We start from the raw sequence: 125,965 nt of genomic DNA on the forward strand, positions 1-125,965 counted from the left end.
TGAGGCCTGACAATTGACCAAAGCTGCACAGAATAATCAGCATCAAGAGAAAAACTTTTTTTTTCCCGTCTCTTCAAGTTAAAACACAATCGAAGAATTTTGGCTATGCTGTTTTAAAGACAATATATAGTTTGCAGAAAAAACAACAGGCTTTTCTGGTCAGTGATATTAAATCGCTCAGTGTGAACTCTGCATGGCTAAATTATTTGTTGGGTCAGAACAATTAAAAAATGCACAAACTGTAGATCCCCCCCCCACCTCCCACTAAACCAAAAACCTAATTGATGGTTTTCCTTACTTTATAGTACTGTTATTGATTTGAACTGTGGGTGTCAGTGGTGCATAAAATTAACACTGTGTTACAGGCCATGGATTTCTGTCAGTTGCTGACAAGATAACCCATTATTGGACGGCTTCTCCTAATTTGTTTTTGTTTATTCAGAAGTGTAATGTAACACTCCTTGAGCCCAATAATAACTCTATTACCTGCAAATCCCAGCTAGAACATTGACGGAGGCTAATCTCAGCTGGTCCTAATTACATCAGCCTCTCAGCCTTTAATTAAGCAATCTTTTTCTCCATTTTAGCCGCCTAATGCAGCACACTCTGGCATCATTAGTATAATTGCCTGCATTGCCGAATGGGGCTTTGACCCTCGTCTTGCAAAGTTGTCAACTTTTTAAGGTTTTCAGGAAGTTGTGCTTTTTTTTGTTGGTGTGCTGACAGTGGAAATTATGATCATAGAAAGAATCGCACATCCTTTATTTGCTTATAAAGGCTGGCATGCAACCCCCCCGGCTCTCTCGCTGTCTCCTGCCATCCCCTTTGCTGGGCCTGTAAAGGATGGTTGTCAGTCTCTAGGTGCCTCTTAAACCTCCACCCAGGAAGTCCAGATGATTAAAATAGAGCTCACGTACAGAGAACAGCAAAGACGTTTTAATTACCCTGAAGCAGCACATACAGTACTGCACAAAATACGTTACGGACGGAGTGATAATAAAGTTGTGTCTCGGAAAAGAAATATATAAAGGGAAATTACACTGCTTTACCAGCTAATCAGTATCACAAGGGGGGCGTGCCCTCCAGAGCCTCATGCACAAATAAAATACCATTGTTCTGCAATATTAAAGAGGCCTTGTGTATTGCGGTTTGTTTAATTAAGCTAATTCAGACATCAGCAGACATGCTTGATAGACCCTTCATAATAACACTGCAGGGAGCTGCACATCTGGCCTGCATCTTGTAAGTCTTATACAAAGTCTAGTAGTTCTCTCTGCACTTTGTCTTATATATTCTGCCACAAAGGCATTCTGGATTGAACTCATACTGCACTGGATCGTTGAGTTTCTCCTCTTATAGACACCATTAAAACCACACTGAGGTCCCGTCTCTCCAGACTTCCCTGTGACTAACCTTGTGGAGGAAGAAAATTCAGAAAATGTTGTTTTAGACTGTGGGTCTGAATATACAAAAGCCTGCATTTCTGATTGGACGTGATCAGCAGGATTTATTTCCGTCAGGGTTCAGAGGGTGTAGGCTACTGTAACAGGACTTTGGTGTGTTTAACGCAACGTGGTGCCGTTTGGTGGCTTATTCGCCCTGCCGACGCAGGGTGAAGGGCATTCTCAGAGAATGACTGTCCTCTGAGTTCAGTGCTACGCCAGAACCCATTTCCTCCTGCAGACCTCAATCAGCACATTGCAATTTGTCCAGATATTAAGTCCTGCCTTTATCGGGAGTCTTCGGTCAGTAAAGGTTGCTGTGGTTGAATGACACAAACAAAACCTCACACTTATTATTGGAACAGAAGACCAGTTCCCGGAGCTCCAGACTGAGCCTGGCACCCTGTGAAAAGCCCTGATCTGATAAACATACTGTACATAACTTCTAAAAGCCTGTGTCAGCTTTACTTATATATATTTAATATTGGGACTGAAGCACAGTGACATCACACACCACAAATAAGCACATTATTAATATGTTAACAAATCACTCTTTTAGCAGACCATTTAATCCAATTATCATTCTTGAAGTGCAGTCTTGTATCTAGAGTTCAGTTGTTTTGTTTGTTAGATACACATTTAAATAGCAAATACATGACATCATCAATGTTATAATATACACTCACCTAAAGGATTATTAGGAACACCATACTAATACTGTGTTTGACCCCCTTTCGCCTTCAGAACTGCCTTAATTCTACGTGGCATTGATTCAACAAGGTGCTGAAAGCATTCTTTAGAAATGTTGGCCCATATTGATAGGATAGCATCTTGCAGTTGATGGAGATTTGTGGGATGCACATCCAGGGCACGAAGCTCCCGTTCCACCACATCCCAAAGATGCTCTATTGGGTTGAGATCTGGTGACTGTGGGGGCCAGTTTAGTACAGTGAACTCATTGTCATGTTCAAGAAAACAATTTGAAATGATTCGACCTTTGTGACATGGTGCATTATCCTGCTGGAAGTCGCCATCAGAGGATGGGTACATGGTGGTCATAAAGGGATGGACATGGTCAGAAACAATGCTCAGGTAGGCCGTGGCATTTAAACGATGCCCAATTGGCACTAAGGGGCCTAAAGTGTGCCAAGAAAACATCCCCCACACCATTACACCACCACCACCAGCCTGCACAGTGGTAACAAGGCATGATGGATCCATGTTCTCATTCTGTTTACGCCAAATTCTGACTCTACCATCTGAATGTCTCAACAGAAATCGAGACTCATCAGACCAGGCAACATTTTTCCAGTCTTCAACTGTCCAATTTTGGTGAGCTTGTGCAAATTATAGCCTCTTTTTCCTATTTGTAGTGGAGATGAGTGGTACCCGGTGCTGTTGTAGCCCATCCGCCTCAAGGTTGTACGTGTTGTGGCTTCACAAATGCTTTGCTGCATACCTCGGTTGTAACGAGTGGTTATTTCAGTCAAAGTTGCTCTTCTATCAGCTTGAATCAGTCGGCCCATTCTCCTCTGACCTCTAGCATCAACAAGGCATTTTCGCCCACAGGACTGCCGCATACTGGATGTTTTTCCCTTTTCACACCATTCTTTGTAAACCCTAGAAATGGTTGTGCGTGAAAATCCCCGTAACTGAGCAGATTGTGAAATACTCAGACCGGCCCGTCTGGCACCAACAACCATGCCACGCTCAAAATTGCTTAAATCACCTTTCTTTCCCATTCAGACATTCAGTTTGGAGTTCAGGAGATCGTCTTGACCAGGACCACACCCCTAAATGCATTGAAGCAACTGCCATGTGATTGGTTGGTTAGATAATTGCATTAATGAGAAATTGAACAGGTGTTCCTAATAATCCTTTAGGTGAGTGTAATAATAATACAAATATATACATTTGTCTGATCTGTCATAGGAACCCCAATGTTTAAATAAAGAAACAGAAGTCTGTTTGAATCAGTTTAAAGCAGCATTTTATTTCTAAATGTGCTACAAGTCAAATGGCAAAAACAAAAAATCTCTTTCACCTGTTTTTTGTATGTTTTTAAACCCCTGAGCACCACAATCCAGCTATGATATAATGCACTGGATTAATCCAAAATGAACAAGAAAGGGAAAAATATATATATATATTTAAAGCTTCATACACAGCGATTAAAGTCTTTATACAATCTACAACCTACCAGCATAGCATTGCAAAAATGGCTAAACAACGTAAACAACATACTGTATAGACATAAGTAAATCTTTATTTTTTTTTAACAATGTGCTATTGTTTATTTTTCATCTTTGTTTTGGTTTTCCTTTTTTTTTTTTTTTTTTTTTTTTACAAAGTTAAATGAAATGCATTGCCTTTGATCTCTTTGGTAAAATATTGTATGTTCTAGTTTCACAGTCAGCAACAACTTTCCAGTTAATGGCAATCTGTTCCCTTCCCCTCACCCCCTGAAATCCAGTATCGTGACGGGGAATTGACAGTCCATACAGGCATGGACTGTGCCAGTGTGGAGATCTCAATAAATATATTTGTGACATCACCATCAAAAGCATTAATAACGTAAGCATGAAACTGGGCGTCTTACTAATCAATGTATCCGTACATTTGGCCTGTCCTGAAGTATCAGCTTTCAATCTCACATTTCCTCAGGAATGGTCCCAGCTTCCTACATTTGAATTAAGCTACCTGGGTGAGGGATCATAAGGGTTGTGTGATGTAAACAGATTTTGTAACTTCTCCGTTAAACAGCAAAAACGTATTATACAAATTATTCACAACTTTGAACTTGAAATAGCTTGAAAATGTATTCCTTTCCTCTAGTCACCACTAGAAGCTGCAGGATAGCGGATGGGGTTAGTTTTCTGTACGCCTAATACTTCGCTTTTTTAACCCCTTCCTCTAAACCGCAGAGCCTTGATGAGGGTGCAGCTCATTTTTACGATCTGATCCTTGGAAACAAACCGATTTCAAATGAAAGAAGATGAAAACAAACAACCTATGACATATAACTAATACCAGTCTATCCAGTTCCTTCAAGTGGCTGATACTGTTGTTTGTGATTACAACACAGACATTTCAAACCTTAATGTGATCTTTGTCATACATACGTTATTGATATTGTAAGATATTGTATTACCCTATTTTACTCTGGGTCATATGATTCCCAGTCAACTTGATACAGGATCCTGTGTACATAAGTATTCTTCTGGCATTTTCCAGCTCAATTAAAGTTTGAAAGAGTCCACTTTCTTTTCTTCTTTGTTTCTGTTGTGTTGTCTTTGTTTAAATATATCATGTGTTCAAGCAAATATAATATCTGAACTATAGGGTATATTTTAAATGGGCATTTATGCTTGTGGTCATGTTTATTGGCACAGTCTATAAAAAATGAGGTAGATGTGCTAGCATAGAATATTCCCTTCTTTGGTATAACAATACAATATAAGAAAACAAAAAAATCCAGTGATCTGTAGAAACAAAAAACATTGTTTTTCAAGTGGCTTTACAATAATAAGAAGAGCAATGAAATCTATGAGGTATACTTTGTATTTATAATCTATTTTATGTATATACAGGTAGATTCGTGAGGTATCTGACTGCATCTGCAAAGATGTAAAAGAGAAAGAAAACAAAAACAGGTCTTAATATAAAGCGGTGTGGCTTTCTCAGTTCCTTAACAGCCTCAGAAAAAAAGCATAAAAAGAACATCAAAATAAAATATAAAATAATAATAAAAAGTAAAACCATAGGCTTAACAGACATAATTAAAAACTAATTACAAATAGAACTTCAAACCTCCACCTATTTTCCCTCACAAAACGAACAAACAAAACACAACGTCTAGGCATGGAAACAAGTGCATGAGTTAAGATGATGATGACTTGATTCTATTAACAATAAAGCCACTAAACTTGGTTTGATTCCCGTAAATGTGGGTCTTTAAATCCTGCGTGGTCAGTTGTATTTCTCCAGTTGAATCTCCTGGTAACGCACCCTGTGCGTGTGGACCTCAGCGCACAGTGCTCTACTGCCACCGGTGCTCTGAGTCTCTCCAGGCTCCTTAAAGTACAAAAACTGGTCGAATCAATCACTTCTCAGTGGCCAGGTCAACCTCACCCACACTCTGTGTAAATCTGAAGTGGGTTTATTTCTTACACGTGGCTTACATTTATATTAGACTGTAATCTATATTTACAAACATTGGAACGGATTTGGTTTCTCATACATTTTAAGAGGGACACTTGATTGCATTGGTTCGCAGCAGGGAACTGTACATCTTTGCTAAAGCGAACTGTGCTCCCATGAAGTCTGAGCTTATCCGTGTGACATACATTGCTCCGGCACCAGGAGTGTGTGTAAGACGCATCCAAGGGTGACCCCCTTCTGCTGGTGCAAATGCAAGATCATCTCTGGCCAGTGGAAAGCTCACAGACAGAACTTGATGTGTTTAAGACTAGTCCCACTGCCGCTACTGTCAAAGTTTTTACTTGGTCTGATATGTCAACAGCAAGCATGGTTTGTTAGGGGATGCTTGCCATAGCCAGTGTTTGATATTTAAGATTGATTCCTTTTGAAGAAGAAAAAACACACACACAGACACACACACACACACTCACTCACGCACATATCCAACAACCACAACATCTACACCATTTGGTTTCCTATGATGGTGTTCAATGGGGTCTGCTCAGTCAGAAAATTATATACAGCATGCCTGTTATCCTCGTCTGTGTTACTGGCACTCTGGAATCGGCTTTATTAACATTTACTAGCAAAAAATGCTACATGTTGTATTATCTTAGTGTCTTGTGTGTATTTTATAAAAAGATCTGCTTGATACTGAGCAATTTGTTATGAGTTGCAATTCATGATTTGTATTTCTTTGGTATAAGCTGAGAAGCACCAACCTGCCCCCTGTCTACATCAGCACAATGTAATTAGAAATCAACAAGTCGCCGTATTGTGTATCATCCGACAAAAATGTTCTCCGATGCTGACAATGTGAATCCAGCCTTTGAAATATGCTGTCAGACACAACAGGCCTGAACAACCCCCCCCCTCCTTTCTCCAGAAGGCCATGGAGTCAAGCAAGCTCTCCATACCTGTCCATCTCCTTTCACACAATTCCCTTCTGGTCTTCTCCTTCAACACAGATGTGTTTGTTTGGGTTGCTCCATCCAGAACTGGTCAATGTCATAAAAACTGGAGAATGCTGTTCACAAAACATATATTTCTATGTAATTTTACATGTGATTCCCCCCACCCCCCTCCCCACAATGCCATTGTTCACAGAGTATTGAAGAGCAATTATGAAATCATTTCTTTCTTTTTGCTGAAGCAGGGTCCTTGCGTGTAACCATTTTTTGTATTCCATTTCTTATTGGAAACTCTTAAAAAAGAAAAAAAAAGCCACCTTCAGAAACACAGAAGTCTTTTTTCTTTTTGTTTGTTTGTTTGTTATTTTTTTGTTCTGCTTGACTTAGTAACGATTTGAGGAACTGTTCTCCAGGTGAGGATAATGCTCACGGTGAGGAACTGCTGGAGGACGTCTGTCCGTGGGCCGAAGAAGAGGACGGCTGGGTGTGCCCCGCCAGCCCCGGACTACATTTTCCCTGAGAGCTGTTGATGCTGCTGCCGTTGCTTCCTGGCATCACTGGAATGACTGGTTTCCGGGCAAACAGGACTCCTGGGTTGAAACACAAGAAAGCCAATTTAAATAAAGCTTCTGAAGAATGCAAGAAAGAGATGAATATCTTTACACCAAGAACCTTACAAAGAGCTCTTCTTGTGATTTGTAACGTTATTTTTTCTAATACTTGAGGGATATTTCGTTGAAGAATGACTTGTCTGTTCACAAATCTACATAAAACCCTGATGAAGGAGTTAATACGATGAAAGCCACAGGCAGTACACGATAGCTGAATACATGGTCAAATCACCAGATAACTATTATATTCACATCAGTCTCTTGATTCTGGCCTACTTAGATAAGGCTGAGGGACTGAGCAGATGAGTTTAATTACAAGAAAATCAAACAACACTCCCAATAGGTAAACAGAGGTGCTGCTGCTTGAAAAGGTGGCAGCTATCTGACAGGAAGTCTAATTGATTTCTTGACCTGTGGTGGGTTATGAACCAAGAGGCCAATCCAATTAGAGCTCACCATGACAACTGTCCGAGACGTATTTCTTTTAATATTGTGACTTTTCCCTCATCAAAAGGCAAAGACGCTCCTTGTAACTCGTGGGCAGTTTCCAGCAGCAAAAACAATAATGTAGAGAATGTAAGAATCCATTTATGAAGGTCTTAAAAAAGTATAAATTATTTTTCTGATTTAATTCGAATCCTTAGCTTAAATACTAGAATCCATAGCCAAGTCCAAAATTTGACAATTGCAAATTACAATGACAGGTCTTGATTTACAACTGATTGGCAGAGGATTCTTCATGTACGCCATACAAACCAGCTTTTATGATTGTGTTTCATATTTGTACCAGTGGAATTCAAAATTATTAAATATGAAAGACATTGCTTGTGTACCAGGACTGCTACAGCTGAATCATACATGGGACTATTTTTACGTGCTTAAATTGGATTCATGGACCACAGTGTTTATTTACAGACAACACCATTAATTAAATGAACCACAGCAATCCCAAACTGGCACAGTGAAATGGGGCTATTGGAATGGTGCCTTGTGTGGGCTCAACGATTCAGCAGAACTGGGAGAGTATTTTGTGGATATAAATACACACACAAATATAGATAGATATTGAGGGAAATGTCAGAGGCATTTGCTGTTGCAGCTATTCTTGAAATGACGAAAAAAAAACAAAAAAAAACATGAAGCGTCATGCTGTCTGTGAGATTTTGATCTCATTCATTTGTGAAATGTCTTTGACTCAGTGTCTGGCAGGATCAAACATCTGCAGGCAAGCATGACGCTCAATTTTGTGTGATTTTCTAGTATCCGCTAGGGTCTACCTGCAAAAACGACAAGGCATACATAGAGAAAAAAGCTCTCTGCAACAGCAATGACATCCGATGAGCCCTCCATGCATGTTTAGAAAGCAAACTATAAAAAAAAGATTTAAAGTAAAGATGAAGATAAATAAATGTCTCAAAAATAATAAGAACCACTAAATGAACTTGTGAGACCTTCCTGTTCCTGGAAGAATGGTTCCAGGGAGCGTGCAGGATCTGCCGAGCCTCATGCAAGCTCCCTGCACTGAGGGCTTCAAATAGGGCTATGCGGTGACATGAACTGCTTATCTAAATGTAATTACAGTCCAGGGCCCAGGCGCACAGGCACTGTCTCCAGCTAAAACAAGTGGTCTTTTTCTTGGCACGTAAGACAATAAGCCTCAATCGACCCAAAATCAACAGGCCCAATTTTGAGATATTTAACTTTTTTAACACTATTGGACTGCCACTTCATTACGATGGATTTTATAGTGAAGACATCAAATTGCGTTGAGGACTAAGCGCAGGGGTGCTGCTATAACTTATTGAATTTCCTGCCTGCAATTACATCAGCAAACGGCCCTCTATTTACCTGTGTAGACAACTCCATTTATTTCTATTGACATGTTGATGCTGCTAATGCCGTTGGTAGACAGGTTCAATGCAGTCTCTTGTCTATCATCTGTCAGAAAAAAAGCCAGAGAGAGAGAGAGAAAAACTCAATATGAGCAGTTTTTTTTTTTTAAAAGGAACACAAGAAGCATTAAGAGATCACTGCAGAATCAGGGTAATAACTCACGACTGATCAAGGATTTCAGAAGAGAAATAACTGTTTCAAAGACAAAAAAATCTATCTATATATACCTCTTATCTCATTTATCTTTATAGTAATAAAAATGTTCTATCTTCCTGTCTGTCTATCTATCTGTCTATCTATGTAATCAGTATAACACATTGGCATATATTTGCATTTTGAGAATTTCTATTATTCAGTTTCTGTTCTGTACTATTTATCTTGTTTTATTATTTTTCTTTTCCTCGACGAGTTTCAAAGTATATTCATGATGCCAAAATTAGCCTCAGCTGCCTGGAACAGTAATCATATTTAGTAAACATACATCAATGCCCAGGAAGGTACAGTACAATCAAAATCTAAAAAATTACAACTCATTTTCTCATCAAATAAAAAGCATGAAGCCAACAATTATGAGTAATCTGAAAGGAGCAGCCGTGCAGAAAAAATGATATCACACATGGACAGATCAGCCCTTCGTTCTTCATCAATAAACTATTATTAAGTAATGTATGAGTTATTGCTTGTCTTAAACCAGGGAGGCTGAGAACATTAACATCATTTTAGACAGCAGTATATTAGCTCATGTACCAGGGTATACTGCTGTCTGTGGGTATTTCAATTAGGATTTCTTACAAACCATTCTGTAAAGCAGTGTATATCCACAATGTTTAAAAACATGCTACTGTGGCTTTTTTAATAGGAACCCAACCTTGAGCATCAGTTCATAACAAATGTAGTTTAATGTGTTCATATCATCGCCTACCTACTGAACTAATACATTATATATATATATATATATATACACACAGGCAGTCAGAATTGTGGTGTCACCTTGACATCGAAGAAATGTACTAATAGGAAACGAAAACTACATTTACCATTGGCTTTTACACAATGACAGACAGAGGAAAACAACAATGAAAAAAGACAAAACTTCAGTCCTTCGCATAAAACACACAAGTGATAATATGAAGGCTTGAGATTAATACATAAATATGCTGGCCCTGGTCCGAGCACACAGTCCCCCCTGCTCTTACCTCTGTTGTTGATTTTGATATTCATGGGCAGCTGTGTGGCCATGGCAAACAGGTTTTGTTGTAGTGCGTGCTGCATGATCCGCTGCTGCTCCTCGGCCATCAGCATCATCTTCTTCTCGGGAGGCTCCCCTGACTCCAGCTTCTCCCGCAGCTGCTCCAGGGCTGCTGCTTGAGCCGCCGCCGCCTGCGCCGCTGCCGCCTGGGCTGCTGCCACATGGTGCCCTGCCAGCGAGACGGGAATGGCGATGCGGCTGGGCATGGAGCCTTGGGGCATCATCTCTTCTGTGTCAAGAGAGACACAGGATTTTAGTTTAACCGGCAGCTCCACGGCCGAGCTCGGGGAGGCAGTGGCAGCTTTTGTGGCCTCCCCGCTCTTCTGATAGCACAAGTAGCCATGACTTAGGAGGGTCGTGATGCACTCAAAACACTTCTCATTTTGTGTTTACTAAGTCAACGTTGCTTGTAGCATCAGGGAAAGGGAATCTGCAAAGTATAAAACTGCCCCTTAACCATAGGCAGAGTAAGCAGGTAAAAACATGCTTAAACTAAGAGGGGTCTTGAAAAATCTCTTACTTCTTGATAATTCAAATTTTAGCAACCAGGCTGGATTTGAATGCCTAAACTCTGTGTAAAGCTTGCTGGTATTGTGTCCCCCCCCCCGCTACACATATACATTAATGGAATGCAAAGTCATACTTGCATACATCGTTTGATATCATACAATTTAGAAAACCTCAAATACACAGATAAAAAAAGCTGTGGTATGTTTGTGGTTGCGCTGCACCTTAAACCGCCACATCATCCTATCGTGATAGGTCTGAAAAGATGGTGTACTTCGAATGAGGTCAAAATGATGATCTATAATCTGGGACAACACCAAGCATATTAAAAACACCAGCAGCCTTAATCAAACTGCAATTATCAAAGCAGTCGCAGAGTCCACCAAAAACAGTTATTGTGTAACAACAATAACAGCAATCCGTTTTAACACGACTATGCTGTGTGAAAACCATATACTCTTTAAACAAAGGCTGCTCTGAGAGGCCCGAGCTGATCGTATAAAAGCACAGTGCATGAACCTGCTTCAGACTCACACATGTATTTTACCATCAAAGTGCCATCATCCCATAAGCATGCACTGAAGAGCCACTACTGCCACGATGATGCCGGCATGTAAACAGCAGACCTACTCGTTATATCCGAGGGATTGGCAGTTCTCGGTTGTGATGTCACTCTGTCACACGTGCTTATTTAGAGACATGATCCCCAGGCTGACTCAATCCCAAACAACAGCGACAATGCTCACACAATAACGCACAGTCACTCGGTGGGCCCAGCCACAGCTGGAAAGTGGTAGAGGCCTCATTGAAACCAATGCCTGACAGGTGACAGGTCTCATCCTAAACTCTGGAACATGCTTTCATCAGATGAGCAAATCCCAAGCCCCTAAGGGCATCCACACACATACATGTATATGTGTAACTGAAATACTGTAGTATATTACTGCAGTATCTTTGGAGTCAATATAATTGCATTTAGGACTTTAGCAGACCCTTGAATTCATAGGATACGGGGGAACAACTGCTGTTGCAGAGTTGCTCACAACAGGAATTTGTGAGTTACAGATAAAGTGACACTTGCTCAGGCTTAAAAGCATGTCAGTCAGTGGCCAAGTTGGGCCCTGAACTTGGGATTTGGGTGAGAGAGAATGCTTTTGCCATTAAGATCGTTATTTGAGATTATTATTTTAAGACTGCTTTGCTCTCTCAACGTGACTGTGACAAAGGAATGTATTCGCTGTTCATGATCTGCTTCTCCAGAAAGATCACACATCCGAAGTGAGGTCCCTGCTCCTCGCGTTGTGTTATTGTCAAGTATTACCCGGAAACAGCCAGTGTGTGTTTGAGGAAGTCCTGCAAGATGTTTCCTTTCAGCAATGACGACCACTACACAATTCACACTCCCCCTGACATCTGTTAGTTCATTCTCAATCTCACTTAGAAGGTGTGGATTAAATACAGGGGACATTGAAATGTCTTTGAGCCTCTAAACCACAGACTGACCCCTCTTCCTTTTCACAGATATGCATTATTTAAATGTAGTATTTAAATACATAATCTGGACATTTAACTATTTATATCGACCATCACATGTTATGTAATGATTAGCTTTAGTAATTAAAAATATTGATTGATATATTATATTATATAAGACCTTGATATGAAGATTTGAAATCAACATCTGGCTTTGTCAGTTGGGTTTGGGAGGAGACCCTAGCTCACATGAAATCTGCTGGCTAGATGGCTGTTGAAACACTTTTGTCATAAGAAAGCAAGCCTTGTTCGAAAGGTGTTTGTACTGACTGCCAATGTTTCGAGCTGTAGCGTCTCAGGGCTGTTGAGCAGGAGACTGTTTGCATACCTTTCTTGATGGGAGTGCCTTGGTTGATGTGGCCATTCGGAGTAGACATGGCGATAGTAGGCATCTGGATCTTTGGCGAGGAGAGGAGTGTGGGCGTCCCCACGGGAGAGTAACTGAACAAGGCCGAGCCATAGCTCTGCCGGCGCCCTTCTCTCCGGTTACTGTCGATAGCTGCCTGAAGCTCGCCTGGGGAGCTGAGGCCCCGCTTTTCACATTCGTAGGGATAGAGGTACTTCATATACCTGCAAAGCAAAAGGAACACAATGATATATGTGCACATACAGTTGTTGTGGAATGCATTTACACCGTTCATATGAAACAACAGTGACTCATTTAGCATCATGCATATTGTTCAATATCGGTTTATCAATACAAAAACAATACTGGTTTATCACTGATATCTTTACAGAGTTTGCTGAACACCAATTCTGCCTAGAGTGAACTGTACAATTTCCAGCAGACTGAACTGAGTTAAGACTGAGCTGGTGTGTAAACATTGCCCTCCCGCCATTGATTTCCACTACAACTATGTGTGCTTTCTCTCTTTTGCAATGTTCTGCTTAATGGATCTCCAGGATTAATTTAATTTGGTTATGAATAATTTGGAGGAGCGTAACATGTTTGTCTCATGGTTGACTGGAACAGAAGAAGAAATTACTGTCTTTGGAGATGTTGTAATAGCTTTAAATAACAGACTTCAGAGCCAATTGTGCAAACGAAGTTCTTCTTTTTCACTGCGGTCAGAGTTTAGCGTGCCAATCTCTCGCCCTCTCTATGAAATCACGCAGCCAAAGAGCAGCACGTGTCATAGACACCACTGTATGACTAGGGTGAAAGAACACTTTTCCAATCAGAGACAAACACACCATTTCTTTCTGTGTGTGTGTGACTACACATCAAGGGACTGGGAAACTTCCGTCACAGAACAGTATTTTCCCCCTATTCCAGGAGAAAGAAGCGAAATATTCCTTTATGAATTCTCCATTGTGAATGTTAGCATTACAAACACTATAACTATAACAGCAGGCTACAGGAAGTTTTTTAAGGAAAATCTCAATATTTAGTAAGAATGACAGCTAATGCAAAACCCAGTATGTTAATTTATCTCCTAGTCTCCCTTGGAATGGCCTAACATATACAATGCTTATAATACATGCTTAAGCTGCAAGTTTATATGTTAAAAAGTACACCCCTTAAATAAACCTTGAATTTTCTATACAACCATGCTCTTTGGAAAAGAAAGGGGGGAAAAATAAATTTTCCTGCCCATAAAATCTTCCTTTCTGTACCTCCTGAGAAAGAGACCAAACTACTGAGATGTAAACTGTGAATTTTTGTGAAAGTTTTACTGGGGTGTTAAACCCTGGTGCTTAACCTTTGTTCTGTGTTTTTTCTGTACGTACTGTGTTCTGAGGGTGAAAGCTGCACTGGTGATAGAGGTAGGGAGGTTGAGGCCCTTGGTGATCTCACGCCATATCTTCTTATTGATGACCTCCACTAAGCCGCCTTTTTCGGTGACAAGCTTGTAGAGAGTGTAGAGATCTAACACCTGCTTGGCCATGATAGGAATCCGATTCACTGGAGTCCCTGCAGAAACAAACAAAATATCCACAATCAATTCCATTAACTTCAGCACATCGACAGGCCTCTCAGCTGGTTATAAGGCCAATTAATCTGGACTAAGTAAAATGTCTAACAGCTCTGCTCTTTCGTTAACAGAAAATGTCATTTTTAAACCCATCTAATTTCTCTATTAACCATTTTCTGACAGGCACAGAGTGGGGACGTGTTTTCTGTTGGTTGCATTGCTTTGCATCGGCAGAGTTCGCCTTGGGGAACAAAAAATTCCCAGTCCAATTTTGGACAGGTCTTCACCTACAGCTGCAGTAGAATTTGGAGATGCTCATTTTCTTGTAGGACTCTTCCCTACATTTCAGAACTTGGTCATTTTGTCTTCATAATAATTGAGCATGGATTTGATTGACCTCAACCAAAGAAGTAGAGCAGTGTGTCAACTTCTTTTCATAAAATAAATAACTCCTGAGCACTGAAAATCAAAATTGAACACATACAATGGGCTAAAAGAGGGCAGCTGCTTTCACTGTTTTAGATGAGATTTGAGATTTGTTGACAATAAGAAAAGAGTGGAAATTCACAGTGGCTGAGAAAAACAAAATGTGACGAACTAAAAACTACTTTGCATGCCATCATTTCCCTGGTCCAGCAAGAAAAAAAGGCAATATCGATAAAATAAGAAAGAACAAATTGTTATTTTTTAAATGTTAATCAAAAAACAACTACAAAAACAAAAAGTCTCAGTGTGGTTCTCCGTGTTGTTCCCTCCGGTAGGTATGTTCCCGATATCCTGACAGGACCAGTGACCAGTACCTTCAGGGGGGCAGTGATGAACTCAAAACATGTCCCCTTTCATTCATACCAAGCTGCCTTTGCTCGTGGCATCAGACAAAGGGAATTTATATTTAACAATATTTATTTAACATTGAATTACACTTAACCATAGGCAGATTAATTTCCTTTAAGTTAACAAACCCCAAAATGTGCATCGCTGTAATACGACACAATCAACTGTCCCCTAGCTGAGTCTTTCAAATTTGGACAGCTTATGTAGCTCACAATGAACACAACCTGCCCTCCAGATACGTCCTATTGGAAATCATTGCTGAAGCCAGTAACAAATGAAGGTGTAAGAATGTAATATTACTGGGAGAAAATGAAGCACAATCTCATGGCATGCCTGTTCACAAAGCAGTCTAAGCAGTAGCACAGTAATGCTATCAGCATCTGAGGGCAGTCGGTGCAGAGAGTGTCTTTTTATACCTGCGGGTTATACAGTGTCTGCAGGAGTTTAGTCCTCTATCCTCCTTGTGGTTATTCTCTCAGGCATTACGTGTGTCGTCTCTTTTATTATTCGTCAAGAACTCTGCTTTTAATGGCCATTCCCCACAGTAGACCACAGATAAATACAAAATCTATAGGTTTCAGTAAGGAGCAATTCAAACATTTCACAAAAGTGTCAGCTTCCCATTCCTGACACTGTAATGTCCTCTGGCAAAACTGGCTTTGCTGCTTGAGAATATTTCACACTTGTATCTATGAATCATTAACATTAATGTTTTATGTTAAGGAAATTAATTTTATGTTAAGGAAAAACACTAACTAGGTCACATTCAACAGGTTCCTCATATCTAAGAGAAACTGAACTCCACAATTAATCCACAAATACTGAAAAATATAAAAAACAATGTATTTCACTAATATATCCTTGTACAATATATTCTACCATAGCTATTCAGATAATTTAATATTATGCAGTTCAGGCACTGCATGTCAGTATATTACACTGGATGAATTTTTTTTCTGTGCATTGAAGGGACACCTACTCTTTAAACTCTTCATTTCAGCTGGGGGTCACATGGGGTGTGTCAGATAATCTGATTCAATGCAACAATCAAAAGAATCAACATGAAATTAATGTTTTGATAAATACATCATACATTTGTAATTTATGTATTATTTTAAATTAATGTAGTGTAAATAGTATATAAAAAACATGGTAAAATGCAAATAATACATATTTTAAATGTGATTTTCCTTCATATCTTTCAAACCAACAAAGACAATGACATTGATTATGTGTACAATTTCTACCCTCTATAATACATAACCTATTTGTAAAGAGGTTGATGGTTATCTTTTCTGAGAACATTTTATATTTTTTAGCAATGGGTCTGAGAAGTTAAGAAACAAATACCTAATTCACAGTTTAACTTTAATCAAGTTTAACTTTAAAACATATGAAAACTGTTTATTTTATAGTACGTCTTAAAGAACATGCATTTTTAGCATTAAATTGGAAACACAAATCATACATTTAAAATGTAATGTTCTTCTACAGTTGGTTCATGTTTTCCTGCAATACCCATGGCAATATTGTTGCGATTTGTAATATCAGGATATGCAAACAAAAAATATTTTAAAAAAGTAACTACAAAGTTACTTTTGAATTACTTTCTTGATTAATTTTCTCTGTTTTTAAAGATCAGTGCCAGTAATTTGAAAAATAAATAATAGAAAATAAATTGTTTTATATATTTGACCAGCTATAAAGCCATCAATAACCACATTCTAAAATAACCCAGAAATAATTTCTTTTCACGATTTAAGGAAAGCTATTAAGTCGTATAATGTGCGAGGGTCGACTTCTTTTGTGTGGTTACTAGAATGGCTGACCCTGAGATAATTAACCTGCATTTTGCTGATAGAGTTCTATTGTGACCATCGGATTTACCATAATAGCAATCAATAGCCCAGGAAATATACTGCAAACAACAGACATGCATACTATACAGTGAAAAGGTGGGAACAGAGGTATAGTCTGGATTGTAAAAACACAGCAATTAAGCCTTGTAATTACCAGTTCATTTTGCTGCTTTGGCATGTGAACAGAAAGATACTATTAAAAAAAAAAGATTTATACACACTGTCCTTGAGGACAATGCTCGCATTATTTCACATGTATAGGCAGTTAAACCAATTCAGTGCTTTTTCTGTCTATATATATCATGATGCATTGTTGCCAAAGTAGCCTCAGAGTAGCCTCAGAGTGAAATACTGAAAAGACCTAAAATGTTAATTATTTAGTTGAAAAACTGTTGAAAGAATGATCAACGTGATTCCTTAATTAACCTTAACACACAGGACAGAGCATGAGACCATTTACTTTCTGAAGATAAAATAACTTCTTTTTTTTTTTTTAATAGTTACTAGGAGAAATCCAAGTGATAGTTGAGATCAGTATTGCTTCCCATTCAGCTGGATTACATTCTTGGACTGATTAGCTACAAGAAATCACAAGGTCAAAGTATTCCAACTGGCCGCCTCGCACTGGGAGCCTGTGCCGTGTTTGTGGGCTCTGGCTCCAAACAGGCATATAGCAGCATGTCACAAACACATGTTTCCCATGGTTCTTTGATGTTAATTTATCTGTTTAAGATCTAGTTAAGCCTGCCCTACACTCAGCTGTCCTTTTCCCTTCGAGTATAACCTGAATCCTAGCTGTAGAAGTCAAAATGTGTCTCAAGATGACCCTGTTTCAGTCTATATGTCACAAAGGCTTGCTTGCACTGCTCCATGCACCAAAACAAAGGTGTGATCTCTGATAAACCCTATTTCAAAATCAAGAAGCAGTGCTCCCAGACAGAGTGGTCGAGGCTCTCTGACTGAAGTCTCTTCTGGCCCAAATGGTGATATTAAAATAACAGCCAATAACCACTTCAACACTTTCTTTTTCTTTTTAACTAAGGGGTAAATTAAAGACATTTAAAAAGTGTTATAGTATTATTATTGTATTATAATTTATTTATTTAGCAGGCACCCTTACCCAGGGTGAAAGTATTATATATAGGGATGCCCCTAAAATACTCCACCAACTTTGCAACCTTTATGATACAATGAGATATAAAAACAGCAGTGCTGACTTGTTCCAGAAGATCAAGTCCCACGACACAACAACTTATATAAGACCTTAGAGTTGTAAACTGAAGAAACATGACCTGTGCTGACATAAGGGTTGAGATTGCCTATTCGATCCCAGGACGGGCTCAGTTTAGATCCCTTAATCACTTTCGTTACTTGTGTTGCATCTCCCTCCTTCACAAGATAGAGTCAACATTATGTTTGTGAATGCACTGCTCTGGCAGGCACCAGTGAGCAGGGACAGATCCCATTAAACCAGGGAAACCAGAGATAAATGTTCTGGCTGGGGCCATATTTTATTCTGTCACACTAAGACAAATGAAGGGGAATAAAGAGAAATCCATCCAAGTGTCAAGCAAATCTTATTTATACAACACAGAGCTATACTTTAAGTATAACACATTAACATCTGCCCTGATGTATATGAATATACATTTTATAATTGTGTTCGACAACAGAGGATATAAAATCGATTTCACCAAAAACAACATAACAGAATTATATTTAAAAAAATAGTTTTCAGCTATTTTCAAAGTTATGTAGCCTCATTCAGACGTATTTCTGCTTATGTCTAGGTCATAATAAGCACTAATCAATAAAGTTGAGTGCCTAAAGATTCAGTATTTTCTAAGTAAAAAAACAACAACTAAAAAACAGAGCACATTTGAAGTGAATTTAGTTGCTTGGGTTCAGTGCGATCATTCCAGTAAATTTTTGTAATGCAAAAGCAGGAATGTCAAACAATGAAGCCAAACAATGAAATATTGGCAAAAGCATGCAAAGTGCTGGTCAAAGGCTGTTTTAAATTGGGCTAACTCCTTCAGAATCAGTAATCCGGCAAATAAAACACTCTCCTTTGTAGGAAAACTAAATGCAATTCACCAATTCTGCCTGCACTGCCTCCATCACTGGCTCCGTCACATACAGCACCTGGTTTTAGTTGCCATTATAGAAGCATATAATTGCAGAGAAGCCTAATATATCTTTGTGCATCATGCTGTAATAACAACATATGTTGACCTGTTCTTCTGGAAAGTTCTTTCTGATACTTCAGCTAAAAATTAGATTTACATCATTTTTCATCCTTAAAGGGCACTCCTGTTTTTGTTATAGCAGGCTAACAGCATTCCAATTGTTTAACAATTTAAGATAAATGAGTTCTAAGCTGACTTTAAATATATAAGCAAGACGGATAGAGCACCAACAGAACAAAGACACCACAAACAGTGATACCAGGAGAACATTTATCCTAAGTGGGCTGAAGCCTAGAGTATGTACCAAGATTTAGGGCAGAAACGCAACAATTGCTCAATGCCTGGAATGGGCTGCACTAAGACACATTTACAGATATGACATTGTCCTGCAATTCGCAAACGTAAAGGAATCAGCCTTCTGGAGCTTCTATTTGATTCTTCTCCAGTGCAGAATTTGGGGTAAATGTATTTTAAAATATGGTTTTCCTTAAATGATACAAAAGTTAACACAAGGGGTAAGAATGAAATACCCAAGTGAGACTTCAGAAAAAACAATGAGAACAATAAACAGAAAAAATAGCAAAACAACAAATCACAGACACTTTTCTTGATTATACATCTGTCTTTAAGCGACAAATGTCTGCAACATACAGAACCATTATGAAATACCGAAATAAAATATTATGTATAACTGCCTTAAAGTAATATGTAACAAATTGGTAGCACGACAAAACAGATACATCACTTCTATTGAGTCTTTCAAAATCTCATCATCATGGTTTATCAAGAAAGAAAATCACGAGTACTAGGATGCCGGAGATTTAGGAGCGTCTCCAGTTATTCATTGGTAGATATAACACAGATACAGTGGGTGAAATCTTTTTTCAGATTTGTGTGCCAGTTCTGAGGGTCTTTATGCTTAGCAGCGGCTGCCCACTCTTTCAGTCAGCCCTCTCCCAAAGTCCTTGTTACATTAATAGAAATATTTAGTTACCAAAAATTTGTGAAACTTTTCTGGAACTGTCAGTTCTTAATTGGGGACTCGTCTCCCGTTCTTTATAGCAGACCACACGCTGGCCACACAGCCACTGGTAAATGTGAATCCGGGTGGGTCCAAGCAGACTTAGGCTCCGGTCTCTTGTTGTTGTTGGTGGATCAGCATTGTTTTCAGACTAAACCTCAGGATGCTCATTGTGGTCCCCGATGTGGAACACCCAGATCTGGATTGGGGCTGAAATTCTGGCAATTCAGGTAAGCTCTTAAAACCACTGAACCAGCATCACACTTTGGAGCCAGTGTGAGTGGCAAACAGAGACACTCTCCAAGTTGCCTCTCACTGAATCCATTTCAGCTACCTTGCCTTGCCAGTGAAAACATAACAGTGAAAGTGATACCTCAACTCCACTATAGTGCTCTACTGGTGCCATGCAGGGAGTTACTCACAATAAACTCACAATAAACCTGAGATTATTCACTGGTCTTCAATAGTGGGTGTGGAGTGAATGTGGTTAATCCAATTGAAATCTACTGAAAAAAACTGCATAATTACGAACATGGGAAATTGGGAAAATTGTCTTAAACTTTGTCTCTCAGCCAACATTTTGTACAATTCATTTAATTTCATTAATTTATTTTTACCTGAGCCATCAATATTTGATGGGAGGTTCTATGACAATAATATGTTGGGTTGTCACAGTGTAAATATATATACAGGAAACACACAATGTAAATATATGTACAGGAAACACACAATGTAAATATATGTACAGGAAACACACAATGTAAATATATGTACAAGAAACACACTGTGGAATTTGTCAAGAGGTGTAAACTGTTCTGCAGTTTGTCAATTTAGTGTAGCAATTTGGAAAGCAAACAGTTTAATTAGACTCTTTCTAACTTATTGCAACTTCAGTTAAGATAAAGAAGTGTGGAAAAAAAACAGCAGAAACAGGTTCGATAATGATTCTCATCGCAATGAAAAACCTTTGAGGATAATCTTTAAAACTGTTATTTATCAGACCCCACAAAGGCGAACCAAACAGGTGCCGAGCACATAAATAAAAGACAGACCCTGCAAGCTTTTGTCTGACTGAACCCAAACCTGGCTGAGTCTCTTAAAAAGAGATTTATGTGTTTTCAATACCCAGTGTGATGTATTTGTCTCTAAGATTCCCTGAAAGAGATATACAGAATAAAAGAGGGTACAACTTTTTGTCAGCAGAAACATTCTGATAGGCCATGGATCATTATGACAATGAGTGATTGCAGATAACCAAAAAGCATAACACTCCAGTAGTGGTCTATATCACATATCTACTGTCTTGGAACTCGCCTAATTGAGGGGTATGGGAAATGAACTCAATGTAAAACATTGTCTTAATCTTTTGGATTCACTACTGATGCATTCACTTTATGCCATATCGTTCTTCCTACATTTAACTGACAAAATAATAAAGTATACATCTTCATTTATGTTTTAATTTAAGGAGTCCAGAGAAAATGCACAATGTAGACAAAGTTTAAGGAACCTGTACTAAACCCTTCAACAGTTCAAAATGGACCGTGAACACAAAACATAGCTCTCAAGATAGAGTTTAAAAAACTGAGGTAAGTACTAAAGCACAGGCACACATTTTGCAGATACAAACACAAGAAGAGTAGTAATAACTTGCCACAACATCTCTCAAACCCTGAAATACTACAACTACTACTGCTAACGCATAAAAGATTGACCTCAAACACGTGAATTGTCATGTTTTCCTTTCAAGACATTTTCCTTCCACCACAGTAGAGCATGACTTTCCATTGCAGCCACCATTTGTTATTCAGGCAGAGCTGCCACTACACTTCGCAGCTGCCCAGCAGACCCGCTGCAGGAGAGTCAGAGAGACGTGCCCCACAGGAGCGATGATGGACAGGGATCCTGCCGACACATCTCTACTCCAGTTCCCTTTCCTTTGCTCCAAGATGGCCGACTTATAGACCGTGATGCCTTTGAAAATGTACAGATATATCCAGTGACCGGAGAGTTCAGATGGCGGTCCCCTTCTCCTGGTATTTGTCAACAAGGAAACAATGATACACGATGCCATGCTGCCACAGTGTCCTAGTTCATGTCAGAGTTAGATTGCTGAATCATGTTGCCTGGCATAACACAACCGCTGGGTGACGTCTATTATTTCAAGCTCAGTTGAACAAGAGCACGTATCAACAGGCAGGACAGACTGAGGATTCTCCACCCAGCTGTACCCCACATTCCTGGCCACACTTCACGAAGGCCCTCAGCCCATCATCCTCTGCAGTGGATGGTCTAAAGATGAACCAGCTGTCATTCATAACCCGGAAATGTCTGCAGGGTAAGCAGTGTTCCATTAGGAAGTCTCAGGTTATTACATGCCAGATTAAACAGTATTCATTTCAAAGTACCAGTGGGTTTAAGGCCAAAGGTTGAAGTATAAGAGTACAGCTTATATAACACAGAGAGGTAGCCGAGATCTGTGTTATCTAGTTTGGTGTAGGTTGCAATATAACTACAACTATTTCTTCTCATGAGCACTTCATGCCCGTCCTTCTCCAGGGGGACATTGAGTTGCTTTAATATAGTAATCACATTCATGTTAACTGATAAGGCAGCGACTCCTCACTAGAAAATAAAGGTTTGAGCTTCTACACTCTGTCATTCCCTGTGAGTGGTATTACATTACTTGAAAGCACAATTTTTGTTACAGTTTTAGGACTCAAACTGCAACTGTAACACATCTTGGGAGAGCACATTAATCTGAACATAGAAAGTAAACTTGGCTACAAATATTTAGGACACAGGGAAGTTGGCTAAGCCATGACCCTCAGTGTGAAGCCCAGAGGGCTGAAAGTCGAAAGGAGGTGTAGAGAGTAATTCTGCGGTGCACGCTGAACACATCAGCATCAGCGGTCGATGTTTTTCGGTAAATTTAGTGGGGTGCCGATTAACGGTTTCAGACAGTCTCAGCCTTTAGAGCCAATCTCAAACAGCCTTTGTGTGTGCCAGTACCCCAGGTAATTATAAAGACACAGAAGTTGACTTATTCATGAGGAAAGTGCTGATGCAGACTGAGGCTGTAATCAATTGATACTAACAGCCCCGAGGAAACAATTAATCAAACGGGATATTTAAGGGTACACAATGAGCACTAGCAGTTTTATTGTCCTATTTGAAATATAAGATCAGAAAACTAAGGATGGCTATTATTCTTTTAACAAATCTCATAGACCAACCCTGCCCTAGATTTGATTCAGTTAACTGGCTATCTAATCCATCATTTCTTTACAGGAAGGAGGCAGGATTTTAACTGATTTATGTTTCTCTTACATCTCAGTTACGTTGCGGGTCTCATTGTCACTAAAAAGTTAGGCTAGAAATAGAGCACATACAGGGAACAGCTCAAATGGTGTGAGTCAAAATCATAAGTGTATGAACACTGATGTGGTCTCCATGTTATCTCTATATGCTCTTTATTAGCCAGCAGGGCTGAGAAAATACAGACATCACAAGCAACCCAAACGAATGTCCCCTTGCAATGCACAAACCCGTTTGCTGAAAAGGACAATGAATCATGAATTTGAATACCATGCTATATTTGTCTTGGCACATTCTTTCCTTGTTGAATATCTTCCTTCTTCCTTTGGTTAAATAAATCAAAAATATTCAGTAGTCTCAATCAATGCAAATTAAAATTGATGACATTCCATCTCAAGACCACGTGACATATATTAGAATTCTTACGCTCCAATCTTGATGAAAATATACTTTAACAAGGACATTTGCGAGAAATCACAACCCCTCTATTAACCTTGCATAACATGACATTTCAGTATAAACTAGCAGGCGCAAGGATTTGGGTATTAATACAAGGCATAATAAAACATTGGAATATTTTTCCATTTCAAAATACATACTCGGCTAGCTACGGCAGTGGCTATGATGCAACCCGAAGAGTCACCGGGGTTTCTAATGTTCTGTATTCAGCTTCAAAATAATCTGAATTCTTCACTCCCACACATGAGAGACAGAGCCCAACACTTAGTGCAGGCTTATAGTTATAATGTCCGACAGAAAACCTGTTTTTTTTTTTTCATAGTTTATATTCATAATTGTTTTCATTTTGACTATTCTAGGGCAGGAAAAGACACATGTAATTGCTGTTCTCAACGCTTCAAAAGGGGCTCAGAGAGAACCTACAACGACCGCTGGTAAAGGATTGAAAATCAGACTCACAGGCTTAAAAATGGCCTTAAATTACAAAAGTTACACGTAATACATTATTTTTCAATCGTTTAATGGTTTATTTTTTGTATTTCCTCTGGGTGGTCATGAGACCTTTCTGCTGAATCCTGAATACTTTTATCTTGCTCAGAGGAGCTCAGACAACTACTTTTTTTTATTATTTATTTTTTACAAACTATTTTCTAGACGTGACCTGACCATTTCAGGATATTTTCGTGATCTGTAGGCACCAGATCAAAAATGGGACTTGTGTTTTGGAGACATGGGTTGTTTTCCCCATTTCATTCATGTGCAGCAAGGAAGAGGTTAAACTGGTATATGCAGGACCTCCTATTTTAGCCACCCACCAATAAAACCAATGTAAATACATGGGGCCTTTCTAGTTTGAGCTGTTGAAGCTTGTGAAACCGACAGGCTCTTTTATTTGAAAAGAGATACTACCGCCTCAATACTCAAAGGTCCCTGTGACAAATGATTGCCATTTGGCAGCTTATGATTAATGATCTAGGGGGGCAAAGGACACAGTAAAGGTCACTGACCTCTTGACAAGGGCTTGCCTGCTGGGACTCCAGCCTTGGAAGGCACAAATTCACTTTCAAGCTGCCCTCAGCTGGAAACCTCTACAAGGAATTGATTTTGATATATGCTTGACACAAGATAAATTTTGAGATATTTTAATAAACCCAACTTTCATATTCATGGGAAACGCACATGTAAAGCAATCCGGCCTCAAGGGGAAATTACAGCAAAACTGCACGCAGTGATTTTAACTTAAACCAACTAAGGGTGGTCAGACTGTTATTGGACTGTCAGACTTGGTTGAATGTTTTACCTCTACCTAGAGCGCAGATATTAAAAGTCAATCCATTAGTCCAGAAATGTTTTTTTATCTGTCTGTCTGCACCGCTGATGGAAAGTAGATGGGATCTCATCCAGCTGCAAACCCCATTCAGTCACTTTCTTTCACATTATTCAGACTGTACATATAATCCTAATGGAACTCGAGTCAAATATCCGTGCTTGTCTGTAAAAGCATCGCCCCTGTTGAAGAACAGTCTTCAATACATGTATCCAAATTTTCATTTTCTCTTTAGAAAAACAAACTGTAAGGGGCATTTATTTTCACATAACACATTAATAAAATATTTAGAAATCTATGTTATTCTTCTACTTAGCTGGCTATTTCAATAATTGTAAATAACTGATCTAAAGGTCACTCTATATACCATATGTGGTACAGGTAACATTTTCTGTGACCTACAGGAAAACCACATGAGACTTTTTCCTGAGTGAGTGGATGTTTTAATTAAAACACTCACTCTGAATGGATTCCCCGCAGTGATATTGGTTAATACAGTGCTTCTTGGTGCAGATATTGTTCAAGAATAGAAAACTGTTAGGCAGAGCAGAGCACTGTGAAAGGGCATTTGTTTACTAATTCAGTTTTTTCAGCCACTTAGAGAAGCAAAATTAATATGATTTAAGTTCACAGTTTTAGTGTTTAAAATAAGTCCAAATATGACTGGCTATCCAGATAATAGATATATATGTCTAGTCCAAAAATACACTACAAATGTAGTGCAGAACTTGTTTGCTTTGCATTATGTATGTGGCTGTACTTAACATAATACAAATATATTAAAGATAAAGCTGTTGCAGATGTAATTGAAGCCAGTGTGTTCACTATGACATATATACACACACACACACACACACACACACACACACATATATATATATATAGGCCTATATATAGTTGGGGGTTTCTGCAGATTGCTTTTGTTTTTCAGAAATGTTATTTACAAGAGACATTACATACATACATTACATACTTTGAATCTGATATTTTCTGCACAAAGCTAAAATACAGTTTCAAGCTCTGACTGCCAAAGTCCTCTTTTCACGATCTCTGTTTTACTTCACTTTGAAGAACCCATAATTGGCCTTCTGCACAGCTTGTTCTGTGCTGGCCAATCCACAAGGGACTGAGGCTTACAATTGACACCATCTGAAACTCACACTACAATGGTCTGTCACTTCCAATTGGCTTCTCAGATTTTTTTATCTGATTAATGTTCAGTGGACACCGGGCCAATCTTGCTGTTACAGGGAATCGTATCTGTGGTTATCAAAGGGATGTGTTTTAATTTTTAACTATTTAATTATTTTTTTAGGACAGGAAGTACTTTCTGTTCTAGATCTTTTTACCTGTGAAAGAAATCTCCCAAATGACATTCTTTATTTGAACCTCCAATGTCTTTTTAGCTGTGGAACAAATATTCCAAACAAATGAAATTCTGGATGATTCTGGAACATATTTGGTTTCCAAATCATTGTTTTGCATTGTTTTTTCAGTTCCTGTGCTACCATGTCTGAGGCAGTATTTCTGTACCCCACAAAACACAACCTCCATGTCTGGATCATTTATTGGCAGTTTCCTGGCTGCATAAACTGGTGCAATAACAGGTGCGTGCACAGCAACGAATGCCGCCTCACAAAAACACAGGAAACTGTGCTTCCAGAAAGGTGTCAGGATTTGTGAATTGGCTGGACTCAGAGAGAACATCGTGCCATTGTTTCCTTGGGGAAAGCCAGCTGCTGCTCCTGTTTATGAGATAAAACAACCCCTGTCTGCCTCTCAGGGGCTGGGGTTTTGTAAGCCCTTCCCAGTCATTCGTTATCTTCTGCAGTCTGGATTACATTATCAGGTTAATGATTTGGGTCACACAAGCTAGCTTTGGCTACTGTCATTAACTAGGACTTAGGTGTGTTAGTCGGCAGTATCAAGAAGGCTCAATTTTTTTCATTCTGTTTTCATATCTTAATCTGCATGTACCACAGGAATTATTTGCAGAACATTGGAAAACAGTCCCCTTAAGAGCCAAAAGATAGAACAAAAGAAATAAAGAATGAAAGGAAAATAAAGAGAAATTACTAGGTTAATCTGCTTTATCTTCCTTGTAAGTTTACCTGGTTAAATGCTCTCCTGTGGGTTTTGGAACGACACATTTCAATAATCTGTGGTGCAGCATTTAAAGGAGAAATTGCAAGCACTTTTGATGCCAAAACTGTACATTTAAAAAAACAAAAAACACTCGATCTGTTAACTAGAATTTATAAACACTTTTCACTTTATATTAAAAAAAACATATTTATCAATGCATTATTTTTTAAATCAAATTTACACATAGAAAGGGAAAGAGCTGAATTATTGGAACAAAGGCAAAATATTTGTTTAAGTATCTTCTAGTGACTTCTAAATTGCATCTATTTAACTACGACACAGGCCTACTGTTTGGGTAGCCAGTTATTTTTTTTTATTTTCTCCTTGTCTACCCCTAATCAAGCCCAGGCTAGTTGAGTATCAAAACCAGAATTTTCCCCTCATTTTACCACTGCCTTTCTGTGTAGCACATCCATCCTCCCCTGCAGAAACTTCAGAATAGAATAAAACAAACAACTGTCATGACACGACATTATATGTTGCATAAGAATACAATGAATCAAACACCTCCTTCACAATGTGAAGAAATCTTATTACAAATGGGTGGTAATACCTGAGAGCGGCAATGGGAGGCTTGCAGGGGCATGCCAGTCGCTTACACTCGACAAACAAAGACAGATTCAGATAGAGGTTCAATATTGTTCTGGAAGAAGTGTTTAATTTGATCAGATGCATGTCTTGGAATAGATCTGTAAAACGGAGATGCATACTGCTTTTAATGGGGATGCAAACTATATAGTATACACCAAATTTTTGTGAGTAACTGACCTGGGGGCGTAGATCTTTCAATAAAGTCAAACTAAAAGGGGAGGGGTATCAGAAATTGCAGGTACATTGTAGTATGCTTAAGAGCAGATACATGGATTATATTCGAAATTAGACAGGCTTAAAATGCAAATATAGGAAGGAAGGAAGCAAGAAGTTCACTTGGGCAAATGTACTTGATACATGTTAAATGATAAATACTAGAATAGAACTTTAACAACCAGTATAAAAACATAATACCAAGTTATACACATATAAATAGAAATACAGAACATTTCCTCTCAGGCCATTTTCTTAATATTTTAATTTAATTTAATATATATATATATATATATATGTGCACTGTATGTTTGTACATGCATTTTTAAATACAAACAAATTCAATTTAACAAAACAACATTTTTATTACCACTAAGATGATTTCACTTTTGTTTCTCCTCTGTGGCAGGCATTTTTGAATCTGAAAATTATTGCAAAGGATTGGTGCAACTATTGACTCACGATAAAGCTGTAAAGCTGTACATTAAAACTGAAGTGTTACCATTTTGCACTTCCGTGTTAAATAGGACAAGGTTAGAGTTTTTCAGTTAATTAGCAAAACATTAACCTCTGCCCGGAGTTTATGTTGTATTGAATAGTGTGTTCATTAATCCAGACACCAGCAAAGACCTCTAATTAATGTGCTGCATATAATGGTCTCCCTGCAGTACAGATGCATTTGCAGAACATTTTAATTGTTTTAAACTGAATGGTCAAGGGAAGCACAGACCCTAAGAGCTATCTTTTAGTTTTGTTCACCTTGTGATAGTATCAAACCCATTGATTGTGTTTCATTTTCTCCACTTTGACCTCTAATGGGTTATTCCCAGTGCAGGTTTTAGATGGCCGTGTGTTTTTACACAACCTTGCTACATTTTACACTTAGGATAAAGTTGCCTTCTAGACTTACATTCTGTGATACATTTGACATTTTTACTCAGTTGAATTAAAACTTAACTCACCTCCTGACAACTGTTAACATTGAATGTATGAGTATTTTAGGCAGATGTGATAAGAGAAAGAAAAAAGTCAGACAAAATGACTGGCTGTTGTTTGGATAAATATAATTTAGATGAAAAAAATATTTCATTTGCTTGGTAGAAAGGGGGTCAGACATATATTGGTCAGAGAAAAATAAACTAACCTTGAAACTTGAGCGGCCTGCAGGTCAAATGGAAGCCAAGCAAATATACAAAGATTAATGACTCCATCAGAAAAAGCTCCAAATGAAAGTCATGATTCACAAAATGTAATGTTATTTATTCATCTGTGTTGTAAAATCAGTTCACAATTGATGGAAAATCCTAGTAAACCTGTAGGTGTTTAGTTACACTGATGTGCACGTGCTTATACATTAGGAAATTTATTGTATTTTATTTTTACAAAGGGCATATAAAGAGCTTCAAAATTTGATTTCATAACGTAAGATGAATCATTTCTAGGTTTAGGATAAGTAAGGTTTGTATGCATGCTCTAGTAATTACTCGTGGAGTACCAACACATTACCTTAGTAGTTAACACAGTTCAACCGAAATAGAAACAGACAGATGAAAACACTCAACAATTGATATTACATCCAATACACAATATATGAATTTCCAATTGCTATTTATAATCGAGATACAAAGCTATGGAATGCAACACTTCACTTTGTTTAGTTTATTTGTTTACTAAATCTGCATATTTTCTAAGAGCAAGTCTATAATTCTATATTTTCTTAAATAATTAAAAAAAAAAATCTTTGTGCAATGATAGGCTATGTTTAACAGTAAATTCCACCAGTCTCAGTTATAAATAAAATCTTGGGTGGTATTCTTGATAAATGAACTTGTCTTTGGAGAAGTGACCTTTCAGCTGTCAGTTTATAGGGTTGAATTTAGCCGAACTAAATGTGACCCACTGTAAAAAGGTCGGGCACTTTTAGACGACTAACGAAACGACAGCTGGACATTTCACAGTCTTTCCACGATCTGTACCATTTCCATAGGAATGTAAAACAAACAAACGAGGAAAGAAATGTTTTGGTCCTTTGCACATTTATTTCTCCAGTGTGAGTTATACAGTGGACTGAGGTGAGTTAATACTCCATTGAATAGTGAACTACATGGCAATCAATCCAGCTGACATACTGTAGACGGCAGGATTTTAAAGTACAAATAAAACTGGAAATGCATAATAAATAACAGACTAGCAGTGACTGCTTCAGAGGATGGCAAGTTAGCTGCCTGCATTTCCCTGCAATAGTACAGGAGAACGGTGAGCCGAGCTGATTAACAAAAACCAGTTCTAAGTTGGGTGGGTAAAAAAAAAAAAAGTTAGCCAGTTTGGAAGGACGCAACTAAGACATGTTGGTAAAACTGCTTCGTTGAAGTTGCAATTTACTGCAAAAAAACTAAGAACAAAAGAAAATAATCTCAATAGTAAGATTTAAGAGATTAATTGAGATAATAACATGTGACCTCACCCACTTTCAATGGGTTTAGACAAGAGTGAAACTATTTCACTGTAAATCACAATTTAGCTTATTGCAAAAAAAAAAATGTACATAATGTTGTGAGGGGATCTTTTCTTCCAGCAATTCAAATGAAAACAAACAAGCAATACATTATTCGTTCTTCTCACTGTCACTTGTCACTGTGCTGTACCCCAAATTACTACAAAAGGGGAACCATTATGGGACAACAACAGTAGCTTCAGCTAGGTTTGTTTTAATATTTGCCACTTCTGAATAAACAGACAGATACATCATTACATGAAATGATTAAACTGAAATAAATATCAAACTGGAACCGAGCTCCAGTTCAACTTGATCTAACATTGAATTATAAAGGCGCTGTAAGAGCGGTTAAGTCAAATCAAAGTACTTTGTTATCCAAGAGGTTGCAATAATCACAAAATTGTGTGGATTGGCAGTGAGATTTTTAAAAGGCAAAATAAGAGGCTGGCTTCAGAGTAATTAAAAAATGGAGACCACTCCATAAACATTTTGTAGAGTTTTTTTTTTTTAGTTTAAAATTGATTCCGTTTTCGCGGCTTTAAATATATAAATGAAGTGACCTTCTTGCACAACGGAGGCTTGCAAATTCACTTTGGGACCAATGTCTTAATTTTGCCCCTCTTGAAAATCATGTTGAAAGTGTCACACTATTTAGACTCCCAAGTTTTGCTCATGAAGATTAACATGAAAACCACAAGGGATGGTATTATACCAGTTCACAGGGAACTAATACCGTTTATGTGCTCGTTTGAAATTTCTGAACATAATCTTGTTCCATCGGCAGCATGCGATTGGTGCTTTGATTCATATGTTGGAAGCAGTCAGCCTACAAATGAGGATCCACCCCTGTTATAGACAACATCAATCACAGACCAAGAAGGTAGCAAACAGGAATCTACTCCAACCACTACTTGTTTCAATTTGAACTAGAAGTCTGAATGGTTTATTTTGTCCACCCCTTCTTCAGTCCTGACATGCATGTTGTGGCACGATGTTGAAAGAATAAAGCTACAGATATTTATAGTTAGGACAATGGGGCAGGAGGTCGCGATGAATGAACTCAGGAAAGCATCAGGAGACGTACTGTGTGATTGGGGGGAAGAGACCATGTACTGGTGATTTTCTGGTTCAAAGTTTTAGGTACAAAACAACAAAGCCAAAAAATGAACAAAAAGACAAACACATCGGTTAGTTATCTCAACTGGTTAGACCTTCAGTCAGAAGAACACATTCCTCATTATGAACTGGGCCTGTTGCACTGATTGGATTTTGTCCTGTAATAAAAAGGGAGCAATAATGTAGCTGTAACATTATATCAGCTATTTGTTATATGCATCTTGTTGGTCAGAGCATAACAGGCTGTTAAAGAAGAGTGTCCTTCGCAGAAATGACAGTGCTTCCTTCGGCCGACAACTTTTGTATGTCTTGATATCCAAGGTGATGATTTTGCTGTTACACCCTTTATATCTGTCAATTTAACGTTTTATAACTGTTATCTTCCCCCCTTTTGATAAGTTTGCCTTACTATTTCCCCTAGTGGCATGCAGCATGCAGCATTATGTATGGTTTAGTGGTGGCTAAATGTTCTAATAAGCCAATAAGATCAAAGGGATACAGCTCTGATAGACACGGTCACAAGACATGTAATAATGAATATGGTAACCTTGGATAATTACAGATACATTATTAATTGCATTATATAGCTTGTATGAATGAGGTGATAAAATATAGCTTTTACACACCAGTATGACAGTAACATGTACAATCAAAGATAAACAAGGAAGGAGTCCTTGTCCAACACAAATCGTTTATGTCTCATCCCCATAAAAACAACAACAACAAAACAAACATACATAGATAAAGCATGCTCTAATTAAATACTTATACCTGCTGCACTGATATTACAGGGACCTAGAGAGTTGGTACGTCATATATCAGACTCAGAATCATATATCAGAAAATGTTTGGGAAGAACAGCAGCTGCCACATTTTATTCCAGAAGCTTATTACACACACTCTCTTGTGACAGAAGCAACAGGAACTGTCATATTGACCCAGGGAACAGCAGACGATAATTAATCAACCCAACTACTGTCTTTGAGTTACATTTATGACTTCCCTTCTCGCTGTCGCAGGCTGTGTCTTTGTCAATTCGTTCCAATGGAGAAAGGATAGCTTTGTTATGCTTTTTGGCTTTTAGCACATATAAAGGAGCACTTTGTATTACAACATGGATTATACCCTCACTACAGACCAAAGGAAAATGCTTAAGACTGTATTCTTTATCCACATTAAAAAGGCTACAAGATACTCTTAATAATACTTCATACAAGACGTGTTAAGCATTACAAGACCTTCTGTTAACATCAAAGAAAGCCTAACCATTAAACAGAGAGAACAGTACCACTCATTTTTTATGTAAGGGAGACTATATATTGCGCCACTAAAAAGCCGCAAATGCAAATAACAAATAGTTTGAAGCCATAATAAGTAGGCCTAAATTATAAACTTACATAAGGTTTTCTTAGGAAAATGTTACCAGGAAAGGGAAGATGCTCCACTGCATATTATTTAACTAACCGATCTTTTCCATGAACAGCTTTAACTGGTAAAAAGACAAACAGACAAACAAACAAAAAGACACAGCACATGTAAGTCAAAACAGTGTAAGAATAAGCCAAAATGAACCGCCTCCATTTATCTTTTGCTCAGGGAAGGCAAAGGGTAAAACTATACTATCGCTAGGTGATTTGAAATGCCAAATAGCTTAGAAACAATCTCACACACTGTACTTGACTTTAGGTGATTTTTCAATTGGTAACAATCCACAAATAAAAAGGCTAAAAAGTAGACAGGAGGGAAGTTGTGAAGGTGTTTACAACCCCTCAGAGAACGGTTTTGCTATGTTTGAAATGTTTGAGGAAAAAGAAGGGCCACAGGCCAAAGCTACGTGTTTTCGCAAGTACGGATTTAGCAGAATTCAAATGATGTGTTCGTTGTGGAGTCCTGTGTGTGCAGAATATTGTCTCATTAGCATTCTTACAAGGCAAAACCCATAAAAGATAAAAAAATAATGACATTAAATAAATCTTAATAATGATAATGCCAAATCAAATGCCTGGCCTATATCAACATTCAACACTTTAATTAAGCTAATAAATAAATCCAAACATCAATTTGTAGCTAGAGTAAGTAACTGTTTTTTGGCAAATATTTTACACAGATATTTTGAAAACTGAACAACTATTCAACTAAATATATATCATGATTTTAAATTTTTTTTGTATAACTACAATACTTGATATCTGTAGCGTTCTTATCATTAAAAAAAGAAAACAAGTTTGTGGACATGACTGTAGAAACAGGGCCCCCCTTTCAAACTCCCCTGAAAGTCAGTTTTATTAATGAAAACATTTAAATGGGATTAAATGTCAGATTGTGAAACATTAAATAAAATATTGGTGCATTCATCAAATCTATTCCCAGTCACGGTGCAATAGGTAGTAATATGTGAACTCTTGTGTAACTGTTATTGTAATAATTGTAACACCACCTAGGACTGACTCACGTTCAGCAACTATTTCAGCTACATTAGTGATAATGAAACAACAACATGGCTACTGGAAATAAGGCAGCACCTAATTCCTGTCATCAATAATTTTATGAGACGTACTTGCCAGACAGCCTTTTCAGGAGACAATCAAATGTCTCCCTTCATACCTGCCTGATTTCAGCTGCCTATAAATCACAATTTTGAAAGCGAGTGCTATGAGGAATGCAAAGGCATTCGCTCGGAAACCATAAACCTGACCGCTGCAATTATTGGTAGCATATGACTTGTGGGTGGATGCTGCGTGCCACTGTCAGAATATCAGCAATAATTATGAGGTGATGTTTTCAAGAAACACTGAATAATATGTAATTTCTGCCATCGCTGATTAAATATATCAACCAAATTTTGTACAGAGCCATCTGATTAAATTGACTCCATCTAAATAGCTTTAGGATCCTGCCAGGAATGGATCTATACAGAGTATTATACATGCCTGGACTAGCGTAGGCTAATAGATTAAATTAAATATATAGGAATAGTAACAGTTTGTACGTTATGGCCACTGAAGTTCTGCAAATGCTTCAATATGCTGTATTATATGGTTATTGCTAGGGACTTTAAAAACATCTGTCTGAAAGATACAATTTAAATAATACTTGCAATTGTCTGTTTGTTTATTTTATCAAGAGCATGATTGAATGATTCAGTCAGAATTGCCAGACATTGTTCTTTTCAAACTTAAAGCTTACTACAGCTACTACCAATAATGATCCTGATCAAGTTTTATCATGATTTATTATGGAAATATTTGTATTTCTCATGTTCTGAATGTTTAGCCTTATCGTAGCCTTTCAGTTTGCACCTTATGTATTTTAGACTCGACTGACTGCATGCCATCCCTACAGCGATACACAATCTTAGTTGACTGTGCCCGGATTCAGCCACAGTGATTGTGATGGTGCCTAATCTGCAGGCATTCCCATAGTTCAAAATTGTGACCAAAAACTCAAACCACTTCCGAAACTTAAATTACTGTTGTATATAAAAATAAACATCAAATCTCTTTAGTCTATACCGATCAAACCTTTTAGGTGACTGAATAAGAAAGCATATGAGTGATATATATTTTTAAAATAAATGTTCACTCAAGACTTATCATGCATACATGTCCTGTGAACCAACACTTTTACTTTTGTACTAATATGGTGATAAAAGTCACTGAAATGAAGCAGTGAGATCCAGTCCTTGTATTTGAATATATCATGTTTATATATAAAAACATGACAAGAACATACAGAGCTTTTTCACGCAAGTTCTGTGTTCTTAAAATAGCATCATCATTGTTTGCTGTGTTTTACAGGCATGCAAAAACATTTCCTCATATTATGCAAGGACTCTGATCTGCTCCACCACCACCACCCCAACAAGCAGCCATGTTTCACACAAAAGGCATCTTTCTGTGGGAAATGCATAGATTATCCTGCCCAGTGCTCAATAAAGCTGAAAATTGATTACATTTTGCCAGGGAAACATAATTCCAGGATGTGCCCTTCCTCTCTGATCTGAGGCCTGTCCTCCAAAGCTGTTTTCACAGAACCCAGAAGCAATTACAAAACAAACACCAGATCTGCTTTAAGATAGCATCAGGAGAAGCTTTGCCACCATGCAACCAAACCCCCTTGCATTAAACAACAAGGAAAAGCTTTCTGAAGGAAACAGAGCAAGGGATATCACAGGGGCCATCCAGGGGCTTTAAAAAACAAAACATAAACTCACTCACCCCACTGCTAAGTGGCAGCACTAGATCTATTAAATGCTTTGGCTATGTTTTCAAAATCAGTGTTTTTAAAGAGGCACAGCCCTGGAACACCACACTCACTGTATCTATTTATTGGTCTTTGTGTACTATTTTAAATTGAGGACTTATAAAAAAAAAACTAAAACAAAACCAAAAAATCAATAATGTAATTTTGAGCTGCCAAATTCTTCTTTAGTTAACAACTTTAGTTAAACACAAATTGCTGCCTTATATAGAACTCTATCATTTGAAAGTGTTCCTGTCAAAATCTTCTGCATGTGGATTGGTACAAACAGGCTGGAGCAACTGAAGGCTGAAATGCACAAGACACTGCAGCAAAAGTATTTTAGTCCCGTCTCAAGGCCTTAAGCCGATATCTACATGTGGGAAAGGGAAGAAAACTAGTCTGTGCATCCCTATGTCACCTTGCACACTGAGTCTGTAATAGTCGTACGACGTGATGCGTCAATTTTGGAATCAGGACGAGTTTGATATCACCGTGAGATGAGGACTGCACTGACAGCACTGCACACCCCATCACAGCGCCAGCACTTTACTGTGCAGCTCCATCACCGTGTCAACCATTACGCACATTCACTGCACAGCTCCTGCAGCTCGTCAAATGCAATAGTGCCACCGCACGTAGACACAACACCCTCAGTAGTGTGATTATGAAAATATTACCTCACACTCGCAACTTTACTGGTGTGTCTCTTCAGGAATAGCAGCAGAAAACTGCGACCTGTCCGTATGCGAGAGACACTCACCTCTTTTCTGCATGAAACTGAAGAGATCATCCAGGAACTCCTTCCGTTTCTCATCATCATCCAACTCGTACAGCTGAAAGGAAGAGGAGATTGTGTTAGTCGAGGACTCAAGAAGGTTCACAGGATTCACTTATTTAACACACAAAACTAAAACAGAAAAGGTGTCAGTGGAACAAAACATGTGGATATCTGCACAAATGAGAGAACTGTACAAACCAGCTTGTCACTGCTCTAATAATTTTTGGGTTATTATAGTTATTATTGTTTTTATTTTCAAATGGAATGGAACTAAATTAATTACATTTTAACAACACATACACAACAAATTATTTGATATTTTTCGTTGGGATCCTCAGAGAGCAGCACTTCCCCCCAGACAGCCCGATCTCACTGATCACTGGACAAACTGCACTCTTGTGTTCTACATAGCAATTTATCTATGCTTTTGTATGATTAATTGCCAGATCTCTGCATGTCACAGCTCTTATTTCACATTTATATGCCGAAACACTGTAACTTCAATACTGCTAAACACGACTTACAATGCCTTCAGATTCAGTGATCCATGTATTGCGTACTAAGTCACCCTTGATCTTGATGTCATATAATTTATATTCTTCTAGAATGGCTCATTAGAAATGGACATTCTTAGCACAAGTGCATGTAGTTTCCTCTGAAATTAAATCTGAAAATACATACATTTTGTTCCTTTTACCACTTTTGTTAACTCACCACTAGCTTTTTTATTAAATCAATAAAATTAATTTCCTCCTTCAGTCCTCACTTGACAATAAAATAAAAACACAGACTTAACTGCACTTCTTCAATGGTGACCGATAGAGTCAATGTTGTTCGGATGGCACAGGCTAGTGTGCGGTACATATTAGCTGTCTGTTGGTCTGTCTGTCTTCCTATTTATCTATCTTTGCATGTATATCATATATTTAAAACAAATACAACTCCACAGTTAGTTTCCAATGTTTTCAATTTAAAATGCTTAAATTCCTGCTTATACTCGTCTGTGTGCAAAAGAAAATTTGAATGTATTACATATTTTCAACACCAGTTGTTCAATACATCTATATAAAACATTTTTAATTGTTTTAAAATTTGTTAAAACATTTCCATGTTTCATATCTTACAGCGTGATTTTATGAAATTTATATTGAAAGGACGATCTCTCTCTTTCTCTCTCTCACAGACACAAGTGTCAGCTGGCTAACTTTCTGCTGGGGCAAGCGAAACTGGTGATCCTCAAAAGCAGGAACAGCCAGATTGCAGGAGTAGGGATACAGAGTGCAGTGGATGTGCTCAGGACTCATGTGCGCTCTAGGATACAGCTGGATTTTACCTTTTATTCTCTTAACAAAGATGTGGACACTTTTTTAACGGTCTGGGTGGTTGGGGGGCTTTTTTGCTCCATTGATTCTAATAACCTGCTGGTGTTCTGAGTTTTTTGTGGTGTTTTGTTTTATTGTCGGTTTTAATTGATGTACAGTAGGTGTAAAGGTGTTTTTTATGTATTTAATATTTGTTTTATGTGCTGAACATTTGGTGGTAGTACCTTTTGTTTTGGAAAAATAAAGTTTGTTAAAATCTCAACTCTCTCACACAACCAGAAAAGGACACATTATTTTACTAATACAGCCTAAATGGAACTGTTCCTTAAATTCTCTATTTCATAGTGCTCTCCAACCTGAGTTCAGTGTGACATCACAATTGTGGGAAAATAACCTCCCAATCGGCCCTGTAATTGTTCTGTCATTTTTGGAACACATTTTTTCAGGCACCGAGTGGGCTGTAATAATACAATAAGAAAAATTGTGTGTTCACATTTCATCAGATTTATTTACTTAGTTCTTTTAGAAACCTAACAATTAGAGCATGACTCATAGGCCAGCTAATATGATAATGCTAGTGTGGATAAAGCATACTGTTACATCCCTGGGGAAGGGACTGATTCCATTCCATTTCCTGTCCTTTAAAGTAGAAAGAATTGAAAAAGACAGAACAATGTGGATAAATGATGAATGCCACAATGGTTTACTGCATACAATCAATATAAGTGTTTACTAATTGTTGCATTAATCATTCGCTGTATTTCAAAAACAATGACTTGAAATATGAAGCAACAATTTCAAATCCGCTGGCCCGCAGTGTCTATCAGGGTACAGATGATAGCAGTGTCAACAGTTTGTTGGCTAGTTGAATCAGTTTCATGAAAACAAGACAGGAAACATTTATGACACAACCTTCAGCAGAAACCACAATTTTCCATGCCTGACAAAGGGTGAATAGTGCAACACTCTCTCTGAGCCAAGTATAAACTCAATACTGATCATTAGCTATGGTAATATTGCAATATGTTTTTTTGTGGTACATTTCTTTGCTCAAACATTTGACAAATATTAAAAACAAACTTGGTATTACGTTCCAAATTCAATTTCCTCACTTCAAAGGACCAACATTACATACATAATTGAACTGAATAATTTCAACATTTAAAAAAGCTGCTAAAACATTTGGTGAAAGAAAATCGGTTATAGCAAATCGTATACAAATACAAAATACTAAACAATGGAGTAATTCCGATTTGTCTTGAGAGGTAATATTAATTCAATAGAAAAGTGTGTTTTCCAAAACCAATTACTCTCATTGCAATTAATGATTCATGATTGTATTAATAAGCACCCAGTATATATATTCCAGTATACTTCCGGCTATAGAACTGGGTCATTGTTCTTTAATGTATATAATGCATATTGACACTCAATTTAAACCAATATACTTTCTTCTGATACACAGTAACATCCTTACTGAGGTATCCCCTTTTCATATGTAGTTATCCCATTCCCAAAGAGACACAAATGCGCTCTGACACAGAGTCACTGCGCCTTTTACAAGGGGCTTCTACTGCTGCCTGAGAAGTTAGCTCTTTGATGGAAATATGTTACTCAAAGCTCAGTTCCAATAAGTCACCAACCATGTAAACAGGCCTTCTGATCAATACAGGAAAAAAGGGGATGACCTTTGGAAACTGCAGGGCATAAGAAATGAGGCCCCAGAGATAATAACTGAACATTTAGGAGTATATTAGCTGCCATCAATCTTTGCGAACCGAAGCAGGTCGATACCAAGAAAGCTTTAGAAAGGACACTTTCAAAAGTCGGAAAGAAAATGCATTTGCAGTATTCACAATCAGCAGGATTAAAAACAACAGCACATCTCAGGAAATAATCAGGAATCTTTGTGACTCTTTGTAACTGAAGATAACATTTTAGCTTAATTTAAATGATTTCAAAAGGCGGAGATACGAAGGTATTATTTTATGTGAAACACCAGGCGGATCAGATAAACATATCCATAATATAATATATTTATAGAATACAGAGATTTACATCACAGCTGATCTGAGTTATACTGAATGAGTCCTGATGAGAGTAAATCATCACACTGGGCGCAGTATGCAGTGCTAGTTGCATTGACTGCAATTCATTAAAAAAATCTTGCCAGTTTTTACACACATCACAATTCCCTTTTTCAATTAAAATTAAACACTCCTGTGTGACTCCATGTTGCTCAAAGGCAGGCAGATATATGATACTTTAATTGTAATTTTTATGTTTTATTATTTGGTTGATAATCTTTTCTCAGAAGTAAAACAGTCAAAAATAAATCATTGATGAAGGTTGCAGACTTTGAGCACATAATACAAAAGTGTACACATTGTATGCAATGCAGAATCAGAGACTATATTAAGGGGTACACTGTATGATCTTATAATCACTAATCAAATAAATAAAATAATATTAAACAATCAAAGTCTCAATACCATGTTCATGAACAGGCCCAGAAACTACACTCCCTATGGTTTGTAAGTGGTCTTAAGCCCTTTGCTTGTCACTCTGCAAACTGCCAGGGGCAAAACACAGATTTTGCCAGGCATAATGAGGACTGAGCCACTATAGAAAGTAGAAAATACATTTTAGATTACAATGACATCAATACTTATAAACCCCACTTTGGCTGGGAGAGATTTTCCCCTAATCCAGGTCAGATCCAATACTATTGTCTGACAGGACTTTATTCCTTCTACCTAATGGCAGCCTGCTGGCCAGCACTGTATTTTTAAATTCACGCTAGGTTTAGCGGGCCGAAGTTGTGATTTGGTCCAAGTCCCAGCTTAATAGTCAGAATGAAATTAGTTGTTCAGTACGGGGGTTGTAATGCTGTTCTTCCCACCACATCTTTTCTGGCAGGTATAATACTTTATCAGAGTAATATGTGTGTTTTGAAGAATACATTCACAGCCTAGGTTCACAACCACACAGTAAAGAGATACAATAGTTAGTTACAGTAAATATAATGGCCTCTGATCCTAAATCCTTAGCTTTTAAGATCTCTACAATTTCCATTCTCTGTCGTTTATTATTGTTAAATGTAAAGAATGCAATGTATGGCCCATGTCTGACATTTGAAGCACATATATCTTAAAGGCAGGAGCCTTGGGAAAGCAAGCCTATTGTCTAGCCCTTGCCAGGTATTCATAATGAACTGAAAACATTGAAAACATTAGCAAATAGTCTGTTCTTTAATCTATCTTGACAATAAGTATTGTGTAAAAATGTCCCTGATGGGTTTGGTGGTGTTTAACTTGATTTTCAAGCTCAGCTTGATTTTGAGTAAAGGTGAATGAGGGGTTGTGTTGTGCGTGTGTGCGTGTGTGGGGGGTATGTAAGTGAAATTAATTAAATAACTTAAATTCCTAACCCCCCCTTCCCCCTATTCATTCTGTTAATTCCCATCTGAAATTCTTCCACTCACAGTCATTACATCTAAATTTAGTTAAGATTATTATGCAATCTAGGTAAAAATGTAATCAATGGTCGGTATCACTACAGCATGAGAGGGACAGGAAGTGATTAATCACACCTGAGTATCACTCCCCTGAAAACGCCCCAGGTGGCCTGCGACGCTGATGGAAACAATGTGGGTCATGTTTTTAGCAGGTATGTCAGTCACAATACTTTACACCCCACTAACCACTAGTTTGACTAAATATTTATACCTGAAATATGTATTATGTCTGTAGGATACTGCCAAAAAAGCAACAACAACAAAAACAAAAAACATTAAGAAATGTGATAAACACAAAAAAATCTATAAACTAAATGATAAAATGATTCAAATTTTGCCACCACTATGTGATTCCTGAGTCAATACTTAAACACTTACCTTAACCCATTGAAAGATTCTTGCTTAGCTTTTGGAGTTAAACATAAGCTTATGACTTCCAGGAAATTGTATTTATTTTCTTCTGACTCAAACAATAAGAAAACAATGAATGTCTAAATTAACACCAAGGACCTCTAATGATTGTTACCAAACTAAGTTAGAAAAAAAAAAAAGTAATGTTTTTGTAGAAATTAAGTCACAAAAAGAAGAAAATCAAGGACAGAGTACAATTGAACTGGAAATGCTTTTAGATTAAAACAGCAGCTCAGAAGAAAAGTAATGCAATCTAGTTTAGTGTTTGTTTGTTGTACTATGCTCTATTTAGGACCACAATACACAGGTGCAGGGAGGGAAACAGGAGATATTCCCCGAAAATATCAGTCATATAAAAACAACTGGAGGTAGTAGTTCTGAAATCCTGAAACTGCAGCCTATACTAGGGTCAGTGCAGTCGAGGAACTTAAACCTAGACATCTCTGTGCTTCATAAAATCTTCCTTCCAGTAATCACTGCACCTGCAGAGTAAAACAGCTTAATTCTGTGCTACATTCTTTATTATATTCACACACAGACTGCTTACTCTGCCTGGCATCCAGAAAAATGGGATTTAGATACAGCATGTTTAATGCTAAGTAAATTGTAACAACTCCTATGATGGTAAGCAGTTAACACACATTGTGGTTGAAGACTGAGATAGCATCGGAGACATTGTTGTAATCCTGCCAGGAGAGACAACTCTGGGTCTACCACAGGCAGCATTCAGCAGAGGGCGCTCTCTATAGTCCCTGATCATACTTCATTTTTTAGATTTTTACTTACTGAACCCACACTGGAGCAAGACTGGCATTGGGGTTGTTATGTGTTGATTTTGTAGCTGATATAACTTTTTAATTGTGGTTTCACAGAAAAGTACATGAAAACAGCAACACTATTGCTTTGTTAATACAGCTACTGCTACCATTACAACTACTACTACTACTGCTACAGCTAATAATACAGCAACTACTATTACTAATACTGTTATTACAACCAATAGTAATAAAACTACTTATTATACACTAATTACACTTTAATAATAAACAATTTAGGCAAATCCCAGCAGCACCAGGAACAGTGAAACCACAGTGAATAGCTTCATACATAGACTGCTTATTGTTTGATGTTACTTTATTTTAATAATTACGTGCAGTAATTGGTGCTTAATTTAAAAAATAATTAAAAAAGAGTCTTAATTTTACAGTCGAAAATATGCCAAAGTTATTAACGCTTAGCTGGTTGTCCAGCTGCATGTGCTACATTCACAAAGAAAGGTGCTCAGAGCAATACAGATTTAAAGGCTTTCTGATTTCTGGGCTGCATATTTCCTGATACCCTACTTGCCAATGAGCTTTCAGTATCACCACTATTATTATCTATAATTTACCTCTCCTCAGTTCTATGTTGTTTCCGTATACAAGGAACCAGTTTCCCCCCCACACTTCAAAGGCACATTATCCTATTAATCATATTTAAAATGCACAAGGTCAGGTTGTGTAGATAAAAAGCTACCATACAACATACTTGACACACATGAATGATCCTGACATTTTGACATTTTCAAGACTACATGTCACTAGAAGTCTTTGATGATTGCCACGTGGAGGAAATTCTGTTGAACTGACACACCCTGAAAAGCTAAAAAACAAAACTAAACAACAAAGAAACATGTGAAGGTTATCACTCCCACTCATATCTGAGCAACACGTAATTGAAAGGTTAGAATAGAGAGGTAAGCTGGGATATGACTTCGAACTGTTTTATATCTTTGGGCACTCAGGGGAAGATCCTCTTCACATCATATTATGAGCAGAGTGGCCACAGGGGGACCAACTGTTGACATTGAACTTGGGAAATCTGCCTTTTCAATCAGTCACTGACTGTGTGACCTTGAGTGTGCTCCCCTCTTCATTGCCTGTACACATCTGAACCTAAGGCTGCTCAAACCTAGAGAGCAGAGCAATTAAACCCTCCTTTCCTCTGTGTGCGAGTCCTTTTTGTATTTTTTTTTCACTGTTGGATTTGCAGGCACTACAGACCTGATCATAAAATCAAATGGCACGTCCATGGCACCCATAGTCTGGTATTCATGTCCCTGCTTTTCAATATGCAGTATTTCTTTTTGTCCCCTTGTGGCTTGATCAGTACTGTAAGCTGTTTGTGGTCCATGATTTTGCCAGATCATTTGCATAAATCTGCCTAAAGATGACACCTCCAACCTGAAGTTGTATGCCTTCTTGATTAAATAGCTTAAAATACATTAAATAAACATTGTTCTACCATAAGAACACACAATCTATCCTTCAATCAGTGTTGAGTTTCTTAATGTCCTCAAAAATTAATTTTCAAAACCATTGTGTGACTGCCCTTTCCTTTTTGGCTTTCCACTAACTCAGTCTATAAGACTCTTGTTTTCCTTGGGTACACTGCATGTGTGTGTGTGTGTGTGTGTGTGCGTGTGTGTGCGTGTGTGCACACTGCATGCATGTTCGTGTGTGTGTGTATGTATATGCACTGCAAGTGTGTTTGTTTAATCATTGTGCTCTTAACAAAGTGCTCTTCATATCAGTATATTTAAAAAAAAAAGAGCTTGTGTTGAGCATTCAACTTTAAATAAGAGTCTGGGATGATGACCACAGCAACTCAATAGTGCTGAGAACGATCCCAAGAGCAGAGCGGCGCAGCACAGCTGACACACGGCCATCAGTAGTACAAAAAAATTGACAGGAGAATTAATCAAACCTCACTCCGGCCGCTGATTAAGCAATGTGTGTGGTATTATCAGAGTAGGCTTGCCGAGACGTCCTCAGAGGCTGCCTTGGTGGATTTGAGTGTGCTAGAGGAGGCGAGTGTGAGCGAGTGGGAAGAGGAGTTAATTAGAGAACACTGCGCCGGGTTTAACTGGCACAGATCCAACTGGCTAAGTGCCACCACTCAATTCCCCTGCATGCAGCTCGTACAAGGGAGCTGACATAATGAGATGTGTAAGTTAATATGAAGCAGCGATCTTTGTCTCTCCTGATGGAGCGCTTCCAGTAATGGGATTTGCTTGGTACTTGAGCTGATAGGCTGGATTAAGTGACAGTGAGTTGACCGCATATTGGCAGAGCTAAGTGTTATTTTACTGCTACGGCCCTAGAGGAGTACCAGTTCAGTTGTTAAGTCAAACATCAGTGATTTGCTTTGTGGGTGTTTTACTTTGCCCCCCACACCACTGTTCTCCACCTTCAAAAATTGCCTCCCCTGCTCAGACAATGGAAAGGTATTGCCCGGCTCATCTCTGTGCAGAGTGTGGAATCTGGTACCCACTGCGATATTTCACAAAAGCAGATGTTCTTTGTGTGCAGATTCAAGCTTAGCAAATAGATACAAGAATACAAATAGATATTACTGTAATTCATCAAAAAATTGACTCAAACCACAACACAAATCCTGAGCTTCAGCAAAAACAAATTGGCCAGGATGTCACATAAATGTATTTTCTCTCTGCGAAAATTGCATAGATTCCTCTTGATGTCTTCTTTGTAGAAGTTTTTTTTCCAGGATTCTACATCTGTTAAGGATGAAATATGATTTCATTTAAGTCTGTTCTGTCATCTTAGTTGCAACGCACTTATTTTGCTCCAGTATTTGAAGTTACAAAGTTATGCTGTGAACGTGTTTACCCTGAACATGAATGTGTTTTATTTTAAGGTCTTTATCACCTCTCTTAAAGTAACAGGAGGGGTCACACAGAATATATGTCCATTAGAACCATCATAACACACAAATACAGATTTACATTCAAAGTAAAATAATTAGAAGAATGATGTCTGGTGTCCTCTTGCAGGTTTAGGTTGATTTCCATGTTACACACAATTAGGGCAGAAGACTTCCCTGCAAGTATTTGAAGTGTTTTGCATGCATGGAAATTTCTTTATTTTCTCATCTAAATGTCAACTGATATATTTTTTCTGCATCAGTTAATTACTTTTATTTAATTTGGCTTTCAAAGTTGGTAAACAAAACATTTTCATAGCCTTATGCAAGTTTTACATTGGGAATTGCCCTTTTACCATGCTTTTACTGTGGTTCTGCCATTGTGTTTGCTATTTGTTCTACAGTGGTTTTACTGGGAATACCATGATAGGCCCTGATCAATAATTGTTAGGCATATTTGCTATAGTACACCAAGGTTTTCAAAAAGAAAAGTGTTTATATTCTCAGGAAGACTGGGACACAACTAGAAGGATAACATGGAGTGCCCTCTAAAGCAATCTTTAAGGATTTTCTAGTTAAAAATGTTCATATAATTATTATTGCTATTACCACACATTTCCGATAAATATTCCATTAACACATATATTTAGCACTGGGTTGCCCTGTGGCATAAAGACAGTTAAGCACCTCACCCATGCATTGGCTTCCCTATATGTCATAGCTTTGATAAAAAACGACCAATGACTGAACTTCATGATGGAAAATACGCCGGGAAACTGGACCTGTGGTGAACTCTCACCACTCCAAATAACCAGCGCTGCTAAAACCCCAGTGCCAGTCGTGTAAATGACTCAACAAATAAACACAACAGGATTTATGGCTTGAAGTTTCCTGTAAAATGTATCATTTATCCGCTGCCGCGCAAAGAGGCATTCCAGTGACATCTCCATTTGCAAACCAACATGAATCGTACTGTACATGATCTGGGAGATGTAAAAATATGAACACCAGGCTTTCTTTTTACTCCACAGCACTCAGCATGTACAAGCACACTCACACACACACACACACGCACACACACACACACACGCATGCACACACACACAAGCACACACACACACAAAATATTTATTTGAGCTTTCTGCTTTTTCACCTACTTTAAAAAGAAGCCTAATAAGACGTGATTTGAATATGTAAATAAATGCATTGCATACTTAGGAACCGATACAGACAGGCTCATTCGCATGCAAATTGTATTATTTTGTCTTACGTTACAAACTTAAACAAAACCTTTATTATAACCAGATAGATTACACTAGATAGTTCTATTAAAATTAGATTCACGCAGAGCCATTTTATAGTGTGAACTTTGTTCTAATGATACAATTTAAAATGCCTGTAGAGAGGATAGTTGGAATCTGCTCTTCACTTATATCTAAAGAGAATGGAAAAATAAAAAACTGAGAACTGACTATGCAAATTTTTGATGCATCTATTCTTCACAGGAGGGAATAATTTTACTAAATGTTTAAAACGCACAAAAGAGAAGAGTAAACACAATGAAGGGATAAATCTTGGCCCGTTGTCACTGATGTTTCCCAGTGTGTTGACTATAAAGTTTATCTAGTGCATAAGAAACAGAACCCACTGACATCTGAGCCGTTGTGAAGGAGCAGCTGTGCTACTCATCCCCATACAAAGACAGTAGAATAGGAGACTTATTTTAAAATGATAAGAAGGTGTCTAACAGAATTCAGAAACGCATGCCACTGAAACACACTACATTACTACACAAAATACTTTAAATACACAAACTGTGCAAACCTTCCTTTTCTTCTCAAATGTTGGTATAGTTGCATAACCTGGGCCATTCTCACACCTTCAGAAGCTATACATTTCACAGCTACTGAGTGACCAGGAAGATTTTTCCTCTTCAGAGGAAAAAAAGATGGGCATTTTCCTTTGAGTTTTAAATAACAAGCATTCTCCCTTTCCATACATCGTATTTGACTGATTTCTTCTCCCATGATATGGTACATGTTTTGCATTACATATAAACCAAGCGCTCTGTAAATTGTCTGTAAACTATGACTGAACAGAATCTTCTAAGCCAACTGCAGTTAATGTGTTGCTCTAAAAAATGTCAAGCCTGAACATGTCTGTGTCAAACCAAATAAAAGACATCTGAGTGCTGTAACTGCAGTGTTATGACAAATGGCGATAAGCAATGTATGACAGGAGTTGGTAGAGAAAATGCATCCATTACTTAATCTTCCGACGTTTCAAGAGTATGATTCAAAATTCATGATATGGATCGGCTAATTTGAATTTTATCTATCAAACGAGAGTGGGTTAATCTGATTAAAAATAACGTAAATACACTGGAACTACTCTCAGAGTTGGTCATTTAGTTCAGTAGTTCATGTGTCTTAATCATATTCAAAGCATTTCTGCATGCCACGAGTAAGCAATTACAAGTTATTTATCCTTTATTAACTCACAAGAATTGCATGAACATAACAAATAGGATTAGGGTTATTACAATATTGGATTTGTCTTCAGTCTTCTCAGAAATGTTTTTTGTGATATATATTTTTTGTGATATATTACTGACATATACTTCTAATTATTAAACCTAAATGGTAAGAAGCAATAGGCATCTTTATCACAATCTCTACATGTATATATATATATATATATATATATATATATATATATATATATATATATATATATATATATATATTTAGAGATTGTGATAATGATGCCTCTTGTTTCTTAACCAATCTAACTATATACATACATATAAATGATCACTGTAATTAAATTCACATATACTGAGTATTTTATGTTCATTGTGGCTATACATTCACACATCCTAAAAACAGCACACAAATACATAAATGTGATATACTGTCTTTGTGAGGGTAAATAATTGCCTTTAGGTTTCACCCAAACTGTAAATAACATGGCAAGGTAAATTAAAAGTAAAATTAAAATGCAATGTCTCATTTGCCATAGTGACTTTCAGTCCTGTAAATGGACTATGTAATGTGCATTACCTAAATTAGCACACCCCACTCAGCAAGACTGATGTAATTTCCTCTTTTTCAAAGCTCCTACCACTGTCTTTGTCAAGAAAATTACCAATATAGTTCCATTGTATTAACTGCCTCACATATAAACTTAAAACTTCAAAACTGTATTTAAAAACATACTTAGCCACATACACTACATCAGTAAAAGCACGGAGACGACAGGCAAAAACTAAAAGACAGCTGTGCACAAAGTATTCAATATGGTGCAGGCCCACCTATGGCCTCAATGACTGGCTCACAAATCCTTTAATAGGAGGCCTAAGCAATACTCAGCGTGGCCTCATGTCCTCCCAGGCATTTTACACAGCTGAGGTCAGGATTGTGTGCAAGGCCAGGAGTTGTTATCCTTGATCATCTGCGCTGCACTCCCACATTTTTGTGGCAAGGCACAATTTGGAGGTGGCCCGGGCCCTCACCATAAAATCTGGTATAGCAATTCACTACGCCACAACAACACACTGTGGTGCAAGCAGAGCGGTGTGGAAAACATTGCAACGCCTGTCTGGAGTCCAGTCCTGAGCAAGAGAGAAAGAGATTCAGAGTACATTAGGAGTGAAAAGAGATATTATAGATTTAATAGATTTATGGATATTCCATAATTGAAAGCTGTTTTTTCCTATTTTATGTGAGAATGAAACAGAAGAACACAAGGCTGTTTCAGATCTAGGGTCAAATTTAAATAGTATTTTTTGCTCACTATCTGAACTGTCACATATGAATGAAGTTCCATCTTGTATTCATCAAAAATTCATAATGGGGATATATTATTTCATTAATTTATGCAACAGCAGCAACTAAAAGGACCCCAGAAGAGAGATAAATCGGCCGTGTCCACCAGGTGAATCTTATTTTATATTTATTGACAAATTCTTTCCATGGAGGCTTTCTGCTCCAGATGGCAGGTGATGAAAAGGCTCTGTATTGTTGCCAGAGGCTTATATTTTGGATTTCTTTGTTCATGTTTGTGTGTTTGTCATTAAAGGGTCAGTCATCCTAGATTCACAGATGAACATCACGTGACATGAAGAGGTGTCGGCATCTCTGTTTCAGAAATCTCACCTTTATTCTTCCGCTCTGTGACACTATTATCAGGAGCTGGAGGATAGTGTATGCATTAGGTATTTTATACAAGTCCATCTATTTTCTATATGCACATGAGTAGAACAGTATTATTTGATTGAAAGGCCGCTTTGTGCGTCACAGTTACTGGTTATCAGACATAATTAGGATACAAAACAACATCACCAACAGCTGGAAAACGGGACCTTGATCGAGTGTGTCAGAGAAACAGCATCAGATTGTTTAAAAAGGGGCTTGGATTAAATTAACAAAATGAACCTACCTGCTGTTGTAAATAACACACCCAGTACCTGATGTGTCCATTAAGAACAGCCTAGGATCTTTCGCGGAAACAGAAAGCCCCTGTGAAGAATTAGGTTGGGAATTTGCCTTTTGCAGACAGGTTTAAGTTCTGATTTAAGATCAGTTATAACCTTAAATATCCATCATGACAACTGACAAATATTATTAAAAATTACTCCATTAACCTGGTATAGTATTTGGAAGGGTGTGTTTGCAAAAGGCTTGTATCTATGAGGTCACCAGCTTCGTCACTGGGATTTAATTCTCTTTTCAGAGCAGCAGACTGGCTGTGCCAACTCCATACACACATGCTGTCGTATGTGCCACGCTAGCATGGCATATTGCTCTAGTACAGGGTGGTTACTGTATGGATTTGCACCCACAATGTTCTATCAGTCCAGTGTGTGCTCATGTATGTGTGCGTGGGATTGCAGTTCCACAGGCCGAGCGGGACTAATGACCTGCCCTGCCTAATGCGAGTTCGACGTTGCACTGCTCTGTGCTGCTGAGGGTGAACATTTAGAACTGCCACAACAATTGGAACTGCCAATAAGGGTTAAACAAGAAATTTGTGCTCAGTTTTCTGGCTACAGAATTATTTACACTAGTCAGTTACTAAGGTCCACATGTCACAGGAAATATGTCCACAGTCTACCCGTGTACCACACACCCAAACAGAAAACCAAGGAGCTCTTTTTCATACAGCATATAGATATACTCATTCCAACTAGACACATCTGTCCCTTATAAACTGGAATTGACTTCATTTGGAAAAACCGGAGATTGCTGTGATGTTCCCCTATGCCCGGTAAAGCATCACACCGAGCTGATTTTCTATTTGTGCGCTCTGCTGCTTGTAATACATGATTAAGCTACTTATCTACCTTATGTCCTACCTTATGAAGGGAAAGTTCCCAAAACAATGGCACTCCAATTGAATGGAAAAGGGAAAGAAATGATCAGCAACCAGTTGGGAAGGTCTCATGAATTATATATTATGCTCAGAGGCAGTTTCTTGATGTCTCTGTCCCATCAATAATTCAGTATTACAGCTTGTTTCCTGATTTTATTGGAGTGTCAAATAACCTTCTGCCTTTCCTAAGGCAAAAGAGGCGCTGGGTGTTCTTGTGTAATTTTAGTTTTTGCTGGGGCAATCCAAAAAGGATGGAAGTTTTTGTTTGTTTTTCACTTGAAATAAATTCACTGTCATACAGTAGGGAAGATTTAAACATGCAAAGCCTATACTTTCATTTTAAAGTAGTTATAATATATATATAAGATAATATATAATAAGATAATAATATTACTATATATATATATATATATATATATATATATATAAAAAGTCATATTATTATTATCTTATTATTGTTATTGTTATTGTTGTATCATACTTAATGTTATTAGAAAATATAGGCTGACACAACTAGTTTAGTTTAAATTCATCCAGTGAAATCAGGAATTAAAGCATGGTTAGGAAAGGTAAGTGCAGTCAGATATGATCACAGCATTTAAGACAGCCTTCTCTTACTTTTTCATTCAATTTGTAGGATCTTTTTATCAGTGTATGAAGAGAAACTGTCACAGTTTTAAGGTCTAAAACTGTTGTCTTCTGTTGATAATTACATATCTGTTATTATACCCCAAACATACACCTAGGGATTTTTCAAAACCACATAATAAATTGAATAAAAAGCACAAGGAAGTCTTTGTTCCCTGTTGCCATGATTACAAAATCTCAACTGTAAATGCATGTATTCGGATCGTACAGAGTGATTAAAACTCTCAGGGACTTTTGTGTTGACTGCCCAGTGTGTGCACAAACATCATAATTGCACTCCAAATTGAGAAGACAGTCACAAGATTATATTAACAAGTAATGGCTTTCTTAGTACCTAGGTGGCAAGGGATTTATTCTGCAAGACACCAAAAAAAAATTCAACCTTCAAGCATTCACATGAAAAGGCAGAAAATGCTTGCTTTTTCTTAATCATTTGGTGGATGTAATACTCACGTAAAAAATATTGCACATACAAAAATAAAACTAGTGTAGGTGTTCAATACCGACATCATAAGCAAAAATGAATGTGCAAGACAAAACATATTTAGTAAGGAATCTTTTTTCCATTAATTAAATTCACAATAAAAAGTTGGTTTAAAAGGAGATAGAAGAATATCACATTGCTGGCAAAGGGGCCAGAGCACAAGTTTTACTGTATGACATGCTGTTGCTGTTTTATTGGACAGAAACACACATTTCTTCATTCTGAATCTGGAGAAAATTACTAGGCACTATTGATTCAGCTCTTAGCTCAGAATCTGCAGACAGGATTTAACAGGGAAGGGGGTCTTCTATTGACTCTCATTTTAAAAGGTATTATCAGACAGGGTGGGGCTAGAGAGTGGTAAGTGGATGGCTCTATCCTGAGACTAGTTTGCTTGATAATCCAGGCTAATACTGAAGTTTCCCTGCTATGGTTTCTAGAAGAATGACAGAAAAGATTAAAATTCTTGAAGTCAGTTAGATTCTTGAAGTCACCACAATAAATCAACTTCGAGGGCATATTCCTGCGACATGCTAAAAAGGTGTTGAATGCAAACCCATATTTTCCTTTATTTAAAACAAACAAACCCACAAAAATCATAATTATGAGTTGCCATTTTATAAATACATTTCTAATTGAGTAATGTCAGGACTGTGACCATTCCAAACAATAATGATACATTACAAAATAAATAATGATGCATAATAGCCTAGCACAGTAGGTTATTCAGTCTGTGTACAAGAAAGTGAAGAACACTTGCTAACCAGACTGCGACAGAGTCACCAGTGACTAACAAATAATTTCCTTCCGAATCACTCTTCACACAAACATCCTAATGCACTGTATTTCTACCATGGGGTTACTTGAATGAATTGCTTTCACATTATTTATCTATTTATTTGTGTTCAGTGGCCTCCACTTACATTATGGATAGGAATCTAAGGGCCCTCTGGCACAGTAACAGTCACTTGTGTTCAAGTTTCTGTGATGACAGTTTCTACAGTGTGTCACTACTGACAAAAAACAGAAATGGTGCTGTTATTGTGGTCCAGATGAAAATTAAAATTGACAGCAGAAAATTGTTTCTTTAGCCAGCGCAGTGTACCCATGGGAGGACAAACTACCCACAGCATGATCGGTTTCATTAATAGCTGCTCATTTTCTATATCAATACAAAACAAATGTCATGTTCACACAAGCATGATAATACTAATCACATTAATTTATTTCTGAATGTAAAATATTTGCAGGAAATTCCACCTTTTTTCATTAGTTGCACAAAACATGTGACCCCCCTGAATACACACAAGAAAAGGAAGACAGCAGTTTTCTTTTAAATCTGCAGTTCCATAATAACTATAAACATGACTTCAAGATTCAAAAATAGGACCAGCAAAATGCAAGGCTCACATTTTTGTCCTGCTGCTTTACAAGTACAATCAGGGAGATAACTTCGAAACAAGAAGAAAATACATTTAACTTTAAAGGAGGAAAAGCATAAAAAAACCTGTTCAATACAACAGATGGATACCATTAATACTCCAAAAGTGGCTTTCTTGAACCATGCCCTTGATTAAAACCCCAAAGGGTAACTGTTAACTCATCCTGTGATATCTAACGGTTGGAAAGATAACATTTCACAAAGGATGTGCTCAATGTGTGGCAACTCACAGAGGAAATACTAACTGTGATGCTTACTTAAATAAAATACATCTGTCCACATTGTGCCTTTTTTCTTTTAAGTACGTACTCAAGTGCCCTATTCCCTATTGTTTATCGGAAAGATCTGAGGCCTGCACAAAAGAGACGGGCCTGGAAATCTGAGCCAAGCAGGTGCCTTGGCCAAATTCAATGCAGGTCACCAAATCTGGCCTGTCTAAATCCTGAGGCTACATATATGAATTCTTTGATAACATTTTTACAACCCCCACCATCCTTCCTCAGCACACCTTGACATACTGACTCAGCCCTCACAGGTGCTGCCGCTCTGCCTGTTGGGAAGCTTGTTTCAGCACAACGTTTCTACCCTGGAGCTTGTGGGACGTCAGAGCATGACCTCCTCAAGAAGGCTAAGGCTGTACACAATTTTTCCCAGTTTTTCCCTTCAAAACAAATAATGGAACCAATAAACTCAACTAGGCTAACAGAAATTTAGAGCAAGTAAATGACTAGAAAATGACAAAACCCTGTGAGGAAATACCAGGGTAAGACAGACTACAGCCACTGTGAAAACTCCTTCTGTTTAATTTGACACAGACCCACAGATTAAAAACTGGGTATTTGCATCTTATTGTCAATTGTATAGCCAATACATTTGTAGAAATTGTGCTACAACATACACTTTGAGGTGAGGGGCTAAAGTGTGTGTGTGAGAGAGAGAGAGAGAGAGAGAGAGAGAGAGAGAGAGAGAACAGGTTTCATAAGGTCACTTCACATATTTAACATGCTGGTCTCCGTGTAACTAATGAGCAGGGCTTTCTGTGTGCCCAAGCCTGCACTGGCCAGGAGATACTGGGTACTCAGCTTTCCTTCTAAGAGCTGTAACACAATGACCGCCCCCATTATTACTGCTCCTCAAATGTCTGAGTGTAACGCCTGGCCCCTTCATCTTGGCCATTTCAAAGTAAAAATAACCTCAAGCTTACAGAATAGGTACTGTGCACAATAAATCATTTCGGAGGCCACACAGCTTATTGTCCTTCTTTGCCTTTTATCACTGACGATATCTTGTGTGATGTTTCGGGAGTAATTAAAACAAAACCAGGCAATTCCCGCATCTCTATTCCCAACACGCCCCAAAATTAATTATGACTCACCCTTACATATCGTGTAGACTTGTGTAACCAAGTTAAAACGTATAATTCAAGCTGTCTGTTCATATCTATAATAAGGATATCTAATCTTGATAGATAAGCAGTCCAGACATTTAATCCAGCTTGGGAGAGGAGAACAATGGCTCTGTCCTTAATTTGATTCAGAGGAGCCAATTGAGTCAAGATATATAATTTAAAGATTCGGACAGACCCGGACAACTCACAGATTGCCTACCTCAAACAATTAATGTGACACCTCTGGCTGGTGTGCAATGATGGATTATGTTTACCCTGAAAAGGCTTCCTTACACAAAATATTTCAGGAGTGTTTGTACTTCATGATTAAATGGCCAATGGCTAGTGTGAAATGTGGGATGTCAAACAAACAAAACAAATAAGCATTTGGAAGTCAGTGGATTTGAAGAGAGCTTTCAAATACTAATTAGAAAAAATTAAAACATCACATGTACAATAAATCAGAACAATCACTTACTGCGTCACAATGACCATGGCAGCTTTCAAACAGTCCTGTGAGCTGTGTGAGCTCAGTGGGTGGTTATGGAAAACTGAATTACAAGCAACACAAATTTGACTACAAATTGGCCCAAATTTCTGTTTATTAAAAATATGTTTTTGTATAAAATCAAATACTTATTTGTTCAGAGAAATACTAATTTCTGTGGTATCAAAAATATGGTGGCAGTATTTGTGTCTTATAAGTGTATGTCCATTTACATTCATATTCCAAGATTACTGCCACACATTCGTGTGTTTGTTTACGGTATTTATATAACCTGTTAAAGCAAAGATGTGAATTCTAAACTACAGTTCTTCAGCGGTTTTCACACAATTAGTACACATATTTCAAAATACATATTTTATGGTCAAGCTGTTTTCCAACTTCATTTCTGATTAAAAGTGTGATGTTGCAACAATGCCTATCATAAAGTAGCAAGAACTACGGATTGGTTAGTCAAATGCAAAACAGGAGGTAGCAGATAAGAAAACAACTCTGTTGTGAAATTTACGGGTAAAAAACACAAAAAATGATCTAATTGAAGATGTAAATAAATAATGAATAATATGCCTCATGCATCAAGTTTCCCTACATCACAAGAACAGCAGCATCTGTGAAAAAAGCCACTTCCGGCAACTTTAAAGGTAGATGGTTACATTAGATGTAAGAAGGAAAATTAACTCCATACTTTCAAAAGTGGAATGGCAAAAATAGTTTTATACTGAAACAGCTGAAGGGGGAAATACAATGCTATATTTTTTGGCTCCCCAATCAAGTGTGAGCATCTTGAACCTGGGGGCCCAATCATGATCTTCAGGTTTTTGTGAGTACTACCTAATTCATCTATTTTATTGTCTTAATATTACCAATGTAACGGCCTCCTGAGTCCTGAGAGTGTTAGTGATTTAAAGAGAGCTGGGAAACCTGCTGGACTACAGGCCTCCAGCACCAAGCGTGGAGACCCGTGTCTTAAAGCAGTCTGATCTATGTTCCTACTGCAGTCACTCAATTGCCTTATGCCAAATGCTTTTTCAAAAATGCATGAAGTTTTGTTTTCCATTAATATAATAAACCACTAATTGGAAACACACCCATTCCTCTGCATTGCCTCAGCTATAATTGCCTGTAATCACAGGCAATAAACCAATCACATCCACACATATCTGATCTCCGGGACCTTAGTGTGGATATTCCTGCAGCAGGATGGTAATCACGTTGGCTGGCTTCACCATCCCGGAGACTGCTTAGCTTTCTTGCTAACCAAGTTAGAAATGGATCGTGAGTAAGAACAGGCAGAATGCAGTTCACAAATACATTGTCAAAGAATCTGTAATGGACTGATTATCTCCCAGCTAGGCAGTATTTATAATACATGCAGTTTCAGACAAACTGAACAGACCATAGTATGTTAGGTCAACAGCTTAAGAGGCGGAAACAACACATGAAGATGATGATTTATTGTTAGAAATCTTCCCCTCAAACCCCCCCATCATTTTCACCCGATGTGTTTCTCACTCTTCTGAAATAACCAGATATACATTTGTTTAATCTGATTTATTAAACCCAGATATACTCCGTAACAAAAACTGGCATTTGCTCCCAGTGACCTGACCTCCATGGACAGTGGGACAAGCCTCCAACGTGGGCCGTGCCCCAGCTGCTTGGCACCAGGGTGTAATATTTCCTAAACTTTCCTGAATACCTGGATGAGGCTTTGGAGGCCCAGGACTGTGTGTGAGCACCTGGCGAGCACACAGACCCTCAAGCCTTTGCATCATTAAAGGCATAAGAAGAGATCACATTGGTCTGGAGGTTTAATCTGAGAAGATGTGCCTTCTGAAGCCATCACAATGCGGTGAGAGATTGTGTGGTCCTGACGCTCATGCACAACTTACCCCTGGGGTATAGGGAGATGGAGCCAGGCCAGACAGTATGACACAGATAACCAGCATCATAGGGAAATGTTGTTTTACCAGCATTTTTTTTTTCTGATGATACTGGCAACATTTGGTAAAAAGCAATGGATAATTACCCTTGGTGAGAACTTTGACAAAATTATTACCTTGAGGAGAAAGACACCGCTATATGCAATGCGGTACTAGAAAACAGCACATCTGACATTTGTCCTCAGGTACGGTGTATAGGGACACATTGAGAATCATCTTCTATTTTCAGATGTTTTTTACCGCACCGAAATTAACTAATGATACACACCTGGGTTTAAGCCTCAAATTATAAGGTGACAACACTAATGCTTTCTGTCTACCTAGTATGCGGAAAAATTACCCATTCATTTCATATAAGAACATCAGTTTGAATTTAGATATTTGCAATATTTGTACTGTGGTGTCACTGTCATGTCTCATTTTAGTTTGATCTTGGCCAAAGTTTATAAGTAAACAAATATTTTAAATCCAGATTAAACAATAATATATTAGTTAAATCAATAACTATTTGTACTTTGTAATATTTATTAATTTGTTTTGTTAGAAGACACCCTTTCCCAATTTTCACAAAACATAATACAGTAAGAGAAAAAAAAAAAGGCAATGCACTACTCTAGTCCTAATTAGGGTAAGATTAACAAAGGGCAAGGTAAAGGCAGTGCATAGTAAGATAAGACTCTTGAAATGCAGACATGTACTCATCTTCCAATTGAATGAATTTAGTCACATAGGGGTTAACAAAAATGGTTGTCAATATACATGTAAGTTTCATTGTAATCATCTTTCATTTGTGTCTTTTTAGACACAAAGAAAACACATTCTTGTATTAGATGTAGACCTGAAAGAATTCCTTAAATGGACACAATAGCCAGGACTACAGAACAAAACACTGGCAGGAAACCATCCTAGTCTCAGGGTCTATTATCCTCAAAACATCCTTGACATTTGTGATTTAAAGAATCAAAAGCTCACAATAAATGTCCCATGTCAAATCATGTTTCCATGACAAACTAATGATGGTTTTATTGAACATGTTTCCATTATTACATAAAAGAGAAGGGAAGAAAATAATACATTTCATTGCACATTGCTTGTTTGGTGATGTTATTTCACCTCGATTTCAGAGCTTGGGATAAAAAGCTAATTTAAGCATGGCTTTAATGGCTTCTCAGAGAACAGTTGACTTACACAATGAATAGTTATTGATAATGCACAACCTGTGTTCAATTTTATACACAGAGTGAAACTGTTGTAACCATTCAATTGTTTCTAGGCCCTTTTGTTAAGAACCTGTTTGTCATGTAATGACACGTGTTGACTAACAACCACACATCCAAATGTAATAAAAGAAAACTAAATCAGATTAATAAAATACAAACAGAACAGTCAATGGATAAATAATGCTTTTGAAAAAGTATTTGTGCAATAACAACAACAACAAAAAAACTACTACTACTACTATAATAATAATAATTATTATTTGAATGTATTATTGGGTCAGTGATGATCTCAATTATATACATTCTGATAATAATTATATATATATATATATATATATATATATATATAACAATTAGAATTGAAAATTCTGCACTGGGCTCAACAGAAGTGTCAGTCCTTTATAAATAAATATTGATATAGCTAGATGACAAGGACACAAAGAAAGACAGCATTTGGTTAAGTAGCCACACTGATTTATTGATTGTAGTTCCCAATCATTAATTTATGGAATATAAATGAATTGATTTATAACTGGGGGAGAGAGGAGTGTACGTGTCCCCAGTGCACTTTCCGGCTCATCCCTGAGTCAGGGCAACACGGGGGCTCTGTAGTGATAATAATTCAGCCATCGTGGTAATTCAGACCAGGGCCGCTTCGAGAGCACAGACGGCTTCTTGTGAGAAATAAGGTGTTGATTTCTAACACAGGCAGTTAGGAAAGGAAACAAGGCTGGTGACCTTCACCTCAGGGCCCTGGATGTGAAAGGTCAGTCTAATTTATATGCAGTATTTTAAAAGCAGTTTTGAAGTTTTTTTCCAATCAGGAAAATTATATAAATCGGGAAAGACTGTTGAATAATGTATATCTGCTCATTTTAAAGGGCTGTTTCTGTGTGTGTGAGTGTGTGTGTGTGTGATTTACACCAGAAGTATTTTATGAAAGGATCAATGTTCCAGAAAAGACCAGCTTCTGACACTGCGGGTTGTGCAAAAACCGACGAAAGGTGATTAGAAAATGTTTTTTATCTTTTCTGTACAACAGGTTTCACTATTGAGCAAGCAATAAAACACTACTGCAGCCAGAGTGCTTCCAGGAATCTCGATCAATACGACCTGAATGCAGATTCCAACCAAGCCACGCCCCCGGCTCTCTCCGTCCAATCCCAGTATCCATAATTTAAAACGAAGGACACAACCACCTTGAATATTCATGAAGGGGAGAACCCAGATTTATCGAGCCATAAATAAACAAAATGAAATAAAACACTGTATATCAGGGGTAGGTATAAATACTCATTGTGTTTCTGCATACATGGTAAGATACACAGAGCATAATATTCTGCAGCGTGTCATAGAGACTGCTGGCTCTCCATGCATGCTTTGTATGTGGAAGTTGGGCTTCTGTGTGAAAACCTGAGGGGCTCTTCCTTGGTGTGTTTTAACACTATCTCTTCAATGTCCTGCTTCCACTGACCCATTATGCTTTTGTAACATTAAATGTCTAAGCATTATTATCATACTATGCTCACATTACTAATAAATACATAAATACATTATAAGTAATGTTTCTGTTCTTTGGAACTAGTTAGAACTCATGTTTTAATTTGTTTAGTAGGGTGTTGAGGTGGTTTCATGATTGTGAAGAGGGAAGTCCCCTCAAAACAGCCTGCTGTTCCTTATAGTTGCAATCTGGGGAAATATGTAACACTACAGAGGCTTACAGTACTTTTTGGCACCAACCTATGGTTTTACAATGTAGGAATTCCCTACACAAAGCACTGTTCCCAAGATCCAACATTGTAAATATCAACACACGTACAACTGTGTCAACTGTTGACCCAGCTTTAAATGTTATGGTCAACACCGTTTAAATATACTTTATAGGTAACAAAGTGTTTAGAGTAGTACTCAACCCTATTTCTAACAGTCGTTTGGAAGACAGACCAAATACACTTTCGTTTTCCTACATTTTTTTATTTCTACAGGTTCCTAGCCAGGTTAATTACAACTTCTTATACAGGCAAAGTCACTAACGATAGCTGATTGGCACCTGGTGACAATAGCGCGACCTGTTCTGCAGGCTTTTTGAGATCTGTAGGATGTGTACTCACTGAACTCAGTACTGATTGTATTTATTACACTTTGTAATGTGTTGAAAATGTTTCTTGTAAAAACGTCAAGTCGCCATGGGTCAGGGAGTCTGCCAATAAATAAATAAATACATAAATAAACACATAAATAAATAATCTGCTACAGTGGTGCAAGGTTTCCAGTTCTGTCATCCTGACTCCTCTGCTGGTTATAGGGCACCAACAGCAACTGAAGCTTTTCTATGTAGTTGTATTGTTTCACTGGCCATCTTTTGACACTTAATTTTACAGGTAGATTTCATGTATTCTCTTCGTCCATCCATTGTTCTGGCACAACCTCACCTTTAGGAGCAACAGTTTTGGAGGTGGCCTCTGATGTTGAAATGCAGTGAAATTGTAGCTTTTATAAATACATTTTGGAATACATTATGCCTAGACTGCTAGATCTTCAAAACAGACGGCAGTATATTACTGTGTTTTCCCTGACCACCTCAGTATTTTCTGAGGAAACACCTTTCCTACAGTACGTGCTGCATGAAATTGGGGTAAAAAAGGAAGGGACTATTGCATTTGGGGGTTTCAATAATAATAATTAAAAAAAACTAGAAAATGTGTCACACCCAAAACTGTCAAATTAAGGAGTTACAACATCACTCTGTTATGCAAATAATCTCCCCTCAAGTGTTACAACTAGGGTTGCCAACAACATGCAAAAAAAAGAAAAAAGAAATCTACACACACAACATACACTATCATTCCAGTAAACACAGGTATCATAGCATTAAGAAAACGTTTCCAGAATTCAGTAACATTCACACATTCTCTTCAGAACAATAGTGCAGGGAGCGAATTACACTCATGGATATTTTGGTCATTTCTTTGGCCAACATAACACAGAGCATTCTGTGACTGGTTTAATCTGGCTTGTTGTAGTAACAGTTAATAGGCACATTCATGTTTTACTGCATTATAATTGCATATATTTATAATATATTGAAAATGTAATGTCCTTTTATTTGATATACAGAACATGCATGTAACACACAACAGTCATTATACAGGCCAAAAAATAATACAGTAAATAAGAGGCAAATACATCTACCCAGTCTTGAGCCATAGTAAAACAATATTAATACTGGCTATAGTGAAGGTAAATCATTTATACTGAGTAACTTCCCTTTTAATAGATAAAGCCATGTCGGTTAAGAATCTGAAAGCCAGAAAATAAAACCCGAAATGGAGCAGCATTACCTAGGCCTATATTATGAACATGCCTTTAGATATAGCTGAATCAGTAATATTTGTATTGTAAATACACGTTATTTTTAAATTGTTATGAATCAGTGAACACTAGAGCCGCATATTGTGGAGGCTTTTGCAATGCAGAAGTGAATATCTGCGTACGTGAATTTCTTACATGAATTAAATACCTACATGGCGTTTGCTGTAAATTCGTCGAATGTAATAAGTTATAAAAACTTTCTTCAGCCGCCGGACCGCAGTTTATGCTGTAGGTTTGAATACAATAAAGCTGACAATCTGGGCTGTCATTGTGAAATAATATGTATCCTGTTGAGAGCTGAAACACATAAATGTCCACACATATTATTATAATTATTTATTTTATTCGCAAATGACACCAAACACACACAACTGAAGAATCACACCTGATCTAGCGCTCACCTGCCTGTCCTGTCGTCGGCTCCGCAAGTTTCTAACTCTTGATCTCGTCGCAGAGCCGGGTCCCTGTCTGAACACAGGCGGGCTGCTGCGGGCCTGCGGGTCAGTGTCTGCGCGGCTGAAGACGCACTCAGTGGCCAGATCAGATTTTCCTCTAAATTTGTGGGATTTTTAAGAGCCCTGGGGAAAATGTGGGAGCAACATTTGTATGGGGGAAATGTTGGGGGATATTATTTTGAACTTGGGGGAATTTAGGGGTTTGTCACAATCGATTTCTTCCCCCCCGGACCTTGCTTCACCAGCAAAAATATTTATGGACAGGACCTGCAACACTGGACGCACTCAAGACCCCCCACGGCCAACGATACAAATGAACAACTCGTTCACGAGTCTCAAGCAACGCTGGGTGTATGATTTTATGTGTGTTTATCATTAGAATCAAAAATCAGTTAATACATTACATTAATTATTGTACCATGCGTCCAAATATTTGTTTCAAACATGTCTTTTGAATATGTAATTGTAATACGTTTTATATGCCTTGAACTGCACTGTATTTTTTGCACTTTGTACTTCGCTTATATTTTGTAAGTCGCCTTGGATAAGGGCGTATGCAAAAAAAAAATAATAATAATATTAATAATAATGTATTGATCTATTTTTCATTGCAAACGTTAAAACTAACAGCTGTTGGACGGAGTATGCTGGGGTTAACTCCGCAGTCCCTGTCTTTGCTTGCGATGCTGCGATCTTTGCTTTCGCCGCCAGTTTCTTTGTTTCGATTTTGTTTTTTTCGTTACGAGTTTTGTCTGTTTTGTCGTGAGGGCGGGGTTTACAGGGAGGCGTGGATCCTGGGTCTCCATTGGTCCAGCAGGTTTGAGTGACGGTTCTTCCTGACCCAATCAGTGAGCAGGTGGGCTGCTCTGGTGATCTCTGTGTGGGATGGAAATCCACTGTCTCGGTTTCAACAGCAGCGCCGGTTCAGCGACTAAATTGGTCAGTCTGTGCAGAATAACAAACGCATGCGCGTCATAAATGCACCCTATATCTACAGTCATAAAGTGTTGACAGCAGCTGCCCCGCCCCGCCCCACACCCTCCGTTTGATTGGTTGTTGTACGAGGTCGCTTGTTTTGGGAACCAATAGGGCTTGTTGCTATTAAAAAACCTGGCAACCCTGGTTTTGAAACACAGTATTTCCAGTAGTAGTTCGTATAGATTTTATACGTTTACATTTTATTTTGCTTTTTATTATGGCAATTTAGAATCAGATACTGGGGGGGCACTGGATCTAAACCGGGGGGGGGCATGGCCCCCTGAGGCCCGCCCATAGCGCCGGGCCTGGTCAGAAGCAGGAAAAATGGGCAAGCGTAAGGATCTGAGCGACTTTGACAAGGGCCAAATTGGTGGCTAGACGACTGGGTCAGAGCATCTCCAAATCTGCAGCTCTTGTGGGTTGTTCCCGGTCTGCAGTGGTCAGTACCTATCAAAAGTGGTCCAAGGAAGGAAAAGCGGTGAACCGGCGACAGGGTAACGGGCGGCCAAGGCTCATTGATGCACGTGGGGAGCGAAGGCTGGCCCGTGTGGTCCGATCCAACAGACAAGCTACTGTAGCTCAAATTGCTGAAAAAGTGAATGCTGGTTCTGATAGAAAGGTGTCAGAACACACAGTGCATCGCAGTTTGTTGCGTATGGGGCTGCGTAGCCGCAGACCAGTCAGGGTGCCCATGCTGACCCCTGTCCACTGCCGAAAGCGCCTACAATGGGCACGTGAGCATCAGAACTGGACCACGGAGCAATGGAAGAAGGTGGCCTGGTCTGATGAATCACGAGTTCAAGGTGTTGACTTGGCCTCCAAACTCCCCAGATCTCAATCCAATCGAGCATCTGTGGGATGTGCTGGACAAACAAGTCCGATCCATGGTGGCCCCACCTCGCGACTTACAGGACTTAAAGGATCTGCTGCTAACGTCTTGGTGCCAGATACCACAGCACACCTTCAGAGGTCTAGTGGAGTCCATGCCTCGACGGGTCAGGGCTGTTTTGCGGCAAAAGGGGAACCTACACAATATTAGGCAGGTGGTCATAATGTTATGGCTGATTGGTGTGTATATATATATATATTATATTGATTTATTGGTAGTAGTAGCAATATTTAAAAACAAAAAACAAACCAACTTTGAATTCCAGTATTGTGATGAATGAACAATTTAAATCTTTATACATTTACCTCATCGGAATGAAAATGAAAATAGATACTTTGTACATCCCTCTGGTTTGAAAGGGCAACAAGCTTGTTTCACAACAGTTTTATGATTCTCATTATTCTGGTCTGCCTTGGTAGACAGTTGACTGTTTCTAATGACTGATCCCCTTCCTGGAGCAGCCAAATAACAGATGTCAGTTATGTTTACTACAGGACAAATATGGAAAATATTAAGTTGCACTGAATTAGCTGTTCATGAGTGATGTGTTAGTCAGGTCTAAGTAAAATATCTGTTATTAACGGAGTGAAATTGTAGGTAGATTCCAGTGAATTAGTCTGAGCCCTTATTTCAGTTATTTGCTTTTTCAAAATCCCTTTCAGCTTATCAGTCAACTGTCTCATTGATGCATGGCTGGCATGGTCCTTTTCCCATCTGGTTTGAATTACAGGAAAAAAATAACAACAACAACAACAAAAACAACAACAACAAAACAACCCACAACAACTTTCATTTGGATTCTGTGTGTAAGCTTTTACACAGTCAAGTCAAAATCCTGTGGGATAGCAAACTTCCTTTCTTTGTTTGGATTACAATTAAAATAAATATATCCCAAATTGTATCTTAAGTAGACATTATTCTGGTAACTATAACTATGAGATACCACTTCCCACCAGAGTCCCATTATTAAGGTTTTTCTCCCCCCGACTTCTGCCCCTCCCCCTGTCTGCTGTAATTGCGTGATGTTTATCCTTCAAGCCCAAGGCTGTACCTCTAATTATCCCCACATGAAAAGGGGAATGTCCAGCACTGTCATTAAAAATTTAGTTAATGCTTGCGGCCTAGAAAGCTAAAAACAGGTGTGACCATTAAAGCCTCAGTGTCCATTTTCCAACCCTTAGCAGCTTTTGCCTTATTATAAAGGCTACAGTAAAAAAAACAATGCTGTACTTTGTTTTATAAAGCCTTCTCAATTAAAAGGCCTCAGTTGAAAGGCCTCCACCTCATTCACAATATAAATAAAAATAAAGGTCTGAGGTAAAGTGAAGCGATTTCAAAACCTGTACGGGAGGCTGTCGAGTTAAAATGGGAGTCATATCGATCAAAACACACCTTACTGAATATTTCCAAACATTTTCAAGGAAAGAGCCAGTGCCATGGGGGTCATGGCTGACAGGATGTGCAAATGATAAACCTGGCAATAAAGTAAGTACACCAGTTCTTTGACTATAATGTTCAGGGGATTGCTAGACAGATGAAAATATGCTAGACAGATGACAATCAAATATGGTTTTCTCCTTGTTATACATGACATTCATATAGTTTGTTTTACACAAAGGATTTCAAATCTCTCACTTCTGGGTGTAAAAGGAAAAAACAAAAACGACTTTTTCCAAAAACGAATGCTATGAAATATGTCTGACTAAGTAAGTTAGTCTTAGTAACTGAACAGACAGACCACAGTGAACGAGTTTTGGGTTTTGCATACTAACTAATACCCATTTCCCTTAGCTGCAGGACCTGTTCAAGAAACACTTTAAACCTGCACTTCAGCTAAGGTCTTGGACTACATCCACTTCCCTTGGCCGAAAAAGTGGTAACCCGAGTCCAATTCAACTGTTCAACGCAATGAGTCGTACTTCTAGATCACTTTGAAAACTATAGGAGGGACCAAGGCAGCAGGGCAATGGGCAATGAAGTCACACATAATTCACAGGAACTCTAGTCTCAAACACCGGATCTTTCATTCTGGATCTGTGGATCCCACTTCACTTTGTTGGAAAGGCTGAAGCATAAACCATGATATTATGTATTATGATTACAAGCTTCGTTGGAGTTTTGTTATCAATAAAAACAAGAAGGGAGACAGTTTGCATTGGGTGGGGGGTGTTGCAAACTGACATAACCTGAATCAAGTTTGAATTTAAAACCGCATTTGATTGATTCTATAACACCCTGTTGTCACATGTAATATTTGTTGTCCTTTTATTTAAAGTGAGCTAAAGTGCCTCATCTGTGTACACTTCACACCATGGGCGGAAAAGCTCCTCAGTTTGGGCGTCACTTGTTTTCCAAAAGCAAAAGGGTGCTGTGAAATCAGCTTGCCAGTTCAAGAGTTCATCAGGGTCATTTTAATGGCGCCGTTCCAAAGTGTCTGAGGATATATCTGATAGCTCATGTACTGTACTTTTGTTTTGATGTGGCTCTGACCTCTAAATATTGACATTATGTAAATACACGCAGCTATTATGATAAAGAACTCTTGTTATCCATTGGTATCACAATGTTGTCGTTGTTATAAATGATTATTTTATTACTCTGCTGCTTTCTGTAGGCTTTGAAAACATATAACATGAAAGCTGTTGTTTCTGCTTCAAGATTGATCAAATTACCCCACATAACTGGAACAAAACAAGCAGAGTATGAGCTGCACTGTATACATGCTCAGAAAACAGTCCATGTAAACAAAGTCTAAAATGAATCATGCATTCAGCTGAGTTTATAAATAGAAACTCATCTATTTAACATCTGACCTTGAATTAAAAAGACCAATAGCATTCACTTCTTTATCTGGAACACCGTGTTACCTTTTACTGTAAACATCGATGATCAGCTTGTGCAGCACTGTCATCATATTCCCAAAAGCTTTGTTTACCACTCTCAATATTTTCAGTAGGATTTCCAATATTCATGTTTTTATGTTGTTTTTTCTATACTTCAGAATAGGTACATTTTCCTCATGGAGAAAACACGCTGAGAACCCAACTTAACATAGCTATCCAGGACATTATCTTACATAAGAACATAAGAAGAACATAAGAAAGTTTACAAACGAGAGGAGGCCATTTGCCCCATCGTGCTCTTTTGGTGTCCATTAATAACTGAGTGATCCAATCCTGTCCGTTTCTAAATGTTCCCAAATGTTTAGCTTCAACTACATCGCTGGGGTTACTACTTTGTAAAATGCCAGTGACCCAAAACGAACAAAGATCCCTTGCCACTTTACCCTTTATTCTTACATTCAAGTAGTGCACTTTGCTTTGGTAAACCGACCAAAGTTAACTAACTCCAGTTTCCTCACTTCATAAAACTGTTAATCAGTATCAAGGAATTAGCCAGAGACACTCTTAGTATTAAAATGCTGTGGCGCACTGCAAAGAGTCTGTGGGAGTTATTTAATGTTCCGCACTAACCATGTAATTCCATTTACAATAGCATTCTGTACGGATTAATGTATTCCCCCTAATGTCCTGGTCTTAAAAAAAAGTTAATTTTAAATACAAAGCATGTGATGCCCACTGAGGCAGGGAATAATGTTAATAAAACTTAATGGCCTTCCATAAACGAGAACCTCTGAAAAGCCAGGTCCCTTTTACAACCAGATGCACTTTTATCTCCATAGCAACAACATTTTTAATTCACCGACCAGGGGTTGTACTGTAACTAGTCCCTTGCCTGGAGGCAGAAAGACAATATGAACATTGTACTTGAATATTTGCAAGGTCATAGCTCAGAGATCAAGCTCGGCCCATTAAAAGAGGCGGCGTAAAGCGACAAGTCTTAAGTCGAAAGTTTCAGGGTTCAAGGACTACCGATACCATCCTTGTAACCAAAACAAAACACAGCCAAAAAGATTAATTGTCGGCCTGAGATCAAATAAAACAAAGAGCATGGTTTGGGAGTAATGCTTAATAGAAGAATTGCACAATGGTGTTGGCGCTGTAGAAGTCAAGTGTTAGATGACACTAAACACTAAGAGAACAATAAAAGCCACTGGTTTCTTACAGCTGGTCTGAAGTATAAAAAGTGGCAGAACAAAACCTTTTTGACTACAGTCAGGCACAGAGACCTCTGAGAGCACAGGCTTGTCCTCACCATCCTGTGGCCATTACACTTAATAAAAAGTAACCAGCACCACAAGAAAATAACTCATTTACAAATCATTAAGAAAACAGACCTGCGCCGTGGAGCCCACAAACATGAGTCTCCCACACTTAATACTTTTTCAGTTTGTTGCTGAAAAAGATATTTTCATGATATGTGTTCTAACAGAGAACACTGTTTAATTCATATTTACACTTGCTCTCCCATGCCTGAGTAGCACTTGTTTGTTTGCTTGTCAGTTTTTAAGATGTTTCTTTTCAGATGGTCGCATGGGCCAGAGGCCAGGCTAGAATGGTGAGGTATCCGAAGACTGTCTGCGGGAAACAAGCGCCTGCTGTTTCTTTTCAGGATCTGCATTGCTGTCTCTGGTAATTCCTTAGAGAGTGGATTTGTACTGCTTTGGATTATGAGTATCACTACAGACGCTGTTGATAAGTGGCATGTCTATAATGTAAACTAAGGTAGTCGCTTTGCCCTACTTGTTCTAACACTTTGGTCTTTTGTTTCATTCAAGAACATGAACAGCAACATGTTGCAGAAAAAAACTATGTGCATTATGATGATTTGACCCCTCTCCGTGATACTTGATAGATTTGGGGTTTATAGAATTTATATAATGTAAAACACTGCAGGACTGAGTGGCAGACAGACATAGAGATGAGCATTATTCTATTACTCCTGTTGTGATGAGTATTTAAGGGTGGGAATACAGGTTCTGAAAATGTGTGGGTATTACACTGTATATATAGGTGCTTCATATCTGTGCTTGTAACAAAGTAGCACAGTAGCTATCTGGATTTAAAAAAAAAACCACCAGCTTCAAAAGGGCAGTTTAAAAATATGTCATGTGGAATCTCATATGACTGTAAAATTTAGAAAGACATTTTTAGAAAACTAGTTCTTTCTCAGGAACAGCCATTGTATTCATTTTAGTAAGTCTGTTGTTTATCAGTGCAAAACATAATCTTTTTTTTTTCTGAATAACAGTTATGAAAAATGAAGAAGTCCGTTTTAAAGTGATCTCACACCTTTTTTTTTACACCCAGTATATCAATTGATAGGTGATATCTTTTATAAATCTCATTCGCAGTCTCCCCGTCTGTGTTCGTGCTGTGCCAGTTCTCCACTTGAAGGCCGATGTTTTATGATGTTGTATTAAGCTGGCCTCCATGCACGGTTGCAAATCTTGTAAAGCTCCAGCTAGTATCAACAGGAAAAGTTTAATGGCTTGAGCACAGGTTCCTGTAACAGAGATTATTAACCCCTGAACCCCAGATGGATAACCAAAAATGCAGCCCAGATACTGAGGTTTCTCAACTACATGGTAATGTTCTCTCTCTCCTACAATGTCCTAAGACAAATGCCACATAATTATAATTGAATTACAGAATGTGTAAATATGTACAGAAACAGACACAAAAATTATTTATATATAGATAGATATATAGATACATATGTTATGTTTTTCACAAAGCTGTAATTGTTTGGTTTCACATGAGTTTCTAAAGCTGCATGTGTAAAAACCCACGGTTCTAAAATACTAATTAAATGTTCAGATACCCACACACCCAGAACTCAAGTATTTTAGGGTAAGGATCAAAATGCTCTGTCCAAATGAATGGGCTGCAACCACATGCGTAGCTATGCGGACTCACCTGAACGACTATGCTCCCCGTGCCAGGGTATTACCATAGCAGGTCTCAAGGCTACCACCCCTTGCAAATAACACTCATGAAATGTACATGGTTAGCAATTGTTGTCACTGAAGGACTCTTCAAAACTGCGCAGAACCAGCATTCTGGTTTAGCTACGGCTTATGATGTATTCCAAAAAGCTGCAGGCACAAGTTAATCAAAAAGGCTGCTCTGACCAGACTGTCTGTTTAATATGCCATCTAATTACCCATGGGATTTAATTACTAATCCTTCACCTTGCACATTCTGCAGTTCTGCATCAAGTGTTGAAACACAATCTTGTTTATTTAATGTTTAGTATCAACACGACACTTGATTTGCAGTTAATAAGTTAATGTTTACACTGCTGAGTCTGCAGAATTAAATCCAATAAATCAAGGGCAGTCATGCAACAATACATGTGCAACAGGGACTGGACGGCATAAACAGCACCCATTTCATTACCATAGCACTTTTAAAACAGGTATATTCACCAACAACTTAAATGTCACTGACATTATCCAATTTTCTGAACTTTGTTCCAGTTCACCTTTCAGGGAAAACCTACCCTCACTCTCTCCAAATGCAATTCGGTTTGGTATTCCAAACATTTTCATGCATCAAATACCTTGTAGACATGATTACAGCCGTACAGAGTTAAAACCACTTGTTAAAAGCTTACATATTTCTAATAGGATACACAGCCAGATTAAATTGCAGGTATTTGAAGCAGACACATGATAACACGGGGGTACAGATTTGGGTCCCATTACTCTGGTAAACACACGGCCCACATTTGTCTTGTTGGAAGCGTTATCTAATTTGTATTCATTACCTTTTTTTTTTTTTATTTGCAGAGATACAATAGTGACTTGATTAGGTTATTTACATTAAATAAATAAATAAATAAGAACACAAGCTGAAAATATGAATACACTTTTTTTTATTTAGTTGCTTTGACTGTAGTTTTCCATTTAATTGTTTGTATTTGAGTAGAACTGCGTTTCCAGCTTCACCCCGTGCTCTATATAAATAAGACTTAAATAGTATATGCTATCTCATGTTACACGCTTAGTGCAGGCTTGGTTACCATGCAGGCACAGTATTTGGATTATCCAATATTCATAGCTAAAGAAATGTAACTTTAAAAAGCAACCTAAGTAAAGGGCATCTGGACACAATAATGCAGAACAATAATTAATTATTCATAAATAACGGACAAACCCCAGAAAAATAATGTAATATGTAATTCAAAGTAAACAGACAAAGAGGAGGCAGGGACACTGGAAAACGCTTGACATGCCACACTATGCAAGGGCTTATTAATAAAATACATGGGTAAAATATCGAATGCCTTCAATTTGTGCGCTTATTGACTGAAGAACGGAACTGAAGAAGTCAATCATCTTTCTGGTTTGTTCTAAAGGAAAGTCCGCTCCTGTGCTCCAAGTTATTCATCTCATTACACTCTTAACTCAGTCACACCGAATCACTTGAGCCTCGGAGAAGTGATGTGCACACAAAAGGCATTCTGTAGCAGCACATTTCAGAGCAATTTAATTCTTGCCCCATTCATTGTATGTAGCTAACAGCAGAAGGTAAGTCCACAGGCACGTGTGAAGCTCTTGCACTAAATCTGCGGTGCCCAATGACAAACCCGATCTGACTGCGCAGCCAGCTACAGTATGCTGAAGGAAATACTTTGTTTTAAAAGTAGACATTTCACTGCCTCCCTAATCCGTGTATTGCACAGAGCATGGCCTTTGCAGGCGGGTTATTAAAGCTATGTTATCTACGGAATCTGGCGGAGACCGGTGTTGCCGTCAATACAGAACAGCAGCTGGCATTCTTACAACACAGTATAATTTTATGTTGTAGTAGCAGCACACCACCCAGGGAGTACTAATGATTATGGCTTACCTGTTGCCAGGGATGTGCCCTGCATCTAATGGAGCTGTTTTTCTTCGCTACTTTTACTATTCTGATTACTCATTTCAAATGTAACTCTGCATTACAAAACACCAGCAAGGCCCACGACACACCTCTTCTTGAGTGAAATGAAAATACCCAGAGTTGCCAGTTAGTCATTGCAGCTTAAACCCAGTGACACTGCTTAGGTTATCAAACATCAAAGCTTGCTACCACTGTACATATTTGCAATGGGGGTTACCAGCATATGGAAGTTTTTTTATGCAAAGAAGGAAAGTTGGGACCAGAGAGAAAACAGGTTCCAGTTGGTGCAGCTATGTCAAAACATCTGCTGGTGCCACTTCCACTAATCTGTAGGGCAACCGTTTCAGGAAAAGACGGGAGGGTTTATCCTCTATGACTGAAAGAAGCAGGCTATAACGAAGACTGCAGCACCACTCGTTCTGTCACCACAGAGGCTGTTGAGTTAAAGAAAACGCATTACGTCTCCCAAGTCAGCTTCCCACAGTTACGTGACATATAAAATGATATCCGCCCCCTATTTCTGTGTGAGTCTCTGTGCAAGCTCACACCCTGGCCATAACATGTTTAATATTTAACTGTCGCTTACACAAAGGCAGTTTAATGTACACAGATAAAGTATTCATTTATATGCTTAATAGACATAGACCATTAAACACATAATCCTCCCCTTGTTTATGTGAAGTACAGAGTGACCTCTGTGAATTACTCAATGTCGCTCTGGCTTCAATTCAAATATTAACCTGACCCTGCATGATAAAAAAGCTTTTATGATAAAAAAAAATGCATGGCTGGTAGGGTGGCTTAACATACTAGTGACCTGGTCTGCTGTGATCTCTTCCAAGAGGTCATAAGGGCACACCCTTAGCTGCTGTTGCTAAGCTGGGCTCTGAGCTCAACCCTACATTTCTCTCTCTCTCTCTCTCTCGCTCGCTCTCTCTCTATCTCTCACACACACACATGTACACACACACACTCTCTTTCTCTATCTCCCTGAGAAAAGGTAGTGCACTGTCAACAGATGATGATAGTAAGATATTTTCTCTCTTTTTTTGGTTTGTTTTTTTGGCTGATGATCACAATTAAAAAAAGAAAATATAGCTCTATAACACTAACAACAAAAAGGCACATAACTGTATTTGGAGATTATAATGATTCATCAACAGCCCATGTCAATATCGATTGAGTTATTGATGCACATTCTGTTCACTGGCTTGTCACACATCATGACAATAAGCTGCTATGAGAAGGGGATGCTGCGTTAATGTAGTAATGTCTGAAGAGGGAGAACATTTTGTAAAATAATGCAGTGTGAATTAGTTGCAGTTTCTAACTTTTTAAAAAGGTCACCATGCTGAGATCCACAGGTGTCCCATTGGACATGAAGATCACACCACGATTTGTGTGTTCGCTGTTCAGAAATGAAGTGAGAGAAGGACATACAACAAACACAAACAAACAACAGTTCAACATACGGACATCATAAGAATGGGAATGTATACACAAAGAAAATGTAAAATAATACAGAAAAGATCTTGGAATCAGCCTTTTTGGCCAACATCCTGTTGAGCTAATTCGGTGTCATTTAGAGAAAGCAGCCACAAATGCTGCTGTTGCATTTCAAAAGCAGAACTGAAACGAGAAAATTAAATTAATCTGAGAGGCCTGCACACTATTTTCCGAGATCCGTTTATATTGTCTTGTAACAAACAAAGTACTTTTCTGTGTAAGCCACCGGCTAAACTCCCCTTTCCCTGTAATATATGCACTTGATTTAGAAAAGTTTAGTTTTGGCAGTTTGCTTACAGTTCTTATCATGTTGAAAAACAAACCTTCTACCTACAATATCCCAGTGTGATGGCACTGCCTGTTGCTAAATAATTAAATTGTAGTGTAAACTTAAGGTATATTTTGAGCCAACTTTACTGTACTGGAAGCAACCTTTTGATGTTTTGCTAAATCCATGCGACAGCACACCAAGGATCCTCTTACCAAGTTCCTATGGTCCAAGCACTGTGCATGTCTGTTAACCACAATAACAGCCACCCACAGCACATTTGCTTAGCGATTTCATTTTCTCAAAAATGCCTACTGCGAAGCTCCTGATTGGCCATCACAATCCCCTGATATAGACAGAATATGTGTGGTATGAACTGAAGAAAGCAGATCACAAGCATGCTCAGGAGTTGATCAGAAATCCCTCATGGCCAGGGCCTGAAGCAGTTAAACTGTGACAGAAAGCAACGTAATGAGGTTATAAAAGCTGACCAAGGTCCTTAAAGAAACATTGTGTATTCAAAAACATATATTTAAAAAAAAAATCTTTAATTTATTTCTGATTGTTAAAGATCATTAACCTTGATGTGCTGCTCACGAGCATCGTTCCTGTCCGGGAGAGATAAGATGAAGTCTGTGTCTTCGGACCCATACACTGTCAAAGCCAGTCGCTATTTTTCACACCATGAACTCACAGCACCACCTGCCTGCCTCACAACAACTGGGGGACTTGAAGTAGACTGAACAGCCAACACCTGAACCTGCAGGTGTCCGGGGGGGTGCAAGAGTATGGAAAAATTAGTTATAATTGTTATGATTATTAATATTATTATTATTTGTAGTCTAATGGAAATTAGAATTATTTATTATTGTTTTAAATCCAGGCCCAATATTTTATATGCTACTATACTGACATACTGAGTATTTCTACTGCACACAGCTAGCATTCCTGCATTTGAAAAGACTCACATTTAAGTCATTTAGAAAGACTGATTGCTCTCTTGCCTTCAAACTACAAATGTCTGAATGAATACACCATAAAAATGTTTAGGCTAATAATTTAATACTCCTCATTTAATTCAGACCCATAATATTCCCTGTTTCTCTGACTCTATTGAATCATCTTCAGAATTAGTCCTTTAATCTGCCACGGTTACCCATCTCATTAAAACATAATGACAGATACATGGATAAAACCAGGTGGGCTTTGCTCTGCAAAAGGTTGCATTCTTTTAAGAGCATTTAAATTACACATCAGCATTGGAAGACGGCTGTTTAAGATGAGTTGCAGGAACCCAGACTGGAAACAGTTTTGATTGTCATCAAGAAAATGCTGTGTACCTTCAGGAGGAATATTGTTCCTTCAAAGCCTTTTACCCCCACAACATTTCTTTACACGATTGCCTGAACAAACAGAATAAATAGTTTATTCTCTACACAAATTGAATCAGAAAGTCTACTTCTTAAGATTGAGTTGTGTGTTTATTTATGTTTTAGTTTCAATATCATGCTGAAAGAGTAAAACTATTTCACAGTTCACAGAAAAAGTTAAAATGTAGCAGAAAAGTTGATAAAATTTAGCAACTGTGATTTCAGGTGAGAATAAATGATTGTGCTATTTTTTTCCTTTGTTCAATATTGTGCAATACATTATACTATAAAGAAATAGAATATTAATCTTGTATTATACACTGTACAAGAAAAAAAATGTAGATTTACAGCACATTTTCCTTCTTCAGATACAAAAAATACACTTGCTCTTCTGTAATATTTGAAAAAGCAAATGATTCACACCATAAAATTAGTAGTCCCTTTATCACAGATAGTTTCAACCGACTCATTATAATCGAATGCCCTAGTCGGCACATTCCCAGACCACCAAACTCCAGATCCTAACAGAGTCAGCATTTCTACTATAGAAGGTTTCCAGAGACAGTTTATAAAGCACTGATATTAAAGAAGATATGCATTGCCTTTGGTTCAATGGAGTTATCTGTTGTTATAAACACAGCGGAAGGAATGCAGGTTTTTACTAAACTTGCTGTGAGCAATGAGTTTAACAACAAACACCTTAAAGAACCCAAACCTCCCGTATTCTAGAAAAAAAAAATCCTTTTGTGTTTAGTGGTTATTTTCTGTATTATTTTAAAAATACTCTGAGAATGGAGACACAAGTACTTCTAAATTATAAAATAGATTGAATTTTCTTTCAATGCCCTGACATCATTGTCTTATACTCCCTATTCAATTTCATAAAAATAAAAAAGTTTGAGTTTCCAGTTTATCCTCTTGTAATTTTATTTAATATAACACCACTGCAATTAAATGCTGGCAAGACTCGGGGAAACACATTTGGTTCTTTGCCATAGCTCAGCTATTTCATTATAGTGCACTACCTCAGCATAATCATATGAGTTTTATTTAATTTGTTCTTCTTGCTAACAGAAAACTTTGATTAACATCTCTAACAAAGTTACCACACATGCATACAGCTCTGGAAAAAATTAAGAGACCACTTAACATTGATTTCTGAACTTGGATTGGTCTCTTATTTTTTCCAGAGCTGTATGTACTCAAATGCATTGTACTTGCATTTAGTATGTCTCCACAAATTCTATTTAGACAAGGATGTCAAGCATGAAACTATCTCTGCATTGCTAGCAGTGGAAATTAAATGTCTGCTTTACTAAATAAATAATCAATAAATCAATCTAATAAATATGTATATTGTGGCTTTTAAATTTTAATTCCATAGGCACCAAACCTGTTATTAATGGGGGGACGGGGGATGGGGTACAGAGATTATCTTTAGGTCAGTGTACAGGACCCTTATTCTGAATCTGTTTACCATTTGTGTTTTTTTAGGAATAGTTGGACACACAAATCCCTTATCATAGACTAGATAATGTCTTCTGCTGCTGTGCGGATGATGGAAGCCAGTCATTATCCCTCTGTCGGCACGGAATGTGAGCAACAATGATTTAAACTCCATCTGGGAGCAGCCATGATGCCGGGCATTTGAGGCCAGTTACTAGGAATAGCTTTAGACATCTGTGACATTTCTAGGTCCTACTTGTTCACAATTTTCAACATTTTACCTGTACGCACACCTAAGCAGAATCACCACAATACAATTTTCTAATTATTCTATATAATAATTTAAAATATTTGGTATACTTGGGCATTTCTCACGTTATGTTTTTTTCCTATGCCTTAAGATAAAGAGATGAATATATCATAAGAATGCAGACAGTACTGTTTTTAATACAGCAATTTTCAGGCATTGTAAGGAAGGACACAGATGACATGATTTTAAAAGGCTTCTATCTCTTTATCTATGGTACATTCCAAACCCCATGCAAAACAGACATTTATATCCAGACTTAAAAGTTGAGTTGGCTTTTTTGTCTCTTAGAGGGGTCTTTGAGATTTTATCTTAGTTGGAAGGTTTTAAGGCTGTGTGGACCTAATTATCTTGTACCGTCTTTTCTTTGACTATTGAAAGACAAAAAACAAAATGTATGGAGATCAACTGGGGGGGGGAAGGTAATTTTCTCTCAAACTTCATATTCCACCTGAGGTTTGACTTGACCATTATTTTAAAATTCATAATACTTATGTACATATTTCATACACAGGAGTCAATTCTGAAACACAGCCTTTGTTCCACTTCTTGAAGATCCTGTATGTGAACATCCACAGGGGGTTAATGCCCAGGGTATTCCTGTCTTATCTGTTCACTTTCATGTACAACTGATATGAGCTGAAAAATAGGATGCTCACAGTTTAACCAATTCCTTGCACCTGAATAAAGACTGCAACCCCAAAATATCTCATTTCTGAAGGCATAATATCAATGTATTGATTTGTTGTTGCAGTTGATCCCAGGTCTCTTTATTGCTACAACATGCAGGAGATTGAATACTAAACATGCCACTTCAGACATAATTCAAGGTAAAAACCCGGAGATACCAGAATATGGTAATCCAACTGGTTATGCTACATACAACAGGTTGGGGAATTGTAAAAAAAACTATGATCTAGTGTCCAAACCATAAACCTTCAATATTCTGACAGCAATCATTTGAAACTTCTAAACACTGGTCTTTTACATTTAGTGTTATTCACATTATGTACATTTTGAGATCTATAAGTGGGAACACAGACCTTTAACTAATGTAATCCACACCTAGGTGAAAAAATTTATCTGTTTCATTCACAGACTCACTCCACTATGATATATATTGAAACAATATATTCTGTCCTGTGTTCACACCTCCATAGATTCAAAACGTAACCTGAATCATGTTTTATTTCCAATGATCAGTTCCTAGTTAACCTCCCACAGCACAGGAACCCACCACACAATTGTTTCCAGGGTCAGTGTAAATGCGTCAGTAACCCTCGCCCCGTAATTTCCCAGGACAAGGAGTTCGTCATTTGACCTCGGTGGAAGATGAATTAAGCTGGATAATTTGCAAAGTTGTTTTCTCACCGGATGCACTTTGAAGTATGAATTGAATCCGGCCCTCAGACTCAAAAACACGAGGTGACTGTGGTTAAAAAGGTCTTCATGGCAGATTGCAAACAATGAAAAGACAGAGGAGAACTGATACTGCTAGGATGGAAGAACACGGTTGTCAGCTTCAAAAGTCTTTTCCCTTCTGCCCTGTGTCTAAACTGGAGTCAACTTTCACCCGAGTGCCTCAAAAGGAACAGATCTAATTTCGGGGCGGAATGCCTACTCCAGTGATTAGGTTTACATTAAGGGACACAATAAATCACTCAGGTGTCTTGCACTTAATCGACCAAATGGCATGTAGTTAGCAAATAGAAGCTGGATCTTCCTTTCTTACTTTCTTGAAATAGCACAATAAATAAGAAAAACAACAACAACAAAATACAGATAACAAGCTTGCCATTTACCCACATGCTGATAATATTAAGAAATCTCATTGCTTATTCTTTCTCTGGCTTGCCACACCTGAGCGTGTTGTTGAAAAGGATGCTTCATGCTCAAAGCCTTTCCACACAAAAGCTTGTCTGAAGGGGGTTCAGCCCTGTCTATCATGGATGACTGATTCTCAATGAAGACTTACTTCAGAAAAGAGAGATAATAAAGGTGTCTGAGAAAAGACTTCCGCTCTATGCACACCCAGCCACTTAGGGTTTATACGGCACACTTTTATTTTCAAATTTCATAAGGCACTCCAGCGAATCCAGATGGTGAGTCCAAAATTGGTATGTTGCCATCTGAAGGTGTTAGCGCCTGCAGTCTAAATGCAGGGTATGGCTGTCCTGACAGTCGGGATACTTTGCTCTCATTTCGGTCATGTCTCACACAAAAACACAGCTACGGGGATCAGGGTCGTCTCCCGTGTGTATTTCAGCCATCTCTGCGTTAAGTCATATAACCTTGATTATTTGGAAAATTAAAGAAAGGGTTTCTGGGGGTCACAATAGGTCACAAAGAACCAATCAAACCTCAGTGTCCTGGAAACTGCCAGGTAAATAAATTGCAATTGAGCATGTCTTTTGCCTCTTTCCCTGTTACAAGCAGAGTTTTGTATGTGAAGAAAGACATCTATTTCAGCTATCATGCTGATATCTTTTTAAATGATAGATTCCTTATTTAATGCCGCTTTTCTGCAAATCTTAAAAAACAGAATGCACCAGGGAAAATATACCAGTCTTTAATTCTGAAATCCATAACAAACAAAAAAACAAATGTATACATCCTTCAACAATTATTTGTGTTTATTATGCAGTGTAGGATTAATGATAATCTTATCATTCTCTGTTTTACCATTGGTTTAATCCTTTTTGTTTTGTGTTTTAAATAATTCCTGGGGCTGTCATGTCTTTCTGTGTTTCAACATGTACTCAGTGGTCTTTATTTAAGCCATAATAAAGCACTTTATTGCCCACGTCACTATGCACAGCGCCTGGCCCTGCGCCAGGTCCCTGGTGCTCCGAACCTGACTGGAGCCGTGCAGCGTATTCAAAGCTGCAGGAACAGTGATAGAGAGAGCTGGTGATTGGCCAGGGGAGGCAGGACTACAGCCACTGTGGCAGCGCCGAGAGCAGGCATGTGTGGGCTTGAGCAGCCCGCGACAGCAGCACCCGTCACACTAATGCTTGAAGGTTCTGCAAGGAAAATGTTTTCTAAGGCAGTATAGGGCATTATTTCCAAGCCCTCTTATAACATGAACAAGGGTGAACAGTTACAAATAACTGAAAAAAAGTTGAACCTAAATTACAAAGGCAGGAACTTTCTAGAACAGGGGCTATTCACATCAAGCTTACTGGATTAACCTAATTGTCTGCCCTAGAGATAGAAGCTTCTTTATGAAGAGGAAACAAAAGCCATCTTTTATTATTATACAATATCAATACTGCTGGAAACCATACAAAACCTGGACATTTTAATCAAACAGGATAAAGCACATCAGAGATAAAAAGTGAGAACAGTATGAAAAAAAAAACACTCAATGCTAGAGAAATACAGAAAATTCAGTAAGCACAGCAGAAACAATACGCTTTCATTAACTTCAATGGCATTAAAAAATGCTCACTTCATATTCTGTGCAGAGGGGTCTGCTGGTTCAGCTTGCAGGGTGTGGACCCAATCAGGACTATTGGCAGGGCTGTCCACAATAACATTTCTCTGATGGTGGACATTTAGCACACATGCTGCAGAGAATATATCCAGTATATATATATATATATATATATATATATATATATATATATATATATATATATATACACACACACACACACATACTAGAGTAGGTTTTATCAATTATTTTGTTCTTTACAGTCAAACTATTGCAGTACATGTCAGAAGCACTGGAAACAAGTTTTTCTAGAAGCTCATTTTTTTTGTTTTTTGTTTTTCAGGTCAATCAACTGGGTTACCAACACAGCATGCAGGACCAAGGTAGACAGGATGCTTGAATGGAACAGGTCACAAATCAAGTCACTAATTAAGAAATACAAAACTAACAAGGCAATCCAGGAAATAACCTGGAAAGGGTTTTCATCTGACAATCAAGTCCAGTGCAGGCCTCACTGTTTACACCTCTGGGGCCAGGCCATGCAGGACTGCTGTAAATGCACCCGGCTAATTATTTAGGGCCCATCTGACCATTCACTGAAAGGAAATCCCTTTGTTTAAAAACTTAGATGCAATTAGTGGCTTAAAATAAGTGCAAGGGCTGGGGAAACCACTGGTAATTCACAAATTGCTGTCTGAAGATGGAAAAGATATAATGAAACTAGGAATAAAGCTGTAGGGTTTTGCATTTCTGTAAATTACTAAAATTACCAAGGGAATTGTGTGTAAGTAATGAAGCAAATGAACAATGGATGTGATGGAAGGGATTTTGATTAATATGCATTAATTATATTAATTTAAACTGGATATGTTTAAAATATATTTACTTCTTTAGTTGAACACTATTTCAAACTATTTGGTAAATGTAAATGTTAAGATTAATATACCTAGCTGACAATACATCTGATCACTGTAAAAATGACAAGCTTTATCTGTCATGGCAAAGTGCCTCCTTCAGTAACACTAAATGTGTTTTTCCATGGGGGGAGGCTGCTTTAAGTCACAGCTGGATTACCACTAACCTCTCTCTTCCTGTTTCCAGGAGTATCCGACTGCCCTTGAAAAAGAGGTAAAATCCACGAGAAGCTCAATGAACTCCAGAACATGTTACTTAATGACCCTCAGGATGTTCATATTTAGGTGAATCTAATTCAGAGTGCAACACTCACTCAGTAGTGTTACTCACTACTATCACCAAGACTGTGCACTAATCACACCTCAGTAAAAATACTAACTTTCCAAAAGCGGCTGTATTTTTTTTATATATATATAAATAAAGGAAATTATAAATTAAAATCTTCCAAAATATACCATAAAGCCAATGAAAGAAAGCATTTCTGCAGAAGTGAGCTCCTTTCTCTGCTGGGAAAAGTATGTTTTCTTTAATTACTTGGTAAAGTCCAGTAGTTGTTCACAAAGCAGTGTTTCACACACAATGTTTCCACAAGAGACTTCTCACATTGTTTAAGAATTCACACTTTTCCAACGTTTGTTTCCCACTAGAATTGCTGAGGAACAGGAGCTATTAGGACCCCATCCACTGTCTTTCTACTGGCCAAGCACACACTGGAGGAATAATCAATACAACTGGAGCGTATTACCCTTCAGCTGGTCCCTCTTGCCCCTCCAAATTGACAGTGGTGGAAGCCAGGGTGGTGGGAAATGAGCAACTAACCAGATCTAGCAGTTATGTGGTATGCACTTTCCCCCCTCACACACACAACTTGAGTGGATTCAGATTGTTCTTTACACTATAAAGGAAAATTCAAATGATATGAAAAAAGCATAACAAAAAACAGAAAACTATTTAAAAAACAAAAAACAAAAAAACAAAAAAACAAAAAAAGTGAGAATTAAGGGTGAATGAATGACTGTCAAAAACACTAGATAACAGATGGTGATTGACTGATGTGGTCTGTTGATGTGACAGCCATCGTTCTGCAACCACTGCAACATTTAAGACCCCAGCTTTAGGATTTAAACATTCACATATATATTTATTTGCACACTTCTATGGCCACATAAGAGAGTCTCCAGGGTATCTTCAGTGACTGTGGCGTTAGGGGCTCTTAAATGTTATGTGCTGTCTCATAAATGTCAGGTTTATAATTAAAAAAGAGTAGCCTTTTTCTTCTCTCCCATGCATTCTCTTATCCATAGCCAAATACTCTTTTGGGAGTCAACACAGGATACAGGGAAGCCATACAAAATTATAAGTTTGTATGTGTTGTATTAAAGCAGGGCAAGGTTGGAATTCAGTAAGAAAAAATAAACAGAATATGGAGAATACTTAAAACTCCTCGGGGAATCACGGTATTTCTAATTGCTCATTTTCATTCTCAGGGAAAAAGCAAACAGACTAAACAATGTAACAGAACGTAACAAAACCCCACTGCAGGTCAGCATAGAGGTATTTGTGTTTTACTACCTTCAGTGGTTGAAAAAACAGACAAAACACCATTTTTCAAATTGAATACTGAGTTATCAACCAAAATCATCCAAGTTCCAAAATGTAAAAAAGATGTGAAAGTACATTTAAGTACAAGCAAATGTCTTAAATGCATTTCTTGCTTCCTGTTTCATCTGCTTTTTGTTCCTGATTATTTATATCAAACATTTTGAGGAAATCCTTCAAGGATTTTGGTAATCTCATTCTTTAAATAGATCAAAGTGTTTTGTGCTGTAGACAGTGCCCTTTTCCAAAACTCTACCCTGCCCAGCACCGATCTGCCCAGCCCTGCCTCTCCCTTCTCAGTCACACAAACATGTTGGCTGGGCCCCTGCAGCTGAGCAGTAATGATATTAATGGAAGGTGAAGAAGACAGAAAGTCAATGAGCAGATTTGTTCAATTTAACCTCCCTGACCCGGTGGTTCCCTCAATCTGTCAGCCACACACACTTCCCTTACACTAAACGGTGCAAACGCCAGCGCACAAGGCGAGAGCAGAGGGGCTGCTTCTAGGGAATTCCAGGGACTTGGCAAGCAGGACAGGTACACAGCAGCGGATCCCATTCCTTAAATAGCTCCCTGTCTTTCCAGGCCTTGTGCTCTGCTGTCAAATCAGAAATTCGCTGCTGAAGGATCCACCTGCCGACCTGGGCTTCATGAAAGTTCACGTAATAATAAAAGCAGAAGGCAGCATGCCACCTCTGTGTGTTATCAGCTGTGTGCTTTGGCACCCACACAAGGTCTTACACCTCGCCCTGAGTCATTGGCGTAAATCTTCTTCAAGTGTTCAGGCATCAGCTGCAGATTCACCTTGCACAAGCCAGCTGGACCACGGCCAGATCGCACTGCCAGCCAAGTCAGTAGCAGTAGTCGTGCTTTGTGAAGGGTCAAACAAAGTGTTACATGACGCACTCGCTGGCAAAAACGCAGGGGTTTTGAAATCAAAACACAGGCTTGGGCTGTTCACCAAGCCCTATTTCCCAAGGCTATTTCTGATCTGTGTGGTCACTTCTTGTGAAACACATGGCAAGTACTAGGGCCATGTAAAATTGTACAGGGGATGACACCTAAGCTCCAGCATAGAGGGAATTACAAAAGAGACGCAGGGCCACACGGTTTCCCAAATCCAGCGACACTCAGAGCACGCAGGACAGGGCAGGAGGCTCAGACACTCAGGTGGAGAAGCAACCCCAAGAAAGCAGAGAGGCGTTTTGATGCACATGCCAAGAGGCAGCTATGCAGGAATCAGAAGGTTTTCAATAAATTTTGTCCATGTATTTTGACACAGTTGACACCACAGCTGTTCATGACACGGTCAGAGCATGTTGCAGTCAGGAGCCCTCCGTGATTGTTGTGAAATGCACAAACAAAACACTTCACACAGGTGGATCTTGGTCTTTCAAGAGATGATGGTTGCTTTTAGCTACTATAGTGAGTGTGGGGGTCACAGATTACACATCAGTGAACATGAACAGTGGTACAAACTGGCATACACTGAAGGCTGAATGTCAAGAATGTCAGGGGGAGAAAATGTATCACACTTGCTCAGCTATGAAACAAATAATTTACAGTCTCCTGCACCACTCGAACTCAACTGAAATGCACTCCAAAACACAGGCAGTGTCAAACTGGCACATGCTGAACCCCGTGATCCAGAGACGGAGACACAGGTAACTTGCGTTCTCCCTCTGATTCGCAGTCACATTCGTATTCGATTCAGAGGTCAAAATGCATAAATCTGAATCTTGAAATCGTGAAGAAAAAACATCCTGTGAAGATTGAAGACCAGAGCGTTGTGTTCAAAAGCCGGGAGAGGCCTGCAGGCCGCGGCGGGGCTGTGGGGCCTCAGTGTCCCTGGCTGAGCTCTTGTTTGTGGTATCAACAATCCAGAGCGCGGTGTTCTTGCCTTTTATGGAGCTTGACTGCCAGGCTCCCAATGCCCCCCCCTCCCATGATGCCTTGATTTTTATAAGACAGTGAACAAAGATCATTGTAACTGGGATCGCAGGCTAGCACAAGAGGACCTGAACAGTGCAGCACCAAGACAGTATAAATCCAGCTTTATTGGACAAGCACAGGAGGATTAACCACCCAGGCACAGGACTGGGAGGGAAGAGTTCCCTTTCGCTCTGTCTCTCCTTGATGGTCATATTCTGGAAATTAAATCTGATCGACATATCTATAAATATATATGTTTATATATATAGCACTGCATGCTATAATATGCTTTGAGTTCATATTATTATGAGACGATGTTGGATAAAAGTACAGCTAACACAATTCAAACTTATATCGAAAGCTCAGGCCTATATTTTTATACTTCTTGTTTGTCTACTGATGAAAACTTGCACATGATGCACACTTCCTCTAAATTTTTTTCTAAAATTAACATGTTAACTGAGCAGAAAAAAAGTGACTGCAGCTATAAACACATGCCAGCAAATAAGTGCAAAATAAATAGTTTCACACTTCCATTGTGCCAAGTTTAACCACAGTGTCCAGAACGAATTATGTGACTCATTGCATTTGATATGAAAAACGGGTGTGTTGCATCAAGATTTCAAACTTCTGTAGAGACAGACTACAAGCATCTAGTCGTTTTATTGCCATTCCCAGAAATGCAACAGGAGCCAAATAATGTGACAGGAAAGAGTGAGAATGTCAAAGTAAACAAAAAAAAATAAAAAAATAAATGAACCTCCTAAAGCTACTCCTCAAGCAGTGGCTCAGACTCCAATTACTCAAAACAGACAACTCACTCCATGGGGAGAATCCGCTGCTAAATTGTGCCTCCAATTAAAATGGCAGAGGAGTCGCATTATTCCTCAAGCATTTCAACTTGCAAATAAAAGACACCCAGTTGGCAGTTGCAGTCACAGAGGTTTTCATTGTATTTGCTCATCTCTAATTTAGCAAAGACGTACAAACAGAGAGATACAGAGCTAAATAAGTGATGGGACTACTTAGCGTGATGTGCTGCACACGTGTTCTCCAGTAAAACACCACATGGCACTTTGAAAATTGGAAGCAAAGGGGGGGACTGTAATATTATCTCTCTAATCAAACTCATAGAATAGCTTGACGAATGTGTAATACCAAACTGACAGACAAAATAATGTAATGTACAAATAATGTACATTGAATTACAAAGGTTTTTATCTTTGGGAGTTTCTATAAATAAAACAAAGGAAAAGACTTTAAGATATGTGGCTTGGTATTAAATGAAAAAACAACAAGCAGCCTGATTGTCCTGGGTCTTCAGTTGTCTTCACCGCAATTATGCTGGGAACTCAGAGTAAATAATTAGTTAAACAGAAGTCATTCCAATATATAGTTGGGGATCTAGAGGTTGACACAAAGGGGTGGAGGGAGATGGGATGGGCCATACAGTTAAAATGTATGACTTTTTTTTTTCAATTACCACATCATCAGAGAAAGATGTCACTTCCTGCCACCAGAGCACCACCATTGTTAAAACAGAGGCCGAGGATATCACTATAAATTAAACAAACACAACATTTGCCGTTGCTGCAAAACCTTGCAATGAAATAGGAATTGTCATTTTTCACATATCCCACACAACTGAGCACAATGGGACACCGCAACAGCAGAGCAAGCATACATGGCTGTGCAGATAAACCAGTTTTACTGTTAGGTTTATTAATCTTTTGTACAAACAAATGGCATTGTGCATCAAAAATAAAAGAATGGTGTTGAAATATACAAACAAAAATAAATATCAGTTGCAATAAATACAAATTGCAACAACTAGGCCTACATAAAGTGTTTATTTATAGGTTTATTCTTAGAAATATGGGTAAATTCTCAATCATTTCCTGTTTCTTTAAGTAAAGGTTTTGAAAATTAAGACTTAGGCAAAATAATCAATGTTGACAAGGTTACTGGAGATGGCACACACACACACACACACACACGCACACACACGCACACACACGCATACACCCACACACACGATATTGACTCAACTAAAGCAATTATTATTATTGTGGGCTTACCTCATTAAGATGTAATATTATTCCATTACGGAAAAGCAGAAAACCCAGCCTTAAAAACTACTCATGATCTGGCATCATGGAAATTATTCTGTTTACAAGTGAAATTTAAATTCCTGAGTCAATAATCACAATAACTATGTTTTTATTCTCCTTATACATGAGTTAAACCTTCACTGTGTGCAATACACATTCCACACCATAGTAAGACACAGCCACCAAATTATTCTAACGAACATTAGCGTTTTTTTAGTATTCCACACACTACTTCATTGTATCGCATTAGACATTATGCATATGTGAATGTATTCTGAATAAAACAAATGTATCAATAAATTACTTTAGGAAGACAACAAAACAAAATGCCATGGGCACAATCTATACTCACGAGGTGAGCAGTAAGCAGGAATGTGTAGGGCATTCCTCCTTTGATTGTATTTTCTTTTTACTAAATGTTCACCAGGTAATTGTACATGATTTGTGTTGCTACATCTACAGCTGTGTTCAATAAAAAAAACACAAACGTAGACATACATGGTTCAATTAATTTTAACAAGTACTGCAACACACTCCTGTTGCAATTAATCAACTTAAATTAAATAACTTGTCTTTGTCTTCTTAAATAAGTCTATTGATGCATTACAAAAGCATGTGTGTGTGAACCCACTTGATTTACCCCATTATTACCACTGCTGACCTGACACGGCAGCACCAATATTACACAACACTGCTAATCCTTAGGGACACAGTCCCTTTGTATAAAGTCAGCAATGTGTCATCAGACATTAAGGAAACCATTATTTAATGTGACATTAAAATTCAATAATAAGCACAAATTATTTGAAGTTCAGTTTTAAATCTCACACTTCTACTCAGACAATAAATTACTGCAAATCAGACATTTAGGGCTTAATTATTTATAGCAGTGTAAATTCATAAGAAAATGGTTGTTCACAAAATAAAATTAAAATAAACAATCTAACTTTCAGATGATTTTTTTTTTGTTTCAGTTGGAACTGGCTAGGAATATATACAAGTTCAAATACAGAAACATTTTTTAGTATCAATGCTTAGAGATATAAAAAAGGGTTAAAATGTTTTGATTGTTCTACAATCAGTCACCAACACCAACATAATTTCCTGGCAGTTAAAATATGGGATTTATGCAAATATGCTCATCTGGGCTTAGTGACCTCTGTATAGAATTGGTTCTTGTTTGTTCAGAAATATCACTGGGGCTTATAGTGAAACAATGACTGTACTACACAAAGTCCATCAGAATAAAATATAGGCTTTATTTTTATCTTTTATGCAAGAAAGACATTGAATTCTATAAAATGTATGATTCCTTTTCACAAACACAGAATTGTGTGACATGACGTTAACTTTCTGAACTATTTCAGCTGTTGTATACTGTTACTATTACATACCATTATTGATCTTCTTGTTTATTTTGCCCCCGAACAGACCACAACATTTTTATTAGTCATTTGTGTCCTTGCCAATAGAATAATTATTTATTTATATATAAGCCTTAATAAATAATATATCCATATTTGGCCATCAAATCAAGTTTTTGTGAAAACAAGATGTTGGAGCAAATTTTGGTTCAAAGCCATAGGAAGTACCCTAGTTACCACCCTTTCAAGTGCTAAGTTGCTAGCTTCTGGGAATTCGGTGAATTGACAATAGTGATTTTGACATTAAACTGAGCCTCACATATGGCCAATTAGCTACTGTGGTGCAACAACCTAAAAGAAGCACCTGACAGCATTTAGATAACTATGAACACATTCCAGAAACACTGAAATATTCACCAGAGTGATATCAGTATTCATATCTGGGGAAATAGATCGTCATATTTTGAAGAACTACTATAATAACTACTGTTTTCTTATCACCAATCTATTTGCAAGTTATCTGCGACATGTTGGAAATCAAATCAAAAACATTTTGAGTTCTGTCTCAGTTCAGTTCTAGAAGCAAATGGAGTTTCTTAGAGATTAAAAGCACGTCTGTATCTTGTGAAAGGTGGAATGAGTAGCAAAATCAGGTATAATACTCGCAAGCTGGTGAGATCATTAAAACATATTGTTATGGAAGAAATCATTCTGCACTTTATAACCTAATCTCTGCTGGACAATTAGTTCAGTATTCCCAGAAACAAACGTTCAAATGCACAGTTTGCACTTGACAGAAGAATGTGTGGATCTATGGGAGATTCAATGCGAGCCTCTTCAGTACCAGGCATTGGATTATTGTCATGGGACATTAACTCCATTGAAGAACTCTGCACTTATCTGTTCACTAAGGCCTGAAGAATTTGATAGGTGCGTCCTACCACATTTTTTTGAACAAAAGGCTTCAACACCCTTTGTTTAAAATAATTTGACTGTTTGGCATAAGTTAAAAATACAATTGTGAACAGAACTCACAGCATGAAACAGTAGAGACTCAGATTCATATCTTAAATCATATTAGCATTGCTGGTGTCACAATAAACATCTCCGTGATTACTTAATGAATACTGAATAATGTCTAATTTAATTTTGATAAATGACTGCTTTCTTAATGTATCTTTTGTAGGAAAACATTTGACATGGTTAGTCACACACGAATGCATGACATTTAGAAAACACTGTCAAAGCCAAAGATATTAACTTAAGTACTTTAACCATCAAGGACCTTTGTTCATTCAATACATTCAATCCTATTTGTTGTGTATTTTTTAATGCATGAACTCACAGGACTATATTATTTTATATTAACCATAACATCAACCATAACCAAAAATGGCCACCGGACAGAATACTGGGATGTCACTGTCTATTAACAGAATGTGAAAAGTCCAAGAACAATTTTCTGAAACTCACTCACTGTTGAACCTTGTGATAGCAGTTTGTTTGTCTTTAAATTGGGGCTAACCGGTTCATTTTTATTACATGATTGCAGGTTAGAGGAGAATATGCTTATGACATTTGAACCCTGCAGCAAAGTGTTACCTGCACATTGTACACTAATCAAAATGTTGCTGAAAAATACAAAGTGGCCATGTTAGGGGGATGGTAAAGTGGTCCGGCAGATTTCAGTCTTGACATGGTCTACCTAGTCTAAGAAGAAAGCTATGAAAAATGACTGGGCAGTAATTGCAGTAAACATACATTATACTAAGTGTTAAAGAAGGCTGCACACATGCTGGCTGAAAACCTCTGATAAGGATTTTACAAAGTCTCTTTTACCACTTAATGTATCAGGAATATTCCAATATGAGAGGTTGAAACTTACATTATAATATTTCCCTAAGAGTGCAGATGATGAATTATCACACACACATACGCACATCTTTTACGCACATTGTGAATTGTACAGAAATACCACAAAATCACCAAATCGTTATGAAGCAGAATTAAGAAAAGAAGAATTGATATGTGTCGCTGGCATTTCGCTGCATTTCAAAATATGCCCCCTTATAAGTGCCACAGGTCTCACTGTATTTGAGCCACGTTTACATCACTTCCCTGAATTCGCAGGAGTACAAATTCCCCATGCCCAGGGACGGCTCTCTTTTGTTTACTGTAATTTACCAACAACATACAAGAATACTAATTTTGTACCACGGACCAGACGTTCTTAAATTTCTTCCTGATTCAATTGATTGGATTAATAGAATGCTATATAAGGAGTTAAAGACAGTAAATATTTACATCTTACCAATGCCTTGTGCCTACATATCTGCTGCACTTGACTCAAAGAGAATACCTGACCTTATTTAGACTGATAATAAACCAGTGTGGGGAATCCCCTTTTTAGCTGCTTTGAAAGGAAGGGGATTTTCTTTTTTTAAACCTCTGCTTCAATTCATAAAGAATCAGTCATCATAACACCAGTCAAAGGCGGTACATAAACAAAAAATAATTCATGAAACAGTGCCTGGTTCTTTTGTGCATGGATTCTGATAACTGGCCTCCTTGTGAATACCCCGTGGAGCGATGAATTACCGATCGCCTACCAAGTTCCCCTGTATATTAACAACATGAAAACGTCCTTCCCTTGCCAAACAATAAAAAATAAAAGGAAGAATAGGATTGTATATGCAACCCATTACGGCGGCTCTCTTACAGATCTGCCCCATTCTCAGATTCCCTTCAGGAGAGAAACAATCACAGAATCCATAAATCTGCCAAATCGCATTACTGTTACTCCGGCTTGATAACAAAACACACACACTGACGCACACAATAACGGAAAAAAGAAAAGGGGTAAAACAAAACTGTGCTCTAACCCTCCTACCGGACACTTTCAACATGACACACTTCCGAAATATTTGATCATTAACTGTTGCAGAGCCTGTACTGATTTAAGATTATTTGGCTAGAGGAACAATACATGTAGAGCTGAGGATTCACACTCCACAGCAGGTCTAATATGGTAACAGAAGTAAATTAATTTCTATTGCCAAAATTATTTTTAAGAGATTTTTGTGACCTCCTTGGTGCTATATTTATAATTGCCTTTTTGATTAATTCTTTTTCTGTTTTTTTGTTAACTCTGTAGTCCCCCTGGAGATTCCTGACCAAGTAAAGACCCCTTTGCTGTAAGCACTATTTTTATGACTCTGTTATATGTAGGTGAAAGGTCATCAGATTCAGCTCCTGCTAAACAGAAACCAAGTGTCAGCAAACTGATGTTAGATTTCACAGCAGTGAATACTGATTAAAGAGGATCATGTTACAAGAACCACATTCTTAAAGTGACAGTATCATCATTCAGGTTGCCATATTATTTAGTATTTCATTTATTGTATTTTTGCTATTTAGATTGGATCAGACCTCAGGCATCACAAGAGTAATCCTTGCAGGAGTTCTGTGATGGCCATCAGGAGCTTTAAATCAAACTGCTTGGGTAACAAACCTGCAGACTGTGTGCTGTAAATAAATACAGAATATTTTTATTTTACTTTTGTAAACACAGCATCTGACTTCTTTCCAGCCCGCCACAGTGCTACAGTCATAGTAAAGCAGAGGGTTTAACGTGTCTCAGAAAAGTGGCCTGGCAGCGATGGGCATCTTTCTATCCCAATAGCCTTTGCGTGTGACAAGTGAGTAGTAACAACTTGAGAAATTCAACAGCTTTAGTTTAGAGGTTTGGGTAAATGAACCAGAGAGCTTAATAACTGTGCACTCTGGAATTTAATAAGAGGGGGATATAGGAGATCCGCGCTCACAATTAATTTGCATTGCGGGGGGAGGGGGGGGGGGAGTAGTTGTGAGGACACCCCCACACGAATCTCTCCACAAGCTGCTTCAATTGAGTATCATGAATAAGAGACTGCAAAAGCAATAAACCTTCGGAAAACATCGCTCGACTCCTGAGGGAGGTTTAGTATGGAATTCTTTCAGCACACATGGTTGTGATATTTCCTCTCGATCTTAGGCCCATGTTATCTGTTATAAAGTTTTATTGGGAAAAGATCAGTCTGGTGGAGGCATGCCTCCAGCCCTAAGGCCTGCTTATAACAGTGCCCTTGGTCTGCCTGACGCCAAAACAAGACCAGTTTGTTCAGTGCTGACTTGGTCCCAAATTATATTGGCCTCAGTTGGCTTTTTCAAAAGGGGTCAATATTGATTTTTCGTCCTTGTGTGAACAAGCTTGAATAATCCTTTCCCAGCAAGTTCCTTATACACAAAGACATTTGTCAAGAACGCTGATGGGCAGAGAATGAAATTGCAAAGGAAAACAAATCCATTACCTAGTCAAAATTCTATTTAACATCATTAAGCCTGATTCAAGGGAAATGGGATAATGCATTCTGCTGATAGAAATGCCTCCTCTTTAGCAGGATTGTCAATCAAGTGCATACCTTTGTAATACGGCCTTCTGCCTTTTTCTCCCGCAGAATGTCATGCAGCAATTCACACAGCCATTGGTTCATTACTGCAGCATTCTAACCTCTTTTCTTTAATATAAACTTTCGCACCTTGTGCTCCCTGAATCCCAGTCAAAAATAGTTCAACATTTTTTTCATGAAGTAGAAGTGACAAAAAGAGAAAATGTGTAAACATCGTGCCTTGTGTGTTGAGGGACCCATATAACACATTAGAAAATTTACTTTGTATTGATTTGAACGGGACTTCAATCTAACATTACTGATTACTTCCCTGACCTGAATTGGGAGGTGAATGACACATCACAGTGGATCCTGTTTATTACAGTTAAGGTGATCATGGATACGGGTTAATGGGTTTAATACAATTCCTCTTCTCTGTTGCTTTTCTTTAATTTACACTTCTCATAACCTTACAAACGAACGGGAGTGCCACAGCTTGGTCAGCGAATTTAAGACAAGCAATTTCCGTGGACCCAATTACCAGAATCAAGAGTCAAAATGAGCGGGAGGCTAAATAACTTTTCACATTATCACTGCGCTGGCTTTCTTGTTACAAACAAAGGATAATCTCCAAGTAGTTCTAATAGATGTATCCTTTCTTGAAAAGGCACTGTTGCCATGAAAACTCAAATAAAAAACAAAAGCAAGAAATAAAACTAAATGATTTTGTTTATAAAATATGTAATGTCACATTTTATGTTTAGATGGGAATTTACAATTTCCATTTTTGTTCGTTTTTTGTTTCCCATTGACAAGAAACCAGTAACAATTAGGCAAAAAATGCTTGTTTGCTTGTATTGGATAGCTTAATAGTTCTTGGTATTAAATGCGAAAGACGGGAACAATGTTAACAGGTATTTCTTGCTTTTATGTACAGCCTGCCATCAAATCCCTTGCTATAATTTCCAGCATGGCCTGTTTTGAATGAGTGAGTGCAACATCATGCAGCGCATTGCTACGATTGGATTGCAGGTAAGGGATCTGGAATGCTGCCTAAACTAATACAACATGGAGAGACAGGAAAGTGCAACAGAAAGTTTATTTCAATTAGGCTGGCTGCAATACCTTTTTGACATTTGCAAATAAAATACTTGCAAGCATGCGGTCAAATCAAAGCGCAATAAGCATTAGACACTGAATAACTTTGTATGTCTGAACTTCTATGTGATGAACAAACAGAATCTGTCTTTCTGACATACACATTAAGCCATATTAGGGGATGGAAATTGTTCATACAGTCAATAGTAGTTTTGTTTAACATTAGGTAAATCGATTATGTAAAATGTTGGCACACACTAGTAAATAATTGAAAGGAGATAGCATAATGCGAAATAAAACAACTTATAGCATTAGGTGATTTTAATGATGTACAAATGATGTTGGAATTCTGTAATTCAGCTGTAATGTGCAATCTGTATCTATATTTTAAACTTAAAGATACTGTATCCAACTGGAAAACAAAGATTTTTACAGGAGGAAGTAGGGTTTGGTTTTTAATAAAGATTTCCTGGTATTATTAGAGAAAACATAAACCTTAAACAACAAATACAACATGCGATTCAACCTTCCCCTGTGCCTCCCTGCCTCCCAGTTACAATCCAATAGATATCTACTGCATTGTTTAGGTATAAGTGAGCAGATCTGGTATTTCAAATCGATAAATCTAAAATACATTAATTTATTATACATTTATAATTCACAATTATAATTCATTTTCAGTCCTAACAACTTCTATGAAAACTTAAGTGCCAAGTGTAGGAAAACAAAGTAACCTTCATGGCATAAAAACGACCAACACAAAACTGCAGTATTTCCCTTCAGGCATTATTCCGTAATTAAAAATGCAATGAAGACTGAAAATTGTACTCAAGGGTGTGGTGCAGCGATTGCTCAGAAATGTGTGTTGACTTGCCACAATTATTGTTTTTTCATTGTTTGCAAGTGTGTGCAAAGTGGTGTCCATGACTGACTACAAAGGACATATAACATTTAAACAACGTGTGAGGTGAGTCAAGATTGTCTTTAAAAAAGGGGGAACTCTTGAAGTTAATTGTCCCTTTGCAAGTTAAACTCAACTGCAGGAGATAAAATGCCTTAAATACCATCTTCCTTAAGCAGGTCTTATAGAGCCTCTCTGGCCCCATGGCTATGCAAATACCTTACACCCCTTCCCTCTATTAATCTAGATGAAGAATGTGTGGGTGGAAAGGCGTGTTTGTGTGTGAGGGTGTGTGTGCGTATAGACGTTTATCATTTGAAGGTCTATTTGTCTCTTGTGCTGCATATAGCTATCTCATTTCCAAAGTTGAACAACTGCTTCGCTCTGTTATCACGAAGAAGAACGTTCCCCTCCATCTCCACCTCCGAAGGTCACTTCAATATTTGTCCTACAGAGCTGTCTACTGTAGGGTTCTGGTGTCAAACAGATCCTTACATTCTGCCACATAGTGAATGTCTTTCACACACTTCCAACATCATGCACTACTTTGATAGTGGAAAACATATGGCCTAGTAAAGAGTTATTGAATGAGTAAGCTGCCATTGAGAATAGGAAACGAAAACAGTGTAACTTAGGTACAGCAGTACAGGTCAATTTTTTTTCTTTGTTTTACCCATCCTGCTTCCCTGGAGCACTGTATTGTAAAAGCATTTCACTTATGTACCGTTATTCTTTCTATCCCTGTGAGAACCCTCAAACCTTAGGACCCCTCTGACATCAATCCTATAGTGCTACAGACTGGATGGGTGTCAGGTTAAGATATGATTTAAATGGACCCTATACAGAGCAAGCTGCCATCTCCTTAAGAGGTTACCCCCCTAATCAGCTAAAAATAAACTGTAATCACTTGGGGAAATGGACACCAATCCTAGGAGATCATAAACTGCTATATCAGCAACATTAAATCATTGTCAACTTATAGATTAAAACAGCTCCCATCAAGAATGGGAAGGACCCTGTCTACAGTTAAGTAGAACATACTTTAGCTTATAAATTATTTGCATCAAATTTTTGTAGGGGAAGAATACAGAAACAGAGCATGAAATGTCAAAATGTGTGGATAAACAGAACAAACAATGTGAATGGGATTTTAAGATATTTTTGATACTATAGGACCTTCAATCTACTGATTCATCCGATGTGCAAAAATCCTATAAAAAGTTAGCCAAGTATTCAAAAGAACTCTATCTTTTGTATTTAGAGGAACTTAATACTGTAAAAAATATATATTTAGAAACACCAATGTAGAATTCTGAGCAATTAATTATTTTAAGTCTGGTCTAACACATATATTAATGTTCTCATTTTAATACCATTAATACCATGTAGGGCCCGACAGATATATCGGAGCACCGATATTATCGGCCGATACAGGCCTTTTACAGAAATATCTGTATGGCACATATTCCACCGATAATGCACCGATATATTTTCTCAAACGTTTGGCAAATTTTTTTTTCAAATTACCATAAATCATTTGTCAGACTTCAGACAATAAATAAATACATGTTTATTTGGTTTAACTATCGTTATTATAATTTTTTACCATTATTGTTTAACATAGTTATGGTGCTTTAGTTTTAAGCTTCCGACTCCACAGTGATTCTCAGCGTCGTGGTGATACAAAAATCTACACTGAGAAACACAGGGCTAATAGACCAATAAACAGGTCTTTTACTAAAACACTCTAAACCAATAGAATGTGTTTTTGAAAGCTGTGCTGCATTGGAGTATCCATGGTTTTGATTATTGTTTATTTTTGTCAGATTACCGTATACTATGTCATAGAGTTAATATATATATAGTTAATTAATCGCTTTTCAAAATTCACCATAAGAATTCAAATAAAGAAAAAACTTAAATGTTCGCTGAAGATGTTGACTGGATATCAGCCAACCAAAACTGTCTCCAAATGACAAGTATGCTCAGATCACAGTAAAACATCTAAAGAAAATGAGTAAAAAAACACATCTCTGCACAATGTTGGATAAAACTGAAATTATACATTATATTTGGCTATGATCGTATTGCAATACGTTTAACATACATATTAAATAAGTTACACTTTCAAGGGCATTTTTAAATACATTTTTTTAAACAAATGCAGCTGTGCTGTGCTGTGCGCACTATAACCTGCCCCTGTGCGATCGGCACTATTGAGCTACGTGTGTAAAATGCAAATATAAGCCAGACCAGCACTGAACACTATCTTATTATTTCCTCTAATGTATAGAACATGCATTTTTTATATTTTTCCTTTATTCTTCCTTATTCTAATTTAATACATTTATTTTAACAATGTTTGCTTTGTGGTTATTTATTTAATTTATTAATTTATAAATCCTGCCTTCGGTGCATATTTGACACAAGAGAGAGATTTGAGGGATCCATGCTAGAAAATGTCTGTTTTGCATGCTAACAAAAAATACTAGCATATATATTGGTAATCAGGAAATTGTGCTTCCCAATTATCAGTATCGGACTTAAAAAACCTGTATTAGTAGGGCTCTAATACTATTATTTATGAATTAATGTATTACTCAAGGAAATAATTTAAATGGGGATACAGCAGACATGTAACAGATTTTTTGAAGTTATGTTTTTTTTCAGTTAAATCACCTACTGAATTGTATTTAAAATTAATGAAACTACATTAACTTATCTGGATTAATTTAGTGTTAATGCTCTAGCCTGGGATTTTAAGCATGTCAACTGCGAATGCAATCAATCTACCTACTACCTACCTAGTGTCTCTTATTTATTTTGGGATTTCCGGTAATTGCAAATGTAAAATCTTTGGGTTACAGCTTTGGATCTGAAACAGAGCCTTCTAGACAACCTCCAACATTAATAATGAATCTTTAATTCTCCAAGACTTGCTGAGTCCAGTTACAATTCAATAGATATTCTATTTTTCTCAGCCTCTAAAACAGACAGTAGCCTATTACTTTATGTATTTCAGATCAATTTCCTATTTTACATAAAAAACAAGTTTATGTATATGAGTATGTGTTTTTGCACCTGTTTCAGTTTCAGTTATATTATCTGTCGTCAGTTACAGTACATTTTTACAGTTTCAATAGACACATATGACTTCAGGGACTGGCTGTTAAACAACTATCTCGGGGGTCTGTTCTGAGAGCTGGGACACTGTTTTTCCTATTAATTACTAATGGTTTAGCTGGTACCATGGTAACAGCAAACAGTGATGCACCCAAGAACCCACTTTTTGCTACTTTTTTATGTGCATGCCAGTATTGTAGCACATCCCTGTCAATTTACTCCTATTCCCAGCACAATGACAGCCAATTAACCAGATAGTATGAAAATTATCATTTCCATGGTAAACAGTGCAGGGCTGGCCAGAAGAAGACTCTCTGGCATTCTGGACAACCAGGGAAAGAAGCATTTTGTCTTTCTGTAGCTACTGGTGATTGCATTAAGACGTATCGTCACTTGGTGTTGATTCTGGAGCAGAGGTGGGAAATTGTGTTTCACATGGCTGAGGAATTCTGGGCCTGATTAAAGCTGCAGTTCATTACAGTGTATCAAAGAGACAGCTGTTGTTTCTCCCTCTCCCTCTCCCTTGGATATGCAGCCCCACAATCGCTGCGACGGCATGAGATGCATACAACAGCCCTGACGCGAGGCAGGCGCTCGGCTTTGCACAGAATCGTCCATTTTGGAAGATTCCGACAAATCACAATGTTCAAACTCACACCCTGGACTCCAGTGTGTAGCTGATGAAAGATACCTTTTATGCCTTTTTTCTGAATGAATTGAGGGTATTTGTGGTTTCTTGAAACAACCTAGAAGCAAATAAGCTCTCCTTTGCATAAGTGAATGCATACAATTTGCCTAGTTAAGAAAACATTTTAAATAACAACAAAAGTAACATAAAACTCATATTTCACAATAACTATACTGAACATTCCCGAAGTGTAGCGTAATTGCGCATTTATTCCCATTTTCAGCATCATCAATATGAAAGCAACAGTATACCAAATACATGCAGAGTGTGATGGCAAAACTTATCAGCAGTAGGTAGGCTAAGTAGCTGAATTTCCCACAGCCTTTGTGGGTTTTAATTAGTACATTTATATAACAAGGAATTTAATGTAGTCCCTAAAACATGCTTTTGTATAACAAGCCAAGAGTTTTTGTGCATTTGTAAGAAAACATCTGTAAACACATCTGTTTTGCCTCAGAAAATGTGATATCTCCAATACATGTGTCTTCAATTAACATATGATAATACAGCGATCTAATCCAACTGGAAATGGCATTTTCCAGAGTAAACTGTATGATAAACCATATGGCACCTTTAAATGATTGTTTTGAGTAGTTGACTGAAATAACATCCCACACTGTTGTCCCTGCCAGGGAATGTGAGGTTTCACTGGCACACCTGACCAAAACTGGTAGATTAAAAATATTGCTAATCAGCTATTGTAGTTTTGTAACCAACAAAGGCTGCCTTGGGGGCAAACCAAAGGAGTCACCTGATAGCCTCCAGTTTTTCACTTATCATTGGGAGTGTCCAGGTTTGCTGGTATCACATCCCTTCAGAGGCCAAGCTGAAGAGCCACCATGAATACCTAAACCAAATGTCACAGTTTCTTCTGCAGTGTTTGTGAATTTTTCAGACTACACACTTCTAAAAGGCTACAACTGAAAATATGCTAGAAATTTCAAATTGGGTAGTTTACTTGCAGGATGCAAAGGAGTTGGCTCTGCAATGGAGCTGTGGACCAATGTCAATCTCCACTCACAAAAACATCAGTGAAGTCTTTATTATCAATAAACCAAAATGTTTGTTCATATTAAACAAACATGGATTTGCATTAGATTAATCTTCTTGCTTTTAAAATGAAACAACAAAGCTGGTATCGACTCGACCAAGCTCTATAAAGACTGTGACAGCTTGTTATTCAACATTATTATAAAGAAAAGGAATTTGTAAATGCCAAAAACACTAAAAACAAACCTCCATATCTCATAGGAAACAGGTTATAAATAATTAACTCCATGAACTTTGGTTATATGATATCCGGTAAATAATATATTGAAAGACACACTTTTATCATTGTAATGATTACATATAACCTGGATAAATCAACTTATAGCATATATGTGTAAATGTATGTGTCTAATGCACTTTCGATTAGTTTCTCATGCAAATGCAACACAGGAAAGGAAAACATATTAATTTTTTTTTTTGCTGGTTATATACTGAATGCAAAATGAATGCAAAATGATCATTGGAATAATACATGCAAAACAATGTAAAAACAATCAATCCATAATTTAAAGTTTCTAACCAACAAAATTACTGCTGTGATTAAGAGAGTCAGCTTCCTAATATTAAAACATTGTTATTCATTACAAAGAAGAAACAAGAAGACAGTAAAGGAATTAAGCAACTCTTGACACACCCGTTTCAATTAGTTTTCCCTGTTCAGAATCCCGACTGCTCTTCACTCTGCGTCTCATTTTAACCTGCAGATGGTAAAAAAAAACTACACATCTGTATCAAGCCATTACTATTTCACTAAAGGTTTTCTTTATCTTGCCGCACAGTAATATTCTCAATCACATCTCATTCGCAAATTAACACTATAGCAACTGTTACTAGAACATATTCAGGATATAACGTATTTTGCCACAGATTAAATATACCTTCTTAATGTCAGCACCAGGCTTACCATGCAAATATGACTAAAGTGACCTGAAGAAGAAGATCATTTTAAATTCATACCAATTACCTTCTGTTATGTACCTTACGCTCAGAAAAATGTCAGTGAAATGAAATTCTTGTCAGCAAACAAATTGCTTCTAGCCACCAGACTGATGAGTTTCTGCTAACCAGAATGTAAATAATCTACAGTGCCAACATCTACAGATATAAATATATAAATATTATATATATATATATATATATATATATATATATATATATATATATATATATATATTAAACTTGTCTAAAAATATCTAATTGAATGTATAGACTAAACTGAATATAGATTGGCCCAAAAAGGAAAACAAGCAATTCTTGAACTGTATAAGCAAGACCTAAGAGGACAAGCTGAATGAGTTTCCAAGCCCCACTCTCTGTTCCCTGATTCAACACAGGGAGGGCAAACAAATGAGGAACGCATTTTGCCCTCTCAATGTCTGTCATTTGCATGCAGATGCAAAATATGCCTTTCTCTTAACAAAGTTGAAAGGTTTGTTCAATTCAGTCTCCCTGTCATCCGAAGCTGCTGAAGCTCCCCCCCAGCAGAGCTCTCAAGCCCCGTGCTGCCGTACTGATCGACAATCAAAATAAACACTCCGGTCTCCTGGATTAGCACGGGTTAATTTGCGCCTTGTCTTATTTATTATTCATGGCTTTTCCACACCAAGTCACAGGATGTCATAGTATGCTTAATTTCAAGCCATGAATCATATGGCTGAAAGGAAACTGAGGCCCTTTCACCCCGCAGCCCCCCCACACACACCCTTTTTATTTCTCCCGTCGAATGAAACAGATTTCCGTCCTTCTGTGCAGACAGGTTGGCTTCAGATCACAGAACACGGGTCAGCACGTTCGATCTCCCAAATACCTGATCTTCACACCACAGGTGCATTGGATTAATCTGAGAATGAAATCACATGTGACAGCCCCAGATTTCACTCAATCTAGTACTTAACAAGACAGAAACAACTGGTTTATGGGTAGGGGTGGTCACACAAGTAGCGGGGGGCTCAGGAGTAAGAGGTGCGATTACCACAATGTGATTTCAAGGCCTGAAAACCCAGCCTTCCTGATTCAGGAAACAATACAATGAACATCTGTGGGTGACGCAAGGCTTAAAAACCTACAAATAAAAATCTAGGTCTTGCTTGGTCTGTGGGTATTACATTAACATCTTGGAAGGAGATTTTGTATTTTGATTTAAAACATAATTTAGCCTAGGCCTATATCTTTCTTAACTTCTTGTCATCTTGTCTAAGAATCATTCTATAAAAGTGTTAAGCAAAAATAACCAAATCAGTCTGCAGTACCGTACAATAGAATATGAAGGTAAAATACTTCAGATTCAATATTCCCTCTGTCTGGTCAAAAACAGAGCCCTATATCATCTTCGCTGTAATCTGTCATAACATTAATTAAGCCATTTGTAGACACACTATATATATTAGCATTCATGGTATTTCTCAACTAATGAATTTCCTGAATGAAAAACATTTTACAACGCCCAAACTAACTTTGACAAGAATGAATTCTGTCCATCTGATGTCTTCCATTCATTTATTCATTCTCAGCAGTATACTCTATTAAAGTATGTCATAATTACATTATTTCCTCCCACACAATTAAAAGGAAACTTCCTGCAGGTAACCCTATTCTTCGAAGATCATTAAATAACACTGTTGTCTGAACAGACAGATAGGCCTATAATTCCTCAACTGACAGCTAGGAACACACAATTTGACTAAACTGCAACTCACACACAAACGGTTTTGACTCATAAATGTTTTAAAATTCATGTAACTCTGTTTTCTGACTTCCCCTTCTTAATACACTGCCTTATGGCCATAGAAATGCTTAACAGGAACTAGTTTTTCAAATGAGATGTACATATTACATTGAAAAAGTTATTTTGACATATATCTATATATAATTATCTTATGCTTCAGGGCTGACCGAACCTGGGCTATAATTATTAAGCGACAGTGACAGTTTTCAAATGTAAAACAAAGAGACCTTCCACGATAAAAAAAAAGATGCTGTGAATAAGAGAAAAAATTACTTAATATAGTAACCCAAGAAGTCTATGTTATTTACAAAATGAGAAGTGTGCTGGGATATTGATATGACAGAGGTACAAAAACAGCTTCTTACTGCATACTACATGTCTGAGGAAAATAAATCCTCCTGTTCACCCTCTGAAATACAAATGTTTCATGTTTTGTTGTTGTTGTTCATTGTTTTGTACTTTTCTCTTTGGTACCGGTGATTTATCGATTGGGTTTCTGAAACTATGAAAGAGGATTTTAAATAGGTCTGATAAGCTGAAAGTACATAGTATGAGAAATAATGGGAACACAACCAATTGGGGTTGCACCAGATTGAGCGATAAGTGTAGGGGGGTCATGAAAGTGCTATTCCTGGAAACAAGTGTATCTAATGCTGACCTGAAAACTAAGACACTCAATGCTCGGTTCCACTGCATCCTACTCAAGCACCCCTCACCCTAATGAATGGTGACACGAGCTGCCATATGGAGTAAATCCGTAGACTAGCTACTATTACTAAGTACTGTATATAGTACGTATGCATTACAAGCCTTGACACCTTTAATATACTGTTACTTATAGAATTAGTACTTACGAACCAGGTTTTCTTCATGTGTACTTAAGCAACAATGTCAAGACATTACCGGTTTGCAGGTAGTACTTACTGTACTGTACATATAGTACTTTTCTGGAAACATCTGACAATCCACAAAATAACACTACACAGAGGGAACCACAAGGCAGAGGCATGCCCTCTGTCATTCACTTATTATGTGTTATAAGTGCAGTGAGACTTACATTCAAGGGCTTCCACCCTAAAACAGGGGAGCTGCACTCTAGTTTCAGGACAACAGATGTGAAAATGGACTGAACTCTAATCTACATTTACCACTCACATTTGCTCTGGCTGTGGGTTTATTAGGTGGGCTTTCAAATTATGAAAGGTGCACTTGGCATGCACTACTCAAATTCACTGGCATATAAATATACGGAGCAAGCTGTCTGGCAGGGTGGTATTCTGTCGTGAGGCGGGCTGTCAAAGCAATAGCACGGCCCATTCTCCCTGGGATACTGTTACAAACAGCACTGGGGGCTTGTAAATCGTCTCTAGTTTGGGATTTCATTGGGAATTAATTTCCTGCTCCTGAATGCATCTGTGCAACAGCAGACCCAAAGGAAAAATAATGTGGGTTTAATTAGGTAGCTGGACAAAGGGTGTTAAAAATCGTGTCTACTGCAAATGCATGATAACACAATGTCATCGCCAACCATTGTCGTGGATCTGAAGACAACGCTTGCCCCACGAGTTGTGTTTCTAGGCAGAAGTCCGTCTGGGTTCACCCACATGTGCGGGCGGCTAAGGATAGCTGATGTAAAGTGCTGGTTTCTGGCCCAGGTAGGCATTGGCTTGCAAATCATACAAATCTGCACCGCTGCCGTGTTGTTAGCAGGTTGTGCTGGCGTAGTGATGGAGTGCTGAATGGGTGAGCTCAGGCCTCTAATGCCAGCTTTTCAGTTCTTTCTAGTTGACTAACCATGTGATGTGCACACGCCGTATTCGATTCAACAGCGTCCCTTGTGGAAAAAACACTTTTTACCAGCCATGTTTCAAAAACCCTGGAATACCAGAGTATAAGGATAACCCCCCACCAACACACAAAAAAAAATACTTTCAGCACAGGTAGATGAGTTGTACAGGGAAACTAAAATCCCTGTCTTTAAATCAGCTTAACCAGTCATGCAGTGGATGAGCTGTACCAAATCACTTCTCACTCTTCTGCCTGACAGAGCGATCCCCCGTGGGCCCTCCCCACCTGGAAAATGAACCAGGAAATCTCAGCTGTATTGGTCAGAGTAAATTGTATCTGCAAAGGGCCTAGGCTTGCAAAAGCAATCTGGTGAAAATCCAGCCATAATCCAGACAAAGTAAAATAATAAGGAAATACATTTTAGTATCTAATTGAGTGATGGTAAACAGCCCCAGAAATGCAACAATACAAGAAAGAAAAAAACAAAAAGGAAGTGATGTCTTGGCCAAATGGCCGTATTTCACAGAGAAAGTGGCTTTTGCAGGGAGCTGCACAAATTCCAAGGCAGAGTAATTAAAATGTAACACCCACATCAGGGATGGTGTTTAAACAAGTGAGCCAGCCACTGTTTAATGAAAAAGACCCATTTGCAGAGACAACATGGTGCTTGAATGGCATATTGTGCTGCTCCACATAGGCAGTTTATTACCACTTCTTGCTTAAGTTATGGATCAAGTTTACTTTTTTCAGCACAGCTCAAGTGAAGACCGAAGCTTCAGCAAACACAGCATTAAAATGTAATATCCTGACACCCCCATCCCCAGTCCTGCCCGTCTTTTATAGCTACCATTCCAGCTGTCCCTGTAGCACCACTAATATAAAAGTAATAACGCAGTGATAGAATTCAGCACGCTATTAAATATTTGTAATGCCAGGGCAAGGCTAAAACTGAAGTGCAGCTGTCAAACGCCCATATAGACTGCCCTGAGCCCCCTGATGCTGACTGAAATCAAGCTCTCTGCCATATGGAGAATTTACTTCATGCATATGTTTTAGCTTCACAGGACTCCATGCTGTGCGGCTCTAGCGAAACATAAACCCGGACTGCATAATCAAGGAGTGAGGAAAGAAAGAAAGAAAGAACAACATACATATAGAAAAGCACATTCTAAGCATTTTGCACAAGTTAAGTCACACGTGTGTCTACTAAGATGCCCAAACAAGCTCTCTCATTCACGGCCATGTTGGGGGCAGAGGCAGAGGCTGTGCAGGTCATTTGAGTCCTCTCTAAATAGACCTTTAAAAATATCACAGGATAACAGCTCTTAATCATTGCTTAAACCTTCTGTTTCTGTGTTTGAGAGAGTGTATCTTCATAATATTACTACGCCTTTGACATAAAACACACTACAAAGCACTAATCTCTAACCTTTGGTTCATAAGCCAGATCAGACCCTGAGGAAAGGAGTGGCCTTGCAATAAAATAAGATATTTCTGCCCAGTCTATTAGCAAAGCCTGTTTGACCATTATTATTTTAACTTCACTGGGGTTTTAACTGTTGCTTAATTTCCGCCTTTTTCAATAACGTTGGTTCTTTCATGACCATTTTAAACTCAAGCAAAATGAGGGCTTGTTTTGAAATGTCAGCGACACACAGCGAAGCCACACAACTAAAACATTTTCAGAGAGAGAGAGAGAGAGAGAGAGAGAGAGAGGGAGAGGCAGAGTGCCTTTATTACTTAATGTTTGTACAATGCAGCCCAATTAAGATATTAACAAAAGATGATTTATAGACCTTTTTGTAATCATCTTCGACTTATTTAAAATAAAAGATTATCTAAACTAGGGAAGGAGAAGAAAAAAGGGGAATTGCTTAATTGAGGCCTCTTGAGTGAAACCATACATTGGAACAGCTAGCCCATCCCCCCGCTTCAGCCTGAGAGTAAATTACTTGTTATGGGAAAAAGTCATTCTGTGTGTTTTAATGTTTGCAAAACACTGCTGTGAGAGCGGGAGAGCAGTGGGGTGATCAAACGCAATCCCCAAACAAAGGTGCAGGAGAGGCTGATTGCTACGAGAGGGGGATTACTATCCACGGAGAGAAAACATAAATACAGTTTTATTAGAATGGTTTGTATGTTAGCCAACAGGGTGATTATACTGGAATTTATCTCTGTCCACTGTGGAACTGTCAGTGTTATTTGGCGTTTATTATAAAGACAGGTGCTGTGTAGGGACAAATGAATTGCCCTAGTTTGCATTACGCACTGCCTGATCAGTGCTAAAATTAAAAGCCATTGGCACCAATGGTCTATCCTGTTAAAACAAAGCAATGCCAGAGCCTAGCAAACCATTCTCTTCAGCATTTCTATGAAGATAAGAGATTGAAAACACATTGTTTATGTCACAGCGCACGTTGCAGTGTAAGCTGGGACAATGAGATTTCTCTTTACAATCACAATAGTGCCAAACAGAAAAAATATTCATTTCAGAGCTAGAAGTTCATTTGAAATGGTACAGATTGCTTCTAAATATGTATGTGCTTCATATTTCAACCTCATCGCAAGCCACTCTGTCTTTCTGATTGCTCTCTTTTCTACATTAGAAATTAGATAAACAAAGGAGAAACAAGCAACACAACGGTCATTTAACACTTTTGTCTCATATTTTTGTTTTATTACTATTCACGAGCTAGTCTTGCACAATATAATTACAGGGACGGTTTACGGTTCCAATTGTTTAAAGCCCTTATTGTGGCAGAAAATAAAAGGATAACATCTATTAAATTGTTGCCTGTTGGCCTTTTGTGTCCTACAGCTGTAGCATCTGCCCGAGCTGCTGTGAGGTTTGCTTCTGCTTCGTAACCGTTTGGCTGCTTGCCTACACACTCAGTCAGTGAGGGAGATCCCTGTATATTTGGGTGTGAGCCAACCTGGAATGCCAACAGGCCCAATTTCTTGCTCTCTTGCCAACTCCCCATGTCTCTTTTTTTCTGTGACACAGTAATTACAACCAAAACAGAGCCCATCCCCAACACAAATCCACAAACCACACAAACACAACCAGAGAACAAATCAGTCTAGCTATTTGCTTTACACTTGTTCTATTTATCGATTCAAATACTGTATAATATTGGGCAAGGTTTTATTAACTGTTTTTCAAATGTGCCTTTATGTGCAGACTCTTACATTTCTAAAGTGGAGGTACAGGATTCAAATACAATCTATCCTCACTAGTTGAATTCATTTTTTTGTGCTCTAGTTTATACAGTTAGTGATGTTTCACGTATTATATATAATGCGATCTGCTCTTTGAATCTGAATCTTGATCTACAGAGAAGGCTTCCTAAAAGTTACAAAAGATTCAGAGAAAGGACTGATGTGAATGTTATACATAAAAACAAAATCATTTAAATCGGGCATTAGTCATTTTGGTTTGTGCAATTAAACCATACATTTTTTTATTTTTTCTATCTTTCAAGAGCATTAAAAAACAATGCTGCCGTATATTCTGTTTTAAATAAGTGATGACTACATAGTTAACACAATTTAGTAAATTATCCATGTTTTCAGAAAGCCTTTATTTTTCTAGGAATATAAGATTAAACACAGGTTCATTTGTGACCATTAATTTAGATTAAATTACTGACAGTTTAATGACAGTTTATTATTTTTCATATAAAGCCACATCTTGTTTCTATTTCCAGAGTTCAATTTATTGCCTTTAAATGTGGTTTAGTTTTGCAACTTTGAAACATGCTTAGGAAACTGGCTCCATTCAGTCTGCTTAACCACAGATTATCCACGGCCATCTTTTTATGTATTCCAGCATGTCTTTGAATCATAAAAGTTATTATTAGTAGTCATATTATTATTTAATAGAGTTAATTGGTTCCCATATGTAAAGATAATAGTTTTTTAGAAATAACCCTACATTTTTAAAGCTCTCATTCATACTCATCTGATACACAAGGAATTAACATTAACGAAAGGAAACCCATAGTTACAAAATAGCAAATTATCTAATCTTCAATTTTGTCATCATTCATATGATGTATTGCTGCAAATTACTTAGTCTGTCAAAAACGTTGGTTGAATAAATTGAATAAATTGTCTTTTTTATCAAATGGATGGTTATGATATGTATGTTTATTATTGTATATTGGTTTCTCTTGGTATTTCAATCACGTTGATGTTATTTGATTATTTATGCTTTGTTTTGTATAACTGTATTTTCTTTTACAATTGTTGAAATGTATGTGTGTGTATAAATATATATATATATATATATATATATATATATATATATATATATATATATATATTCTTGTATTAGTCAAAACATTTGACTACACCTTCAAATCACTTGGTTTTATTTCTATGACAACATATGTAAAATGTATAAGAAGATTAAAAGACTTCAGGTAGTTTTGGGAAAAGGAGAATAACACAAAATGAGTGTGTCGGTGGAATTAATCATAGTTACATAAAAACGTCTAACTTCCATTTAAAAATAGGGAGTCATTTGTGTCATCATTCATCAAATGCAAAACAAACAGATGTTACATTCAAATATTACATTAATATTTAAAACAAATATACAGTATGTGTATTGTTGTGCCGAAAGCAAAGTCTATTTGAAAAACATGAAGACACTGATGTCATACAGCCTAATTTCTACTTTATGGGCTCTATCAAGGTAGTTTCCCTTATTTGAATTGCATTTCCATGCCCTTAGCTGCATTAATGCACATACTAATGCAGCTCCTAATGTACTTATTACATTTAGTGATGCTCCTAAATTATATATCATAAATAACTGAGGACATGTCAGTCCACACTCACTGAGAAACACAGATTTGTGTTGGTGCAGGAACAAATGCATCCCTAAATAATGGAACAATTAAGATGTGTATCTAAAGCCAGGTACACAAATACAATGGGTTGAAGAACATGAGATATACTGGATTCTGCACAGCAACAAAACAACACAACTCTTGATTTGAATAACTTGAAACAATATATATAGAAGTATCTGAAATGGTCAACATGTGAGGATTCATGTAAATTGAGTCATTTATGGGGATAACACACACACACACACACATATATGGCTAGTCTACAGTGATGGCGCACCACATATTTTAACCTCATGTGCGTGAAACCAAACCATTTACAAATCATCATTCCCATGTTCATGCCTACGTGAGGAAAAAAAATAATCCAATAATAACTAATGTCAGCACAAAACATCAACCTGGATCAATCAAATCACACCATCGCTGTCCCTATGAGTGTCATTTTACTCCAGTGGCTTTTAATGAGAAACCCGATTAAAGCAACAGATCAGTTAAAACTACGAAAACAAAAACTTGGCAACGATTAATTGCAATTAATCGAACAATTAAGCGTGCCAATAACGACGTACATATACGACTTTTGTGCCAAATCATTCTGCTTTTATGTTCTGGCTCATAACACAGGTCACAAGTTGGGTTTTCTGGTTTTAAGTAAATATAAATATCAATTAAATCTAGAGTACTATTAACTTGCTTTACCGACTGTTGCTTTCCTATTTCACCAGGCCACCAAGGCGGAAAACGTCATTTTTGAGCAAACAGTGGTACAATGCGGTTAAGGTTAACTACACCAAGTCTACATTTAGGAGGAAATGCAGACAATATATATATATATATATATATATATATATATATATATATATATATATATATATATATATATATATATAGGCCATATCCTGATTTCGTGCTTCACTATTTAAATAGTGTTGTGTGCGTTTTCTCGTTAGGTAATTCATCTAATTGTCATTAAACTAAATATTGGAAAATCGTTTCATACTTTGGAAATACATTAATTGAATGTTCTTCTGATACCTTAATTTGAAAAGATGTGAGTTGTGTGATTAAAAGTTATAACCCCCCATATAGGAACCTTAGCAAAATAGAGGCCTGTGACTCTAAATAATTTCAATAACATATTTGAATATACCAATCGCTGGACTGTAGCTTATTATCCCAATTAAAACACTTCTGTTAAACTGGGAGAAGCTGACTTCTTCGAGTAATTTCACCTTGACTCAGCTGTAATACTGTTAAATCACACATGACATGCACATATAAAATAAATTACAAAAAGTAGAAGTAGTACCTGTTTAAACTGCTCCTCGTACGTCCACTCGTGATGCTGCGGCTGTGCTTGCTGCGCCGCTCCACCCGGGGAGTCGCACTGTCCCGGGACGGGGTACTGAGGCTGGCCGACCCTGGAGAGCACAGGCACAGGGGCGCCCTTGGGAGACTGTCCCGGCCCCGCTGGGAGCGGGTGGCGGGGCTGAAAGTGATGCAAGTCCCCTTCCAGGTCTTCATCCATGACTGCCTCGTCTTCCAGTTCGTCTTCTTCGAGGTCCCGGAGTCCATCTTCCCCGCCACGGTCCCCCTCCAGTTCGTCCTCCGTGTCTGAGTCTGAGAGCCGAGGCTGGGTCTGCTGGGTCTGCCGCCTCTCCGGACACGCACCGGCTATTCCTGCGGCGAAGGAGCCGCGCACCGCCGCCTGGTAGTGCCGGAAAGCCAGGGCTTGCTGCTGGATCTGCGTCTCCACCATGGACCGGATCTCCTTGTCCTTCTCCGCCTGCCGGAGCTTCTCTTCCAGGGCTAGGCGCGCCGCCTGCTGCCGCTGCAGGTTCTCCATGACCGCCTCCAGCTTCATGCCGCCAGCGGACGGCTGCGCCTGCGAGCCGGGGAAGGGGCCGTGCGCGGAGGCGCTGGAGACCAGCAGAGGAAGGGTGTTCGCGGAGGAGAAAGCGGCTTGCTGGACGGAGAAGACAAGAGAGCAGATGTAAATGATGGGAAAGCAGCAGCAAGTGGCTTGTGGCAAACAAACAACTACACAAACCAACGGACAGAAACGGTGCGGGGAGTTTTGCGCAGAAAGCGCAGAAAGCGCAGAGCAGCGCCCGGGTCCCGCTGCTCGCTAACCACGCCGAACGCGGCAGAACCGGACGAGCTCGCACTGCGGACACGGGGTTGCCAGACATTGCTCAGTTTGTATGCAGTTTGCTACACTTGGTATTGCTCAACTCTTCTCCGGTGGGCTATTGGTTCTGACGTCTATGTAGCCTGCCAGTTACTTTAAAGTTAAGGTTTGACTGTTAACTATTACAAAAATAAACATTTCCAATATATATGAATACCGCGGAGATTGAACAGTTAGTCAGGCATTACAGCTGGCACTAACTTGCGCTCTTATAATAAGACGTCCTACTCTATTTGTTATCCAACTTTTGCGAAAATAATCCGTAAAACACGTTACATACATCGCATAATATATATTGCATTCAGTAAGACTAACAGCGACACAATAAGATCCAAACTTTTTTGCGCACTGTTCACTTCAGCGAGCTCTGGCATGGGCACTTCATGCCCCCACATGCGTACAATATTAGGTAGTAATAGCCACAGATTTGATTGAAAGAACCTGAAAATGCTGAAATCCTCAGTCAAGCTCATATATCCTGTAAAGCATAAAGACGATCAAACTCCACAGGGTCCCAATGCAAGATCGGATGCTTACCAAGGCAGATTTAGTTGCTATGCTGGTGTTATCAACCATGCTGCTTCCGTGGATTGTAATGCAATGTTCAATAGTCAGATAATATCCCCTTCAAAAAAGTTAGATGTGGGTGTATTCCTGTTTGCACATGGAGATCTGCCTAGGCTAGGATTTGATTGAAAGATGAATATGCGGTGAGTCTTGAAGTCTTTTGGCAACAAGTGGCAGCCAGAGCCAGAGTGACCTCCTCGGCGAGAGATCAGCCCTTCTGCTCACATTTGCTAACAGCACGTCAATGGAGTGATAAATGGAGAGGGCAGGGTCTCCTGACAGCCAGGGAAATAATACAGTTTAACAGCCAGAGAGAGGGAGCTCTCATAGTGGATACAGGCAATGACAGGGGAGGGTCCTCTCCCTCCGGACAGCACTGCTATAGGGGATTCAGAGATCCATAACGGATAGAGTGGCTTCTGATTCACAAATGACTTCAAACACAAACTGGACTGATAGAAAAACATGCACAGAAATACACAGTTTGACCTAAACGATCCAAGCTTTTTCTTTTTTTTCCCCTTGTTTTTATTTGAATCGAATAAATGAATACAATCTTACAATTCAGTTTGCAATTCACCTGTTTTGAGTCTTCACACATATAAAAGACACATTCAATTCCTCCACACACATATACAGACAAATCAGCTAGTACAGTATGTTAAAAACACATGTTTAGATAGTGTATAATAGTATATAAGTTGGTTTTTTTTTAATTTATGCCATGTGATAAGTAATTTCAAGATATGTCTGTCTTGCATTGTAATTTCACACTGAAGTTGCAAGACAAAAAGACAGTAAATTAGCCTACATCTGTCCCAGACCAGTTCCCTGTGGTGAAAGTATTAATACAGGAGATGGTAATACTAACTTCTGAGTTAGTGATGTCATTCAGTAAAAAATAATAAAAATCCCAAAAGCTGAGTCTTATACCCCTTGAAGTGACACAAACATGCTGACAAATGTACTCATCGGCTGCGTAATGTAAATCTCCAGAGAACCTCACTCCTGATTTCAAACATATGGCCGTGTTTTCCAATAGGTTTTCACTTTGTGCTCGGTCATATATGGCCCACCAACTGCCCAATTTATGAAGTGGATCACCTGGTGTAATGTGGCTGTTAAATAGTATTTTAGTATATTGATAATTGGGCATCATAACGCAAAGCAGTAATTATTTAAATTAATAATAAAAAAGAAGTCTTCACTTGGATTAATGTTAAAATATTTGTAATTTGCAATCCATATATTTTGAATGAGTGGTATAGTCTTAATTAGCATAGTTGATTTTATTATTCTCACTACCAATCTAGACAGCTGATCAATACTATGTATTTAACCTTGGGAATGTGTATCAACTAGAGAAATACATGTATTTACTAGAAAAACTGAATATTCAAATACATGGAAAGACACATTATTCAAAATGCGTTTGAACTGAATTAAAACTACTGTTGTTTCAGAATACCTCGGGATAGTACAGCATTATCAATTTATTTACTTTAGTACTTTGCCATTTAAAAAAAAAATATCCCATCTCAAAATAACATGGAATTATTTGGCCAAGTGGCAACCCTTGAAATAGATACTTTATAGTGTTAAACTCACATAATTTATAGAATTAATAGAAATAAACATCATATTTACTGACTATAAGGGTATTTTGGAAGAGTCCCATTATATACTGAAGTACTTTGGTCGATCTTCCTTGTGCCACACGTTCTCTTCACCCATCCAGGTATCTCTACTTCACTCTACATCACAGCACTGCTGCCGCTCTTGCTAGAGCAACAATCTACTCTCCTAACTGAAAACATGTATTTTGTGTGTTATGAAACCATTTTTATACATTATAACAAGAATCTTGTCATTCAACATTGCTTGTAACCATCAACAATAAAACGTAATATTATTGTACTTCTGTAGTAAGAGATCCTCAATTAGCTGAAAACTGCCTTATAATCTGAATAACACTGTAACTTTTCTGTGTGCAAGTGAGAGGATCTGTAAGACATTCACAGCTCATCCTTTCCCACAAGCTCACAACTAAAACCTCCTGTAGTCAGTTGTAAAGGCATCTGACAAAACAAACCCAGAGAGTGGCTTTGTAAACACATACACCCTGTGCCTAACCGTCCACACTCACTATCCTAAATCCTGGGTTTAATTTACACGCATATTGTCTTGTCCTGCTTGCTGTGATCAGCACAGGGAAGGTGTGGAGCAGAGTAAACAGAACATTGTGTGAAATGAAAACAATATAGGGGAATGTTTTGGTATGTACGTATGTTCCCGTAGCTGATGTCACCACAAACATAAGGTTATTAAACCCTCAGTTATTTCCACATATGATATAAATGAGAGCTTTCTCCAGTACGTCCGTGAGTTCACTGGTCTAGCTCTCGGTATGGTAAAAATGAAAATTGTTCAAGCAAAATAAAGAACAACAACTTTGTTGTGTATTTTTCACCTTTTACAAAGACACTTTAAAATAAAGCTATTCGTTAACCCTCATGGAATAAAACACACAAAGTAACATATTGATGTATATTTTTGACATATACCTGAAACTTATATATATAAAACCTGTATTGTTTGCAGAAGATAACCAATTGTTTGAATGCCCTTGTGCATGATATACATTTGTGCAAATCTATTTTGTTCAAAGAAAACAAACAAAGCCTACACACACACAGTGACACACACGTATTGAATTACCCATAACTATTTTATCTGGTGATTTCTCAGAAAGTTATTTATGTTAAGCTGGACACCTTGAGACAGGGCTGGTCCACTGAGGTTGCATTTAATTCACCTCAGCCTAAACAAACTCTTTCCAGGGAAGGTGGATAAGGCAAAAAAAAATGTGTGTCTCAATGCATAAAAAACAACAAACAATGACTAGCATTACATGAATTCTTTATTGACTGCTGATGCATCATCAATATTAATAGTATTCCTCTCAGGTCTAAAATAAAAACATACTGGTGCTGATTGCAATATTTTGTTTTTCCAACGGTTTGGAAAAGAAACATAAAAAAACAAAACACAAACTCAGACACCCTGGCACTGCCAAGAGGAAAAATAAATAAACAGGAGGGTGTTCAAAGTAAGGCTTGAGCTAATGTGTGCCTCTGTACGGCTGTTTGCTTTTGTTGTTGCTTGTCTCTTTGTTTGATTTTTTAACGACTTTCTTCAAAACACCTTGAGGTTGAAATCTTGCTTATGCTGATAGCAAAACAGTGACAGAAACCCCGTGCCTCGGCCATCGATCATAGTACCAGCAGATTTAAAAATCTTATGCCAGGACCTGTTTTTTAAATGTCTTTTGTGTTCTTACCAGATTTAATTGAAATTATAATTGTATGACATTTTTATCAAAGGAGAACAGAAAAAATAAAGAAGAGAAAAACTAACAAATAATTAAATTACATGGTAATAACAGGATGGTGTCTCTCCTTTTATGATATAAATGTTCTTCTGTGTCAAAGTTCGTTAACATTTCCTACATAAGCAGCTTTTATTGGGAGTTTCTCCAGAATATATTGTGTAATAAGAGTAAAAGCATCTGATTATTAGAAAACACAGCCAATATTGATAAAGGGAAACACTGTTAGGAGCAATCAGACAGAATTTGTTCAGTTCGTTAAGTCATTAATGAATGAACAAGTATACTTATGGAAAGTATACTTGTCGTTGTCATTGTGTAAGAGATCTTCCTGAATGGCAGAAGCAGAAATTATGCAAGACAGGCAAGCATGCTGAATCAGACACGCATACGTAGAAAAAACTAAAACAAAGGCTATTTTGTTTATTTTTCATTAAATCTAAAAACATAAGGACATCCACTGTGACAGAATAGTCATTTAAATATATTTTATAAGCTTTCTACATTGTGACTGAAGAGAATTGTGTGAACTGGCATCAGATAGATATGGGATTTTCCCAGCAACACCCTAGACAAGTGCCTGATCAATTCTTGCAAGATGCCACTGCACTTCTGGTGGGCATTACTGGGATGCATCTTTATCAAAGAGCATCCCGGACATATTCAGTGAGGTGGAGATGAAGCAATCTTGAAATCCATCAAACAAATAATAAGGTCTCAAGGGATGTTATTGACCAGTCCTACTTTGTGAAGGGGGCCATTACTGTCTATCACAGCTAGCTTTCTGCCAACACCTGCTGCTTCTCATTGCCTTGAGATGTAGACCAGTCACTTGCTGCACCGTGGACCAACTTCACATTGAGGTGAACGATCCTCCGAAGTCTCTCTAAACGGCACCCAAACTCTCTGGAGCCGGTACTGGCTGATAGGATAGGACAGTATGGGACAGTTCATGTGCCAAAGATTGTCATAAGCAGCTTGCCTCAATCAAACCAACTGGCATAAACCACAGACATCATATTTCCGACATGCTAAATACTGAATGTTTATCACAAGAATGTGTTTTCTCATTGACACTTAATTTCATCAGTCACAACCTCTGAAGTGCAAAACTTCACACTTATTTGTGTTATCAGCCAAACTAATACCACTATTCACAGATTACATTGTTGGCTTTTGTCACAGGTTTTTGCATCTTGTATTCAGTCTTGTCATCTCAGGGATTTCCATGCGAATTGTTAATTTTGCTGTTGATATTTTCAGACGACTTAAAATGCTCAACTGTGCTTGCAACTGGAATGGAAAAACAATATTAAATGATCACCAACGATCATCAATTTATGAAGAAACCCATTATCAACTGTATTTAAAATAAGTTGCATAAATTCTGTAAATATTGAATGATGAACTCTATCTGAGAAGTCATACAAACATAATATGACAGCTGGAATGTCTCCTCCTTATTTTTTGGATAGTAGCAAATAAAAAACGTGGCTCAATTTTCCAGCTGTCTTCCAAATTCTCTACAATGAAGAGATAAACTTCTGGTTTTATTTGGAGATTACATAAGCTTTATTATTTGACACAGATCAATAAGGAAACAAACTTACGATGCATGTCTTTTTTCTTGTATGAGATTCAGTAGGATTAAACATTATGTCAGATTGTTTCCATGTTATGTGATCATATCAGTGATGAAGATGTGTAAATGTTGGTTTACTCCAGCTGAAGCCTCAGCATGATTATAGAGAAGGAGAAATGAATATTCTTGAAAAAACTAAAAAACCCTTCTTGAGTTCGTTATGACTTCTAGCTTTTGTCCTCGTGTGTTTCTTCCCCCTCTGCTCCTCAACCAATGCCTCAACCGTGTCTTTCTCTGGGGGCCAGTCATTTTGTCAGTCCTTTTCGTGGAAGCTTATCTCTTTGAGGTTTGCTCCATGCAAGGACATGGGACCTCTGGGCTAAACCAGATAATCTAAAGTGTACACGTGTTGCATCCATAGTCAAATCCCACTTCTTGGAACTTTATTTGTTTTTTCGTTTGTTTGCTGGTTTGTTTTTCAGTGTCCTTTCATTATTATAGATACATTTTCTTGGCAAAATCTTTATGTATGAGTGTGTGTGTGTGTGTGTGTGTGTGTATGTGTGTCTTTGATGGTTGGGGATGGGAGAACATGTTGAAGATCCTACTGGCTGGAGGCCAAAATATGTTTAATTTCACAAATTAGTTCTAATTAACACTTTCCTGCCTGTTTGTCTAGATGGCTCTTTGAACGTGCCTCCCGTTTTCTGTCTCTCCTCCATACTGAACCGCATTTTTCACCTCGTCTGCAGGGAAAGCCTTCTAGCTTCAGCAAGCTGCCTCATTTACTGGTTCACAGGCTGCCACTTCAACTTATAATTGCTGTCTGAACTATGAGCCACGGCCATTAGGGGGAATCAAAGAATTCTCACTGTTGTCATGTAAAGACAAAGCAGCTCCATTAAGCTATTAGTAATTGGTGGTACAGGTTGGCTACTCATGAACATGAGGTCTCGGGCAGTTACATGGTGGTAATGCACTGTTTGCCATAATCCACACTTTACCGTAACATTTCTGACCTTTCCATTTATTTATTTTTTTAATCTGCCACACAATCATGACAAAATGACCTATTAACCGCTGACCCCAATAACTCACATTTAAAGATCCATTGGGTTGTTATGCCTGAACTGTGGAACAGGAAGGGTGATCAATCTGTATTTATTAGCCATTGGGATTATATGCACTAGCCGAGGAATTAATATTAAGAATTAAACAATATTAAAGGATAATATGTAGAAAAACAAATACAAGTAAGCTGCATAGCTGAATCATGTAGTTCAAAATCACTCTAATAGAGTGCAAATTATATCTTTCACAAGACTGAAAATACTGTACTTAACTATAGGTTCTTCCATAATATTTGGTGTGCTTGGGTTTCAGGGACTTCAATTTAGTGCCACCAGGTGGTCAACATTGATAACTGGCAAGAAACAGAAGCAACGTCTTGTTCAGAATGTCAAATCGCTTTCAGTAACTTGTTGAAAAATAGATACCTTAACAACAGTCAATATAGAAATGTAAAAATCCCAACAAACTAATTGTTTAAATTATATATTGTGTATATCATTTGGATAGAGATTATAATAGAACAAGCTTTTATTCAGGATGTTATCAGCAACCCACTAGTTGGTGCACCTAAAACAGGATATGCTATTAGTCCATCACAGTTTTCTGTCAAAGAAAGGTGTCAAATCACACACACAGCCACAGAATATTTTACTTTCAAAAGATTCACAATTTGTGTGTTCAGGTATCTCCTTTGACAAACTTTGAAATACATCTAAATTTGTTTCATGAATTAGTTGTAAAAGGCTTGTGATATAAATCTTTTATTTACCCATTTTGAAAATCATGCTAAAAAAGGGATAATTAAGTTGGTTACAAACCTCAGTGATGGAAGTACCAGTTGCCAGAGCTGGTATATCTTGAGATCTCCCACTGGCTGTACTGGCTACCATGCCAGCCATGGGAAAATGGGACAGCCTGGAGTCAGTGGCGCTTTCCCTCCTGGGAGATGCAGTAATCCCAGGGTAAACACAGGGTAATGTGATTGGACAGAGGCATGGCTGGGCTCAGTGGGAATTGTTCAGGAGTTAATTAATGTGGACATGCTGCTAAAGGCACTTACTCTGAGAGCAGAGAAAATGACTCCACAAAGCTAATGGAAGAGCCACCTCTATGGGAGGAAAGAATACCGCTACTACTGCTACTGCTACTGCTACTACTACTACTATTACTACAGCTTTGTGTTTATGTTCTGCTCAAAGGCTGTAATCTGTTACAGAGGATTTAATAAAACATACATTTAAAAAAGGTTTACTTTAAGAAGGGATTGAATGTGGATGTAGAAGGGCATAGCACCGTTAGGAAATATGTATATTGTTAAATCAAACTGAATCGAAAGAATGCAAGTTCAATTAGATTGTATCTTCTTTTTTTTTCTTTTTTTTTACCAAATTACATATATTATTATTATATTGTACATAGCAGTCCTGTGTTGAGAAACAGTGTACAACATTGCCATCTAGTGCCCTACCTCTGTCTACCTCCCAACCCTGTTGCTTGTGGGTAATCTGTGAAGCTGCTGTCGAACCAGTTATCCTGCAAGGAAGTGTGTTGTCCTAGCAGTCCCCAATACCCTGTTCCCAGTGGTAGAGCTCTAGTGCATTTTTCCTCATTGCCCATTTAAGTTGTTGCTCATAATGCATTGAAGCTTGGATAGATGTGCTGTGTTTTACACATATTAGGCTAAAGAAGTTAACACAACTCACTCCTAATTAAAAACAATCAAGATGAAAAATGGCAGGTATACCTTAGTGACATTTTGTTTTCAAATAGCTTATTTATTCAGAGTGTTTGTATCTCCCACTCTCTGTAGAGAGAATGGTTGAATGTGGCAATTATCATTTTAAAATACATTTCTCCCTTAACTGGGGTTGGGATTACATCAAAGGTACACTGATCGTACACTGATTGCACCTGATAATTACAAACCTGTACTCAGTGGTGGCTGGCGTCTTTGTCAGAGGCTTCATTCATCAACCCCTCCCTCAAACTACCGTCAAGAACTAGGTTATAATTTGCAGTTAGCAGGTGAGTCAAAGTTGTGATTTAATCAGTCCAAGTTCTTATTTCATTATGTTATGTCTCCAGAGTCAGCCTCAATTTATATATCTGGTGATATTTCATTCATTGTAATTATTGACTTCGATGTTACATAGATCTTATAATAAAGTGCCACAAGACCTGTGGTATGAGTCTCTAAAAGCCTTAATTCATAACAGTGCCAGAATCATAAATAAATGACCACTCTCCTTAATAAACAGAGCTGAAGCCTTGAAATGAGAGGGTTATGAAACAAGGAAAGCTGTTTATTACGAATGCACGTCAGACTCAGCAATATGGGGCTTTTATTGGAGTAAATTAGTCACATTTCTTACATTACTGTGCCAGAGGGAACTTTATTTCTTGTGCCTGAAATGTGATGAATACATGAATAAAATAAATATCAATCCCTTGCTTTCTCGATTGATTTTCTAGAGTCTGATGTGTAGAGCTAAATACTGTGGCCTTTCCAGCGTTCATTTTCTCATACTGTTGGCACTGGTTGATTGGATGGGTGTTGTTTTGGCTGTGCTTCACAATGACAGACAGCTCTTCATCTATAAAGTGATTAAATGCATTATGGGAATGGGGGCACCCCAAAACACATTCCACATTTTGCATGGAAATATAATCTAACATAACCAAATTATGCGTGTGTATCATGTGAAAAGATCCAGAAATGAGGTAGCAAGTAAAATAACGATTTGCTGGCTTCAGTTTGAACCAAGAATACTACACCCCAATATTATCTAAGGCGCCTGGGTGAACTAAACATATCTCTCCCAAAATGCTTTTTGAATCACTGAATTCAATTAATCACTTAAGCCATAATTCATAGATATATCTGATTTAATATGATTGAAATTCTCTGGCATCAAAAAATTAAAGAGATATTTATGGAAGCTTTCAGTAAAAAATATGACTGTTTCTACAAAAAGATTAAAGAATACTACAAATAATGATCATTGTGGCGACAGGAACAAAACAGTCAACACAGAGATGGAAGGAGATATTGATACAGTGCCTAAGAAATACATTTCCTTTTTATTGCCACCTTAATTGAAATGTTCAGCGGTTCACAGAACTTCAGACTTTACACTTTGCCCTTTTCAGAAACTTAAAACCTTGCAATACAGTTTGGTTAGTTATTGACTTTTTATTTTGCACAATTACTAAATGTCCCTGTTGTTAGTGTGTGCGCAGAGCTCTCTCCACCATTGTATGATTGCCTATAGACACACAGGATATAAAGATACATTCTTACACTCCATGAATTCAGATTCAATTAAGGAACAATAAAGGCATCATTATTGTTGACCAACACCTGATATTAAAAAGGAAGTTATTTCCCGGAAGCTTCATCATTAAGAAAAGGAGCAACAAAAATCCACCCTTTAACCTATGACCTCAATTTTTCAAACCCTTTGGGTGAACTGATTGATTAAAGTAAGAGATCAGAGCAAGAAGATTCCGGAGAGCCAGTCAATACCTGCTCAGGAAAAAGCACAGTGGACAAAACAATCAATAATGATTGGGGATATTGATCATCCTGTAGAAAATGGAAACATGTAAAATAGGTCCCTCAACAAATATATACAGCTCCTGTTGATTTCTGATGTTCAAATGGGAACGCAAAACAATGTGGGGTGATTTGATTGTCTGTCTGCTTGTCCATCCCGTCTGTTCGTTGGTCAATGTGTGGGAATGTATAGATATTTATTAAAAATCTTTATTTAATCTTTATTTATTTATTTTGATGTTTCTGCTTCTGCAGTATAGCACTCGTTTAAAAAAATTATATATCCATATTTCAACATTCATTCCCCCTAAAAACTCTCATCAGATTAGCTGCAGTTTAAACATAGACCGGGAATGCTTACAAATGATAGCTACATAATCCTTTAATAAAGTTTTCTTCATTCAAAGCACCAGGTGGCAGTTAAGATGACAGGAAAGTGCTTATTAAGTCACAGATGAAGTGATATTGATTCGACTCTGCAGGAATCTTCCGCCTCGGGGCATCGCTGACCCTTCCAGCCCCCCCTCCTGATTAATCCCCTGGGACCTTCAGCCATGTCACCCCTCTAAATCGATACACACGATAGAATTAGCGTTGCTTAGCTCTGAAATAATCATTCATCACTGCCTTCCTACGTATAATAGGAATAGGCTGCATTTCTTACGTGATTTAGAAATCACAAACATGTTCACACATTCAATATTTGCCAGGCAGACACATGCATGAAAGGCAGAAGGCACTGTTTATTAAATAAAGGTAGATTTGTGGGTCGGAGGAGGGGGCTAAATTAAATTATACAGAACTGTTGTTTAATCTGATGAGGCCGCCACTCCCTTTTTTCCTCCACAACACCTCTGCACCTGTCCTCCTCCCGACAGACTGCTGGCTGACTTGCTTCCAGTATTTTCCAGTATTTTCAGTCGTTAATATGAATATTGTAACATAAACATCTCTCTTCACTATCGGCCGTTGAAATCAGCAGTTTCACTTGGATGCAAATACCTTTGTAATTACATGCACGAGCCTGACATATTGTAGGTTTTTTTTCAGTTACTGTAAAGTAAAAAATGAAAAAAAACGAAAAACAGTCCACAGTAAATATGTATGACGGCATGGAATCTATTGACAAGTAGGAAGGGTTTATTTTCTAGAACTAGGAGAATCTGGAAAGAGGGAAAGAGAAAAATAGAAAAAGAGAATACCATGCAAATTTGGTCCCCCCCCCCCACCCCTACTGTCTAACAAAGTAAGCATGTAGGAACAAATGAAGGCTAACAGGCATCTGGTAACAGCAACATTGTCTATTTACAAGTGAAACCTTGCGTGTCAGATAGTACTAAGTCTTGCATGTCTGAGAATAATTAAATATCTTCCTGGGCAACATCAGCTTGAACTGGTGTTTCTGTGCAACTGCAATAACAGACTACGTGTTCTTCTGGGATGTGTACTGCTATAAGAGCCTGGTCAATAGCTGGACTCATACAAGCACTGTGTATCATCACCTGCTTCCCTGGTTTATTTCACCTGTGCAAGGAAGTTGTTCAATTTCTTTCAGTTTTGTTTACAGGCTCACGTCTTTGTTACTGTACACTGAATGAATGGCCAAGCGCCACTGATCTTATGCTTTTGAGTCATTTTGGCTCAAAGAACATTGCAACCTTGAGGGATAGGGACACATTATTAGGAAAGTTATTTAGTGTGAATTATTATAATTATATGTATTATTTATATAATACTTTGGTTATTTTGTAACATTGCTAATATATGACCAAAGTTAGCATAGCTTTGTCTGAGATGCTTTGTGTAAACATGTTGTGTATTGCCTCTGCATAGACATCAGTTGTTGCAGATTTAATTGAACTTTCTTCACAGATTATTGTGAGAGTCTGACTAACGTAATTACTGCATTCAGTTATTTTCATTATTTAAAGACAGTGGACAAAATGCTACCCACAATTGTACAAGTACTCTTCTGATAGAGTATCCAGCAGGTGTCACCATTAGTCCCTTAATTACTATGGATTTTAGCAGCACTAAAAACAAGCAGTCTAGTATGTCCCATTCCCTATTGTATGCATTTTATATTTCTCAGACATTTTAAAGCTCTCGACCCCTCATTTGAGTCTTTACTCATAAACCTGCCAAAATGTACCTCCAAAGCACACGTGCCTGTAACCAAATGGTAACTGAAAGTTTAAGAAGATGAAAAATGCATGATTGCTTTTGGCAGATATCTTACCAATTGTGTGAGCTAGGCCTACAAAATAAGCATTTGTTTTAAAAGAGTTCAGGAATTCTCACTAACAGATAAGAGTTTTGGGTGATTCATTGTTTTGTTTCTGGAGTTGTAGCTTCACCACACATAACAAATAAGTTCTAGAAATAATAATTCAAACAATAATTACAACTGGTCAAACACTTTGTTTAATCAGATGTTTTGTTTTACCCATTTCCTGTCAACATCCATTGCTGCATGACTCACAGTTTTCAATGTATTGTTCTAAATGAATGCAACAATAGAATGACTGATTCACCTTCAACCAAACATACTCTGTTCCTGTAAACATGACACACTGAGCTCTCCGTCTCTGGCACAGAGTAGGAAAGTTAAAAGAGATGGTGCTTTATCAATAGTAGAATACTTTGCACTACTAGCAATTCAAGTAAAACACTAGTAGAGTATAGACTGTTCTCAACCCTTATTTTTGTGGATTTCTGAGTGATAAGGTTAGACAGCTATAAAATGGGGGCCTTGAAAAATCAAACAAACATATGTTTTGGTTTGTGGTGCCTATATAAAGTATCAATTTCATTTTAGTGTGTGCTGGGTCCCTATAACATTGGTTCTTGCACTTCACTACTGTCATATAACATTTATATATATATGTATATTGAGAGAGAGAGACTTAATAAATGCCTTCTATTTATATAAAACTTTCTTCAGTCTTACACGCTATGAGATAAATAATCAAATAATTTACCACATTTATGTCAGCAAATTTGTTTTGATTGTCTTAAGAAAGGAAATAATGTAAACAAATGGAATTATATCCAGAAACTTACATTAATTCGTCTTGAAGTTGTGTCCTTTAGAAATCTATGATAATGGTTTGGCTAAATCTCCTATTGCGCTTAAACCTTTCATTGGACTGGCAAATTATACCTCCTAGGCCAAGTTCATTTCGTACATTCGTAATAGGAACGCATCTTTTAAAAGCATTGCTATCATAAAACAAAAGAGCAGTCAGTCTTATGTAAATGATAGTGTCTCTATTGAAACCCACAAGTAGAATGGTGAGAACAGGTCAACGTTGTCATTCACATGAACACTTCCTGCACTGACCTGAACGGGACTGTTGATTAATATTCTCCGGCTACTGGAAATCACGATGTTGCAGAGTAGCAGAGGAGGACAATAAATCAGTATGAGAAGCATTAACGATAAACACACCGCTTTCAATCACAGTGACAGATGGCTTCAATTACGTTAGCGCTTTAATAGATGTAAAAGAGCAGGGCCTATAAACTGTGCCATTTTATTAGATTAACAAACTGCAAAGAACAACCTGCTGTCTGTTTCCAGAATGCTAAAAACACCCAACCTCACAATTTTATAAGACCTATAGGATATAATAGCAGTTCAGAGGAGTGCTACTAAGAACTGTATACATTATTGTTAGTTTGTATTAGAAAAAAAAAGACATAAAGAAATCTATTATGTCCACCACAAATTGAGGAGTATTTATCTTTTTTTTATGATTAATTTAACCCCAATAGAAAATCCACCCATGGCTACGTGCCACTTGAAAATAAAGAAACAAAGTGTCCAATATCCTAGAATTTGGAAGAATTCAGGTAATTGCATAATATTCCAAATTGCCCGATTCATGTAATTAGGAGAGGGTAAATGTAAACTAGCTAAAGACGTACAGAGTGAAGATCTGTGTGACAGATTTGGCCAAAAAATGAAATATTACCTCCCTTAATCACGTCATAGTTTTAAATGTAGCCTGAGAACTGAAAAACTCCAGAAGTACACTCAGATAAATTACACTAGCTACAAAATAACAACACTGAACATGATCTTGACAAAAATGTATAACAGCTTAATGTTCATCTTTCCCAGGGCTAATATAATGAGCTCACAAGGCACTTGTGCAGATTTTTGCTTATGTTACAAAAGTTCATCACTGAATTGGAACATATTTTGCTTGTGTAATAAATGTTTGTGTTTGTGTTTGTTATTAGGAGGTCAACAAGGGTGCACGGCTCCCAGGGGACAATTCAGGAGTTTACCTGTCTCTTAACAACCTAATTGTTTTAATTAAGCTAATCATTAGAAGAATTAAGCAAACAAGGGTTAAACTGAAATGCAAACCAAAAGACACTGAAGCCCCTGAGAACGGCAG

The 125,965-nt window shown here is 37.8% G+C and overlaps 1 protein-coding gene across 1 annotated transcript; it reads right to left on the reverse strand.

Annotated features, from left to right (window-relative positions):
• Nucleotides 1–3,415: 3,415 nt before the first annotated feature.
• arid3c (AT rich interactive domain 3C (BRIGHT-like)) lies at nucleotides 3,416–112,353 on the reverse strand. The gene is made up of 8 exons (XM_066712036.1): nucleotides 111,930–112,353; nucleotides 110,511–111,167; nucleotides 36,834–36,906; nucleotides 14,078–14,261; nucleotides 12,675–12,916; nucleotides 10,254–10,535; nucleotides 9,013–9,102; nucleotides 3,416–7,143 (listed from the first exon to the last, which is right to left on the reverse strand). The coding sequence occupies exons 1-8, from the start codon at nucleotides 111,966–111,968 to the stop codon at nucleotides 6,980–6,982; spliced, it is 1,731 nt and encodes a 576-aa protein (XP_066568133.1). The 5' UTR covers nucleotides 111,969–112,353; the 3' UTR covers nucleotides 3,416–6,979.
• Between the last annotated feature and the right edge of the window lie 13,612 nt (nucleotides 112,354–125,965).

This window comes from Amia ocellicauda, chromosome 8 (genome assembly GCF_036373705.1).
Source record: "Amia ocellicauda isolate fAmiCal2 chromosome 8, fAmiCal2.hap1, whole genome shotgun sequence".
Taxonomy (NCBI): Eukaryota; Metazoa; Chordata; class Actinopteri; order Amiiformes; family Amiidae; genus Amia; species Amia ocellicauda.

Bases quoted from the DNA above. Each gene is read 5' to 3' on its own strand.
- arid3c (XM_066712036.1), bottom strand. From the start codon at position 111,968: ATGGTTGATAACACCAGCATAGCAACTAAATCTGCCTTG. The intron at 111,168-111,929 runs GTAAGCATCCGA...TTCTCCGTCCAG, and splicing joins TAGCAACTAAATCTGCCTTG to CAAGCCGCTTTCTCCTCCGC. The intron at 9,103-10,253 runs GTAAGAGCAGGG...TTTTTCTGACAG, and splicing joins TATCAAAATCAACAACAGAG to ATGATAGACAAGAGACTGCA.